We start from the raw sequence: 144,179 nt of genomic DNA on the forward strand, positions 1-144,179 counted from the left end.
GGAAGGGGAAGGGTGAGTCATAGTTTGAGGGACCACAGCAGCAGGACGTTTGGCTGTGTCCTGTGCAGAATGACCTGGGTGTTGTCGTGGAACAGAAACAGCCCCTCAGGCGACTACACAAAAACCTTGCCTTAAGACTCTCCTAGAACTTAGTCAGGAGCTTTCGGCAGTGGACTGTTGTAACGAGTTGTCCCTTCCGTGCGTAATCTGTTAGCATCAAACCATGGAACTCGAAAAACATATCAATTGAAGACATCAAGTCTGTATATGAGTCTGCGATCATTTTATTTTTAGCACTTTTATTTTCACAGTCCGTCTTGATTACATAGATTTATTTACACTTTATGGCCGGTTTCGGCTTATCGCCATCTTCAGATCGTTAAAATATCTGAAGATGGCGATAAGCCAAACCAGTCATAAAGTGTAAAGAAATCTATGTGATCAAGACGGACTGTGAAAATAAAAACTCGAGAAACAGTCAACATTGGTCACAGTTGGGTCTTCAACTTTTTCAGCGGTGGCATATCTTCCTGTTTCCTGTTCATTGCTGTATCGCGGTCTTCTACAAATGCAGAGAACGAATACCACACTTTCCCAATGAGCCGTAGCTCATCTAGAAGCGTGCCATGACTCTGTGAAGGGATTTCAGTGTGTAGAGGAAGTGCAAAAATGTACTTGAAAACAACTGAAAAATAATTAGGTTTTCTAAGAGAAAATTATAACCTCGTGACTATCTCTCGTACTTGCATTATTGAGTACATCAGCGGGCGGACCCTTGAGGCCATTAATAAGTTTAATCACATATAACAGAAAAAATTACGTAAGCCTCGCTTTTATATGCTAATTACCTTGCTACTAGAAAAATTACACCCCTCATCAGTATTTCGGAAACATTGTGTGCGTCTGTCCAATACCAGGCGTTAGTAGTCATTGTGTCATTCTACGTCCCTCAGTGTACTCCGCTGTTATTACTAGCAACAATTATTCCCTATAAAGGTTTGGCCTCTACACGTTACAAAACTAAGCGAAATTCACTTTATACATTAAATTATTGAAAAATAACAATTAATTAGTTGGGTCTATTGGCAAATTAGGTGATAAAGAATGAGGGTGTTCTCCTCAGAATCGACGAAGAAAGGAATATGGAAAACACAAGAAACGGGACAGGATGATGGGAAATTTTTTATCAGTAGATAACCTCCACGGTGTTAAAGGGTAAAAACTCTAGAAGAAGACAGACATTTGAACGCATCCAACAAATGAATGAGAATATAAGGTGCAAATGCTACTTTGAAGCGAAGCGGTTAGCGCAGGATAGGAATCCGCGTCAGGTCGCATGATACCAGTCACAAGACTGATGAGTCAAAAAAAAATCGTGTTATGCTTACCATTATTCATTTATAATGTGTAATTAAAATACGTCCAACACTTTTACTTCCGAGCGTTTGTGAAGTGTTCTGGATACAACCAACAGATGCCTTTAACTGGTTTTTCCATAGTCTATGAAATTGTAGTTAACATTAAGCGACAATAAGGGACTCATTTGCAGCCACCACAGTGAGTATATGAATGTCGCGTTAGTAAAGAAACATCCGCTTTTGTTTTTAACATACTGTACGAGTATTTCGTCTGCTACTGTTCGGCTACGTTAATCTGAGCGCTAATGTTTCATGAGAGTGTTTAATTTATCCTGTAACTCAAATGGTTCAAATGGTTCAAATGGCTCTGAGCACTATGGGACTTAACATCTATGGTCTAGAACTTAGAACTACTTAAACCTAACTAACCTAAGGACATCACACAACACCCAGTCATCACGAGGCATAACTCAAATCACAAGCTGATTTTACTACATACACGTAATAAAACGGCCCTACAACAAGTCACCGTGGTTACTGCCATTTCTAACTATAAAAAAGGCTGCAGCCGAGACACGCTTTAATGTCAGTTCCGTCGCAGAATCCATCCATACTAATATTATAAATGCGAAAGCAGCCATGTCTTTGACGTTTTCACAACTAAACCGCTGAACCCATTGTACTGAGAGTCAGGCGTCTTTAGCTTCTGAGACGCTTGAAGACTCTCAAGGACGACGTCCCTTAAATGCTGTACGACAAACAGGGAGATGTGATGCTCTTACACGTAGAACGCGTGGGACGCTTTTAGTGAGGCTGCATTTCATTTTATATGCAAGCGCAGCCACGGGTAAAAGGCAAAAGCGTGAGTGCAGCTGACGTTATAGCACGTTCAAATGTTACAAAATCCACGCTACACCGAATTACAAATTATTTATTTTCATTCTTCTCCAGTTCAACATTACTTAATAATTTTAGGAGGTCTACTTTTTATTTTAGTGCGATCACCATCGCTCATCATAACGAAACTATGGATAAGCGTAAACGGCTCCTAGTCTTTTGGAAATCATTGCTGACGCTTGATCACAAGGTCCCGGGTTCAATTCCCTACCGGGTCGTATTTGCTCCGGTCGGCACTGGGTGTGTGCGTGTAGTCCTTATCATCATTTTGTCTTCATCGATGGGCAAATCACCGAATTTGCGTCAAATGAAACTGTACTGCAGTACAACTGTAGCAGATTTTGTCGTTGACAAATAAAAAGACTTGCACCAAGTGGCGGAATATTCCGAATAGAATCTCTCGGCCAATAAAATCATACAACTGCATTTCATGTTATTGATATGCGAACGCAGTTGCGGGTAACAGCTAGTATGCCAAGAATTTTACAATGCAATGGTACTGATTGTGAAAAGTATTAATTAATTAGTTGTTCAGGAAGAAAGTACATGACTAAGTACAAACTTCTAAAGTGATGTTGCACAAACGGAAAACAGTAAGAACGATTCGCAACATCAAGATGTAATTATAACGCTGAATCTGGTAACACAGAGTACTGCAATGCACAAAATGTAACTTAAAAAACTAACACCTTCTTAGTTATATTCAGTTAAAACTAATTAACAGCGGCAGCCGTCATTGCATCTGTTAGTAAGCGCTGTACTGCAGATAAAGACCTGAAGAAATTACAAGTACGAATTCACTGCACCGCTAGAAAATAGTCGTTCTTCTCTGTGAGACGATGTTTCTAGTACGATTAAAACACCCTATTGTTTGGCTGGCTTTCTGTTGGGACAATAAATCAAGGTGTATTTCTTCATAGATTTGTGCACACTATAGTTTTGCCAGTCCCTAAAAACTGAGTTAGGAAAATCACTTCTAATTTCACTCCAAGCAGTCTTTCCGAAACTTCTTTCTTCTTTATAAATTGGCCAAAATAGAACACAGACTCATTTTTAACAGTATAAATGATGGCCGCGGTGGCCGTGCGGTTCTGGCGCTGCAGTCCGGAACCGCGGGACTGCTACGGTCGCAGGTTCGAATCCTGCCTCGGGCATGGGTGTGTGTGATGTCCTTAGGTTAGTTAGGTTTAAGTAGTTCTAAGTTCTAGGGGACTTATGACCTAAGATGTTGAGTCCCATAGTGCTCAGAGCCATTTGAACCATTTGAACAGTATAAATTTACTAGATGTCTCTAAGTATCGTAAAGTAATATACAAAGTATAAGCGGTATAGATGCACATATTTCCATTGTTGACTGAGAACGATATACTGAACAACATTACATCAGTATTTACGTCATTGAAAACTAAACTAAACTCCGTCCGAACAGGCCTTGGAAGGCCCAGCGATACCGACCGGTAGCCGTGTCATCCTCAGCCCACAGGCGTCGCTGGATGCGGAGATGGAGGGGCATGTGGTCAGCACACCGATCTCCTCGCCGTATGTCAGTTTACGAGACCGGAGCCGCTACTTCTCAATCAAGTAGCTATCCAAGAGCTAGCCCAACCCGACAGTGCTTAACTTCAGTGATCTGACAGGATCTGTTCCGCTTCCTGGTGACATTGATTTGGCAGTGTACAAGGTCACGATGGCCATTGTTTCTGCTGCCGAGGCAACTGAGCTTCTGTAAAGTTTGGAAGGTAGGAGACGAGGTACTGGCAGAAGTAAAGCTGTGAGTACCGGGCGTGAGTCGTGCTTCGGTAGCTCAGTTGGTAGAGCACTTGCCCGCGAAAGGCAAAGGTCCCGAGTTCGTGTCTCGGTCGGGCACACAGTTTTAATCTGCCAGGAAGTTTCAAATGCTGTGAGGGTGAAGTTGTATATATATATATGTCAGTTCATGATATACAGTATTACAAATTTACTCTTTCTGATGGACACACGTCCAGATCGTTCGCTCTCAAAATTCTGCCATCTCTCTCCTCACATCCACCACTGCTGGCGGCTCACCCCCAACTGCGCAACGCTAAGCGCTGTTCACATCCAACTGCCCAACACTACGATAGCAAATATTCCAACAATGCAAACCAGCCACAGACTGCACACAGCACAGTCAGTGATTTTCATACAGAGCGCTACGTGGCGTTACCAACATAAAAATCTAAACAGCTTACTTACATAGCCCCCATGCTTCCCACAAAAAATTTTACAAATCATTTTGGGCGTTGGCCAATACATATTTGTTAAAAAAAATTTATATTAACGCTAACAAATATACCAAATGCACACACATATCTATACATAGTTGGTCAAAAGCAAAAATTTTCTCACAGTCCATAAAGACAGTCCTGATCATTCATCACAGTAGTAATTGCAGTTTTTTTTTCTCAAAGTCTGAGCAGTAAAAGAAAATGCACACGGAAGTAGTATATTTCCATGCAGTCTTGAAGAAGTAGTGTTGTTCTTCCAACGGAAAGACAGTGCTAACTCTACACATGCAGACAGGTAATGGGCCACAACGGAGCAAACCCACAGTAGAGTCAGTCGAAGTTTTGAAGAATATTGGTAGGTAGGTCATCACAGAGCAGACCCACTGTAGTCCTGGTAGAGAGTATGGTATTGGTGGGCCACCAGAGGTGCAGACCCACTTTTAGAAATTATGGTACTGGTGGGCCATCAAAAGTGTAGACCCACTGTAGTCCTTGTAGAAATGATGGTATTGGTGGGCCATCAAAGGTGTAGACCCACTGTAGTCCTTGTAGAAATGGCCAGCAGCCATCTGTTGCGACTTTGCGGGTGCACAACCACCATCGAAGAGCCTTGCAGACAATATAGCAAGTCCATAAACCACCAATTGTGCATTCACAAACTTTTTGGTATGTCCTTAGAACCAGCATTGCTGTTAACCACTCCCTTGCTGAATTACAACACACGTGCGAGCACTAATAGTCCCTTTTTTTCATATATTGTGCATATACTGTGACCAAAAGAAACGTGTGCAGTGAAATGAAACTTAATTTGAAGAACTGGTGTCTATACAATTATAAATTTACGACATGAGAATACAGTTACAAAGCTACAAAATACATCATTAAAGAACATAATAATACAGATAATATTTGTAGTAATACAGACTTTAGAAAAGAATAGAAATAAACATATACATCAGTGTTACAGGAATTATGACATAAGAAATAAATAAAAAAATGAGAAGAGCTTTCGAAAGATTAACTTCACACATGAGCATTAAAACAGAACAGAGTAAATAACGTCTAAACATCCTTACAAAGTAAATAACATATTATTAGAAAAATTCTACAACATAACTCTTATCATATAAACACATAAAGACAGGAAGAACACAAATACACTAGGGTACACAAACACATAGCGGGATAACACAAAAGGAAACGACAAGGTTTGTTTTACTGCAGTTTTTTGCAAACAAAACTTTCTTTACTTCGTGGAGATCTCCCTTCAAAAAAATGGTTCAAATGGCTCTGAGCACTATGGGACTCAACTGCTGTGGTCATAAGTCCCCTAGAACTTAGAACTACTTAAACCTAACTAACCTAAGGACATCACACACATCCATGCCCGAGGCAGGTTCCGAACCTGCGACCATAGCAGTCGCACGGTTCCGGACTGCGCGCCTAGAACCGCGAGACCACCGCGGCCGGCTGAGATCTCCCTTCGTTCATCATTATTCTCAAAAAGTCCTATCTAAACCTGCTTTCTGTATTCTGTTCATATCCTCTTTTAAGGTAATTGTTCTTCATTGTGCACTACTCATTTTGACCCAAATCTTTTTCACATAACTTCTCAATGCATTTTTCCAATTCATCACAACTCATTCTCTTATATAGCCTACCCCCCCTTAGGTAACTTAAATCTACTTAGCTTATATATATATATATATATATATATATATATATATATATATATATATATATATATATATATACACTCCTGGAAATTGAAATAAGAACACCGTGAATTCATTGTCCCAGGAAGGGGAAACTTTATTGACACATTCCTGGGGTCAGATACATCACATGATCACACTGACAGAACCACAGGCACATAGACACAGGCAACAGAGCATGCACAATGTCGGCACTAGTACAGTGTATATCCACCTTTCGCAGCAATGCAGGCTGCTATTCTCCCATGGAGACGATCGTAGAGATGCTGGATGTAGTCCTGTGGAACGGCTTGCCATGCCATTTCCACCTGGCGCCTCAGTTGGACCAGCGTTCGTGCTGGACGTGCAGACCGCGTGAGACGACGCTTCATCCAGTCCCAAACATGCTCAATGGGGGACAGATCCGGAGATCTTGCTGGCCAGGGTAGTTGACTTACACCTTCTAGAGCACGTTGGGTGGCACGGGATACATGCGGACGTGCATTGTCCTGTTGGAACAGCAAGTTCCCTTGCCGGTCTAGGAATGGTAGAACGATGGGTTCGATGACGGTTTGGATGTACCGTGCACTATTCAGTGTGCCCTCGACGATCACCAGTGGTGTACGGCCTGTGTAGGAGATCGCTCCCCACACCATGATGCCGGGTGTTGGCCCTGTGTGCCTCGGTCGTATGCAGTCCCGATTGTGGCGCTCACCTGCACGGCGCCAAACACGCATACGACCATCATTGGCACCAAGGCAGAAGCGACTCTCGTCGCTGAAGACGACACGTCTCCATTCGTCCCTCCATTCACGCCTGTCGCGACACCACTGTAGGCGGGCTGCACGATGTTGGGGCGTGAGCGGAAGACGGCCTAATGGTGTGCGGGACCGTAGCCCAGCTTCATGGAGACGGTTGCGAATGGTCCTCGCCGATACCCCAGGAGCAACAGTGTCCCTAATTTGCTGGGAAGTGGCGGTGCGGTCCCCTACGGCACTGCGTAGGATCCTACGGTCTTGGCGTGCATCCGTGCGTCGCTGCGGTCCGGTCCCAGGTCGACGGGCACGTGCACCTTCCGCCGACCACTGGCGACAACATCGATGTACTGTGGAGACCTCACGCCCCACGTGTTGAGCAATTCGGCGGTACGTCCACCCGGCCTCCCGCATGCCCACTATACGCCCTCGCTCAAAGTCCGTCAACTGCACATACGGTTCACGTCCACGCTGTCGCGGCATGCTACCAGTGTTAAAGACTGCGATGGAGCTCCGTATGCCACGGCAAACTGGCTGACACTGACGGCGGCGGTGCACAAATGCTGCGCAGCTAGCGCCATTCGACGGCCAACACCGCGGGTCCTGGTGTGTCCGCTGTGCCGTGCGTGTGATCCATTGCTTGTACAGCCCTCTCGCAGTGTCCGGAGCAAGTATGGTGGGTCTGACACACCGGTGTCAATGTGTTCTTATTTCCATTTCCAGGAGTGTATATAAGGGACGAGGCAATGCAGCAGCACAAAACAATTAACACAAACAGCAATGACAAAAAATGCAAATTGGCAAAGCAAGCAGCAGCATATCTAAATTAGCAAAGCAAATACAACATTACAACTAATATTAGCCAATGTGGAGCAACAAGAAAAATAAATCAATAGTAAAACTGGCATAGCAGAGTAATACAAAGTGACAAATGCAATAACTTATATGTAAACATGATAAAGCTCAAGCAGAAAGAATATTACAGTAAAGATAGGAAATGTCTAATACCTATGACAGATACTAACACTAGAGTGATGCATCACAAAAACTTACTCTGCCCAAAATATTACCATATCGTTCAAAATTATGTATGCAATTCCTGGGAAGGGAAATGTCTATTTGTGCTCCCTTTTATAAGAAAGTAGATCATAAAATTATTATATACTGGATCTGTAGACAGAAAACATTTCTATTAGTACATCTATTAAATTTTATTTTAACCAGTGCTGCAGTGCAGCTAGAAACTAGATATTACATAAAACGAGCAAATATATACACTTTTGAAGCTTTTGTCCCATTTGTTGCATTAATTGTAATAACAATGCACTGGTGTCTGAAACATGTTCCCCAGTGCTATTCGGCAGTGCATTTGAACCGGCAATATTTGAATTTTGAAAAGCAGAAAATGTGTCTTGACTTATTTGAGTAAACGGTGAGGACGCAAAACCTGAATCTACAGTATTTGCAAGATTGTGTCCTGTCATTTCGGATTCCTGAGGATAGTTGTTGCCGACCGATCGATCGATAATGCTTCCCTATTCACTAACTGTTTTACTGTCTACACCATTATTTGCCGCCTGGTCCATTTGCCTGTGCACAATTACCAAATTACTATGTTGAACATTAGTTAATTCATTACACGGTGGCGCTATCACACTACTCTGGTCTTCACTGTCATTTCTCGGTTTACTTTGGAGCATAGTATTACGTTTTTCACACGCCATAATTGTCACAATATTTCACATGATAACACAAAAAGCACAATTTGAAGAGTAAAATAAGAAAACACATTAAAATAGCACTGAAAATACTATCTAATTAATTGCAATCACAGATGCTAAATAGTTGATGTAAACCTACATACATGCCACATCTGTTTTACTGTACAAAAATGAAAAACTACAACTACAAAGGAAATTCTCTCTATAATTACGCGCTAGCAATAAACAAAAGCTACACTAATTACACAAACTTCAAGTCAAAATCAGAAGATTCCAGTGAGGTATCCTCGGCCAAGGGTCGACATATAAAAAATCCCATTAGCAAAATTAGTGAATTACTGTGCTGATAAACATTTTACGTTATTTGATTTTAAAACAGCTGAGCAAAAGTGAACGTACTCAGACATTTCTCTCTTTACTTATTCTGATCAACACTAAACTGACACACAATATTTTTAGCGCAACGCAATCTGACTTTCAATAATCCCGACAAAAGAATGGCACTAACTACTGATAGGCATAGTTAGTAAATGAAAGATTTTGATAGAGAACAAACAATGTATTTACCTCAATAATATTCAAAGGTCATAATATATATATCAGTTCATGATATACAATATTACAAATTTACTCTTTCTGATGGACACACGTTCAGATCGTCCGCTCTCAAAATTCTGCCATCACTCTCCCCACATCCACCACTGCTGGGGGCTCACCTCGTACTGCGCAACGCTAAGTGCTGTTCACATCCAACTGCCCAACACTACGATAGCAAATAATCCAACAATGCAAACCAGACACAGACTGCACACAGCACAGTCAGTGATTTTCATACAGAGCGCTACGTGGCGTTACCAACATAAAAATCTAAACAGCCTACTTACAATAGAAATCAATGTCCTTCAAAGTTTAAAGAAAAATTCAATATGTTAACTACATTTCATACGCAACAACATATGTCCTAACATCCGTCAAACGCAAATTCATAGTGACCTTTGTTTTTCACTACAAACTTCATGAAATTCTTGCAGTAATTTACTTAATTCTAAAATGTCAGAATAAATATTACCTTTAACGAAATGATTCACAGTCCATCAGGAAGGTGCCGAATGTAGTTATGAGATGTGTGAGAAACATTTTTTTTTTTAGCAAATAGTTTACTTATAATCGTTTGAGAAAGATCGCGGGTCGGCCGGCAGGCACGGACGTTCTGCTTGGTCTCGAGGGTTAACTGGCGTTGTCTCAGAATTACCGACTTAACAGGCTGCGACGTAAGGTCTCCTGACTGACCGTTGCAGGTAGCATGCAAGGAAGCTGACTGGGCCTCACGAGAAAAATAGTGCCGTATCTGTCACGGGAAACACCCACAGCTCTCCGCAGGGCAGCAGGTAGCAGACGGCAGAGCCATCAAGGCAGTCGTCGCATGGGCCGGCAAGTAAGACTGCAGCGAATTTTGTTCCGTGTGAGGCAGGCTCTACGGCAGGCACCCATGCAAGCGGCACGGCTAGTTCTGTACTGTGCAGCGGAAAGCTTTTCTCATGCTGTTCTGCTGATTTCGCTATATTGCTGTGAAATTCTCCATACATTACCGTAAAGGTAAACACTATCTCATTTTAAATTCATTGTCACCTAAAAAGTTACGACATGATATGTAATGATTCGAAAATACATCTGGACAGTGCATTATCGCACTCGTCGTAAGAATATAATAAACGCCCCTGTTGTGACTGCACTACTCCCCATAGTTTCCATCTACGAAATTAACATGTCACCAAATTAACTGATCACGAATTTCTGCGTTAGAGCTGGAAAATGATACAGTTACACTGAGAAAAATATTAGATTTCTTTGTCTTGCTGAGTAATAAGTTGACAAAAATGTATTCGTCATTATTTTATGAACTACTTGCATATTGTTAGTCCAGGTGAGAAGTGGTCTTCGATATCTTCCATTAGCCGAACGCTATCTGAGGTGAAAAAGTTTTGTACCCCAGTCTATATGCTGTACTCTCGTTACTTTTTCCGAAAAAGATCGTTTTTAGTAAAGTGGCGCTATATAGTTGGGTTTCATCATCACTGTGGGACCATTAGCAATTCCAAACTTCACAAGTGGTACACCGTCGGGCGGATACTGACAGCCCGCCAGCAGTGCAGTGGCCGTGCCCTGCAAGTTTTTTCGTCGTGTCCGGCACAATGCGGCGGGCCGTGAGGGGCTGATCACGGTGACCGCAGCCGACCTAACCGATGGCGCGGCCGGCGCCAAATTGGGCCATCCGTCTCGCCGCGCCTTTTTCCAGCAGCGAGAGATTACTGGCGCGCCAGTTTGTCACTGCTGCCGCCGCCGCCGCCGCCACTGCCGCCTCCCGAATTAATTCCGCAATAAGCCCGCGGCCCGTGGCGCGGCCGCCTCCGCCGAATGTCCCGTTATTTCACGTCTAAAGCCGCCGCCATTACTCCGAGTCTGGCTCCCTCCTTCCCCACCCCGCCCTCTTCCTGTATTTATTTTCCGACTTTTTACACAACCCTTCCTGCGGCGAGGAAGAGACTGCTTTCAATTTGTCCTCTCCCGACGGACACCCGATATTTCTGTTTCCGTTTTCTGGCCTGGAGTCATTCGTTGCCAAATCGAGGTTTCTTGCTCCCCAACCGTGAGCTACTGAGACGAGTCTGCCAAGAGCACTCACGAAAATGAGATTCCACGAGAGATATCGATACAATCTCCGAAAAAAAGAAAGTGTGTTTAGAATAATGTCGTTATTTCATTTACACGGCACACATAATGAATGATTTTTATTGTATAATATACACTACCAGACGTTCGCGTTGTTATTTATTCAGTAAAAATGCATTTACAGCGGGGTATTTAGTGTTAAATTGTCCAAGATTCAAAACTTTTCTTCGAGAAAATAGCAGTATACTTGAACTGTGGTATCGTACTTCTCATTGGAATCTCAAACCTTTGCGATATTGTAGTGATTCGAGAATTTCTGTGCACAATCTGGAACCACTCAACCTTTTACCGTATCGAACATACGATATTCTGGATATGAGTGTTGGATGGTGAATCCTACCTACTGTGCATCACATATTTGTGTGTGCAGGTTTGAAGTCAGTCACGGAGAGAAAGTAGACGCGGCGGTCGGACGGCACCGACAAGGTACCTGTCGGGCAATCCATAGATGTGTTAGTGAGTGAGTGAGCAAGAACCATGGATTTTATATGCAGCTCTGTGCTTATTGTGTCATTGACTATTGTTATTAAAACAAGAACAGTAGAAAAAGTGCTCTTGTAAACTCTTGACGCAACCTTGTTAGAGGCAAGACTCATTTTATGTATCCTCCCTCATATCGAACACGCGATATTTTACACGTAATCATTATGCAAATAATATCACTCGTAATAATATTTCATATCTTAACAGTATACGTTTCTTACATATGTTTATATACATATCTTTCCTTTCCATAACAATTCTCTGTCCTCTTTTGAACTACCTTTCGCTTACTGTTTCTCTACTCTTTTCTTTTTTTACTTTGTTATTAAGACATGAGCATTTACTCGCGGTTTTAGTCAGCTTTACTAATATTAAGATTTTGTGAGGACTCTTTCTTTTTTTATTTCCCTTTTTTTGCATCTGGTCTCGCAGATGTATTTCATCCTTTACCCTTTGCTTCCACTATAGTGTTTCCTGCTCTCTCACTTTGGTGGTTGTTGTTCCACATATCTTTGTTGATTCTCCATCAAAGGCATCCTGAAATTCTTTCCATTCTTCTTCACCACTTCTTGTTGCATTTGTAGGTCATTTACCACTTATCACTTGTACATAGGCATCCCGCTGTTCCATCCTACCTATCTCTTTATCTTCTTTATGAACTGCAGATTAAAACTGAAAAAATACAGTAAGCAACAAAATTAGGGAGATGAGATACGGATGAATTGGACAGAAAAGGGATGGCTAGAAGATAAATGCAAAGCTGTAGAAGTATACATTAAGATGGGAAATATGGATGCAGCATATAAGGAAAATAGAGAAACCTTTCAAATGAAGAAGAGCAACTGTATTAATATCAAGAGCTTCGATGACAAACCAGTACAAAGGAAAAAAGGGAAGATAGAAAGATGGAAGGAATATATAGCTGGATTATACAAAAGAAAGAAATTTCGAGACAATATCTAGCGAAGGATAGAGGTTCAAAAGGTTCAAATGGCTCTGAGCACTATGGGACTTAACTTCTGAGGTCATCAGTCCCCTAGAACTTAGAACTACTTAAACTTAACCAACCTAAGGACATCACACACATCCGTGCCCGAGGCAGGATTCGAACCTGCGACCGTAGCGGTCGTGCGGTTCCAGACTGTAGCGCCTAGAACCGCTCGGCCACAGAGGCCGGCGAAGGATAGAGGAAGTAAGTGAAGATGACATTAGTGACAACGCAAAAGAATTTGACACAGCATTGAAAAACGTAAGTCTACACAACGAACCTTCAGTAGACGTCATTTCCATAGAATAAGTAACGAAAATACTATTTTACCTGGTGGTCAATACATATAACACAGAGGCATACCTTCAAACTTCAAGAAAATGTAACAATTCCAATTTTAAAAAAAGGCATGTTCCGACATATATGAATAGGACTGAATCGTTCGTTCAGAAATTCATGGGTGCAAAGTATTAACAAGCACAATTTACAGAATGATTGAAAGAATGGTAGACGATGGTCTCAAGAAAGATCAGTTTGTACTCCAGGGAAATGCACGAATACACGAGGAGATACTGACCATAAGACTTATATTAGACTGAAAACGAGCAAGCCTACAAATAGTACAGCTTCTAGTCTACTTTTCGGAGATATATATCTACTGTACACTACTTACTAATGAACAAATGAAATCACAGGCCCAGGTTGCTACATGCAGGGGCAGGATGTTTGGGAAATTGGCCAGTCAGACCATTCCTAAGCCAACACACATTTAAATCTCTGAATCAGATACCAGTATTTTACCAGCCATTAAAATCAAACAGCCAATCACTGTCCATTACTTTACTGAACGTTTAAATGAAACATCCAATCAGTTCATCAAAAATACATAAGGATATTGACAACACTGGTGTGACTTATAGTATTTCCACGTCTAAAATGTCTGTATTATTTATCAAATGCATTTGACACCATTGATTTAACTTACGGGTGAAGCTGCACTTGGCGACAAAAAAGCTTCGCTCTTTGTACCACACTTCGTGTAAAGCATAATGAAGCTGCAAATTAAGTATTTACACACCTAAATAGTTTCTATTATTTTTCTATAAGCATGCAGAACACATATTATCTAAAATCATTTTCTAAGCAGGCAGTGCAGTAATAGTTGTCAATTCGAAGCAAATAGGCAATCTGTATTATTGTTCTAAGACTGTAAGAAAGACACATTGGCTAAAATAATATCTAAGCTGCAAAGCAATGATAGTTGACAATACCTCTTTGACCTAAATGGGGCTCTGTTAATGGTGGTACAAAACCGAACTTTCATTAGCCAGTCAAGCACTATATTAGGGGAAGATAATAATGCATCATGTTTTAAACCAGAAAAATATAATTCGCTTTACTGACTGGCTAATATAGCTTTTTTAACTACTTTTGATCTTGGATCGGCATGTGATGATGTTCCACTGACGAACAAAGACGAATCTTCAAGGACTTCTGTGACATTTACTTATTGAAACTATGATGCCAAGGCTCTCTAAAAAAAGTTTGAGACTGGATCTCCATCATCAAATACTAAACAATATTGGTAGCATCTTTATCTACCATCGTCACATTTCCGATATTTTATCAAAACAAATAATACAAAAACGGTGCGTTCTGGTGAGGTCACTGATGCATTGTATCAAATGAACTGCATATTATCGTAAGATGCAAGTATAATTGGGAAATGCACCAAGTACAGTGTGCTCTCTTTGTAAATATTGGTCGGTTTGTAAATGTCAAAGACTATGGTGTACATAGTTCCACAAAAATCACTGAAGTGAACAAATTTTTTGGAAATTTGTGTAAAAGTCGTATGGGACCAAACTGCTGAGGTCATCGGTCCCTAAGCTTATACACTCCTTAATCTAACTTAAACTAACTTACGCTAAGGACAACACACACACCCAAGCCCGAGGGAGGAGTCGCACCTCCGACGGAGGCAGCTACCCCGCGCGGCAAGTGAACAAAAACTCGATTTTTGCACCAAAATAAAGTAGCAATTAACATTGTTTGTATCCTTTATCAAACTATGTAACGATTTGTTCTAAAACACTACAAAAGACACATGGGTCACTTATTGCCACTGCTGACGCAACTTCATGTTAAAGTGCACTTGGCAGGTTCTAACTTATGCTGTCACACAGAGGAAATTACATGAAACTTCGATGAAATAGTATACTGAACAGGAGTTAACAACATCTGAATATGATACACGTTCAGTGACATGGGGCAGCTTGGTGCTCTGTAACAACTAGCACCTGAAGGAAACTGTATAAATTGATCCATACACTGCTGTGCTTGTGATATGGAGCAGGTTATTACACTGCAACAGATGTTGTGACAGTCATTACCCCAATCTTAATGACTACCATTGCTGCGAATGTGAGGTGAATGCTATGGGGTTAACGAGGGACTTTTTAAACGGTGACTGCCATTATCCCTATCATGATCACTACTACAGACAGACATTCAGACCTGAAATAGTATTCATAGAAGTTAGCAGTATACGTAGCGTAAACCTGCAGTACATGGCAGCCCACATCTGTGTAATATGGGCACGAAGACACATGCAACTTTGAACTTATTAACAAGTCTCATCTGAGACCTTGGTACATGTCGTAGCACAGCCACCTCTTACTTAATAATGGCATCAATTCTGGTTATGCCACCAACATTACGGACTAGTCTCAATTCTTCTGAGAGCTTGCTTACTAAGCAACATACACATTGTGGTCCATACCACACATGCAGTGAGGGTTGGGAGGGAGGCTGCATTTGTGCGATGTCAGAGGGGTCAAGCTAAGAAGTGTGCCTATACTTAGCCAGCAAGCTTGCAGACGAGTTGAGAGTTCTTCTAAATGTAGGAGGCATAACTGGAAGTGACATCATGATTATTTAGGGAAGGAATGTGTTAACATGTGTATACATGCTTAGTTAGCAAGGTTTCAAGTCATGCAAGCAACTGAGTACTGAATGTGAGTCACCCGAGGCACAGGTTACTCATCTATCGCTTTCTTCCTTGCTTTCGCTTGTGTCTTTTTCCCGCAGGTTCGCAGGGTCGGCATGGTTAATCGGATTTGGCGATGTTAAATTAAGGGGTGGCGGGATGCCCTTCCTGCCGCCACCTCGTACCCCCCAGGACGGAATTAGTGTACCCCTACTGTGTAATCCATGGAATAGTTCGAAAGTGTTCATATGTCTGCGAGCCATGTGACTGAGTCGGGACGTGGGGACCAGCCCGGTATTCACCTAGGGGGATGTGGAAAACCGCCTAAAAACCACATCCAGGCTGGCCGACACATCGACCGTCGTCGTTAATCCACCGGGAGGATTCGATCCGAGGTTACTGATCTATTGTGGCTACAAAGGAATTGTCAATATCAGGAATATGCATTATTGGTCCGCAGACAATCCAAAATGGCTCCGTCAGGTAGAGCATCAACGTCCGTGGAAAGTTAATGTTTGGTGTGGGATTATTGGAGATACCATTATCGGACCTTTCTTTATAAATGGCACCCAAAATGGCAGACAATACTCCAGATTTATACGACACAATCTTCCTGTTCTCTTGGACACCGTACCTCTGAACCGGAGAATGGTCATGTGGTAATAGCATGACGGATGCCCTGCACATAACGCCTTACGAGCACGACGACTTCTGAACCGTAAGTTCCCTGGTAGGTGGATTGGACGAGGTGGCCCAGTTAGGTGGCCTGCCCGATCTCCGGACCTTACACCGCTGGATTATTTTCTTTGGGGAGCAGTGAAGGATGCTGTTACCAACATGAACCAATAACACCAGAGGACATGAAGCAACGCATTATTGATGCTTGTACAGCCATCAAAGAGGAAACAGTAGCAGGAAGTAGGGCATCCTTCATCCGCAGAGTGAGTATGCAAGCCAATGGGCATCACTTTGAGCATGAGATGTGAAAGCTATGTTTAGTATGTAGTGCTGGTATCACAGTGGAAGTTTCTACAAAGGGCCATTTTACCCAGTGATGTTAAGAAACATTTGTTTGCAGCAATTTGTCATTTAACGCATTAGATAAACATAACATTGATAATTATGTGATAATAAAACTAATTGGTTAAACATGTTTACATTCATCTTCTATGTCCTACCTGAACTTCCCAAATCAAAACATTTTTACCTAAACAACGGTAAAACTTTTAGTCCACTTGCTCGTTTCACTAAAACCATCAACATGAATTTTACTATTACGAGTGAATGATTAACTGTCACTTGCGCTAGATCTACAGTAAAGTAAAGTTTTAACGTTGAACGGCATTACCTTTTTAGTAACGGATTAACGATAAGCGAAGTTAACTTTGTGACTAACGTTGCGCTACACAGATGTGTTACAGAACCGCATCACCGCTAGCCTATCGGATAAATACCTGCTGGAATGTACGACGTTAATGCAGGATGGCAGCAGACCATATTATTCGCTTCGCACCTCTTGATAAGTATGGAAGTGTGATTACGCATGTCAATCACATCGCTATTACGGGCAGCATGGGGTTCACGCCTGAGCCTCAGGCCGTGCGCTAGCAGCGCATGTCGGGTGTTTCAAGCGTCAACTTCGCGTCTCAATATCTCGGGATGTAATGGGAATATTGCGATGCAATCAACGCCATTGTGTATGTGCTTTGTCATGCTATGGATTGCTGAAGAAAAAATATAGGAGGTCCATTTAAAAAAACATAAGTTTGTGTTAAAAAACACATATGCTTTCGTTTTAGAAAGTTTCCAAATATGTACATTCATGGGCCCCAGCCCTACATTGATACCGGTGAAAGTCGTTTTCCAATAGCTGTTATTGTTCCAGAGATATTTTGGGTGGACAAGATAGCTGGGACACCCTGTATATAAATGACCTAGTAGATAGTGTCGTAAGTTCCATGCGGCTTTTCGCGGATGATGCTGTAGTATACAGAGAAGTTGCAGCATTAGAAAATTGCAGCGAAATGCAAGAAGATCTACAGCGGATAGGCACTTGGTGCACGGAATGGCAACTGACCCTTAACATAGACATGTGTAATGTATTGCGAATACATAGAAAGAAGGATCCTTTATTGTATGATTACATAATAGCGAAACAAAGACTGGTAGCAGTTACTTCTGTAAAATATCTGGGAGTATGCGTGCGGAACGATTTGAAGTGGAATGATCATATAAAATTAATTGTTGGTAAGGCGGGTACCAGATTGAGATTCATTGGGAGAGTCCTTAGAAAATGCAGTCCATCAAAAAAGGAGGTGGTGGCTTACAAAACACTCTTTCGACCTATACTTGAGTATTGCTCATCAGTGTGGGATCCGTACCAGGTCGGGTTGACAGTGGAGGTAGAGAAGATCCAAAGAAGAGCGGCGCGTTTCGTCACAGGGTTATTTGGTAAGCGTGATAGCGTTACGGAGATGTTTAGTAAACTCAAGTGGTAGACTCTGCAAGAGAGGCGCTCTGCATCGCGGTGTAGCTTGCTGTCCAGGTTTCAAAAAATGGCTCTGAGCGCTATGGGACTTAACTGCTCAGGTCATCAGTCCCCTAGAACTTAGAGCTACTTAAACCTAACTAACCTAAGGACATCACACACATCCATGCCCGAGGCAGGATTCGAACCTGCGACCGTAGCGGTCGCGCAGTTCCAGACTGAAGCGCCTAGAACCGCTGGGCCACACAAGCCGGCGTCCAGGTTTCGAGAGGTTGCGTTTCTGGATGAGGTATCGAATATATTGCCTCCCCGCTACTTATACCTCCCGAGGAGATCACAAATGTAAAATCAGAGAGATTCGAGAACGCACAGAGGCCTTGCGGCAGTCTTTCTTCCCGCGAACCATACGCGACTGGAACAGGAAAGGGAGGTAATGACAGTGGCACGTAAAGTGCCCTTCACCACACACTGTTGGGTGGCTTGCGGAGTATAAATGTAGATGTAGATGTAGATTTGGAATTTTACTGTATGTTTTACTTAGATAAAAGCTGTCTACACCATAACGGCGATCTATAGAAAAGTATGCCTCCATGCGGTCTTGTTTACCACAAGCAATATCACTGAAAGTAATATCACTGAAAATGGAAATCTCAAACAGTAGTGCTTCATTTGGCAATACTGCATCTTCATTACTTGAAAATGTAAAATATCCAATATCAGTCAAATTTTCAGATATTTGTCCTAGGAATTTATACCTATATTGTTGAAACGAATCGAAATATATACAGTGTTTCCCAGGAGGAACTGTCAATATTCGGAGATATGACAGGAACGCTCATTTGAAACAAATATGGACATGTGCCACATTCCAAATGGTTTTTGAGACAGACCAAATTTTAATGCATATTGTTATCTGTGGAACTGATGGCATACTTAGTAAACTGAAGGCAAAAAGTTGTGCTGAGTTATTCAAACGATGTTGGAAAAGTAGAAAATTTTAGTGACTGAGGTGAAAGCACAAGAGTTGAGCCGTGTTGGCTCGTTCTATGTCTGTATATCTTTGCCTACTGGTGCGATCCGTCTCTGTCTAGTCGCCAGATGGCGCTTCGATAGCCTGTTAGTTAGTTGAGTCTTCGGTCGTAGTTCCTTGGGCAGCTTCTGACGGAATCGGCAGTCAGTCGGTCGCCGTCAGGGCGAGAGAGAGAGGTAAGAGGGACGTGTGACGTACGGCGGGCTGTTCACAGAGCTTACAGGAACACGATTGTCTGGGCGGCCGGTCGTCGCTAGAGTTGTGGCGGTCGGAAATACTAGGGCCTAATGTCGATGCAGCCGATTTAACCTGCATCAAGGACGCGTAATTGCCGATGAGGGTGTTGGAGTTTTTATTTTCTGGCGCCGTCTGTTCTGCCCTTGGTGTAAGGTGCTGGTTACTTGATTCACGTAATGTGCTCCCTTGTTGAAGTTACTCCCGTTACTGTAGATCTCCTGTGGTTCTCCATCACCCTGTTTAAAGAATTGAATGTATCCTTTGATGCCTCTGCTTGAAATTATTTGAGCGCCACATTCGTGTGTTTAAATTTTTTTTTTAATTACACTTGTTCAGTGACTGCTTATTTGTCAGCTGTGCCTGAAATTGTTACATTTTCTAGGCCTCTACGAGTATTAGTGACCATTGAGGTCGAAATTGAGTCTGATTTATGTTGGAAGATGTTGCTTCCCTGACTGACGTAGCGGCTATAAAATAGCCTACGAGTGTGGCAAGCAAAAGCTAGCTGCCCAGTGAATCTTGGCTCTTTTGAGTAACTGAGTTCCATAACACTGGTGAGATTTTGTCCTTTCAGGAAAATTAATATTTAGCGCTGAAAATATGTTTAGGATTGTAGTTGTTTGAGAGTTAGTCCTCAAAGTTTGCCTGTTACCTTCTAAGCCACTTAAGTTAATGTGTCTGAGAGCTGTGTGATTAATACATTAACTTCTTATATTTTATTGCAAGAATAACCGGTTAATACTTTTAGTAATTCTTATTGTAAAATTCCTTTTACTACGCGTAAGGTTTGGTTAAGGCTTGGAGCCACGCTACATTGAACTTCTTGTTTTGGCCTGAGCATTTTCAAATGTTCCATGATTACTATGCATTATTTATATGTTTACTTGTTTTATCTCGGCCTTACGAGCTACTTCTAGCGTTTGGAGGGGCTGCTCCGGGTTGTTATTTGTTATCCGTCGGTCCACCGGGCGTAGCCTGTCCGTCCCAGCTGTGTACTTGAGCGCGAGCGGCGCGTCGTTTCCCGTTTCACTGTAGCCTATGAGACGTTACGGCCTCCTGGCTTGCTACGGCATCCCTCGTAAGTTGAGAGTCGATCTTTTAGCAATTGGGCGTAATTTACCCAGTAATGGCCATTTTCTAAACTATCTTATTCAGACCTGGCCTGCAGTACCTGCCCCTTCCAAGGGGTTTTTAAAGTAATAGCTTTAATAATGATGTAATGGTCAATTGTTAAGTGGTATTTTACTATTTTTCCACGTCAGTATCCTGAATATGCCCAGGAGCCTTCCATGATTGAACAAATATGTTTTCAGAATTATGTGATTCGCTTTGTCCAGTGTTAGAAAAAATATTTTTTTCTATTTATTTGTATTGAACTTACTTGTGTGTTGTTTACCTATATAACTGGGTTGAGGAGTTTCCATTTTTAATATATCATTGAAAAATAGTCTGTATTTATGGTGGTAACGTAGAATAGGAAATTTCAGAAGAAATGGGTTTTTTGACAGATAGCTGAATTATAAGATTTATCTGTGAATTAAAATATTGTCGGACCTTTGTGAAGTAACAAATAACTTGTGATAGATGGCCTGCACTTTCCCATGCCCGTTTAGTTGTTTCTTTATCCTGGGGCGCCCACTGACATTTCAGGAGTCCCATACGATACAATTTTGTTTTTGCTTCTATTCCTATGGCAGAAAGACATCTGAACAGAGATTGAAAGCAATGAAGTAGCTTAGGCTATAATAAAACTTCAAGAATGTTTGATGGCTAATACACATACGTGTGTGTGCCAGTGGCCCAAAAACAAATGTGCGTCAAATGTATCGTACCTCGGAAACCATTCGGAAAGAGCATATGTCCATATGATATTTGCTTCAAATGACCGTTCCTGTTATATCTCTGAATATTGACTGTTCCTACTGGTGCATCATCTATAATTATTCTTAACGTTGAGACTATTTTCTTTAAGTAGAAGGCTGATAACCACAATCATTTTCCCGCTGTTGGAAGGACCAGATAAAATGCAACTAATTTTGTCTTTAAATATTTCACAGCGTTTGCAATTTTATTGCTGCATTCCACTTTTGTCACTAATAGGACTGATGGGAAGTTGAAGTGCATGCTTCCTGCATCAGTTCTTCAAACACATTAAGGACTCTTCCACCTTACAGCAGCAAATGCATAAGACAACTGTCTAGATTCTAGTTAAATCACTCTTGAGATGGAATTCATGCAATGAACTAGGAGAAGAAGCGTGATCAATCGTCCTTTAATCATGTTATTAACAAGTTACCTGCAGAACGTCACCTACTACATGGCTACACATTCCACAGGCCGGGACAAAGTTGACGAAACAAATAAATGAAAGGGATGTTGGAGACAATCCATTAGATGCAGAGTGCAACGAATATGACATCACTAATGCAATGCACCCTGGCAGTATTTCAGACATTAAGCAGACCAGATTCTGGCTTAAAAAGCTTGGTGAAGAGTGAAAGCAAAAAATGCTAAGCTCAGTGAAAAATTAGATGCTTCAGCAATGACTGATGAAATGAAAGCCAATGTTAAAAGGGTATGCTTATAAAAAAACTATTCTCTTGTTTATGAAGCCACGGTAATCTCATACCAGCTGAGAAAATTGGTTATAAAATTGCTTCGCATCCAAACTCGCTCTACAGAGAGCATATAATACCCATCCCCAAAGCCGATTGAATATTGCCTCTGATACTAATATTTACTGCGTTATCAGTGCTTGGAGCATTAATGGGGCGTGCGGTGAGGATTGATAATACAGTTAATGATGCAAAAGCTGCTTGCAGACAGATAACAGTGATGCAAAGCCATAATCATACAATGCGAGCAATTGTACTTCGTGAAAGGAATGAGCTGTGTTTAGGGCCACTTAGTAGAAACGGATTTGGCCAGTGTTTGACGAAAAAGAGTTCTCTTTAATCTGTATTCAACAACAGTGCTTACTACTCGCAGTATTCCCTTAGAAAATTATGCCAGAAAACTGGAAATGCATCGTCGGTAAAGAGAACATCTGCAAAAAAATTTGGATTAGTCAAAAGTTTTTGCTGAGCCCACCGACAAAATGTTACCCTATTGCGGAAGTCTTTTCCATGAAGATCCTGGTGTAAATGAACATGGTAAGGATGAAATTTATGACGTTTAAGAATACGCTGTGCACTTGATTTCGACACACCAACTTCACGTTCAATTTGACGTGTGCTGATTTGAGGATTCACAGCTATGGTAGCGAGCACAGCAAATTCAGCACGTTCATCTGTGCGTGTTCTAGGACGATGTCGCGGTCTTGGATTTAAGCTTCCCGTTTCACGTAGACGAGATGTGAGACGACCAAACATCCGGCGCGAAGGCGATGGCTTGTCAGGGAATCGTCTTCTGTACAGTCGTTCTGTCTGAACAGCATTTCGTCCACCTACAACAGGGTACAGTACAGGTATGTAGAGTAGGGTAGAAAACATATTAACTTAATAATCATAATGTTCGCTAACAGTACTATCAACAAACGAGCAATCTCATAACGTATTTCCCGTCAACGTACGTTCTCCATAGATAAGCAGCATTTCTACCATATCTTCATGTGTGTACATTATACTGTACAGTAGAAGTTCCACAACACAACGTTTATTCACAGTGTGTACTACCTCAGTGCCGCCACTAGATTACTCTGATGCACGACTACACTGGCAAGCGGTGTACTGCACGCCAAAGCAACAACAAATGGGATGCTCGGAGGGTGGTGGAGTACAGGGGTTTGCATGGGTCGCAAATCATAAACAAGGCGAAGTGGTAACTGTGGCAGTAGTGGGAACTACGTTGGACACTTGACTAGGTAGAGCCAGGCCCTGCGCGACAGGCACAATGGGTCATATAACGCATTAGATAAACCTTATTTTGGGTGTGCAGGATAAATAAGACAACCTGACGGGTGTACACCGATCGGTACTGGTTCATATTGTGTACGTAGATACGTAAAATGTGCAAGAGGGAAACCATTATGTGCTTATGAGAGTTGATGGCAGCAGGCCGTATTATTCGTTTCGGACCTCTTGATAAGTATGGAGGTGTGATTACACATGTCAATCACATCGCGATTACGGGCAGCATGGGGTTCACGCCTGAGCCTCAGGACGTGCGCTAGCAGCGCATGTCGGGTGTTTCAAGCGTCAACTTCGCGTCTCAATATCTCGGGATGTAATGGGAATATTGCGATGCAATCAACGCCATTGTGTATGTGCTTTGTCATGCTATGGATTGCTGAAGAAAAAATATAGGAGGTCCATTTAAAAAAAAAACATAAGTTTGTGTTAAAGAACACATATACTTTCGTTTTAGAATGTTTCCAAATATGTAAATTCATGGGCCCCAGCCCTACATTGATACCGGTGAAAGTCGTTTTCCAATAGCTGTTATTGTTCCAGAGATATTTTGGGTGGACAAGATAGCTGGGACACCCTGTATATTGTGAAAAGCGATGGTCCCATAACACTCCCCTGTGGCACGCCTGAGGTTACTTTAACATCTGTAGACGTCTCTCCGTTGATAACAACATGCTGTGTTCTGTTTGCTAAAAACTCTTCAATCCAGCCACACAGCTGGTCTGATATTCCGTAGTCTCTTACTTTGTTTATCAGGCGACAGTGCGGAACTGTATCGAACGCCTTCCGGAAATCAAGTAATTAGAGACGATGCTAATGCAATTATTCTTTTCAAACAAAACTAACGTAATTTGAGACATGTATACAGTGACCATGTTCACACTGATATGACATTTTAATGCATTCTGCAAAGGGTGTAATGAGGATGGACTGAGAATGCAAATAATTTTCTACTTGTAATCAAAAGAAATGATATAAATAATAAGTGATAGTACATTCATTTAGATAACTGTATTTGTATTCGACATCCTCCACTAAATGTGAGGAGATCTGTTTTGTGGCATAACTTGCTTATAATCAGTTCAGATTCTGAGTGTGCTGTGGCTGTCAACACGTTTCTCAATTCCACTGGATAATGGATTAGTTTTAAAAGTCCGGTCTTGAAATCTGAACGAAATATTCACAACAAGCTGTTGTCGCTGAAGAAAAGGCAATCTAAAGCTGAGTATGTACTGGAAAATCTGTATCTTAGCTGCTACAGAACTGATTAAAGGACAGCTATTACAAAAGGAGGAGAAGATGAAGCCAAAGAAAACAATAAATTTGTGAAAGCAGAAGTCAGAGAAATTCGAGGAGGAGGACAGAAAGAAGAAGAAAATGATAATAGAGATAAATATGACTAGAGTGACGGTGATGATGGTGAATATCGAGAAGAGTCATGAAAGATGATTATAGCAGACACAGGAGGTAGAAAGGCTGCATCATATTTTAGAAAACCAGTAGACAAAATGTGTGAAATTGTATACGGTCTCAGATTTGGACTGACAGCAAGAGTGTTTATGAGTGCCGATTCACAGATAGAATTTGAAGGAGATAATGTAATAACAAACTGAGTAAGATGCTGCGGATCTAGATGATTACGTAATCTACTACTCAAAATTAAATTCCCTAAACAGAGCTGCACGGCACAAGAACTTCAAAAGTGTAGTAGAACTCTCAGCTTTTCCAAGGTTGATTAGCAAAGCTATCTGTCGTAAAGACCACTAAACTCCAACGCAGGCTATGAATATACCCGTATCATTAAGTTGACAAAAGTGGTGATGCTGGATCATTAGTGAGAAAATGAAAATGCACTTGACTTTCGCAAATGAGAAACGGTCTCAAACGAATTGTCAGCATATATTCACTTTGTTCACTGGAAGAAACGGAATGAATTACTGGAGTGATCAGTTTTATTGCTAGATTCGAAAGCGACACAGTAATTCACATGATAATGATATACAATTTATTCGACTGAAAGTTTGGGAAGCAGTAACTTTGCTTGAAGTTTACGATTTGTGTCGAAAATAAAGCATACATATTCGCCATCATTATTGGAAGCATGGATGCCTTGCTGTGAAGGGCAGCACAACAGGACGTAAAATGTCGTCGACGTACCGCTGCGGTGTAAGGGTGCCGCGGATGATAACCAAAGAGGTCTTGATATGAAAAGAAATGGCGCTCCGGACCATCACTACTGGTTGTAGGGCCGTATGGGGGATAAAAGTAATGTTGGTATCCCAACGCTGTCCAGGGCATCTCCAGACAGGCCGCCTCTGGTCTTCGAAGTTCAAATCATCGCTGCAGACGAATCTCAATTAGATTCCAGGCCCTGACGACCTGCGAAGATGTGACTGCAGTCGGCCAGGACAGCGGTGAATACCAACCTGACTGCCACCCGCCATTCGACCTGACAGCCAGGAGCGATGGCCTGGGTTGCCATTTAATTTCATAGCAGGAACCCTTTGGTTGTCATTCGTGGCATACTTACAGCGCAGCGGTATATCAGATATTCTGAGCCCCGTTTTATTGCCCTTCATGTCAAGCCATCCTGGGCTTACATTTCAGTAAGACAGTGCCCTTACGCACACTGTGGAGGTTTCTGTTGGTTGTTTTCGTGCTTGCCAAACCCTGTCTTGGCCAGCAAGGTTGCTGCATCTCTTCCTAATTAAGAAAATTTGGAGGATTATTGGTAGAGCCCTCCAACCAGCTCGGCATTTCAACGATCTAACGGGCCAGTTGGACAGAATTTGGCACAATATCCCTCAGGAGGACATCCAACAACTCTGTCAGTCAGTGAATCGCTTTCTCTTGAATAAATCACTCAATTTTTCTAATATCGTAGTCATTTGTTTGTTTGCACATGTATGTCACTTCTACCAATTTCCGTCCCAGCCGGCGGAGTGGCGTGCTGTTCTAGGCGCTACAGCCTGGAGCCGAGCGACCGCTACGGTCGCAGGTTCGAATCCTGCCTCGGGCATGGATGTGTGTGATGTCCTTAGGTTAGTTACGTTTAATTAGTTCTAAGTTATAGGCGACTGATGACCTCAAAAGTTAAGTCGCATAGTGCTCAGAGCCATTTGAACCATTTTTTCCGTCCCATTTGGTTAATGTCTTCAAGGTGCGCCGTGGTGTCGAACACAAAAAATGTCCAAAGTGGAAGCATATCCAGTGAAAGACGAAACTACAAATATGTAGCGACCGGATTAGATATTTTATCATAACAGGCACCGAAATATGCGCCACTGAATGCAGTAAGTACCCTCACTGCACTGGCATTTTTATACTAACAGTAGTTTGATATTTATTTAGATATCAGGCACAAAAATAAACTGATCTACGGAGTAGTCACTCTCATACGATAATCATCTTAACAAGATTCCGCAGACAGTATTTCATTAACCTTAACGAGTTTGTCTCTGCGAGTGTACTTTTCCTTCCGTTAGGAAGCTTGGGAAAAATCTATTGATGGAGATTCACTTCTCAGTTTCCACAAGGTATCACACACAACACTATACATATTGCGCAAGCTGTTATTTTACAGGACGTTTATCCTTGAGCTTGTCCCTAATAATTAATTTAGGAAATCTGAATCAAAGTTAATTATTCTTCTTCAAAACATACCAAAATCAGGTTTAAAACAACAGGTATTACATATTATTTCTATTAGGTAACACGAAATTGTAATTACGTGTTGTAGCAAGATGAAATTACGGTCGCCATTTCCATTCGAGCACATTTTTAAGCCAAAATTTCATTTACTGATTAACTGCCTGTATTTATTAGTTCGTGAAAACCCCTTTGGACCAGCTTCAACGCGAAACAGTTATTACGTGTTTTACGATAATTAGTAATTAACCAGCAGATCATTCCGGCTCATTAACTTGCCAAGCTTTGCTCACAATGATATCCAAAAAAGTATTTACCGTTTCTCTTGAATGTTTGTTGAATAGTACTGCCAGAATTTACATTTAGAATACTGGTTGCTTTCTGTGGATCACTGTTTCTATCAGAACATAATGCAACAGGAAGGACGGAAGGAAGAACGGTTAGCGTTTAACGTCCGGTCGTTATGGAGATCATTAGTGATGGAGTACAATCTCGAATTAAGGAAAGATGGGGGAAGGAAATCCGCCAAGTCCTTTCAACGAACCAACTCGGCATTTTCCTTAAGCGATTTATAAATCACGAAAAACGTGAATCAGGATGACCGGTGGTTCTCCTGATATGAATATAGAGTGCTACTAGGTAACAGACAAGATTTTTGATCCCTTTCATGTAAAATAAACCATTAACTGGTTTTCACTATAACGCATTTCTGAAAATCTTTGTTAGGAAAGTAAGACAGTTTTCTCTTTCAAACTGTGCCACTAAGATACCCTTTAGGAGTTGAGTCAGGAATCTATCACAGATGACGTAACTTGGATCAATAACAATTTACAAGGTCGTGCTGAGAAGTAATGCCTCAGACTTTTTTTAAGTGAAAACTTTTTAAATAAAACAACCGTTATTACCATTCTTCATCTTTATTCTTCATTTCTATATATTTGCAACCCTCTGCCGCTAGAGAGCCCCGAAGTGTAGCGCGTAACACGGCGGAGTGTAATGTAACTATGTCGGTGCGTGAGAAGAAGCGAGTTTCGAATTCGAAGACATCGTCCACACACGGAGCGCCCTCTCCTTCAACACGACAATGCCTGACCACACAAGAGTGCTGCAGCATTCCGACGTCCTGAGTTCACCGTCACCGATCATCCTCCGCACTGTCCCAACTTGCCCCCATCCAATTTTCATCTGTTTCCAAAACTTAGAGAACACCTTCGAGGACTTCACTTTGATAGAGATGAAGCTGTGCAAGCAGATATGAGGTTGCAGCTCCGCCATCAGAGTCAAATATTCTTTAGTGACGTTATGAACAAACTGGTCTCTCACTGGGAGAAACGTGTTCGTCGCCAGAGTGACTATGTTGAGAACTAAATATGTAGACATGAAGAATAAATATGTAGACTGTAAACAACGTTTGTTTTATTTAAAAAGATTGATTTTTCTTATTCTGGGAGTCCTATATGAAGATCTGTTTTAACTGGAAAAAAAAAAAACATTCAACATCCTAGATCGTATAAAATATGTCTATATTTAAGACAATCGGTTTCAACATTTACTGTCACCTTTAGCTCTTAAAACTCTTTTTGTTGTAATATATTTTCATTTTACGCTTAATCTCACGCACCAGATGTCAATGTGCGTGACGTTAAGCGTAAAATGAACATGTTTTACAACAATCCAATTTAAAACCTGAATATGACAGCAAATGACTGTTGAAACCAGTTTTCTTCAGTAGAGAAATATTTTATGTCATCTTAGCCGTTGAATGGCTTTTTTTATTTAAAAAGCTTTAAGAGTTGTGACATAAAAATACGGAGGCATTACTTTCCAGCATGCCCTCGTATGTGCATACGTAAACTGAACTACATTAATCGAAGACCACAAAATAAATACTGCCTCCATGCGGTTTACAGTGCTACGGGAAAGAGTGCACTGCCTGGAGGTGACGATGCAAAGCACTACATCGATACTGTGCAGTTTGAACATCGGCGTTCACTAGGTACACACACGTCTCTTGTTCTAAGTAACAGTTGCCATGGAGCATTGTTGAAATATTCCATATAATTACGGTCAGAACCGCCACCTGAGACAACATTTCCATGGAGTAGTACAAATTTTAGTCTCGTATATGAACTGAGAAGTGTCCACTGTGATGGTTGACTAACTGGCTCATTCTTTAGTCCTTAACGGAGTGCTCTCCGCTCGTCTTCCACGTTTTCCATCGGCGTGCTTTTACTTCCGAAACACAGAGGGTGTTTCCTCCAGCTTTTATCATCCTATCGATACAATAGTGTTGGTCCCATACATGGACTAGTAACCTATGCAATATTTTCACCCAATGAAATGCGAGTATACATAAAACACAGAAAAAACATTATGCATAATTCACTGAAAATTATAAATGACATAGTGTTCGTGTTCCGAGATCATGAATAATAACTTAATGCGCTTGGAGGTGCCACCCCATACCACTACTAGTCATTTCCTTTCCTTTTCCGCTCGCAAATATAGCGAGTGAGGAACCACTGTGTATATGCCTTCCTATGAGCCCTAATTTCTCGTATCTCATCTTGGTGGTCTTAAGTGCAATGTATGTTGAAGGCAACAGAATTGTTCTGCAGACAGCTTCAAAAACCTCTTCTCTAAATTTTTTTCAGAAGTGTTCCACGAAAAGAATGTCGCGTTCCCTCCAGGAATTCCCATTTGAGTTCCCGAAGCATCTCTGTAACACGTGTTGTTCGCACCTACCAGTAACAAATCTAGCAAAAAATGGTTCAAATGGCTCTGAGCGCTATGGGACTTAACATCTCAGGTCATCAGTCCCCTAGAACTTAGAACTACTTAAACCTAACTAACCTAAGGACATCACACACATCCATGCCCGAGGCAGGATTCGAACCTGCGACCGTAGCGGTCGCGCGGTTCCAGACTGAAGCGTCTAGAACCGCTCGGCCACCAGCGGCCGGCTGTGCGTTCTCATTTCGACAGAGAAAGCAAGAGTCTCTGCTTAGTCAGTATTTTCCGAATCTCGTTATTGAACCATGGTGGGTCTTTTCTGTACTCAATCGTCTTAGTAGGTACATAACGCTCCAAACCACGATTTACAATCTGCTTAAACTTTGCCCATAAGTCCTCTACGTCCATATTGCTGGAACTAAGTGATATGAGCTCACTTTCTAAGTAAGATTCCAACAACTGCTTGTCCTCTTTTTCTAGCGGAAATACTCTCCTAGCCTTCTTAACTGATTTATTAACATTTGTAAACATAGTTGCTATAATGACATCATGATCACTAATCCCCGTTTCTATACTGACGTTGTCCATGACATCCGGCCTGTTTATATCTAAAAGATCTAAGATACTTCCATTGCGTGTAGGCTGCTCAAGACAGTTTACAGAAAACGTGTTCAAAAGTATTTCGCATGACTGTCTGTCTCCTGCAATGAATCCAGAGACACAGCAGTATATACTCGGTGGGTGAAAGTCGCCTCCAGCTAGTAATGCATGATCTGGGTATTCAGGCGCTATTTACCATAGACATTCTTTGAATGAGTCTAGAACTGTCACAGCAAAATTGGGTGATCTGTAGAAACATCTGACAATTAACTTGGTTTCACCTATACGTGTTATACGTGACCAGATAATTTGACTCTGACGCTCAGCTTCGACCTCAATAGAGACAACATTTTTTTCAGCTGCAATGAACCCTCTCTTCCCTATGACCTCCAATCTGTCTTTCCGATATACGTTCCACGACTCTCTAAATATCTCAGAGCTTCCCACTTCGTGTTTCAGCCAGCTCTCTGTCACGAGAATAATCTGAGTGAGAACTTTCCTGGAGGGCAGTAAAATCGGGAACTATGTTACGAATACTTCTACAGTTTGCTAATAAAATTTTGACAATCAAAGTGTACGCCTCTTGGAGAACTACCCTGAAAAAATGGCAGACTGGTCGAATCAGCAGCGTCTTCCAAATTAAAAAAATAAAAGGCATAGACGGCTTTGCAAAGCTGTGTTTCAATGTAAATTTAGACGACTATCATCACCTTAAAAGTGTTCCGTATAGTGCTGATTTACAGCGTTCCCCAAGCAAAATACACAAACGGGAAAAAAATCGCAACACCAATAAGGAGTTGTGCGACATAAACGAAAGTTGGTATGAGTGTTTCTACATCTGAAATACGATGATTATTCAGATTACACGCCAGTTGCGTAAGAGTGGCCCTAGAAACACCATTCCGAAGATGCAAATCAGGTTTGGTTTAAATACACGGTTTAGCGGTCGTTAGTGTGGGTTAGCGTTGATATTGGACGTGGTGAGCTAATGGTAGCAAAGAATGCCTTTAAGGCGACAAAGACGCCATTATAAACAACTCTGAGTTTGAACGAGGTCGTGTAAGGGGGATGCAGCCACTGCACAAGAGTGTTGGCAGCGTTGCTCACCAGAATGTACGGTCGTAAGAAGACAAGGCTTCGGACGGGTACGCGGCGCTATCGAGCAGCATTTGGCACCACAGTGACACAACGAACTGTTACAAATCAGTTACTTCAATGACAGCTCCGAGCCAGACGTCCTGCAGCGTGCATTCCACTGACCCCAAACCACCACCGCTAGCGACTTCAGTGCTGTCAAGCGAGTGCTTTTATGAGGGCACGGTGGATGTTTGTTGTTGTTTTCTGAATCCGGTTCTGCCTTGCTGCTTGTGGTGGCCGTGTGTTGATCAGAAGGAAGCGAATTGAGGGCCTGCAACCATCCTGTCTGCCTGTTGGACACAATGGACCTACACGTGAACCCATGCTCCGGAGTGCGATTTTGTATGACTGCAGGAGCACCCTCGTGGTTATCCCACTCACCCTGCCTGCAAATTTGTGCGTCAACCTGGTAATTCGACGTGTTGTGCTGCCATTCAGAACAGCATTGGCTCAAAATGGTTCAAATGGCTCTCAGCACTATGGGACTTAACTTCTGAGGTCATCAGTCCCCTAGAACTTAGAGCTACTTAAACCTAACTAACCTATGGACATCACACATATCCATGCCCGTCCGCCCACGATAGCAGAGTGGTCACCGGCACGTTAGCTCAGCGTGTTCGGTCAGAGGGTTAGCTGCCCTCTGTAATAAAAAAAAACTGAGTGAATGGATCAATAACGAACTTCAACGGACGTCGGGTGGCGTTCGCCACGAACAATTGTAACGAACAATAAAGAACAAAATGAGATTAAAAAAAAAATTGTGGTCAGCGCGACAGACTATCAATCCTAAGGGCCCGGGTTCGATTCCCGGGTGGGTCGGGGATTTTCTCCGCTCAGGGACTGTGTGGTGTGTTGTCCTAATCATCATCATTTCATCCCCATCGACGCGCACCTCGCCGAAGTGGCGTCAAATCGAAAGACTTGCACCGGGCGAGCGGTCTATCCGTCGGGAGGCCCTCGTCACACAACATTTTTTTACGTCCATGCCCGAGGCAGGATTCGAACCTGAAACCGTAGCGGTCTCGTGGTTCCAGACTGTAGCGCCTAGAGCCGCTCGGCCACTCCGGCCTGCAGAACAGCATTGCAGGGGGTGTTTTCCAACAGGCTAATGTTGGCCCACATACCGCTGTTGTAACCCAACGTACCCTACAGATTTTCGATTCATTCCCTTTGCTTTGCCGATCACCATATCTGTCTGCAATTGGGTGGAAATGAAACATAATTTTACAACTCCAGTGTCATCCTCAAATTGCATTAACCGTCCCTGTGTCGACCGACCAAGTACAACAGGGATGGTACTCCATCCCACAAACCGATGTCCAACACCTCTAGACACACCGCATACACGTTTGCACGCTCGCATTCGACATTCTGGCAGTTATACCGGTTATTAATGTACCACCATTTCACATTTGCTGTGACTTATCTCGCGCTTTCATTAAAATGTGGCCTTGCAATGTAAGTCGGTTAAATAAGTTACCTAGACAATTGTCTTCCAGAAATTTCATTACTCTACATTAATTATTTTTTGGCGTTTCGATTTTTTTCAGTCAGTGTACAATATTTGTGCGAAGCTACTCACTGTGGACTTAATGGATCAACACTCAAGTGAAGAATGTGTTTCTCAGCTTCCCACTACTCACACCACCTGTGGGAGAATATCTGTTAAAGTGTTTACAAGTGGATGCCTATGTAAGGACTAACCTTGCTGCTTTACCACTTAAGAGGATGCAAGAATATTCGAGTTTAATGGACCATCGACGACGAGGTCATTGTGGAGAGAGCACAAGCTGTGACTGGGAAAGGATTGAGAAGTAATTGCATCGTGCCCTTTCAAAGGAACTATCCCGGAAATTGACTTCAGAGATTTAGAAGCATCATAAAAAACGAAAGTGTGGATGGGCGCATGGGAATTTAAACACCATCTTCCCGAACACGAGTCCAGTGTCTGACCACTGTGCCACCTGAAACTCAACACTTCAGTTTTGTTCTGAAGCGCAGCTTCTGAGTGATACTAGGGAAGTTTCAGCTATACATGCCTAATTGTGTACCTTTTCTGATGTTGGTACTTATGTCACATACACACACTGTAATGGTACTTGAATTACTTAACCATTACGGCACCTCACCTCAACCTCTCGATACCAGCAATATTCTACTGTGTTTCTGTAAAACAGTTAACATATTTCTGTGACAACATTCAGATTTGATTTCATTAATGTAGAGGTACTTCGATACATCGATATGTATACATTGCAATGATATTATTCTTATGTGTATTCTGTCTTTTGTCACTAAGATCTTAGACGTACTTGTAACTCTGATTTTTGGGCCCGTAAGCGGTTATTAGAGAGTCGCCGGCCAGAGTGGCCGTGCGGTTATGGAGCTACAGTCTGGAACCGAGCGACCACTACGGTCGCAGGTTCGAATCCTGCCTCGGGCATGGATGTGTGTGATGTTCTTAGGTTAGTTAGGTTTAAGTAGTTCTAAGTTCTAGGGGACTGATGACCTCAGATGTTAAGTCCCATAGTGCTCAGAGCCATTTGAACCATTAGAGAGTCAAGCTTTGGTCGTCATGTTAAAAACACGCAAATTGTAGTCAGTTTATGAAATGTCAACTTTAACAGTGATGATATTTTGAAGTACGTGATATTGCAAAAAAAGTAATAAAAAAAGAAGTGTAACGTAAATTCGGAGTGCTGATTACTTTTTTACATCACCATTGTCCTAACTTGCAAAAGTTTAATCTTTAAGAATGGTTTATGAAACACATCTATAAAACTTTTGAATATCGCAGAATAACATCTAGGCGTCTTTGCATCCGAACTTGGAATCATCACTACCTAGATTTTCGACGATTGAGCCATGAGTTCACAACGAGACCAGCGTGAGAAACACGAAAAGATGAGTGCCTAGTTTATCCTCTATTTCTAGAAATGACTTTATTAACTGTATTCTGATGACACCTGCCACATAATATAACTTTGTTGTTGCCCTAAAATGCCATATTTAGCAGCGTGAGCAACACTACAATCATAATTAATTTTTGACCTTTGTTGTGGTAGGGTTGTTAGAACTCACACACACAATATATATTTGTCAGAACTTAGAGAGAAGATATGAAGAATTGTGACTAAAGATGACATCGAAATTCATAGCTGAGATACATTTTTAGTAGATTAAGAAAGAAGCAAAGATTCTCTCAGCTTGAACAAGAGGATAGTGCGGGAAAACACCGCGCGATTTACAGCGTCAAAGAGAATAATATGTGCGCTCAATTAGGCGAGAAGCCTCCGGAGCAATTTACGGGGCTGATTAAGGTGGCGCAGGAGCGGCGACTCAAAGGCGGCGCGGCAGAGGGGCGCAGCCACGTCTCCCTCCCCGTCACCCAGCCGTCCGGCTGCACAGGGCGCGCCGGGCCGGCGAGCGACCTGGAGTGTGGGCTGTGAGAGCAGCTGCAGCGGCAGCCTCAACACACTTCGCGTCGCAAGAGATACGCATCAAATGGGTGCGTGCCAGACAAGTGGTTTTTAACATCACTAAATGCTGTATTACAGTGGCTGAAAATAGGGGACATCGTTCGAAACGGAGTTGCAACACTTCAGAGCTAACTGTGAGGACATCACAAAGAGAATGGCGTTTTAGGATAATTACCACAGCACCTCCGTCCACAGGCAAACTCTTTTAAATAATAATCACTGAAATAAAATTCTGCGGTTGCGTTTCTGCTTCCCACTACGTTATACTGGCCAAATTGTATGACAGCTATCTGTATAATCAATTATATCCAGCTTCATGATGCCCGATTCTGAGGCTGAGTGATAGCTGTATTTATTGCAGTGGATGACATCGTAGCCTCTTAGAAGTGGAATACTGAACACCATTTGTTACATCCAGAATCATCTGCAAGATGAGGAAACAGTAGTTTGGTATGCAATTAGAGCGACACGAGTTATTGAAAGGATCTCTTTCCATTGTATTAAAACTTCTCATAATACTGTCAACAATATAATGCAACCTTTATTTTAGATAGCTAACAACTAACGGAAAGAAGTACAGTGTTACGAGATGATTTTTGTAACATCATAGTTCTTGTGCAGTGAACTACGACGAAAAACGTAAAGGGAATTATTCGAGAAGGTAAACGAATGTTTTAACAGATCTGACACTCGTTAGACATTTGCTAACTTGCCCCTTATGTACATTCTTACTTTGTCACAGCTTGCTAACTTGTACTACTCATCGTGTAGTAGATGCCTGGTGAAGTCTTAGCCGTCCTGCTGTCCAAGCTGATTTGTCTATCGATACGTGCCGCAAGTAAAAAACCGCAAGTGTGATACCTTCGAAGCAACTACTAATTCCCTAGTCACCAGGCAGGCGTAGCTGCTAGACACCCACTGCAGCTGGTCCATGGCTGTCCCCCAGGCGCATGCTAAGTCGTTAGCCGGTGCAAGGTACTCGGTGCACTTTCGCCTCACCGGCAAGTGCTGCACCGGAAGAACCACTGTTGGAACACGAGTAGGCTCCAATCTCTCTAATTTTGCCTTCGAGGTCTTCTCTCAAAATATGTGTAGGAGGTAGCTATATTTTGGTTTACTCGTCTAGGTACGTACGGTCTTGGAAATTTAACAGCTATCCATCCTGTGACATACAGGGCTAAGAAGTCTTCTCCCAAGATATGTGTAGGAGGTAGCGATATGTTGGTTGACTATTCTAGAAACGTAAGGGCTTAGAAATTTAACACCTATCCATCCTGTGACACACAGGGCTAAGAAGCCTGCATATATACACTATTGCACATTAAAATTACTACACCACGAAGACGATTCGCAACAGACGCGAAATTTAGCCGACAGGAAGAATATGCTGTGATATGCAAATAATTAGCTTTTCAGAGAATTCACACAAGGTTGGCGCCGGAGGCGACACCCACAACGTGCTGACATGAGGAAAGTTTCCAACCGATTTCTCATACACAAACAGCAGATGACCGGCGTTGCCTGGTGACACGTTGTTGTGATGCCTCGTGTAAGGAGGAGAAATGCGTACCATCGTGTTTCCGACTAGGATAAAGGTCGAATTGTAGCCTATCGCGATTGTGGTTTATCGTATCGCCACATTGCTGCTCGCGGTGGTCGAGATCCAATGACTGAGGGTAATACGGAACGCCGTGCTGGATCCCAACGGCCTCGTATCACTAGCAGTCGAGACGACAGGCATCTTATCCGCATGGCTGTAACGGATCGTGCAGCCACGTCTCGATCCCAAGTCAACAGATGGGACGTTTGCAAGACAACTATCTGCACGAACAGTTTGACGACGTTTGCAGCAGCATGGACTATCAGATCGGAGACCATGGCTGCGGTTACCCTTGACGTTGCATCACTGACAGGAGCGCCTGCGATGGTGTACTCAACGACGAACCTGGGTGCACGAATAGGAAAACGTCATTTTTACGGATGAATCACGGTTCTGTTTACAGCATCATGATGGTCACATCCGTGTTTGGCGACATCGCGGTGAACGCACATTGGAAGCGTGCATTCGTCATCGCCATACTGGCGTATCACCCGGCGTGATGGTATGGGGTGCCATTGGTTACACGTCTCGGTCACGTCATTGACGGAACTTTGAACAGTGGACGCTACATTTCAGATGTGTTACGACCCGTGGCTCTACCCTTGATTCGATCTCTGCGAAACCTTACATTTCAGCAGGATAATGCACGACTGCATGTTGCAGGTCCTGTACGGGCCTTTCTCGATACAGAAAATGTTCGACTGCTGCCCTGGCTAGCACATTCTACAGATCTCTCACCAACTGAAAACGTCTGGTCAATGGTGACCGAGCAACTGGCTCGTCACAATACGCCAGTCACTACTCTTGGTGAACTGTGCTATCGTGTTGAAGCTGCATGGGCAGCTGTACCTGTACACGCCATCCAAGCTCTGTTTGACTCAATGCTCAGGCGTATCAAGGCCGTTATTAAGGCCAGAGGTGGTTGTTCCGGTTTACTTATTTCGCAGGATCTATACACCCAAATTGCGTGAAAATGTAATCACAGGTCAGTTCTAGTATAATATATTTGTCCAGTGAATACCCGTTTATCATCTGCATTTCTTCTTGGTGTAGCTTTCGCTATTACTAAACGACCCAAAGCCATAGCGGAGCATGCTACCTTTTTATGTGCAACGCGTGACCTACGGTTGTCAGTTGAGTTATCAGGTCCGAATTTTACTAGCTTTTAGTATATAATATGCAGGTGACCTGTGGTACAGAATCCATATTTTCTATTTTGAGAATCCTTTACTAGAAACACAGACGGGTGAAATTTTTTGAGTTTTCGCTATCAATATTTGGACTTTCATTCCACGTAAAAAAGCCTTCAGAACTTTGGTGCGTTGTATCTCGGGTAGGTATCAGGTATAAAAAGGCTGGTGCCCAAATGTTGCGATTTTTCGGCGCTTCCCCAAGCCAGCAATGGGTTCTTAAGGTTTCTACGCAACAGACGCTCTACATGCAACATACTAAAGCTTCAGATAATTCAGATCTTTCGTAACGTACCCCGCGCAATGCTTAAGTACAGAGTTTGGGCAAAAAATATACATCGAGCTGCTGCACTACACCAGGCAAAACGAGGCCCAGTATGACATTAGGTGATGTCCAATGACATTTTTCACGTCAGTACGTATATATGTCGATGCTGTTCCTTGCAACTAACTGCTTTTAACCAACACAAACTCCGGTGACAGAAGTATCTTGTGCACCTTTTGGGCTAGCATGTAGCTGGGCAAGAGCCAAACAGAAACACACCTCATATTGAGCTCTCTGCATTCATTTGGCCAATCAGACACTATGCTGGAAGAGTTCAGTTCATGGTGGTTAAAATTCTACAGACAGGAACTTTCAGTCCTAAGTGTCGGCTGTCTTGCCTGTAGTCAGCGTTCTGTCTGCATTCAAACTACGGCGATTGGTGATGAGATCGCAATATGCTTCAGGCTTTGGTTGCATAATACTATTACAGTCTGCTGCACTCTCTCGGGGCGAGCATTTTCATATCCGATGTCATCGTCACACACAGTAAATTCTCATATTTTTCTGTATTTTGAGTGAAATCAGTTGATTTTGGGAATGGGTTTCAGTCTTCTGCCCATGTGGGCCAGGGTATCCACTCAGTTATCGACATCTATGACCATGCTATACATACATGACCTCTCTAAACTGGTTGCAAGTCATTTCGATCCATGTTGTTGTTATTTAATATATTATTTTTAGTATAACCTGTTTCGTATTTGTTTCGTATCTATATCTTATATGAACTTGATACCATGTGTGTAGATACTGGGAAAGGTATCGTGGACCTTTTGATCATTTTTCAGTAGTATGTGGGTAAATTTGATAAAATTCGGTTTCTGAATTCTCGTATCTAAGGATAAGGTAAAATCTTATCTGTAGCATCCTCATATTTACTTGATGGGTTCACATGATGACTGGTGGGCCTTGATATTTACTTGATCTACAGAAAAACATTTTTCTCGAATACAGTGTAATTCTAACACATCTTGTGTCCATATAACAAATTTCCTTGTTTTGTTTCACCATGTGATTGAGTATGTCAATGACCTGCAGCGTGCTATGCTATGCTCACACTGCACATTCAAATGCACCATTCTCTACAAACGTTTCTCACTCTCTGCAACGCTGATGGTTATTAACAGCACACGATTTTGGGAAGTGAACGGTAAGTCGTCGATCAGTGAAGCCTGTGGCAGGAAGTAACAGCATAATCATCACTGCCTTCAGTTCGTCTCTATCAAATGTTTAATAAATACCTTTCTATTTGAACTCAGGTAAATTATTCTGTCTGTGTACTTTAGAAATGAACGTAGATTTTGCAAACTACCCAAACAGCACCAACACGTGCGTGGCAAGGACAGGTCCATAAAAAAGACACCATTTACACTAAAGGTTCTTACCTGTAATTTTTATAATTTATTTTTTGGACTAAACAGTTAGTTTTGCTCAAATATTTCAGGTGATGTTTTGTACACGCTTTTCCGTTGTGCTTCATATTGCGAAGGTTAACTGTTGTGGCCACCATTTTAAAGTGAGTTGCGTAATTAATTTGCCCACCTGGAAAACAGCTTAAAGCAAATTTCAAATATTGCACCCTTAAGTTAAAATATTAGACAGAGTTAACTTCAAGCAGTAACGTCATCATTAAATTAAAGAGCGACTTTCTCTAAGTTTTCTCTGAAATATTCCACTACTACCTGTCTACAAAAGCACCCAGTTGCCAGTACTTCATCCATATTTATTTCTTATCCACACCAAAATTATTTCGCACTCAGTAGATACTATCATACTGTTTATTACAATAAAGATGCCCCCACTATCCATGTCCAGCGTATTTTAAATTTTGTTGCCATTTATTCCACTTTCATCCAGCTTGTTGTTCCTAACAATATGTACGCACCGTCGTTGTTTATAAGCCAGGCGCGTACTGAGATCTTTCTGTGAACGTTGCTAAGTTTACTTTCTGCATTAACATTCTCCTTGTCTGACCTGTAATGACGAATGATACTCTGTGTAGTTAATCGAGCAGACTTTCTCCCCTCACTGAAATCGGAACGTAATATATTAGGCCTGTGGAAGGATTTTTCTAGCCTAAAAACCGACATGTGCACAATGCACTTTCTCTGCTACAGTAAGAGCCACTTCCTCCATGTAACGTACACCTTATCTATGACGTGCTTCATTTCTCTACCCGATTCTAGCAGCCAAAAAAACCGCATCCAAGATCCTCGCACAATTGTCTGAGCCTCTGGTTTTGAGATCCCTGCTTGACTCTCAATCTCAGAAGAGCGATGGGATCTGGGAACAATGCTGTACAACTTCATCCAGGAAGGACGGAGGGATGAGGGTTGTTTGCTTGCTTGTTCTATTCATACCACCCCATCTGGGAGCCGCTCTGACTCGCGCTTATCTGTCGATGGTATCCTGATTTAGAGTCGTCTGTCAGCTTCACAGCACACAGTGCCTATTGATTATTAACATAAGTTCGTAAACAAGAGGTAGCACATATATTAACACAATTCTGGCATTTATTACGCACAACAGATAAAGACTAACTTCGGAAAAGGCATTTGGAAAAATGGTAGGCTGATGTACAAACAGTACGTGACTATGGACTACACTAATTCGTTTTCAGTCATTTACTTTCTCTCTTAACTGGCAATATCCTGGGCATTGCATGTATTCCAGGAGTCTGAGAACTGGCTGAGGATTAAGGAGGTGCAGCTTGGGGACGCTTCAGAATACCAGTAGATTCAGAAATCAACTATGGGATTATTCCTTGACATAGATGATTCACTGTTACAAATGGCCCTATAAGGCATTCATAGGGATTCAGAAAGTACATAGTTTTTTCATGCATTTTTATAATTAAGTTTCTTTTAAACTGTTTCGATCATGAACCCTGAAGTTAATAAAATTGAAGAGGTAATTATAAACATGTAAATAAACAAAAACTGGCTTTCTGGACTACAGAGACTACGATGGCCGGCCGGTGTGGCCGAGCGGTTCTAGGCGCTTCAGTCTGGAACCGCGTGACCGCTACGGTCGCAGGTTCGAATCCTGTCTCGGGCGTGGATGTGTGTGACGTCCTTAGGTTAGTTAGGTTTACGTAGTTCTAAGTTCTTGGGGACTGATGACCTCAGATGTTAAGTCCCATAGTGCTCAGAGCCATTTGAACCATTTAGACTACGATGGGGAAGAAGCAAGAAACAATCAAGTCATTCACACATTTATTCCTGCAGAAAATTTGCAGTAACTACTTTGCAATCTGTTTCTATTCCAGACGTCAGAGAGCAATCGATACTGCTGTGGACATGCACTGGGATTGCAACAGTAGCTCCACAGTTAACACTCAGATCAGAATGAAAACTCTAAAGCTTCTACTTTGAGAGTATTCCCATTTGTCCAGATAATCATTTTACTCAGTATAATATACCTATCAACTAAATTGAATGCATAGGTCCCAAATTTTGGGACTCAGGGCATATGGAGGGGTGGCAAACGAAAAATGCACCATTTCAAATAAGTCCAAAAATACGAAACTACATAAAATCTAACGTACATATTAGTAGTCGTTCAGTTCAGCGCTTTGCGATCTACGAGTACATTTTCAACAATGTGTTTTCGATTTAGCATTGTATCAAGGAGCATGTGGAGGGTTAAAGACCAAATTTGCTCTAAGTCTGAGAAAATCTAAGAAATAGGAACCCAATGGCGACTTCTCTCTTGTGTAGGTACTCATCTTACTCTATACATTCCGATCATTCTTTTGAACAACACAGTTTGACTACAGCACGCAACGTCTGAACACGTTATGAAGTTAATGGTCAAGCGGCACCGTGATGTACACGAAGACATCTCGCAAAAATATCCGAAAATTACAATTCTCAAATTAATAACAAGAGGTTATGAGAGATGGAATACATGATCAACTGATATATTTTGGACATCTTAACATCATATAGAAAACAGATACATCAGGTTCACCTGCTACCGAAAGAAAGGTCCCCATCTCAGTTTTGCAAAACCACACGAAATCAAGCAAATATGTAGGTAAAACTGACAGATAAAAATGAGATCACTGAACATTTACCCTGATATTATGGCTGAAAGAGTGATTCTCTAGAATCAAATCAAGTACACTAATACCTTTGTTCCTCTACCACTGGATTGCTAAACCAGGCCACGCCAGCGACAGCGTTCCTTATGACAGGCCAGCTCAGACCAGGGGATGGGAACACTCCACTACTCTAAATGCAAATACCAACTACATTGCAGGTGTGCACGATCTAGCCTTCGCTCTGCCACCGCTCGACAAACTCTCTGGGTTCTATGACTTCCTACATCAGGTCAGGTTGGTAATTCAAACTTCAGATTCTACAGACTAACCACGTGGAGGCAACTTTAAAACATCCTCACGCAAGCGTTCATTCACACATGGACACATACAAGGTAAAACAGATACAAAGAGGGCTGTGTTTTGTTATACAAACAAACGTTGTTCTCTCCCTCTCCAGAGGCTCCTTGACCTCTGAAACCGGAGGCCAGATGTCATTCGTGCCGATTTGGTTCAAGATTTGCAGTCTGCTGTACACAGAAAGTCTCCTATCCGTCGATAGTCTCCTGGACATCTCGCAGGTAACACTCCCACAAATATAGCGTGTGTACACTGTCCTGTCTATCCGATCTGCCTGTTATTCCCCTGAAGGGATCCAGTCACCCACGTAACGTTGGAATAACAAAAGCCAGAAAAACCACCGTCTGCACTTGTCTGGACGTTTCAGACATGAAATCTGGTGCTGACTGAAATGTATTTTTAGGTATGGGCCAGGTTTCAGATCGAAAGCGAAAAGAAAATGGCTGGATGTTCTTCCATCCATAGTTTCACGAGACTTCATAGCTCGCCGTTCACCTCCTGGAGAATGTGAACTGGCCAGGCATATCGGAAGGGGCTGCGACAGCACGGATCCCATGAAATCCTAATGCCACAGATTCGCCTACAGATGTCCAGTTCTGCAACCTGAACCCTGCCGACTATGGCCAATGCAGCTTTCGACTGTTTCCATGCAGTCACAGTTCACCACGTCAGCTGCACACAACAGGGGTAGGCCCTGTCATCTGTACTTACTTTCATGTATACAACAAGAAATATATTAGTAACCCAAGCAGTCGGTAGATACAGTGTAAGAACTGCCGCCACGCTGCTTGTTGGTATCAGTCACTCATGAAGGGCTGGAGCACTACTGACTGTTTGCAATGAACCCTAATCTAGATTGAATCAAACGGCTGAGGCGCAATGGCTGCGACCTACTAGACGTAATGCTATACTAACACACTCAAAAAACGCCAACAAACAGAGAAACGAAAAATGTTGTGGTTGTTGTTGTTTTTGTTGCTGTTGTGGTCATTAGCCTGAAGACTGGTTTGATGCAGCTCTCTATGCTGCTCTATCCTATGCAAGTCTCATCTCCGAATAACTACTGTAACGTACATTCACTCCACCCTGTTACTGTATTCATGCCTTGGTATCCTTCGATAGTAATTATCCCACACGCTTCCTCCCCACTACCAAACTGACGATTCTTTGATATCCCTGAATGCGTCCTTTCGACGTATCCCTAGTTCGAGCTGTGTCACAAATTTCCTTTTTCCCTATACGGGACTTCGTAATTAGTTCTTCTGCAGCCCTTCATTTCAAATGCTTCTATTCTGTTCGTGTCCGAACTGCTTATCGTTCACATTTCACATCCGTATAAGGCCATCCTACAGACAAATACCTTCCTGCGACTTAGAAGTACACTGAAGCGCCAAAGAAACTGGTACAGGCATACTTGCTGAAGTGTCGTTGTCGTGGTCTACAGTCCTGTGACTGGTTTGATACAGCTCTCCATGCTACTCTATCCTGTGCAAGTTTCTTCATCTCCCATTACCTACTGCATCCTACATCCTTCTGAATCTGCTTAGTGTATTCATGTCGAGCAAAATGCATTTTCACAATCCATGTAATCCGTCTCTGAACTACATCTACTTTGTCCACACAAACTGTATTTCTGTCATCACAGAAGGAGGTAACATCTCCATTATCCAGTGGTGTTTGACTCACAGTTCAGTGTATATGTTGCACCTGACTTTTGCTATGTACCTCGGTAGAGTATTGTACAGAAGATAATGCTTTAATTATCTTCTCAAAGCAAGCCAGCGTGATACACTGTAAAATCCACTTGGAGCATATTCCACTCACAACTATCATCACCACCACCACCATCAGCCGTTCGCTATCCACAGCTGACTGAACGCCTGGTGCATGCATTGCGCCCTTCGGCTGTCCACTTCCTGCATGTAACGTAATTACATTTTCTCACCTTCCACGACGTGGTTTTCTGTGGATTGTAGCTGTCTCTTAGACTCCAGCAAAGAACTTCCTTGGCCCGACAACAACCCATTCAACTGCCTACATGCCCCACCCATATGTATTTCAGTTTCATTGCTGTCACAGTTACGTTTCCCATACTAGTTCGTTCTCTGAGAACAGCGTCGAAGACAGGAATAGCCATCGTTGAGAAGAGCCTTTCAACTAAAACTTTTCTTACCTAGGGATCGAACAGAGAGCGCAGTTAACAAGGTTACACAGTTCTCTGCGGGAGACTTACGTTTTATTACACCTAATAGATTCTTTCTAGGAGACGGCGCACGCATCATCTCCAGAACAGACAGGAAGGACGAAAGAGCGGAGTTCTGTTCGAAGAGTGTCACGTCACACACAAGCCAGACAAATCCCGGAGTTTCTAGTAAATGTGTGTGTGTGAAATCTTATCGGACTTAACTGCTAAGGTCATCAGTCCCTAAGCTTACACACTACTTAACCTAAATTATCCTAAGGACAAACACACACACACCCATGCCCGAGGGAGGACTCGAACCTCCGCCGGGACCAGCCGCACAGTCCATGACTGAAGCGCCTTAGACCGCTCGGCTAATCCCGCGCGGCACCGGAGTTTCTAGTACCGTAGTGATGTGATCTCAACGATTAGACTAAGGGATGCACTCGGCTGATAACGAAAAGATCAGGGAAAATCATAATTGTAACTGGAAGCGTTTAATATGTTGTAACATGAAGATGACAAAGAGAAACAGTTAAGGAAATGTATTCGCAGCATTTGGGGGACACTTAAAATGTTGACTAGCGTGTACCCTTGTGTAACGAAGAACCTGGTGAAGCAAGCTAGGACATTTTCGAAAGCTAACTCGACGATAATAGCAAGTGTGCATGAGAAAGTGTAGTAAACAATAAATAAGTCTGCTGAAATCTAGGGAGGCGCTGCGACACACACATCCGCAGAGCAGCTTGCTGCTGGACGCCACACTAGCCCCGAGATCTCAGCTTTTTGTTTTTATTTTTTTTTATTTTTTTTATTTTTATTTATTTATTTATTTATTTATTTATTTATTTATTTATTTTGGAGCTAACAGAAGGCGATAACTGTTGTGTGGTAAAGTATTTTAGTAGTCCGTCCCTAACTTCCTCTCTCTGTCCTAGCAATCCCCAACTTGCATATCTCAGTCAATCCTGAGCAACATGATGACGATGTACAGATTCAGATTTTAAAGCCGATGTATCACTACCATAGGTCAAAACTGGTATCACCGTTTCAAGGAAAGGCATATACTTGCGTCCCCTAAAACATGGAGAGGAGCGCAGCAACTGCACACAGAAGGGCGGACTCATCGGCCAGCTGTATCACCGCTCTGAAGACCAGCTGACAGTCGGTCCGCTTGACACAGTTTGACGATTGTCAGTGTATGGATGCGGGTGAAGTACACTTCTGTTAAGCACATCACATTCAGAAGAACTGCGGCAGGAGAAGGGGGCGGTATCTGGTACCTAAAATTACTTTGACGCTATTTGCCAGAACTTCTTTATTTTACGTTTCTTCTATTAAATGACTGTTGTTCCTATGTACTTTGCCTGTCGTGAGAGCAAGGAAGCTAATGAATTTAATAATGACATCAGAGTAGTAGACCCATTGTAAACAACTGCACTATAGCCAGGGAATGTATCATAGTGATCTTCGCGTCTCCGACCATAATCACTCTTGCAAGCGTAAGCTTAACTGCTGTACCATGTACTTCATTGTTGTTGTTGCAGGACTTAGGAGTGCTATACTGCTCCAGTACTTGAGAACTTCCTGAATTCCGTATTATAAGCATTGGGTACCAATGATGATCATAGCTAGCTGACTCCTGTGTTGTGTTTTAGTTAACGGGAATTACTACACTCTAACACAAAAAAACAAAGAATCACTAAGGAATTATCCGAATGGGACGAAAATCGGTAGATGCCATTTACATGTACACTTTCAGAAAAACTGGATGATTAACTCAAAAGAAAAAATTTCACAAATTGAGCAAGTCAGAAATCCGTTGGTCGAGCTGTGGCACTTGCGCAAGCAGTTATTCGGCTTGGATTTGATTGACAGAATTTTTGGATGTGCTCCTGTATCTGGAGTCGTCCCGGACAATGGTGGGGTACCAACCTGACTGTCACCCGCCAGACGGTCCGACAACCAGGAGTTAGTCTCTTCACAGCAGGATTCCCCTGCTTGTCATCCGAGGCACCCGTACAGCACAACGGTACGTCCATGATATTCTGTCTTGTTTTATTACCCTTTACGGCAAACCATCCTGGCTTTAAATTTCAGCAGAATAATGCCCAATCGCACAAAGCGAGAGTTTCTATTGCTTGCCTTCGTGCTTGCCAAACCCTACATTGGCCATCAAGGTCGCTGGATCTCTCCCCAACTGAGAATATTTGGAACGTTGTCGGCCGAGTTCTCCAACCAGCTCGAGATTTTGACGATCTAATGCGCCAACTGGAAAAAAATTTGGCACGATATTCGTCAGGAGTATATCCAACAACACTGTCAATCAATTCCAAGCCGAATAGCTGCTTACATAAGAGGCAGAGGTGAGCCAACGCATTGCTGACTTGCTCAATTTGTGAAGCTCTTTCTCTTGAATAAATCATCCAATTTTTCTGAAACTGTAATCATTTTTTTGTCGGCACATGGCCATCTATTTTTTTTGGAGGGGGGGCAGGGGGGAGGGGGGGAGGGGGGAGGGGGAGGGGGAGGGGGGAGGGGGGGTTGAGTGTATATGCTGATTATAGCGTAGTTGTTCTTCACTTAGAAACCTCCATACAGTGATCCAGGAGCCGTCTCTACAAGAAGTTGCAATCTCAAGAACTCGCGGTAAGAAATGTTGTGTCACGTTCCTGCAGTATGTACAATGATTAAACGAATCGACAAGCTGTAAACAGTAGTTGTGGTTGTCCTTCAGCAAATCATCTGCGTATTTTTGAGTCCTTTGGTACGGAAAGTTAACTGACCTGTAGGATAAGAATGAGTGATTACGGATCAATGTATTTAATTGGGTTGCAAATTAAATGTCAGACTTAAAGTGGAAATCTAAAAGAATGTAGCACCCATTAAATTAATAAGATCACAAATCAGACGAGAGTATCTATCGGAAAACGCTCCAGATTCCATGTCTGGTAAATTCCCTTTTTCTCTTGTGATCAACATTAAATGCATGTGGTAAGTGTCTTTACAGCACTTTACAGAAAACATTGAGGAATATCTACTACCCTTTGATTCCCAGTTTCTGATATTCGTTCAAGATATCATGGCAGTCTTATCCAAAAAAACCAGATTTTTTTGTTCAATCAGAGACATAGTCTAGTTTTACTAATAGTTGCATATGACGTTAGCTTAATCAGATACTGATTAAACGAGTTTTTTATTTGGATTGGTTTGTTGATCATACTGCTCATCGTCCTGTTGATCAAAGGAACGGCAGTTTCTTACTATCTGAAACGTGTTAAGGTGTTAAAGACTATATATCAAATACACAAATTCATTCTGTGACTCTCTGGTAGCTATTGTAACGTAACAACGCTAACTACATACACATAGATAAAACATATTTGTATTGATTTTATCATAGGTGGTTTCATTACACTTTCGTTAAGCCTGCTCAGTGTAATTGTTAAATTATGTAATTATTTTAACGTTATTTCTTATTTTGCCTTCTTCCACTTAATTTTGCGGTAATAAAATTATGTAGAGATGTGTCAAAGACGTTGTGATTGTAAAACAGTATGGGGAACCTCAACCTGGTTAGAACAAATATTTGTATATCATTGGGAGGGAAACTACCGATGACGTGGAAACACGCCGAAACTTACCACGCGAGCGGGAAGCTCAGTACTCAATGTTACGAATATAGTTCGAGAGTTAAGTGTCGTGTGCTCTCGTTAGGCTATGGCTCTTCTACGCTGTACGTCAGGAGAGAAAAATATTGAACCCGCTAAAATGTGGAAGCTTTTCGCTCTAAATTGTAATTACCAGCCTCAGATGGATGTTTTGTGTTACGTATAACTGGTGGAATAACAAATGCACGTCATTTTGTGTGCAGGGAAGAAGAAAGTGCAATGAGCTGTGCAGTATGGAGCAATATTTCCGACTACCTTGAAGCTGGGCACAAAATTCATCATCATCGATCATCGCAAGCAATATCTGGTCTTTGTCTAAACTTAATTCATGTGTGTGAGTGTGTGCGTGTTTTATTTTTTTTTACAATACGTAGAGTCTTTAAAATAAGTGTACATTATTAACAACTATAAAATTTCCTGATAAATTCTGTTGGTGAAATTTTGTGTGTACAAGCAACGTACATGAGGATTCGTTTTCTTGCCCATTACAAAAAACTAGTTACTAGTACTGTTTCAAAGTTACGAACTTAAGTGTGCTTCATAAAAATTATAAAGATGTTGAAAAAGAATAAGCAGGTAGGAAGCGATACAATTTATCAGTGCCCATAGTTAAATTTATCATTATGCATTTGGATAACAGTTGCCTTTAGTATTAGCTTAGGCTTATTGCTCCTGTGTCATTGAGTAGCAGGCTAGATACTGTATTAAAGCAGAGATAGATTACAGGTAATTCTTTCACAGATGAAGTGATTTCATTATAACAAAACCATTAGGTGACCGTTTAACGACTTAAATGAAAGCAATTAATTAACTCGATAAATAGCGCAGTATAAACAGCAGAGGTGCTTTTGGGTAGTTTTTTTTCTTGTACTGCAAACTGCAAAGAGCATTAATTAAAAAGGCTTTACACTTAGTTCTCCTTAACAGGACTAGGTTAAACTTGGCCCATGGCGACAAGACACCAGATTCAGCATGGCGAGACTTGTAGAATTTGATTGGGGTTTTGAATTTCATGGCTCAAGTAGTTAAAGAAAAATTAAGACTTTGATTTCTCGTAACTTCATCATCTCTAAACACACACTTCTTATAGGTTCACGTCTTTGAGCTTTACCAATTATGGTATTTACTATCATGTAGTGTCAAATGTAATGGCCTCACCTTCATTTGTTCTTCAGCTACTTGCACCTGTCTATTAATGAAAATCAATCCCCCACCTAGCATCAAATTTTTTTCCATGGCAGATCCTGTGTCGTATACGAAAGCTTAGTACAGTTAACGTGTTTAATGTCACAGTAAACAGTTAACACCTTGGAACCTAAATACATGAAAGTAAACGCACAGCCAGAGCCGGTAGAGTATGCCTCAGGCTGTGGAGAGGCTGGCGAGACACAACAGCAGACGCGAGTAGAGAGCGTGGGGTCGGAGTCTTGGGGCTTGTAGATGCTGTGGACGCACACAATATGTACCTGGTAAATAACAAAACCTGACCAGACACGGATGAATCGACAGAATTTGTGAAGCATCAGAATGGAGTGAAAGCCAAATTTGAAGAACATATTGAAATTAATATTTAAGAAAAAAGATTCTGTTCAACAATAGCCTTTGCAAGTACAACATTGACAATACATGAGAAAAACTACACTCTCTCAGAGAAAGAAGCTTTGGTCATTGCGTGGGGGTTCAAATAAATTCTTGAATTATTTCTGGGTACGTAAATCATAATACATTCAGGCCATCATGCACTAACATTTTTGCTTATTGTAGATTGCTTCGTGGATGTCTAATGTCATAGGTATTTTTTTTTTTTTGCAACATCTTAATTTGAAAACTCATTATGTAAAAGGTTCTGACGAATGTATCGTTGACAAGTTGTCCATGTTATCAGTAATGACATGTACAGGAAAATTAGGATACTTGCACAATAAATTGTTTTAATACAGTAGATGGAAAAAAATTGATTGACATTTACAAAAAAAATCAGATACTATCAAAACTAGGGGAAAACAAGTTTGATTATAAGGATCCAGAATACAAATTGAGAAGATTTTATAAAATTCATAATCGCTTACTTTATTACTATAAGAGTGAAGATTCAGAAGGTTGGCATTGTGTTGCCCTATTGTCTTTGTAAACGACATAATTGATTATTTTCATTTAGCTTGCGCTCATTGTGAAGCCTGAAAATGCACAAATAAAATTTGAGGACTTATTAATTTTAACAATTTGGCCAAAAGTGTGACAATATATCAGACCTGACAACTTGTGTCAAAAGTCGAAAGTGGCTACTACCATGAGTAAAGATCCAAAGTTTCATTAAAAGAAAACCATTAAAGCCAGTGACAATTTCATATGTATTTTAGTGGTACTTTACGGCTTTTCAAAATGTATACAGGTATATCTACCAAGGAACGCTACTGCTAAAGTTGTTTTCAGTAAATTCACGGGAGAGGGTTTAGGCAAAATGGGAAAATTAACGTTAGTTTCATCACACCATGGACACCAATTTGTTGAAAAACCTCACAAAAAGGAATGAAAGAGTATGGTATCGAATTTATTCATATTTTGGCTTGTCACCTGACTAACAATCGTGCAGCAAGCATTTTGTCACCTAACCACATTTTAGGGGTACATATGTTTTGGAATTAGGTGACGTAATGAACTCACTGAGCAAAAAAACTACTTGGTTTAGCAGAAAAGGTTTTGCTGGGTAAAAAGGCTAAAATTTCTTAGACTCTCCACCGCGAACAGATGACAAGAAAGCAATGGTAAAAGAAAAAGTGCAAAAGCAAGAAGAAGCGTACGAATTAGTATGCCTGATAAAAGTTTAAAAATGGTTAAATTTAAATTAGGAGATATGGTACTTGCAAAAACCCATGGAAAAACCAGTGATATTAATAACAAGGATTGTAATTTAGTTACAAATATCCTTTTAGAACTACAACATGCCTCACACAAATGTTTATTTTTTGGAATATCCCAAACTGGGTAAATGACTTGGGCTGAGCAGTATTTGTCAAAGAATGCACTCCTATAGCTCACCATGAAAACGCATAAGTGCAAAACTGCATACATTTTTTCAACCATTTAAAAATCATGATGGGTGTATCAGAGACTGTTACTTTAATGCTACATGTAAATAAAAATATTTGTGTTGTTTAATGTAAATAGCGCCAAAAGATTAACAAACTGCTGGCATCATTTGTGTATGAACGTATTGTATTACAAAATATATGTAAATACCCCAACAATTATAATAGTTTTCAAGTTACGTTTAACTAAATAAATCCATATGTGATTAATAGTAGTGGATACGGTGAGGGTAAATAACAGTGTGAGTAAAACACGGCACTGTGAGATTATCCAGTGGGATTGTCAGAAATGACACTATGAGGTTATTGATTGTGAAACAAAGAGAAAGTATGAGACATGATAACAACGAATAAAAATGTGATGGAAGAAATTTTGTTTTACTTAGAGAAAGATGTAGCATACTAAATTAACTGAGTTATTACTCAAATAATGACCTACTCCATAAGAAACAACCTACTTCACAAGTAACAATGTTAGAAACTTTGTGTATTTTTTTACTGAAGGCTAAAATATTTGTTACATGTAGGAAGGAAGGATGATTGGGTTTAACATCTCATTTACAATGAAATCATTAGAGATGGAGCACAAGCTCGGATTGTGTCAAAGATGGGGAAGAAATCGGCCGTGCACTTTCAAAAGAACCATCGCGGCATTTGTCTGGAGTGATTTAGGTAAATCGCAGAAAACGTAAGTCTGGATGGCAGGATGCAGGACTGAAACGTCGTTCTCTCGAGTGCGAGTCCAGTGCGCTAACTGCTGCGCCACCTCGCTCAGTGGTAATAAGTAGGTTCTACACTATTTACAACGTATGACTATGAATTAATGTGAGAATTACATTTATAGATTTATGGTAGATTGTATAAAATCTGATGTTTTATGAGAAATGTCAGTCTTTCCAATGTGACTGATGAGTGTTAAACAAACAAAAGTCACATATAAAGTATAAATGCAGCAATTACATCAAGACCTGCTATCTCACATTTGGCCACAATACTTTGTATGTAGTAACACTTCTCCACAGTCACATATTACAGGTTCCTAAAAGAAATGTGGAGCACATGTGATGTAACAACACTGACTACGTAGAAGCAGATTACACATATTTGTATTGGTTTTGCCATCGATCTTTTATTACATTTTTGCTAACCTTGTTTAATGTATTTGTTAAATTATGTAATTATAATAATCGTATTCAATTGCGGATTGTGTTTGCAGTAGTAAAATTGTGTAGAGATGTGTCAAAGACGTTATGATGAAAAGTATGTAACATCTCACATAGGTTAAGGTTAATATTTTTACGTCTGCCTGACATGGACTCATCGATGACGAAGCACGTCTCATGTTAGTGTGTGTGCAGGAAACGTCAGCATTCAGCCTCATGAAGTGCAGCTCGAGAGTTAACAGTGTAGTATCTGACGTGTGGGTGTGGCTGTGCCATACTGTGTATCAGACAAGAAGAATACTGAAGCAGATAAAAGTAGGTGCTTTCTGTTCTAAATTGTAATTACCAGCATCAGATGGATGTTCCATATCATGTGCAGCTGGTGGAATGATAAGTGCACATAATCATTTATGAAGAGAGGGAAAAGGTGCAATATTTCAGAGTACCTTCAAACGGAGTACAAATTTCATCAGCGTCGATCATCACTGGCCAGATCTGACTTTTGTATCAGCTTAAAGTTGTAACAGGATAAAGACTGGCTTACTTCTTTTTCACTTGCACGATATAGATGTAAAGTTTTAAAATCAGTGTTGCATGTTTGTCCTGTAGAATTCCCTGTCATTTAAATCCTGTTGGTGTTTTTGCATGTGCCAATAACATACAGTAGGCATTAGTTTCCTTAACGATTCTAAAAGTTAATTAATTATACCATATCTCCGTGTGCATCATTGAAGTAGCTATATTCTAATGTTCCGTTTGAACAAAGTTAAGTGTTAAAAGCCTACAGTTAAGCTTAAACTTAATGAATTGGAATGGGCTTGTTTCAGTGCAGCTATAATCTATTCTGACAGTAAATGTAATAAATTATGCTCTGTCAAAGATCATTACAGAGACTGTGTTAAAAATTATATATATTTAACGTTGACAGTAAATGTGACAATTTTGCTTCATCTTGATGTTAATACAAATAGACACTTTGAAGGTCACAAATCCTTAGCTTTACAAGTAATGAAAATGTTGATTTTCTCTCTGAAAGTTCAGTTGAAAGGACAATGCTAAAGGGAACACATCTTTACAGTTAGAAGTACATGAAAGCTTTTGCCCTTATTTCAAAGTTAATGAAAATACATACTTAGAAGTTCACACAATCTTCATTTCTGCTAGTTAACGGACTACTTTAGTTTCTCTTGCGAAGTTCATATACACACATCAACAAAAGTTGTGCATGACCCCTATATGTCGTGGGGATCTGTTGCTATTGTGGTTGTTCCTGTACCGATCGGAAACGGTTCCGCTGTTTTAAACTTCATATATAAGAACAGCACTCAGATTTTCTTCCATCCAAAGCTTCTATAGTGTTCTGAAACTACGAAACATTCAGGTGGGTGGTGTAATAGTGATTACTACTTTCTGTCTGAGTATGTGTGTTCTGCACTGCCACTAAATGTGAAAAAATGTCGCCAACGACTGTGAGACATTTGTCGTAGCTTGCCACCAGTTCGAAGAATCCACCCTAATGATATTCAGTAGCCTGTGATGCAAGGAACAGGTGAAAGTCCATGGAGCAAGATTGGGGGCTATAGGCCCAGTGATCCAATCTCTCCCATCTTAAGTGACGAAGCTGATCATGTGTGAGCCTTGCTATGTTTGGTTTTGCGTTGTCATTCAAGAGCCAGCTCCTTGACTCAAGAGCTTGGTCTCCTTCGTAGAATAACGGACATGAGTTTGGCGAGAGTGTCACAGTAGCGTGCAGCATTCATGGTTCCTCTGTGGAGTAAATCGGCGAGAATCACACTTTTCGCGTCCCAGAACACTGCCATCGTGACGTGAACTCGAACAACCTCGGGCGCGCTGGTCTGCTGTTGCTCTCGCTTCTTCGGCGCTCTGCATATGCGTCATTCCTCCTTTGCTGACGTCCTTCTCCTCGTTGAACCAGGGACGGTTGTGTATCCATACGGCGTTCATTTGTGTTACCTGGTCGTGTACCATCTTCTCTTTCAAAAACAATGTTGAAATATACTTTCGGAACGTCGCCCGAGCACGATGATTGTTTATGGAGCGTGACTCGTCACCTGCGACAGCCGCAGGACAGTAAGAGTGAAGTTAGAGCCGGCGTGATGGCCGAGTGGTTCTAGGCGCTAAAGTCTGGAACCGCGCGACCGCTACGGTCGCAGGTTCGAATCCTGCCTCGGGCATGGATGTGTGTGATGCCCTTAGGTTAGTTAGGTTTAATTAGTTCTAAGTTCTAGGGGACTGATGACCTTAGAAGTTAAGTCCCATAGTGTTCAGAGCCATTTGAACCATTTTTGATAGATGGTACTTCAGGGAAACGCTACATGAAGCTGTAACTTTTGTTTTAATAATATAAAAATAACTGTGATGGAAGTGGTGCATATCCACTCTCCAATCCATTTGAATCCTTTTTTGCAGCTATACTATTATTTCTGACCGCAACTTTTCTACTAACCCAGCTCTTTTAGCTTTCTTCAAAATAACCGAACTATAATTCTACAGTTAACATTGTCAAAAGCTTTCTCTAAGTCTACAAATGCTAGAAACGTAGGTTTGCCTTTTCTTAATCTTTCTTCTAAGATAAGTCGTAAGGTTAGTATTGCCTTACGTGGTCCAACATTTCTACGGAATCCAAACTGATCTTCCCCGAGGTCCGCTTCTACCAGTTTTTCCATTCGTCTGTAAAGAATTCGCGTTAGTATTTTGCAGCTGTGACTTATTAAACTGATAGTTCGGTAATTTTCAGATCTGTCAACACCTCCTTTCTTTGGGATTGGAATTATTATATTCTTCTTGAAGTCTGAGGGTATTTCGCCTGTCTCATACATCTTGCTCACCAGATGGTAGAGTTTTGTCATGACTGGCTCTCCCAAGGCCATCAGTAGTTCTAATGGAATGTTGTCTACTCCCGGGGCCTTGTTTCGACTCAGGTCTTTCAGTGCTCTGTCAAACTCTTCACGCAGTATCTTATCTCCCATTTCGTCTTCATCTACATCCTCTTCCCTTTGCATAATATTGTCCTCAAGTACATCGCCCTTGTATAAACCCTCTATATACTCCTTCCACCTTTCTGCCTTCCCTTCTTTGCTTAGAACTGGGTTGCCATCTGAGCTCTTGATATTCATACAAGTGGTTCTCTTCTCTCCAAAGGTCTCTTTAATTTTCCTGTAGGCAGTATCTATCTTACCCCTAGTGAGACAAGCCTCTACATCCTTACATTTGTCCTCTAGCCATCCCTGCTTAGCCATTTTGCACTTCCTGTCAATCTCATTTTTGAGACGTTTGAATTCCTTTTTGCCTGCTTCATTTACTGCATTTTTATATTTTCTCCTTTCATCAATTAAATTCAATATTTCTTCTGTTACCCAAGGATTTCTATTAGCCCTCGTCTTTTTACCTACTTGATCGTCTGCTGCCTTCACTACTTCATCCCTCAGAGCTACCCATTCTTCTTCTACTGTATTTCTTTCCCCCATTCCTGTCAATTATTCCCTTATGCTCTCCCTGAAACTCTCTACAACCTCTGGTTCTTACAGTTTATCCAGGTCCCATCTCCTTAAATTCCCACCTTTTTGCAATTTCTTCAGTTTCAATCTGCAGTTCATAACCAATAGATTGTGGTCAGAGTCCACATCTGCCCCTGGAAATGTCTTACAATTTAAAACCTGGTTCCTAAATCTCTGTCTTACCATTATATAATCTATCTGATACCTTTTAGTATCTCCAGGATTCTTCCAGGTATACAACCTTCTTTTATGATTCTTGAACCAAGTGTTAGCTATGATTAAGTCATGCTCTGTGCAAAATTCTACAAGGCGGCTTCCTCTTTCATTTCTTCCCCCCAATCCATATTCACCTACTATGTTTCCTTCTCTCCCTTTTCCTACCGACGAATTCCAGTCACCCATGACTATTAAATTTTCGTCTCCCTTCACTACCTGAATAAATTCTTTTATCTCGTCATACATTTCATCTATTTCTTCATCATCTGCAGAGCTAGTTGGCATATAAACTTGTACTACTGTAGTAGGCATGGGCTTTGTGTCTATCTTGGCCACAATAATGCATTCACTATGCTGTTTGTAGTAGCTAACCCGCACTCCTATTTTTTTATTCATTATTAAACCTACTCCTGCATTACCCCTGAAGATGGCAGGGCTAAAATACAGGGAGCGAAAGGCTATTTACAATTTGTACAGAAACCAGGTGGCAGTTATAAGAGTCGAGGGGCATGAAAGGGAAGCAGTGGTTGGGAAAGGAGTGAGACAGGGTTGTAGCCTCTCCTCGATGTTATTCACTCTGTATATTGAGCAAGCAGTAAAGGAAACAAAAGAAAAAATTGGAGTAGGTATTAAAATTGATGGAGAAGAAGTAAAAACTTTGAGGTTCGCCGACGACATTGTAATTCTGTCAGAGACAGCAAAGGACTTGGAAGAGCAGTTGAACGGAATGCACAGTGTCTTGAAAGGAGGATATAAGATAAACATCAGAAAATCAAAACGAGGATAATGGAATGTAGTCAAATTAAATCGGGTGATTCTGAGGGAATTAAATTAGGAAATGAGACACTTAAAGTAGTAAAGGAGTTTTGCTTTGGCTCAAATGGCTCTGAGCACTATGGGACTCAACTGCTGTGGTCATAAGTCCCCTAGAACTTAGAACTACTTAAACCTAACTAACCTAAGGACAGCACACAACACCCAGCCATCACGAGGCAGAGAAAATCCCTGACCCCGCCGGGAATCGAACCCGGGAACCCGGGCGTGGGAAGCGAGAACGCTACCGCACGACCACGAGACGCGGGCGGAGTTTTGCTATTTAGGGAGTAAAATAACTGATGATGGTCGAAGTAGAGACGATATAAAATGTAGACTGGCAATGGCAAGGAAATCGTTTCTGAAGAAGAGAAATTTGTTAACATCGAGTATAGATTTAAGTGTCAGGAAGTCGTTTCTGAAAGTATTAGTATGGAGTGTAGCCATGTATGGAAGTGAAACATGGACGATAAATAGTTTGGACAAGAAGAGAATAGAAGCTTTCGAAATGTGGTTCTACAGAAGAATGCTGAAGATAAGGTGGGTAGATCACGTAACTAATGAGGAGGTATTGAATAGGATTGGGGAGAAGAGAAGTTTGTGGCACAACTTGACTAGAAGAAGGGATCGGTTGGTAGGACATGTTCTGTGGCATCAAGGGATCACAAATTTAGCATTGGAGGGCAGCGTGGAGGGTAAAAATCGTAGAGGGAGACCAAGAGATGAATACACTAAGCAGATTCAGAAGGATGTAGGTTGCAGTAGGTACTGGGAGATGAAGAAGCTTGCACAGGATAGAGTAGCATGGAGAGCTGCATCAAACCAGTCTCAAGACTGAAGACCACAACAACAACAACAATTCTTCAGTTAATCTTCTTGCCCCGCGTGCTGATCGAAAACCATACTCTACCACTTCATAGCGATGCTAGTCAGTGGCAATGGTTGTGGTCTACAGTTGGGCGGTGGGGCTTATCAGGAATACAACTTAAATAATCCGTAAGAGTAGGATGCTGACTACTAGCCGTTTGTTACCGGGTTCCACCTCTGGCGAACGGGCCGATTTAGTTCCAGAAGTGGCCAATCAGTCGACATCCGGCGGGAGATTGCCTTTTCTCCTACTCTGTGAATATTATGTTCGCATCATCTATGCCTCTAGCTCCACCACGGCCCAGCTATAAACGTTCTCGACACTGTCGCATGTTCTCAGATGTATAGCAAGAGCAGGCGGAGTGAGTTGGCCCCGTGCTACTAGCCGAAGCTCATGACGCTCTGCTTCGAAATCCTCAGGACTGCAGGTTGAGAAAAAAAAGACGTGTCATTGTCGCCCTGTCAACGGAAGTTTCACTGCTCCTTTCTGGTGTACCACACTGGGCAAAGAATAGAGCCACCCGTCCATGTGCAAATTATGCTCCCTGGAAAACCCGCGTCTCTTAGTGACTACACGTGTGGTGCTCAGCCGTGAGCCTACGGTCCGGGCTACAATCAGGAGAATATATAGTCGGTTCATGCCTCAGGCGTTGTCACCGCGTAATCTGGTAGGCAGCATCTCCTCTCGCTCTCTTACTGTCTTCCCCTGTCTCTACGTATGGCAGTCCGTCTAATGACGGGTTACAAACTTCCCAGCTAATTCAAAATACTTATTTTCAGCTTTCTGTCGATTGATTTGTTCAACTGAGATCTTATCTCTACCGAAGTCTGGTTTCGGAGACAATAAATTCGTGCGACGATACAGCATTTTACGCAGGTGACTTACTCTGTGGTGCCACCTTATTCTTTTATCACTTTCTTGCCCTACGGGACTTACGTCCCAGTATTCTCTATGTCATAAAAAAGCATGGAGTTAAGTTCGTGCACTGGAATCCTGTATTGCCGTCTGTCTACCTCTCCTGTGGCACAGGAAGCTCTTTGGCTGTCATAGTTCAACATCTCTGTCCAGAGAGGACAGTAAACAATTTTGTCATAAGAAATTACGGGCCCTGCTGACGTGTTAGGGCATTGTTGTGAGTGTTTAAATGTTTATAATTTGGTTTCGTATTGTTCTACGTAATGTAGATTGATATTACTAATACGATCAGGTACTATGAATATATACTGACGGGATGCAGAAGTCCCACTTGTGTTTTGTACACAAATTATAACAAATATGTGTGGTACAATGCACTACGCTATTTTTAAATGCTTTGGTAATACTCTCCCCAAACATTAAAACTTTTGGTACATTTTTTCATAATTTGGGCAGTACAAGGTTAAAATTAGTTGCTTAAATTTTTTGCGCCTTTAAGCAGATTAGCAGCTTATCTGACCTAAGAGCATGAAAACTATACATTAAACCTTACTGGTTTGTTTAAATTTCGTACGGATGTGAAACGTGGCGATGAATGTGAAACACCCGTAACAGCAGGCATACATATAAGGGTGCTCATCGCTGGACAGAAAGTTCTACCGTGTTTTCCGTCGAGTGCTCTTTCATCGTTTATACGACGGCTATTATATAAATTTTCATAAAAGTTAGTTGCTTGCAGATTTGCTTGCAAGTTTTCTCTAGGTAATCGTATTGTGGGAGTCTCGTGCAAATGAATAAAGTGGAATGCCGCATAACGCTAAGCAGCACAGACGGCTACGAACTTATTCATATAAAACGTTACAGTTTAATCTGACTTTGTAGCGGGTGATTTAATATTCTTTTTTTGCCATTTTGCAGTGCCTGTCGTTGGAGCTAAATTATTATTTATTAAAACGTATGTCGCTAGTTCGGCAAAGAATAGCCACTGTATTCCGATCATGACCACGCCACCACTGCTCCATCGGCAAAACGCCAAACAGCACGTGCTTGGGACCCCTCGCAACCAGCGCTACTTTCTCCACAATCCCAACACACGAAGTAGTTCCTTTCAAAATGACCATACCTTTCAAAATGTCACACATTCTGACATTCTGTCGCCTCTATCATTCAGTTTATTACCGATAAGCGTAGCAAGTGCTGAGGCTGGCATGCGTCCTACTGACGGGGAAGCGAGCTAAAGTCTACTCTGTCCAGACAGCTGCCACTACATTGTCCGATATGACATAACAAGCGCAGCTTCACTGTATATAACTATGAAGAATGTTCACCTTTAACTGTCTAATTGAAACGTGGGAGGGATATATACTTGACAGTACACAGACATATGAGTGCATTTATTTATACGTCACACTCTACATGTGAAATTATGACAACAGAAATAGGTAACAAAAAGACCGGAGTTTGGAGTATTTTCTCTAGATTCGGCAACGTCGTGCAGCGTTGTCAGCCGAACATTTCTGACTGTCAGCAAAATGCGTCTAGCGCAGTTCCGCGAGTGATTAAGTTCCATTTATTAGTGGCATTAACTTCTCATAATTATTGTACACTGAGTACTTAAAGCTAACCTAATCTAAACTCCGTCGAACAGGCTAAGAAGGCCCAACGGTACCGACCGGCCGCCGCGTCATCCTCAGCCCACAGGAGTCACTGGATGCGGATATGGAGGGGCATGTGGTCAGCACACAGCTCTCCCGGCCGTATGTCAGTTACGAGACCGGAACCTCTACTTCTCAATCAAGTAGCTCCTCTTTGTCTCACAAGGGCTGAAGCAGCCCGCTTGCCAACAGCGCTCGGCAGTTCGGATGGTCACCCATCCAAGTGCTGGCCCAGCCGACAGCGCTTACTTCTGTGATCTGACGGGAACAGGTGTTACCACTGCGGCAAGGCCGTTGGCCATATACTGAGTACCACAAGAAGCTAATAACTAGAAGCAGTGTTACACACATAAGGGAATAGGGCAATAGATTATGAAAATAATGTATACCTCGGCTCTAAATGATGTTAAGCAATAAGTTCGTAGGTTTTCCGTGATTTCCCTAAATCGCTCCAGGCAAATAAGGGGATGGTTCCTTTGAAAGGGCACGGCCGACTTTCTTTCCCGTCCTTCCCTAATCCGATGAGACCGACGACCTCGCTGTCTGGTTTCCCCCCCTCCCGTCCCCCCCGCCAAAAAAAAATTATTTCGTTGTTTTGAGGAATTGCGCATTAAAGTTTCAATTAAATCCCATAAATAACATATTTGAGTAACATCCACTGAAATCTTTTTGCTCAGATGCTATTTTCAAACATTTCTAGAATAACGACATATTTTTAAAATCGTAAATTCAATTCAAAATTTTTACCTTAAAAGTATGTCAATAGGTACTTACCTGTGTATCCTTAAGATGGATTAGCACTGACTTAACACTGTTTCGTTGCTGGGTGAGTTGACGAAACGTTATTGTCAAACGTCACAAAATACTAATTTAAAGGATCTAAATTGTGTCAGTTTGTGGTGATAAGTTCTGCATTACGAATTTTACAATAATAAAGTATAACAACCTCAAGAATTAATCTATGATACAGCCCAACACAAAATTAATTTTGTTTTCGCCTCACTGCAGTACGTAAACGATGTTGAGGATGGCCCTTAACATGTCTACCAACACTGCGTCACTTAAATTCACGTAAACTATGGTAAGGGACACAACTTAACATCGTTTTCTTGCTTAAATAATTGTTCACATTTGTCTGGTTAACAACAACTTTTCAAACACATCTGCGCTCAGGAACAGATTCAATATTTTTCTTTGACTCGTAGTTAACCACGTTTGTACAAATCATACATGGAAATCATTTCCTGGCACGAACAACACATACGTTTCAATTATTGGCCGCTATGATTTTGGCACTTACCATTGTTTACATGCACACATACAGACATACTTGCCGTCACTGAGAATCTTAAATTACACTACTGGCCATTAAAATTGCTAAACCACGAAGATGACGTGCTACAGACGTGAAATTTAACCGACAGGAAGAAGATGCTGTGATATGCAAATGGTTAACTTTTCAGAGCATTCACACAAGGTTGACGCCGGTGGCGACACCTACAACGTGCTGGCACGACGAAAGTTTCCAACGGATTTCTTATACACAAACAGCAGTTGACCGGCGTTGCCTGGTGAAACGTTGTTGTGATGCCTCGTGTAAGGAGGAGAAATGCGTACCATCACGTTTCCGACTCTGATAAAGGTCGGATTGTAGCCTATCGCGATTGCGGTTTATCGTATCGCCACATTGCTGCTCGCGATGGTCGAGATCCAATGACTGTTAGCAGAATATGGAATCGGTGGTTTCAGGGGGGTAATAATGAACACCATGCTGGATCCCAACGGCCTCGTATCACTAGCAGTCGAGATGACAGGCATCTTACCACATGGCTGTAACGGATCGTGCAGCCACGTCTCGATCCCTGAGTCAACATATGGGGACGTCTGCAAGACAACTACCATCTGCACGAACAGTTCGACGCCGTTTGCAGTAGCACGGACTATCAGCTCGGAGACCATGGCTGCGGTTTCCCTTGACGCTGCATCACAGACAGGAGCGACTGCGATGGTGTACTCAATGACGAACCTGGGTGCACGAATAGGAAAACGTCATTTTCGGATGAATCCAGGTTCTGTTTACAGCATCATGATGGTAGCATCCGTGTTTGGCGTCATCACCGTGAACGCACATTGGAAGCGTGTATTCGTCATCGCCATACTGGCGTATCACCCGGAGTGATGCTATGGGGTGCCATTGGTTACACGTCTCGGTCACCTCTTGTTCCCATTGACGGCACTTTGAACAGTGGACGTTACATTTCAGATGTGTTACGACCCGTGGCTCTACCCTTCATTCGATCCCTGCGAAACCCTACATTTCAGCAGGATAATGCACGACCGCATGTTGCAGGTCCTGTACGGGCCTTACTGGATACAGAAAATGTTCGACTGCTGCCCTGGCTAGCACATTCTACAGATCTCTCACCAACTGAAAACGTCTGGTCAATGGTAGCCGAGCAACTGGTTTGTCACAATACGTCAGTCACTACTCTTGATGAACTGTGGTATCATGTTGACGCTGCATGGTCAGCTGTACCTGTACACGTCATCCAAGCTCTGTTTGACTCAATGCCCAGGCGTATCAAGGCCGTCATTACGGCCAGAGGTGGTTGTTCTGGTTTACTGATTTCTCAGGATCAGTGCACCCAAATTGCGTGAAAATGTAGTCATATGTCAGTTCTAATATAATATATTTGTCCAATGAATACCCGTTTATCATCTGCGTTTCTTCTTGGTGTAACAATTTTAATGGCCAGTAGTGTAGATATAGAGTTGCCATTTCGTGGTTTATCTTGGAACTATCAACTAATATGAATAAAGCAGATGACGTACAGAGTTTTTCATGCAGCAACTCTGTTTCTCATCGACTATCCTGTACACTGTTTACAGCCGAGGTCTTCAATTATTGCCTACTGAGTACTCCAACAAGCTAATTACTGGAAGCATTGCTTGTCACACATAGGGATGAAGCAGTAAGAAGTGATAACATTCAAAACCACGATGCAATCCCGGCCGCGGTGGCCGTGCGGTTCTAGTCGCTGCAGTCCGGAACCGCGGGACTGCTACAGTCGCAGGTTCGAATCCTGCCTCGGGCATGGATGTGTGTGATGTCCTTAGGTTAGTTAGGTTTTATTAGTTCTAAGTTCTAGGGGACTCATGACCTAAGTGTTAAGTCCCCTAGTGCTCAGAGCCATTTGAACCATTTTGAACCTGATGCAATTTTGACTATGGAATTTTCAATCGTGCAGATTAATTTGACTGAGTAGGTTATGTATTTATAATTTTGTGACGTTTACCTATCGTCAGTTGCTGCACTGTCGCGACATCGCCTTTTGTAGCCCTGAATGACAGTCGATCTATATCATCGGAGAATACGCACGCTGAAATTGTTTTTACAGACGCGATGTCTCATCTATTGTCAGTCAAAAGCTGCAGCTAGGCAACTACGGCTGTCAGCCTGTTTCAGCCCCCACCTACCCTCAGCTGCCAATGATGTGGAAATGATTGCATAGCCTTACTGACTGGGAGACTTCGTGTGGTTCAAAATGGTTCAAATGGTTCTAAGCACTATGGGACTTAACATCTGATGTCATCAGTCCTCTACACTTAGAACTACGTAAACCGAACTAACCCAAGGACATCACACACATCCATGCCTGAGGCAGGATTCGAACCTGCGAGGTAGCAGCCGCGTGGTTCCGGACTGAAGCGCCTAGAACCGCTCGGTCACAGCGGCCGGCGACTCCGATTGTTCGACTGCCTGGCGCAAACTACTACCAGCAAATGCAACTGTCCTCTGTCGCCGCCCATGGACGACTGCTTCCTCTCTCTCTCTCTCTCTCTCTCTCTCTCTCTCTCTCTCTTGACTGGCACATCTGCACTAACTGTGCTTTGACTACACTTACTCTTTGGCACGCTCTACAGTTTGTACTCTTTATACTTCTCTCTACTATCATGGAAGTTATTTCCTGGCATCTTATCAGATGTCCGGTCCTCCTGTCTTTTCTTACTGTGTTTTTGATATATTCCTTTCTTCGCCCATTCTTCGGAAAACTTCATTCCTTATCATGCACCTTATTTTCAACATTCGTCTGCAGCACCTCATCTCAATTTCTTCAAGTCTTCCGTTCTGGTTTCTCTACAGTCCATGTTCCACTAACAGACAATGCTGTGCTCCAGACGAACATTCTCATAAATTTCTACCTCAAACTAAGGCCTGTGTTTGGTACTAGTAGACTTCTCTTGGGGAGGAATGCCCTTTTTGCCAGTACTAGTCTGATTTCTTATGTCCTCCCTGCCTCGTGCATCATGGGTTATTTTGCTACCTTGGTAGCAGAATTCCTTAAATTCCGTCTACTTCGTGATCCCCAATTCTCATGTTAAGTTTCTGTGTGTTCTCGCTTCTCAAAAGTCTTTGTTCGATTTACTCTCACTCCATAATCTGTACTCAAAAAAATGTTCAAATGTGTGTGAAATCTTATGGGACTTAACTGGGAAGGTTATTAGTCCCTAAGCTTACACACTACTTAACCTAAATTATCCTAAGGACAAACACACACACCCATGCCCGAGGGAGGACTCGAACCTCCGCCGGGACCAGCCGCACAGTCCATGACTGCAGCGCGGCAGACCGCTCGGCTAATAACGCGCGGCAATCTGTACTCATTAGACTTTATTCCATCCGACAGATCCTGTAATTCTTCTTTATTTTTACTTAGGATAGCAATGTCGTCAGCAGATGTATGGTAACCTTTTACCTTGAATTTTAATTCCAGTGTTATGCGATATACGAGTAGTTTTCTCAAAATATGATTTACGTCGGTTTAGGCTAGAACGTAGGCGATGTGACTGAAGCCTATGGCAGATGACAGTGACCAGACAACGCCACTTTGTATGTTGGCGCCGTAAGACACTTGAATTTAGAAACTTGTGTACAGGCTCTCCTTAAGAACGAGTCACAGAAACCGAAAAATGCTTTCACTACGTATGACCTTATATCGCATCAACGACATTGAAACGATTCGATACGGCTTGTCGGAGCAGATGTTGTTAGAACTTGCTAAAGCTAGGGGACGCCACGCAGAATAACTGCTGAGAGCGCTGTTAGCGTTTTGCGCGGCTTCTCCCCTGGGTCTGCTACCGCGGCTATCACCGTCAATTACGGGTCGCAATATGAGCGCAGCAGGCGCCTGGCGTGTGGAGCTGCTCGGGCCCTCCTGTGGCGTGGCGTGGCGCGGCTGTTGAGTCCCGGCGCGGCGGCCCTAAGCGCGGGATAATCCGCCGGTAATGGCTGCAAAGTGGAGGAAGCGGCCGCCAGCTGGCGTCTAACCCCCCCACGCCCCGCTCCCCTGTCGCCGGCAATTTCTTGGCGGCGCCTGCAAAGCGCAGCATTTGCATCCGGGCTGGCTTCGCGGCGCAGGGGCGCGCTTCCTTAATGCGCGAGCGAACTCCCTCTTAAGAAATTCCTGTATTCCAACTCACTGTGTACACCGAAATTTCCACTCGAGAAGTTATTTTCTGCCAGAGTTGCAGAGTCTGTTCGATATAGCCAAAAGTCTCTTTCTGAGCAACGACGGGAAATGTGATGCGAAAGATGTCTATACACTGATGTGACAAAAGTCACTAACTATCGATGTGCACTATATAGATGGCGGTAGTATCATGTAAAGCAGGTATAAAAAGGCAGTGCGCTGGCGGAGATGTCATTTGTACTGAGGTGTTTCACCTGGAATGGCTTGCGACGTGATTCGGGCGTACAGCAGGAACTAACAGACTTTGAACACGGAATGGTAGTTGGAGTAGACGTCTGGGACATTCCATTTCGGATATCGTTAGGGAATTCAGTATTCCGAGATCCACAGTGTCAAGATGAGGCGTAGCGCTTTCGCATCGCTCCTGTCACTTGTAAGGACGATATCGTTATAGGCATGAGTCATCGACAGATGTCACCAGCTGACATGGACCTGAGTTACAGAGCTGCACGTAGTTGTACTAGTAGGCGGCAGCGGTCAGCAGTTGACGGACAGTGCTAGCAGTCATAGTCTGTTTAAAGCAATGTTGTAATGTTATGTTTGATTAATATTTAATGTATTTGTATAATTGTAATTGTTTTATATGTGTAATAATTAGCAGTGTGTGTGTTGTATGAGTGAAGAAGAACAGAAGTAAATGAAAATTGTTTTGTTTATTCACGAAGTACCAGTTAAACTATACAGGTCATTTACTATAATTAAATGTGCAGTCAGTTTATGGTACTAATAAATCGTGAGTAGAACACAAATTAATCGGTAATTTTAGAAGGAGTAATTTTATATTTGATACTTTTCTAAATTTATTTAGCAATTGCCATAGAAAGAAACGTTTTACTATGATTGGTCATTGAAGTAAAGCGCGGGTTAGCGCGGGATAATACTGCAACCTGATTTGGTGTTCGTGATATCAGCCAGTCAGAAAAATGCACGCTCGTGCTAATCTATGCTGGGAACAAAGCCTTTGGTGTGATCTAGGGGGGTCGGGGCTGAGGGTTTGAACTAGTAACATCTCATTGAAAGCAGCTCCGACGAAAGTACTGTAAAATCGCGGAAAAATGCTAATTACGCGTTCGCGAAGTGTATTTAAGTGAACAGTATACTGGAAGTCGTGTGGAATTTAGGACGGAATATCAAAATTATTGCTTTTGACTGTTAGTTAAAACCGCGTGGCGTGTTGTGCGATCTAAGACTGGAACAGGTATTAAGTGTAGAGCAGAGTGCACAACATTTGAGCGAGCATTTTCATAACTAAACGATCCGGTGAACTCAATTAACTTCGGTAACAGGTGTAAATACCATAAACTGGCTACGTGTGTGATTGTGGTGTGCGTGTGAACTTTACATTGTGTTGCCACTTAGTACGGACTTGGCAGTATTAACTGTGATCTTTATCGTAAAAATACACCTGAAAATTTACATTGCCAAGTTAAAACTTTTATTTCAGTAGCTAGCCACATCCCATTTACCGGACAATTCTATGCATGTTGCGACCTGCAATAGACAGTAGTGGTCTAGTATTTTCTACTACAGCTTTTAGCTAGACGAATGAACATTGCTGGACACTGGCAGGGTGGTAAAAAAGTAACGTGCCAAGCCGCAAAGAGTATGCCGAAAATACAAAATTTCAGGCATTACCTTTCACCACAGACAACGCAGTGGCTGACAGCCTTCGCTAACGACCGAGCGCAGCGTCGTTTGCGTAGAGTCGGCAGTGCTAACAGACGATAAACACGTGAAATAACCGCAGAAACCAATGTGGGACGTACGACGAACATATGCGTTAGGACACTGCGACGAAATTTGGCATTAATGGGCTATGGCAGCAAACAACCGTCGCAAGTGTCTTTGTTAACAGCACGACATCATACGTGGCGCCTCTTCTGGGCTCGTGACCGTCTCGGTTGTACCCTAGACGATTGGAAAACGTGAGCTGGTCAGGTGAGTCCCGATTTCTGTTTGTAGGATTTGATGATAGGGTTGGAGTGTGGCGCAGACTCGACGAGGCCAAAGACTCACGTCAACCAGGCTCTGTGGAACCTGGTGGTGACTTCATGAAGGAGTGAATTGTGTTTACATGGAATGGACTGGGTCCTCTGGTTCATCCAAAACTGATAGTTGACTAGAAATAATTATGTTCGGCTACTTGGAGACCATTTGCAGCCACTCGTCAATGGAAATTTTGTAGATGACATACGCGCCATGTCACCGGTCCACAACTGTTCGTGACTGGTTTGAAGAACATTCTGGACATTTCGAGCGAATAATTTTGCCGCCCACCTCGCCCGACATGAGTCCCATCGAACATTTGTGGGATATAATCGAGAGGTCAGTTCGTGCACACATCCTGCTCCAACACTTTCGCGACTGTGAACGGTCACAGAGTGACCGTGGATCAATATTTTTGCAGGAGACTTGCAACGACTTATTGAGTCCATTCCGCGTCCAGTCGCTACACTACGCCGAGCCAAAGAAGCTTCGCCACGATATTAGGGGGTATTCCTTGACTTTTGTCACAGTGTAAATGATGTTTCTAAGTTCTCATTCAAAACAAAAACAAAAAAAAACAAAGAGACTGTATGATACTGATGTAATGTAATGGTACTGTAACGGTTAGTTCGTTATACAACCACTGGCGATCAATACAGCAGCGATCCGACGTGATAATATTGTAGTGGATGTCGATCCCATTCTTGTGTTTTAGTACTGAATGTCGATATAATTTGGGAATGGAGCAGCCTCACAGAATGTGTTGTTGCGCTATTACGACATCTAGTAAATGCGATTGCTCCTACACATTATGAAAGTATATGTTCAATGCAATCCCACACATACACATATCAAAAAAAGTTTTGCATCACCTCGGTTCCTAGAGTTCCGGAAAGTTGTACAGAAAATTGGAATAGAGATCAACATAAACATCATTTCGCCCTTTTTATTGCTCATGAAATCCACACATTGCATTTTGTACCACCATACAGTGAGACGTTCAGAGGCGGTCGTCCAACACCCAGCAGCACGTCCTCTTGCATTGATGCGTGCCTGCATTCGTCGTGACATACTATCAACAAGTTCATCAAGGCACTGTTGGTCCAGATTGTCCCACTCCTCAACGGGCGTAGATCCCTCAGAGTGGTTTTTGGGCCACGTCGTCCATAAACAACTCTTTTCAATCCATCCCAGGCATGTTCCATAGGGTTCACGTCTGGAGAACATGCTGGCCACACTAGTCGGGCAACGTCGCTATCCTGCAGGATTTCATTCACAAGATGTGCACGATGGGGGCTGAGAAATGCCGTAAATGAAGACGAATGCCTCGCCAATATGCTGCCGATATGGTTACACTACCGCTCGGAGGGTGGCATTCACGTATCGTAGAGCCATTACGGCGCCTTCCATGATCACCAGCGGCGTACGTCGGCCCCACATAATGCCACCCCAAAACAGCAGGGAACCTCCACATTGCTGCACTCGCTGGACAGTGTGTCTAAGGCATTCAGCCTGACCGGGTTGCCTCCAAACACGCCTCCGACGACTGTCTGGTTGAAGGCACATGCGATATTCATCGGTGAAGAGAACGTGATGCCCGTCTACATCTACATCTACATTTATACTCCGCAAGCCACCCAACGGTGTGTGGCGGAGGGCACTTTACGTGCCACTGTCATTACCTCCCTTTCCTGTTCCAGTCGTGTATGGTTCGCGGGAAGAACGACTGCCGGAAAGCCTCCATGCGCGCTCGAATCTCTCTGATTTTACATTCGTGATCTCCTCGGGAGGTATAAGTAGGGGGAAGCAGTATATTCGATACCTCATCCAGAAACGCACCCTCTCGAAACCTGGACAGCAAGCTACACCGCGATGCAGAGCGCCTCTCTTGCAGAGTCTGCCACTCGAGTATGCTAAACATCTCCGTAACGCTATCACGCTTACCAAATAACCCTGTGACGAAACGCACCGCTCTTCTTTGGATCTTCTCTATCTCCTCTGTCAACCCGAGCGGTCCTTTCGGCATGTTGTTGGGACCACCTGTATCCCGCTACATGGTGTCGTGGTTGCAAAGATGGACCTCGCCGTGGACGTCGAAAGTGAAGCTGCGCATCATGCAGCCTATTGCGCACAGTTTGAGTCGTAACACGATGTCCTATGGCTACACGAAAAGAATTATTCAACATGGTGGCGTTGCTGTCAGGGTTCCTCTAGCCATAATCCGTAGGTAGCGGTCATCCACTGCAATTGTAGCCCAGAGCCCTTCCTGGCACAAAGTAACAATGCGGACGCAATACAACCGTGGTATTGACCGTCTAGGCATGGATGAACTACACAAAACACGAGCCGTGTGCCTCCTTCCTGGTGGAATGACTGGAACTGATCGGCTGTCGGACCCCCTCCGTCTAATAGGCGCTGCTCATGCGTGGCTGTTTACCTCTTTGAGCGGGTTTAGTGACATCTCTGAATAGTCAAAGGGACTGTGTCTGTGATACAACATCCACAGTCAACATCTATCTTTAAGGGTTCTGGGAACTGGGGTGATGCAAAACTTTTTTTGATGTGTGTATTTAGGCCGATGTCATGATGCACTATCGTTTTGAAAGGTCGATACATATTTGGTACATTGTCGGATCCGATCTGTCCTTATAGAGACTACAGTCTTAGCAACCATTCGAACATTCTTCAAATTGCACTACACAATCAAGAGACTGTCACATAAATATATCCCGCACCATAACACTGGTACCTCTTGCCTTTGTTGTAGGTGTCTCATATGTTTATTTATTTTATAGATGCTAATGGTTCGATATGTCCATAGCCGTCTGCCAACTGGCATGAAAACCGGCACTTGTTAGATCGAGATACATTTCTGCAGACATAAACGGTCAAACTGCATTAGACGAAGCGATGTCGCTGATGCCACTATGGTCACGTCTGAAAGAAAGAACATCTGACCTTGTATGTAGCTTTTAGGCAGATGAACTGAGCCTATTATGTGGCAAGTTTTTCCATAGTGCTGCCATTCTAGTGACTGTGGACAAATACGGTGTTCATCTTGTCTATCTTCCGTTGTTTAAAATGTAACATCCACACGTCTCTTACCACTATTTCCAACAGCTGCAGTACCACTCCGAATTTCAGCGCTTCTGAACTCCCAATGTGGAAGCATTGGCATGGTTGTGATTGGCTGTCCCTGTCATCGAGGCTCGAATTGGCTGTCACTTACGGATAAGTAGAATTGACTTTAAAGTATGCAATAGTGTAATGGCCTCCCTTTTTAGCATTCTGTAACTACTTGCACCTGGCAGGTCATATAACTTAAAAGTCCCACAGAAATGTACAAGTCTCGCTATGAAGGATCTATTGTTCTATTATCGTGATCCATGTTTGAATTGTCCTGTTAATGGGAGCTGAATCTAACGGCCCTTCGATTAATTTTGTGGTGAGAAAAGAACTAAACTATCTCTGCTGTTTATACTGTGCTACTGACTGAATTAATTAATTACTTTAATTAGTTACACAGTCGGCTACAAAATGACACAATGAACTATGGCCACAGATAATTGTAACACTTCCCCTCTGCTTATTCTTCTTCAGTATCCTCACAGTGCTACGACAAATGACTCACAGTCGTTGGCGACTATGTCGTAAAACAGTGAAAGGTGTATTACTTCCTGATCTCAAGGCAGGGGCGATTCTAGAAGTCGGTCAATGGGCTGGGGATAATGAGGAGGGGGCGGGGGGGGGGGGGGGTTGGGGGAATGGAATATGGCTTAACACAATGAGAGTTTGGGTCCTTTACCGACAAATTGGTAAAATTTGGTATTGCTTAAAGTAGTTTGTGGTAACTGTTTTGGAGTTTAGGGTAAAAAAGTGCATTAATAAATAATAAGGCCAGTATTTTAAGTTAAAAGATATTTATATGTTTAGATAGTAAGCTATTTGCCGCTCTTATCCTTTTGTTAAAATGTGTTCGAAATATATTGCAACCTATATTGCTACATAACTATAAAAAAAAGATAGAATCTGTTGGAGTAATATGTTCTTCGCTGATTTCTGATGTCATTTTATCCAGTGTAATATATGATACTCCATCAGGAAAGGGGGGCTATAGCCCCCCACCCCCCCTGCCACCGCCCCTGTCTCATAGTACGTTTGTTTTTAGGAATTAAGTTTCCGTGTGAAAAACAGTGACGACATTTACTTTCTAAAAGTCCATCGTGTATTTGTAAGCTCAGTGCTTTTTAACCAGAATGAATTATGTGAACTCATAAGGGACAAAAATCTTTCCAAGGGTTGGATGACAGGAGAAGACGTATTTCGGGCTGAAACAAACTTTGCATTTTATCCGAGAAGTTTTGTCCGGAGCTATTTAAAGTGGAACTACCACCTGAATCTAGGTTCTGGGAAGGCAGATTTAACGGGAGACTCCCGAGGGAGTGTTATTCATGCACCAGAGAGGTCCGCTTAGAAGATCCTCGTTGGACCAAGTCCTGGATATGATACGTCTGTCTGGAGCCCTTAGCCGGCCTTTGTGGCCGAGCGGTTCTAGGCACTACAATCTGGAACCGCGCGACCGCTACGGTCGCAGGATCGAATCCTGCCTCGGGCATGGATGTGTGTGATGTCCTTAGGTTAGTTAGGTTTAAGTAGTTCTAAGTCTAGGGGACTGATGACTTCAGCAGTTAAGTCCCATAGTGCTCAGAGCCACTTTTTTTGGAATCCTTACCGACCTGATTCAGATGGAGACCAGCGTGGTTAGCGGCGAGTTTCTTCCGTCAGAATGAGAGCGTCATTTCAATGCTCGGCAAAATGCAGTGTGGTATGATGCAAGAGAGATGACATGCATGGCGGAGACCGTTATTTATCAAGTTCTGAGACCAGTGAACTAAATTCAGTCAAGGGGCACTGCACTCTCTCCAACATATGTCTTACGTTATGAGCATGACAACTGGAGAAATTGGAGCGCATTCGGAATAGCAAGAGTGTTGTTCCAACGAATTTTTACTATTGAAACTGACGTTCTGGAACATCCTGAAGAGGAACCGTCCACCAACACTCATAAAGTGGTTACAGCGCAACCACACATGTGACGCTGAACTGGCGAGTCCGTGAACAATAATTACATCCAAAAATCCTGCAGAAAATTCATGCAAATTCATTACTTTAGTGCTACGAACCTATGTGCACTCGAGATGGTTTTATGAACTTGCAGAGCACTCATATTTGGACAGACGAAATTCTGCACATGCTAGTGGTTGGAAGTAACTAACACAGCTTCAGTGTAATAGTACAGTCAGCGATAATTTTTCATCAGGTCGCTGAGCCCCATTTAGTGCTAGTCATGTTAAGAGGACCGAATTCTCTCATTTTTTCCTTTGTTCTCCAATCGTACTGAATGAGGCTACGGCGTCTCTGAGTGCCTGCCAAGCGACAGAGCTGCGGCTACTTCGATGTAAATATTTGCGGAATCATCTCAACTCCGGATATCCAACTTGGTGGGTTGGTAGACGTGGAGGTGGGCCTCTCCCGTGGCCGACACGGCTACCAGATCTTACCCATCTTTTCTGTAGGGTTTCTGGGAGATTGTAGTACACGCTACTTTTGTAACATCGGAGGGGAATGTTATCGAGTGAATCTTCGCTCTACTGAAACTCTGATGCACAGCGTCCCTTATTCGGTGGTTGGTTGCTTGATACGGGGAAGGGCGCCAAACAGCGAGTTCATTGGTTCCACAGGGTTAGGGAAGGAGGGGGAAGGAAGTCGGCGGTGTCCTTACAAAGGTACCATCCCGGCATTTGCCTGAAGCCATTTAGGGGAATCACGGATAACCTAAATCATGGTGTCAGGACGCAGGTTTGAACCGTCGTCCTCCCGAATGCAAGTTCGTGTTCCAACCACTGCGCCACCTCGCCCGGTGCGGTACGTATTCAGCATACGCGTCAGTATCCACACTGCGAACCTGGACGTCAAGGTTTTGATCATCTCCTGTAATGCACAGCACAATGTGACGCTCTTGCTGGGTTGCTTGACGAAATGTGCAACATATACATCTACTTGTATAATCCGCAAGACACCGTACGGTGCGTGTCGGAGGGTGCCCTGTACCACTACTTACCAGTCCCTTTCCTGTTACACTCGCAAATAGAACGAGGGAACATTAACTGTCTGTATGCCTCCGTATGAGCCCTAATTTCAGGGGCAGTTGAATTTAGTGAAACTAAACTTTTAATTGTTCTTATTTACATTTAAGAGCATTCCTGCTCAAGCTAGAGAGGGTGATTGATTCACTTCGTAGGAAGTACCAGAAATTAGTTACATGTGGTGACTTCAATATAAATTTTGTGTGTGATGGTTCAAGAAAAAGCATGTTGGTAGATCTCCTAAATTCATACGATCTGATGCAGACTGTGTTTCTCCAACTAGGGTGCAGAAGAACAGTAGCACAGCCATAGATAATAATTTTTATTCCCTCTTCATTACTAGATGGGCATTCTGTTAGTAAAAGGGTGAATGGTTTTTCAGACCATGATGCACAAATTTTAACACTAAAAGGCTTTTGTACTCAAACAAATGTCACATGTAATTACAAACTATGTATGAAACGTAATCCAACAACAACAGAGGGTTTTTTAAACCTTGTCAAGGAACAAGAGACGCAGAATATTTATAGTGCCGATAACTTATATGATAAATATAATGCTTTCCTTAACAAATTTCTCATGCTCTTTCAGAGGGACTTTCCATTAGAACGCTCTGAACGGGGTACTAGCAGTAATAGGCAGCTCGGATGGCTTACTAGCGTGATAAGGATATCATGTAGAACAGAGCGGGAATTATATCAAAATGTTAGAAATAGTCACAATCAAGCTGCAACATCCCACTACAAACAGTACTGTAAGGTGCTTAAAAATGTTATTAGGAAGGCAAAAAGTATGTGGTATACAAATAGAATAGCTAATTCATAGGATAAAATTAAAACCATATGGTTAGTTGTGAAGGAAGTGTCTGGTCAGCAGCAAAAGTTCGGCGATATAAAGTCAGTTCGAAGTAAAAATATTTCTGTTGCTGATAAATCAGATATATGTACAGTATTTAACAATAATTTTCTGACCATTGCTGGTGAATTAAATAAAAATTTAGTTTCTACAGGGAGGCATGTAACTTCCTTGTCGAATGCCTTTCCGAGATTGATGTCTGAAATACTCCTCTTTAATACAGACAAGGGAGAGATTGAGTCAATAATTAAATCACTGAAGACTAAGAACTCTGATGGTTATGATGGAGTGACTAGCAGAATGTTAATGTACTGTGCTGCACGTGTTAGCCCTGTATTTAGCCATATTTGAAATGTTTCCTTTAGGAATGATCTTTTTCCTGAACGATTTAAGTACTCAGCAGCAAAGCCGATTTATAAAAAGGGAGAAAGTTGTAATGTAGACAAATTTAGACCTATTTCTATGCCATCAGAGTCTGCTAAATTTATTGAAAAGGCTGTCTATGTAAGGATAATTGATCATTTTATATCACGCGATTTGCTATCAAATGTACAGTTCGGCTTTAGAAGTCGCTTAACAACTGAAAATGTTGTATTATCTTTTCTTTTTGAGGTACTGGACGGATTAAACAAAAGTTTTCTAACGTTAGGCGTATTTTTTTATTAAACTAAGGCATTTAATTGTGTTGATCACAAAATATTGATCCAGATGTTGGACCATTACAGAATATGGGGAGTAGCTCACAATTGATTCACCTCTTACTTTAGCAACAGACAGCAAAAGGTCATTATTCATAATGTTGAGAAAGACTGTAATGTGGTGTCTGAGTGGGGTATGGTCAAGTGGGGGGTGCTGCAGGGATCAGTGTTGGGACCACTCCTGTTCTTTATTTATATAAATGATATGCTCTCTAGTATTACAGGTAACTCTAAAATATTTCTGTTTGCTCAAGATACTAGCTTGATAGTAAAGGATGTTGTGTGCAACATTGGCTCAGTTTCAAATAGTCCAGTTCATGACCTAAGTTCATGGCTTGTAGAAAATAAAGTAATGCTAAATCACAGTAAGACTCAGTTTTTACAGTTTCTAACACACAATGCAACAAAACCTGACGTTTTAATTTCACAGAATGGGCTTATGATTAGTGAAACTGAACAGTTCAAATTTCTAGCTGTTCAGATAGATAGTAAACTGTGGTGGAAAGTCCAAGTTCAGCATCTTGTTCAAAGACTTAACGCTTCCATTTTTACTATTCGAACGGTATCTGAAATCAGTGATAGTTCGAAACGAAAATTAGTCTGCTTTGCTTATTTTCATTCGCTTATGGCGCCTGGTAGAATTTTGCACAGAGCATACCTTAATCATAGCTAACACTTGGTTCAAGAATCATAAAAGAAGGCTGTATACAAGGAAGAAGCCTCGAGATACTGACAGGTTTCAGATAGATTATATAATCGTAAGACAGAGATTTGGGAACCAGGTTTTAAATTGTAAGGCATTTCCAGGGGCAGATATGGACTCAGACCACAATCTATTGGTTATGAACTGCAGATTAAAGCTGAAGAAACTGTAAAAAGGTGGGAATTTAGGGAGATGGGACCTGGATAAACTGAAATAACCATAAGATGTACAGAGTTAGCTGATTCTTGTTGTAGTGTTGATTACGTTTACTTAAACTTATGGATTGACTTTTTTCTGTTTGATAAACATTTTATTTTTATCTGTTATCACTTTTATGTTGTAATTTCATGTACTGACACGTTCCATGACCTTGGACATTTGCTCCTCAATTTGGTCCTACGGAACTTGACATGTAAATAAATAAAGAAATAAATAAATTTATGGGACATACTCGTAATTGAGAAGTCAGTTCGTGCACAAAGTCCTGCAACAGCTTCGCAGTTATGGACGGCAACAGAGGCAGCATGGTTCAGTATTTCTTCAGAGGCTTCCAACGACATGTTGAGTCCACTTCATGTCCAGTTCCTGTACGATATTAGGAGGTACCGCACGACTTCTATCACCTCAATGTATACTCTGACAGCACAATGCTCTCGTGTTTCAAAAAATTAGTCCGTTTAAGACATTTAGTATAGCGTTAGAAGGAAAAAAAAATATGCTTCGTGTAATTGTATTACATACTACGCTGATGGGGTACACTGCTATGTTGTTTTAACAGGCTTTGCAGACTGTCGATGCGATGGAGTGCGCTGTTCGTTCCCTGGAACTGAAGTGAGGAATCAGGAGAGCGTGAGCGCTATATGGATTCGGCTGCTGGCTGGGGAGCGGACGTAACAAATGGAGCCGGAGTGCGCGGCCCGTGCTGTGCTTCGCTGCGGCGCTCCGGACGTCGCTATCGCTTCACGCGCCACCGCGCCGCCCCACGCCGCCGCCGCCGCCCCACACAGCGCAGTGCAGCGCGCGCGGCCATTGTGATTAGCTCGCCATCGCGCCGGACACTCGCCCCAGCAGCCGCCCCCCGCCCACTAAATGGAAAAACTGCTCCGCCACACCTCGGCAACTCTGCCCATTCCTCCACTGCCGCTAAATGGAAACGCTGCTCCTCCACCTCGTGGCCGCCTCCCGCGCCTCCACCGACGTATTGTCCGCTGAGAGGCGGTTTCAGCGGTAAGACTCGGCACATATAATGGTGTACACAAGGCACAAGTGGAACAGCAGTGGCGATCTACTTAAAGAGAAATAAACAAAAAAGGTGTACTGTCATATGCGGATCTTCGTTGCAGAGAGGTTTTATAGTAAAGATACTCTAATATGTTTCCGTAGAGGGTGGTTATAATTTATGTGAAACTGCTCTCAGAGGGCCATTGTGGGCTGTAGTTATCGTATGGGAGCGAAACTTGGTAGATTTGTTAATGCAGAACTGATTAACGCTCGAAGAAGGTACTTCCAGTTGGGGTTACTAGTTGCAAATGTGGCGCTGTGAAAACAAGAAACACGTTTTAACGTATGTAATGGATTAGCAATGGGACATGGGCAGAAAATATGATATTGTAGTGTCTTTGTTGTTCAGACATTCATGCAAGTCTGACGCAACATTGCATCATATCTCTGAACTACACTACCAGCCATTAAAATTGTTACAACAAGAAGAAATGTAGATGAAAAACGAGGGTATTCATTGGACAAGTATATTATACTAGAACTGACATAGGACTACATTTTCACGCAATTTGGATGCATAGATCCTAAGAAATCAGTACCCAGAACAACCACCTCTGGCCGTAATAACGGCCTTGATACGCCTGGGCATTGAGTCAAACAGAGCAAACAGAGCTGTACAGGTACAGCTGCCCATGCACCTTCAACACGATACCACAGTTCATGAAGAGTAGTGACTGGCGTATTGTGACGAGCCAGTTGCTCGGTCACCATTGACCAGACGTCTTCAGTTGGTGAGAGATGTGGAGAATGTGCTGCCCAGGGCAGCAGTCGAACATTTTCTGTATCCAGAAAGGCCCGTACAGGACCCGCAACATGCGGTCGTGCATTATCCTGCTGAAATGTAGGGCTTTGCAGGAACCGAATGAAGGGTAAAGCCACGGGTCCTAACACAGCTGAAATGTAACGTCCACTGTTCAAAGTGCCGTATATGCGAACAAGAGGTGACCGAGACGTGTAACCAGTGGCACCCCATGCCATCACGCCGAGTGATACGCCATTACGGCGATGACGAATACACGCTTCCAATGTGCGTTCACCGCGATGTCGCCAAACACGGATGCGACCATCATGATGCTGTAAACAGAACCTGGATTCATCCGAAAAAATGACGTTTTGCCATTCGTGCACCCAGGTTCGTCATTGAGTACACCATCGCAGGCGCTCCTGTCTGTGATGCAGCGTCAAGGGTAACCGCAGCCCTAGTCTCCGAGTTGATAGACCATGCTGCTGCAGACGTCGTCGAACTGTTCGTTCAGATGGTTGTTGTCTTGCGAACGTCCCAATCTGTTGACTCAGGGATGGAGACGTGGCTGCACGATCCGTTACAGCCATGGGGATAAGATGCCTGTCATCTCGACTGCTAGTGATAAGAGGCCGTTGGGATCCAGCACGGCGTTCCGAACCACCCTCCTGAACCCACCGATTCCATATTCTGCTAACAGTCATTGGATCTCGACCAACGCGAGCAGCAATGTGGCGATACGATAAACCGCAATCGCGATAGGCTACAATCCGACCTTTATCAAGGTCGGAAACGTTGTGGAACGCATTTCTGCTCCTTACACGAGGCATCACAACAACGTTTCACCAGACAACGCCGGTCAACTGCTGTTTGTATATGAGAAATCGGCTGGAAACTTTCCTCATGTCAGCACGTTGTAGGTGTCGCCACCGGCGCCAACCTTTTGTGAATGCTCCGAAAAGCTAATCATTTGCGTATCACAGCATCTTCTTCCGGTCGGTTAAATTTCGCTTCTGTAGCACGTCATCATCGTGGTGTAGTAATTTTAATAGCCAGTAGTGTATATTGGCAATGCTATGTCACATTTTTCTGACGACACCTGGTGAACGACAGTCAAATAAAATGTCTCCTCTGTATCGGAATATCCCTCATGGAAGTATGAGTGCAGGTTGCAGACACATGGTTGACGACATATGGAAGTTTGGGTCCGGTCATGAAGTGTGTTCAGATAGCCCAATGGTAAGGCGACCCGTCGTGATAAACGGGACACCCGGGTTCTGCTCCTGATCCGATCCAAATTTTCATCATCGTCATTCCATTATACAGCTGATGATTGTTCATATTCGCAACTGCGAAGGCATTTCGTCTGGGGAGAAAGATGTAAGGAAGATTTTCTTATCCACTGTGGCTTGCATAATTTGTTGAGTAAAGGCACCGGAGACGTCGACGAGATGCTGTACAGCGCCAGATTTCACCTGCTGGTCAAAACTGGAAGCAATTTTTTTCCAACGTAAATCGGTTCTTCATTAACGAATTAACATATCTACCGAATGGTTCAAATGGCTCTGAGCACTATGGGACTCAACTGCTGTGGTCATTAGTCCCCTAGAACTTAGAACTACTTAAACCTAACTAACCTAAGGACATCACACACATCCATGCCCGAGGCAGGATTCGAACCTGCGACCGTAGCGGTCGCACTGTTCCTATATCTACCGAGTTTCGCTGCCATACGATAATTACAGCTCACGCTGAACCTCCGCGAGTACCTGCACTTTAATTATAACCACGCGGTATCTCCACTGGAAAATATCAAAGGAGAAAGAAGGACCATGACGGAAACACTTACAAAATTCCAAGAGCCGACATTCCAAAAGCCGTATAATTAAACAGAACTAAAAGTATTCGGAAAAAAATGAATAAGTAAATAAATAAATTATACGACAACCTGCACTGTTCGATACGATGATTACAGACCTCGTTAAGAAACTTGAAGATTTGAGTCCAGCGAACGGCAAAGGAGTGGTAAGAGATATCTGAAAACAAACCAGTGTAAAAATGATATAGATACACAAGCTGCTAGGTTGCTTCGCGAGTCCAGTCATTGGTTCTAATCCAGTTTTGAGTGAATTTAGTGAGCCGTTGCATTAAATTGTATCATATTCGCCAAAACATGAAATTAATAAAGCAGTTCTTATTTTTGACATTCAAATGACACGGTATGATGCTTTTTTACCTCTCAATATATTGTCCAGAGATGAAATGTTAATTCTGCGAGTAAGGACTAGTTCGTTTTCTGTCAGCTCCTACCATACGGACAGGGTGAGATCAAAATGCCGTCTCTGGTCCTTCGGATGGAGTTAGGTCAGTTTTCTCGTGTCGTTTAGAACCATGCATTTCCTTCACGATTGAGGTCTACCACAGAGGGGGACACATCGAGAGGAACAGTCCCTTCTTATCTGTACACGATACATGTATAACAATTCACTTGTTTATGAAGGTCTTGTATTAAAGTTTGTTCTTATATTTACTATTCATACACTATATTTTCTGACTTTTACATCTCCTTTTAATTGCTTTGCAGCAATTCGTGTGGGTTTCATGAGTAATTATTGCTTAGTCCTCCAAGATCTCGCCCGTATTTCACGAGCACAACAAATAGCATACAGGGCTAATTTTATTGGGCCTACCATGAGGAGTAGAGTTACTCGATTACTTGTTGGATGTATTCCAATATCTGGCTTAAACTATAGCTTTTACCTGTAAAGCTCCTTCTAGTACCGTAGTTTATTCCACGATGGCTTAACACATTTCATATCATCTTTTTCTTTCCAATATTTCCAATACCTTTCTTTCTTCGCCGATTCTACGGAGAACCTCCACACTCCTTATTGGTCCACCTGTTTCAACAGCCTTCTACCACACATCAAATGAGCTACGACTCTCTTCTTTGCTAATTTTCCCACAGTCCATGTTTCATTAGCATAAAATCTTGTACTCCAGAGGTATGTTCTGAGAAATTTCTTCCTCCAATTAAGGTCGTTGTTTGATACTACTAGTCTTCTCTTGGTCACAAATGCCGTCTTTGCCTATACAAGACTGCTTTTTATACCCTCCTTTGGTTGCCTGTCAAGTGTTATTTTGTTTCCAAGATAGCAGAATTCCTTAAATACCTCTATTTCGTTATCACCAATTTTAATGTTAAATTTATCGCTAATCTCACTTCTGCTACCCCTCATTAATTTTGTCGTTCTTTCTTTTATTCTACAAACATAGGGTGTGCTCATCTACGTTGTTACTTCCTTTCAGCTGTTTCTTCAATTATTCGTCTCTTTCGGTGAGGATAGCAATGTTATCAGCGAATAGTATCAGTATCGTTGATATCGTTTCAGTCAGAATTTTAATTCCACCCTTAATCCTATTCGTAATTTCAGTCACTGCTTCTTCGCTGTATAGTTGGTAAGGGCGAAAGACTACATTCCTGTCTTATAGCCTTTTTTATCCGAACGCTTCTTTTTTGGCCTTCCAATCTAATTTCTCCCTCTTTGTTTTTATATATATTATATATTACCCACCTTTCCCTACAGATAACGTCTATATTTCTCACAATTTCGAACTTACTGCACGATTTTACATTGTCTAGTGATTTTTCTACATCTGCAGATCCTTTGAAAGTGTCTTGATTTGCATTCATTAACAAGTGCAACCTCAGAACTGCCTCTCTAGTGTCTTTATTTTTCCGAAAGCCAAATTGATCGTTATCTAACGGATTCTTAATGTTAGTTTTACTTTTGTGTATATTATTTTCATCAGCAACTTGGATGCATAACCTGCCTGCTATCTTGATTGTGCAGTAGCTTTAACACTTATCTGCCGTTGCTATCCGTGGTATTGTGTGAATGATAGTTTTCCGAAAGTCTGATCGTATGTCTCCATACTCAGAGTTCCACACACCAACTTTAATAGTTGTTCGGTTTCCCTTTTGTTCAATGGTTTTAGAAGCTGTCTTATTTTATCGCAAGTCTTCTAAGGCTCCCTTAAACTCTTCCTCTAATACTGAATATATTGAATAGTATTCTTCCCTTTTCATCACAGCAGACAAGTCCTCCCCATCGTAGAGACATTGAACATACACTAGTTGATCAAAAGTGTGCCGTAACCTATTGTTGGACATTAATATGGGTGAGTCCATTCTTGGCCTTAATGAGTGCTTGAACTCTGCTGGGGACACGTTCATTGAGATGTAGATCCTCGGGATCAGTGAATCTGGGAGAAGAGACACAGAAGGATCACCGTGCACATGACAGTGGCGAATTTGATTGTGATGTCGGCACTGCAATCCGTCTGGGCCTGAAATGAGATACATGCATGCGCCAAGTTGACGAAGGCTCTCGCCTCGTGCCCACCGCCTGCTGCTGCTAAAAACCCTGAAAAATACAATATTATGTGGCGCGAAGCGATATTTGCTGCCTTCCGTCGGGGCCGGGTGCTGAGAAGGGTGGAGCACTGTCCGATGGCGGCGACCATGAAGCAATTCCGCCAGCGATGCTCCATCTCGTGGATGCCCAACAGGAGGCGAGAAAGAGTTGCAATAATTGAGCCCTGGGGTGTATGGTGTGAAGTTTGGCCATCTGCTGCTTGAACGTTCTGACAAAACGTTTCGCTTCGCCGCTGGACTGTTGATGAAACGGTGTACTAGTTAGATGCTGTATGCCATTGTGTTCACAGAATGAGTGTCCATACCCTACCAAATACCGTGTCAAAGCGCTAACTGTTTCGTACTAACAATACCCCAGTGATCTTGGTGAAGTAAATGCAACACTTCTTCTTGCAAAAGCTTTGGGGATCAACACACGCGACTGTCCACTGTCATTTTGAACAAGAATCAGACCTTGCTATATAACAAAGCTTTGCCGATGTGCAAAATATCGGCGCACGACAGAGTTCTTTATACTATGCAATGTGCGAATGTTCAAATGTAAATCAGCTTCTGTGGCCTGTGCAATTTTTCGATAGTTCAGAGGAAAGGACTGAAACAATTCGGAATCGTGAGAATCGATGTGACAACAAAAAGCCCACGACAAAAAAATTGTGGCAGCGAGGCTCTAGGTTGTCACTGTTGTGTTCGTTCATCTCTCATCGCCAGATATGTAGTGTCTAGGAAGCCTGCATATTCCGTTCACTAGACAATCAAACAAGTCGTATAAATGAGTTTTATTACAATAGGAAACGCACAATACTTAAGTTTTGCAACTACACAGATATGTTGCAAGCAAAGGATGACATACAAAATAAGCAATCTTCTTCCGTGGTGCTACATAGAGAGTACAAGTGAAGTGACTAGCGTTGACGCTGCTATTTAAGTCGCTAATCTTGATGCTATTCTCGAACTGGCCATCACCAGTCGGTCACGGCGCTTATGTCTTCTTCACATCGCGTCGCTGTCGCGTTGTCGTCCTGGAGAGGGGTCAGACAGTGTGCGATTGGCTGACGTCTTCTCACAGCCATCTCTTCTCTTTCGTTTCCAACTGGCGTGCTGGCGCTTGACTTTACACCGTAACAGTTCCGTTGGGTTCAGTTCGCGACTCTGGCCTCGCCATTCCATTTCATGAATGTTATTGTCCACAAACCATTGCCTCAGAGATGCTGCTTTATGACAGAGTACACTGTCAAACTGATTTAACCATTGTCTCCGAAACGTTCCTCTACCACACGCAGAACAGAATACTGTAAAATGTGTTCATTTCCTTCCACATCTAGCATTTTCTTAATCACAAGAAGGGGACCACACCCTGACCGCAACAAACAGGCCCATATCTTAAGAACAACTGTTGTCTGTTGCCACGACACATGGTGGGAGGCAACATTCTCCTGACATTCCCCAAACACAAACACTTCCATTTGATTGCCACAGGGCATAGCGTAATTATTCACTCCCGATCAGTAGTTTCCAGTTATTCACTGTCAAAGAGTGTTACCCTTTACACCGCCTCAACCTCGCTCAGCAGTGACTACAGAAATGTGTGGCTGATGAGGAGCTGCTCCACCATTGTTCCCCATCAATTCTAACTCTCTACGAACAGTCATTGTGCCAGATAAACTGCTGGTAGCAATTTGGAACTAAAGAGTGATCCCTCCCGCTGATTCCATGCAATATTTTATAACCTCCCTGCGCATTGTTTGACCGTCCTTCTTCGTCTGTGCGTGGTGTCTACTTGGTCTTGGTTAGCTGTGGCTGTTCCTTCGTGATTCGCCTTCACAATCGTAACACCAGCAATAGGGTGACTGTAGAAGGTTTGAAATGTCATTCGTGGATTTGTTATTCATGTGACATTCAATGGCTAGTCCACGCTCGAAGTCAGAGAGAATGACCCATACTGGTGTCTGCTTCTCTACTGACAACATAGACTTTTATACAATACTAGCGGGTCCGCCTGTAGTGAGAGGTAGTGGTCATTTCCGCATTACATAGGAGTGTCCAGATACATTTCATAAGACAGTGTACTCCTTACATCGATCTGCTTTCTCCTCTGTGTCTAACAGTGCAGTTACCATCCCTTTCTTAATTGTGCCACCCCTGCTCTTAATTTCACCGAAGGATATTTTGATTTTTCTATAAGCCCTATCAGTCGTTTCGACGATCATTTCTTTTGCTATTTCGTGGTTACCTTTTTACTGCAGCCATTTCATCTTGGCTTCCTTCCTCGCGCTTGGAAGAAAATGGAGTTATTTGCTGAACAATACGGTAGAAAATAACTGTATTTACAGTAAAATAATTTATTTATTTGAATTAAACAGAAACAACCTTCTTTAGTAGTTCAAAATGGTTCAAATGGCTCTGAGCACTATGGGACTTAACTTCTGAGGTCAACAGTCCCCTAGAACTTAGAACTACTTAAACCTAACTAACCAAAGGACATCACACACATCCATGCCCGAGGCAGGATTCGAACCTGCGACCGTAGCAGTCGCGCGGTTCCGGACTGTAGCGCCTAGAAACGCTCGGCTTCTTTAGTGAGAACCACAAAACATAAGGCTTACCTTCCAAGTAAATAAAAGTCAGTGTTCTTTTCTTGTGAAATTTATGGAGATAAGGATCCATGTACGTCATGAGATTAAAATAGAATTGTTCCTCTGAGAAGATAAATTATGTCATCCGTAGTATACAAGACCAAAACACATAAGCACAAAAACAGGAGACTTCATGAGTGCAGAGGTTTTGTTTTCTTTCTAATAATTACTTACGTTTTTTCTTGTCTGCCGTCTTCTGTTTCTTCACATACGACTGTGTGATTATTTCCCACTTACTGGTGTTGTGCGGTGTGCTGTATAATTAACCAAGTGCTGTGGCGTACCCAGAGCATTTTACAATGACAAACTGCAGTGTGAAAGTCGTTCAGGACATTCAAGTTTTCTATGATGATGAGTGTAGACAATGTGTATGCTATGCACTCATAGCATACACAAAAGATGCTGGTATAATAAAGGCATTCTCAGCAAGAAATGCATCACCGAGACCTTTCAACGATGTGAATCGTGCGAAAGCACAGAGGAATGCGAAGTGGCAAACACGTTTCTTTCATGGACGCCACTCGGACGATCTTATTACACCTTATAAGAAATGATGACGTCAAAGGCGAGGAGAAGCTCACATGGATGCAGCAAATCTTCAAGTTTTCATCTATAAAAGACCTGGAATTCTACGGGCGCCCTGCTATCTATCAGCTCAAGAAGAAGGTGTGTGAAAATAGCGTCGTGTCTGTTTATGAAAATGTAAAATTACTCTTAAGTTAGATTAACGAGAATAAATTTTTTACCTCACAATCTGTGTTTTTCTTTCTATCTATCTAGCTCCTACTTTGATAGTATGCAGCTTTGCGCAGATCCTATGTCTGTGGCTTTGTTCAAGTACAGGAGATATACTTTCAGCCATGTTTGCTATATGTCTTTGGAAGCGGACACGATCACGCGCCACTTGTTCCCAATAACCTATACGTGCAGCACGATAGGCAAAATGCTATGCAATCATTAGATATATTTTATTTTCCTCCATCTTAAATGTCACCATGTAACACCGAAAATGCAGGATGCATGGCACCTGCTACCGATATGTAACTTTTTTTTTAATTGTATGAAAATTTAATTGCTTTCTTTTAATAAGTAAGGACATTGCTTCACTGTATATGTACATTTAGGTAGAAGTCTGTTGACGTTTCATTGTATTTATCTGTGTTTTACTGTGAAACTTATAACCTCTAGGAAAAAGCCAAATGAATTGTTAATTGCATCGACTAGCAAAGATAATAGCAGTGCTTGTGCGTTGTCAAATCTTTGGGTAGGGAGTTGTTGCGCAGAGCGCGCGGAGAGAGGAGAGACGGTTTCCAGCGCTTGTACTGTGCGAAAGTGTGGTGTTAATGCTCTTGCAGCAGAGAGTGCCATTTTCGGCGGCATCATGTACGCGCGCCGGCCAGATGTCTAGTAGCAGGAGTACGGACAGTGGACGGGCGGAAGAGGCTGTATTAGTTACGATTCCCCGTTCCTGTAATTAGCCGAAACTCCACAATATGCTACCGTCTTCAACAACAGCAGCAGTTCCAGTAACACAGTTTCGTCGTCGGCTCCGAGTCTCGTCGTATGCATAGCACTGAAGTAAGACTGTTCATTGGTAGAAAGTAATAACGGCTAACCCAGCAGCACAACTGAATGTGATTTGATTGATAAGATTTATTTAAATAATAATCGGTTAAACTCAGGGCGATTGTGTCCTCATTGCCCCCAGACCTTGTTACAAAGCAGGATTCTTGTTCCTTTTTTTCCTAACATGCTAACAGAGTGTCATAAGAAACAAATTGAATAGTTACAGCCAGTTTATTAATGAATAATTTCTCTTTTAAGAATTTTAGCCTCAGTCTACTTTCAATTAACTGTTGTACAACAGAGACTTCAGTATATGACTAAAGTAAAGCAATTTCATTTTTCAAGTTTGAGAATCAATCACTGGAATAAATCCAAATCTAAAGAAATGCACAAATTAAGGGTGCAGAAGTTTTATTTATTTTACATATAGCTTGGAGCACGAGGCTGTTTGGTTTAGTACGTATTCTAGTAATTAATTCTGTTTAAGTCAGTAAAAAAAAGGCTCAGTTGTTCAGACAATAATATGAAATCCAGTTTGCAAAATAAGTAACAGCAAAGTAAAAAGTGCTTGCTTTTTTTCTAAATTTCTTTGTTGACGTTATGCAGAGGGCACTGAAAGTCATTCTTCACGTAACGAAGTTCAGTACTAACATACAGTTTAATTGCATATTTTCAGATCATTACTCGATTGCCTTCTTTTTCAAAATTTAATGCCAAACTTGACGTACGGGTGACTTCTCAGTTTTCTTTATCATTACATACTCACTTAAAATTAGTGTCAAAAAAAGAAAAAAAAGAAAAACGTGGCAACCTTTAATTGCCACGTCAGTCTTTAATAATACATGTTTTTCTTTCCCATCATCTTGTACAGGATTTTGGATGTAAATTGCCCTATTGGACTGGCGACCGTTAATTACTTCTTTTTCGTTCATTAGTGTAACTTTTGGATTCATGATCAGTGGTACCTCTTTCTGTCCAGTGTTGTTCGTGAGTGAATGTACAAAAAACTTTCATTTTCCAAATTATAGCCCTGTTCTGTTTAATTACTTTTATTTTTAGTAGACTTTCTATCAGAAGGGTCGGTTGTACACTTTCCTCCTACTTATCGGTATCACTTCTTCGGGAAAGATAGCCTTACACAATTAGAAAATATGCATTAGGCATACACGCGATTCACGGTCATATTTTATATCGCAAGCAGGATAGGCCGATTCGTAAGAGGAGGTTACAACCTCCCTCATGTTTCAGACTAATACCTTGTGCATCTTGCACAGCCTTTATATACATTTGTAAAGGTTGCAAAATACTAACACGAATTCTTTACAAGTGAATGAAAAAACTGGTAGAAGCTGACTTCGGGGTAGATCAGTTTGGATTCCGTAGAAATGTTGGAACACGTGAGGCAATACTGAGGATAGGTTAAGGAAAGGCAAACCTACGTTTCTAGCATTTGTAGATCTAAAAAAAGCTTTTGACAATGTTGACTGGAATACTCTTTCAAATTCTGAAGGTGGCACGTGTATAACACAGAGAGCGAAAGGCTATTTACAATTTGTACAGAAACCAGACGGCATTTATGGTTCAAATGGCTCTGAGCACTACGGGACTTAACATCTATGGTCATCAGTCCCCTAGAACTTAGAACTACTTAAACCTAAGGACATCACACATCACCCAGCCATCACGAGCCAGAGAAAATCCCTGACCCCGCCGGGAATCGAACCCGGAAACCCGGGCGTGGGAAGCGAGAACGCTACCGCACGACCACGAGCTGCGGGCACGGCATTTATGAGTCGAGAGGCATGAAAGGGAAACAGTGACTGAGAAGTGAGCGAGACAGGGCTGTAGACTATCGCCGATGTTATTCAATATGTATACTGAGCAAGTAGTAAAGGAAACAAAATAAAAATTTGGAGTAGGAATTAAAACCCATAGAGAAGGAATAAGAAATTCAAGGTTTGCTGTTGATATTGTAATTCTGTCAGACACAGCAAAGGACCTGGAAGAGCAGCTTAACGGAATGGACAGTGTCTTGAAAGGAGGGTATAAGATGAACATCAACAAAAGCGAAACGAGGATAATGGAATGTAGTCGAGTTAAATCAGGTGATGCTGAGGGAATTACTTTAGGAAATGAGACACCTAAGGCGGTAAATGAGTTTTGCTGTTTGGGGAGCAAAATAACTGGTGATGGTCAAATAGGATATAAAATATAGACTGGCTATGACAAGGAAAGCGTTTCTAAAGAAGAGATATTTGTTAACATCGAGTATAGATTTAAGTGTCGGGAAGTCATTTCTGAAAATATTTGTATGGGTTGTAGCCATGTATGGAAGTGCGACATGGACGATAAAGTGTAGACAAGAAGAGAATAGAAGCTTTCGAAATGTGGTGCTATAGAAGAATGCTGTTTTCCGTCTTTCCTTTAGTTACTTTAAATTTTTGGTTGCATCGGCGGTACATACCTCTAACCAATTTAGTATTGGAGGCAAGCGGGGGGGAGGGGGGGGAGTAAAAATCGTAGAGGGAGACCAAGAGATGAATACACTAAGCAGATTCAGAAGGAGGTAAGTTGTAGTAGTTATTCGGAGAAGAGGAGGCTTGAACAGGATAGAGTAACATGGAGAGCTGTACTCTCTGGACTAAACACCGCAACAACAACCAGGGTAGGGATTTGTGAAACAGCAACAAAGACGTATGGAATCGAATAACAATTTTTTATTCAGACATAAATATTAACAGTAGTAATACGGTTTTACATACACAAGGCTTGTTATTTTTACTATACCCGAAGCAATACCGGTTTTAAATACACGGTTCTTGTTACTGTTTGAATTTCTCTTCATCACAGTTCTTGGTTTTAAAAATAATGGTACTGGTTGAAAAAAAATTTTACTTTACATTGCAGTGGTGATTACAGCTATTGCAGAGGTATAGTTTCTTTTACACTAATACAATTATTAGTGAAATTCCACCCAAATAGAAGACTTAATCTATACGTTGAACTGGGTAGCTCTACATATTTTCCACCTCAAACAGTTGAAATAATTTAATAATACAGTGAAGCGGATGGCCGTAAAATGTTCATCCCAAACAGGTGCACTAAAATGAACTGGGCGAAACTCACATTTAAAACTAGCATGATTTGGACAGCTAGCGATAGGGGAACTTAAAATCTAATCTATTTACTGATGCACTCACACAATCACACACGCACATGAAGCGCAAAGGCGAGAAATACGGTAAACTATTTTTTTCCTTCATTTACAATTTTTTTACTTTTTGATTATTTTAGTTCAATTTTTGATCCTTATATGTTGCACATTTTTAAGATTTTTTTTTTTAATTTTTATAATTTTTCCAGCACGTGCTGCTTACATATTCATGCATATAAATATTATGCTACTTATTCAGAAAAAAATAAACAGAAATTGTTTACACACAGGTACAGATATTTACACAGTTATCCACACTCAAACGCGCGCGCGCGCGCGCACACACACACACACACACACACACACACACACACACACACACACACATACACACACGCGCACGCAGGCACGCCATACATCACACACACACAATATTTACACTATGATAAAAGAGCCACACTATTCAGCACAAGCTCTCACTCAACCATTTCACTTACTCTCTCTCATTCACACCGTCGGATTCCCCAACCCCTCTTGCACTTCAAGTAAATACTGTGAGTATGGACGGGTTCAGATCTCATCACAAATGGCTCTTTTATTGTCGTAAAGGACAATTCGACTTTAGATTGCAGCACAGTGTGCACCTCATGACCTCGCGATCGAATACTAATTTCCTGTACCAAATGCGGATGCAGTGAAATTTTTCGAACGTGAGGACACGTGATGCCGCACGTCGCACACCCCTAGCCCGCCTCTGGGTGGCTCTATCTATTGTACGATTTGCATATATTTTTGATCGAAGACCCATCCGTCTTATCTTTCATTAAGCCGATAATCTTCTTGTTCTGAGGCTACGTATCCCGAGATGTCGAATTCATTACAGTGACATATAAATACTTCATATAGATCGCAGTTCTTCAACCAATAGATGAAGCTATCTGTGTCCATATAAAGTAACTCTGGTTCCACGGAATGAGTTTTAGCAAAACCCATAGTGGAAGCGGTTCATGTGCAGTTTGGAGACGTCCAATATACACTTACCCATACAGACTCGTCTCGTAAACTCTACTGAAATCTTCGATATCTCGTTGAAAATAGTGACCCACTTAAAATTTGGTCTGGTGATGCACTTTCTTACGTCTCACAGCCCATGGCATTCGGTGTTAATGAAAATACCGCAGTCATTTCTTACTTTTTGCGTGGTTTTAGCGAAAATTGAATTATTCCATCAATTTGTAAAAATCTTTCTCGAAATCATTAGCCGCGCCCACTCTCTTTTCGGTATTTAATTCAATACTCCTTCAACCAGGGAAACTGACTGAAGAAGACAGCTCAGGTGATTCTGCCTAGCTCTGTCTCTAAACTGAGACGCTGATGGAGATTACGATAATGAATTACATAGCTCTGCTTGTGTCCAACTGTGGTCATCAGTTTAGGGATAGTGCTTCCTCGCAGAACTTGTTTCTCTGGACATAACGGAAAGTCGCTTGTCATTTCATGCAAACTAACAGGGTATAGGAGGTCTACCTCCACCATACCTTACATCAGAATCAGCCTCCATACCCAATATCTTTCCACCTAATCCCACTAATTCGTTTTCGGGCACCCACTGAAACACACCAACCGGCAATGGCTGCATCTTGGCGCTCCCGTATAAAATATTCTTGAATCAAGGGATATGTTTAACACCGCATCCGTATGTGGACTATTTGCTTAGCCGTGTCTATGGACACACTAGCAAAGTCCTCCACAGACCCCGCACTCAAAGAAAAGAAGCAATCAGTATCAGTCAAAAGTTCGATGCTGTGCCTCGTTTTCTTGGACATTGCGTACCAGGACAACCCAGCTGCCGTGTAATAAAATGCAGGTTCCAGAGAGTATTTGGCCGTTCATACACTCCGCAACTGCTCAAAAACATCCGCAAGCAAGCGCATGTCGGTGTCCATGTATAGTCTTGCGGATTCACCCAAACGTGGAATGTTGAATTCCCGCCAGGCATTACAGCGTGCTCATAATCTGCACTAGTTACGGCATCGCCTGTGAGAATACTGGTAAAAGCACATGTGTCGAGTAGCCTGGTTTCGTCAAGTTTCACCTTGTTGTCCATATACTCATTAGGGAAAACTCCTTTCCTAGTCACAACCTGAACCTTTTACTCATCCGGGTATGTAGATCGGGTGATATCTTTATCCTCCTGAGGCAGAGTTTCAACGAGTTTCTGGAGTGGCGCTTGCATAAAGCGTGGCGTGTCAAGGAGCGGAGAGTATGTCCTGGCGTTATTCTTTTGGAGAATGAAATATACTTCTCAGCACTCTCAGGCGGGACACTGACCTGATTGTTCTTCCAACCGAAACCAACCAATTGCTCAACAAGAAAGTGAACGTCAAATGCGGCGGCGCGGCTTACGTTCGTCCATTACTTGCACCTACCTGTGAACTCGTTGCAGTAGATCGCCGGTAGGAAAGCCGAGGAGAAACCTACCGTACTGCAACTCCCACCAGGCTGCATACAACGTAACTATTCTAAGTACCGGGGAAAACTCTTAATTTTGAATGAAAGGTGAAAATACTGCCAAAACTTCGGTATTTTCTGAACCTTGAGATGCACACGTTCACTGCCAAGTCCATGCTAATCTTAACACGGTAACGCACAAACCTTTTCATCCACGTTGGCAAGTTTACGGTAACGCATTTCACGAAATCTGAACGGCTACTAAGGACGGAATGTTCTTAAATGAAAATGCTCGCCTACTATGTTTATCGGTGTCTAGGGCACTCAAGTTTTTAGTCACCGATCTGCTCGATATGCCACGCGGAATTACTGTATTTTCTCACACACAAAATTACATTAAAAAATCCGTACTTCTAAAAAACACACAGGAATAAATATGCCTTCACTTTAAAACACTTTTGAAAACCTACAAATTATAACTTCCTTCGGAACTCATACTACACACGAAGGTACAATTGAAAGGCTGGGCTCCGACTCCCTTTAGACTGGTTTACGAATTCTGTATCTCCAAGAAAAAAAGACGCACGAAGAATACTCCAGATTGCTCAGTTTTCTTTAAGGCCAATAGGGCAACATTCTCCCACGTTAGTCCGCACTTTTCCTGACCAAGCAATCAACAAGTAACACACTTTCAAAATTCAAATGGCTCTGAGCACTATGGGACTTAACATCTGAGGTCATCAGTTCCCTAGAACTTAGAACTACTTAAACCTAACTAACCTAAGGACATCACACACACCCATTCCCGAGGCAGGATTCGAACCTGCGACCGTAGCAGTCACGTGGTTCCGGACTGAAGTGCCTAGATCCGCTCGGCCACCGCGGCCGGCAAAACACACACACTTTCGAACTGTACTTTTTCCCGAAATAAGTATTTAACATTCTGATATTTTGTTCATACCTTACATTATTCACTGTTTTCATTTGCACTCGAATTGGCTTTTCTTTTACCATAAACGTACTAAGCATATGATATAAAATTCCCTGTCGTTTGCATTCACACTGTCTTAAAACTTTCTCACACTAGTTCGTACAACGTTCATCAGTAGAACAATGATCTACATAATTACTTTAAACCACATCCACGCAACATTCACACTGCTAAAAGCATACAAAACTGTAAAAACATAAATAAACAAAAATACTTCAAGAAATAAACAGAACAATTCACAAAAATATTCTCTTGACCTGTTTCTTGAAAGTCTCTGTGAGCTACTGGACTCTGGTGGCCAAAATTCTTAACGAGATTGTAGTTCCTTCTGTTCTCTCCGCTTCTGACCACTAACAGATGAAAATTAGAAGTACGTACTCGACTGAACCCGCTTCAGACCATCTGTCACTGTGCACAGGCTCTGGACAGGAGCGATATAAGGCTCCACTGCTCAGTACCCACTAAATTATGGAAGAAAACGGCTATGTGTCGTGGTAACTCATACTTCAAACTACGTGCGTTATAAGCTCCTCCACGGAACTTCCCCGTAAGATGACAATGATCGCTACGGGGAGTTTCAGTTTTTCCATCTAACGGCAGCCCACAAATATGACAGGTAATCGCATCATTGTATAATTCTTTATCCTCCTCCAATTCTCTCATGGGAATGTTGGTGCTGTAAAGCCTATCAACATCCTGTGAGAGTTTTTCAAGCTCAGTGGGCAGCCAAACCGCAGGAATACCCCGACATAAGATTCATGGCGGTTAAGACTTGATTCATGTGAACACGCAATCTGGTACGTCGCCGCTTACGGTGCGTGTATTTGCATGAAGGTGGTACGTGAGGCTAATGAGTTCCCTTCACAGCTACAAAAGTACATCGTTCCTGGTGGTGAGCATTCTTGAATTTAATGAACATATTTCCTTCTGTATACCAACATTTACCGGTCCCTTGGATTGACAGTCCTCCAGCTGCCTTTTTTTAAATACAGTACTTTTCTTCTGAAAAGTTATTAGACACATGAATAAAATGTCTTTCTTATCTTTATGTTTCGACAGTTGGCTGTAAAAGGCGGTACATGTCTTTGATTCATATGTAATGTTGATTATCAACTTCAAAGAAGAGCAGCATGTTTACATGAGGATCACACTCACCTGCATACTTCGAAAAATGGAGTGGTCCACCTATAGTATGCTTGTCCTGCTCATCTGGCTTGCTTTTACGCTTCTTCTACGGGCCATTAACTTTAATCGATATTCTGGAATTTTATGCCTCAAATTTTGGTATGTCCAGAATCTTTACAGAGAACTCGATACCATCAAAATTATAACCTCTGCGAATTTTATTCTTTCGTACATTGTATGCTGTTGTGTTCTCAGGCTAGTATCTGTAATGGTAATTTCTCTCACAATCCAGGTTTGAACACGCGAAACAAGCGTTATCCTTTTCATTTTGAACGTTAATGCAAGTCTTCTTCTTAATATGCTCAGGGAGTCTGATATAACTGGACCCGCCATGTAACTGATCATAGACATGAATTGGATGTAGATGTGCGGTATTTGGCTGAGTGCTTTGACTAACCCTCTTACTTCCATCTAGGAAAACCGAGGCAGTATAGCACCCTCGGTGGATTCACGATACCACTCAGCGATTGATGTACTCTCAGATATAACAGCATCATCATCCCTGTTGTAGTGCAACGTTTTCTCCTATGCAGCATCCTGCTATTTGGGTGAATAGTCAGTTCGCAGCAGGTTACCGCGTTACATTTAATAGAATGATACAGTATGCGATCAAAAGTATCCGGACACCTGGCTGTAAATTACTTACCTTCATCGTTAATGCTGGAATTCAGTATGGTGTTGGCCCACCCTTACCCTTGATGATAGCTTCCACTCTCGCAGGCACACGTTCAGTCAGGTGCTGGAAGGTTTCTTGGGGAATGGCAGCCCATTCTTCACGGAGTACTGCTCTGAGAAGAGGTATCGATATCGGTCGGTGAGGTCTGGCACGAAGTCGGCGTTCCAAAACATCCCAAAGGTGTCCTATAGGATTCAGGCCAGGACTCTATGCAGGCCAGTCCATTACAGAGATTTTATTATCATGTAACCACACAGCCATAGACCGTGCATTGTGAACATGTGCTCGATCATATTGAAAGATGTAATTGCCATCCACGAATTGCTCTTCAACAGTGGGAAGCAAGAAGGTGCGTAAAACATCAACAAAGCAAGGGGTGCTATCCCCATCCATGAAAAACACGACCACACCATAACACCACCACCTCCGAATTTTATTGTTGGCACTACACACTCTGGCAGATGACGTTCACCGGGTTATTCGCCATACCCACACCCTGCCATTGGATCGCCACATCGTGTACCGTGGATCGTCACTCCACACAACGTTCTTTCACTGTTCAATCGTCCAATGTTTACGTTCCTTGCACCGAGTGAGGCGTCGTTTGGCTGTTACCGGCGTGATGTGTGGCTTATGAGCAGCTGCTCGATCATTAAATCCAAGTTTTCTCACCTCCCGCCTAACTGCCATAGTACTTGCGGTGGATCCTGATGCAGTTTTGAATTCCTGTGTGATGGTCTGGATAGATGTATGTCTATTACACATTACGATCCTGTTCAACCGTCTGCGGTCTCTGTCAGTCAACAGACGAGGTCGGCCTATACACTTTTGTGCTGTACTTGTCCCTTCACGTTTCCACTTCACTATCACATCGGAAACTGTCGACCTAGGGATGTTTAGGAGTGTGGAAATCTCGCGTACAGATGTATGACCACGCTCAAAGTCCATGGGTTCCGCGAAGCGCTCCATTCTGCTCTCTCACGATGTCTAATGACTACTGAGGACGCTGATATGGAGTACTTGGCAGTAGATGGCAGCACAATTCACCTAATATGAAAAACGTGTGTTTTTGGGGGTTGTGAAGACATTGCTAATTACGCATATAAAATTTTATTCGTGATGTTCTTTAGATTTCTATTCTTTTTCTTTTGTTCATATGGGCATTTCTAATTGTGATTATGTAACATTCTACTGTGGTTTTTAAATGTAAAGATGTAATTGTGATTATTTCGTTTGCCTATGGATAAATATGTTTCTTGCTTTGTAACTGTGGTAATGTTTGTAAAGTTCTCTTTTGGAATATTATTAATTGTGAAAAATGCAGTCTATAACATTTATAACGGTTTATGTAATTTACGATAACGATATAACATCTATAGACAGGGGACAGCGATAGTGATATCGAGAGCCGAAAGGTTCTTGCGTAGTAGAGGGGATGGTGGATGGCGTGTCTGTGAAGCGTGCGCGGGAAAATTAGTACTGTGTTTCATGAAAAGCATACATAATTGTATGGACAGTGATACCGAACTATCAGATTGTTAATTCTCTTTACCACTGCGGTATGTAATGCCATCGCAAGCGAACTTTAAGAGCAAATAAACCGGACTGTGAAAGTGTCGCTAACATTACTTTGTTGTGGCCGACACGAACTGTGATTTTATGCGAATGAACTTTGCTGGTATTGGTTTTGGGTGGTGGAACTGTTGTATATCACATTCTATCAAGCCGTGAAAGTGAAGACTAATTAACTGTGCAATATAAATGGCTTTCAGTGACGTTGTCGAAGTTTGAAATGCGAGAACAGAGTGGACATTGTTTACGGTGTGCTTCACGCAAAAGAACAATTCTATGAACTGTGTATTTGTGGCTAAGACTATATGAATGTGACGAACCGTGTAATTATGGACGATAGCGTCACGGACAGTGCATAAAGTGTAAAAACGAGCGATGTCCACGTTATGTACTTTGAAAGATAGGGCATGTCAACAACGTTCGTATACTGGCGACCTGTGGTTTGTTAATCACCACGGGGTTAATGATACAGATGTGCGGAACTTCAGTTGCGTTTCGCCGGAGAAGATTAACCAGCGGAACTGTCTGCATCCTGTTCTCATCATCGTAACCCGCCGGCATCGAGCTGCCTAACGCAACGTTTCGTATGCAACAAAAAGTTAAGAAATTTAACCGAACGCTATCCCCTGACCTAGAAACTTTCTTTCTCTATTAAAAGTATAAGAATTACAGACTCTATTTAATTAAATTCTTTGTTTAGTTAGTTTGCTTTCTGCTAACGAAAATAAAATTACAATCAGTGAATTAAAAGTTGCCTGGTAGTCATTGTTGAAACACCAGTAAATATAAACTTCTTCCTCTCATTAGGACTAATTCCCCTTGCATGTCAAAATTATTGTAGTTATTTTATGTAGTTTTATGTATTGTTATGAGACTAGATATATGACAGTGGCTAATAAGAGTATTTTGTCGCGAAATATGGCGTCGCGCGAAAATTACGGCGACCGCCATATTTGCTTGCGTTCTGACCAATAACGTAAAAGCCGCTATTCCCCTATTGGTGCACTTCCTGACGTGAGCGTGAATTATAAATGTCAGCTGTCAAATCACGTAGGGACTGTTTACCCAGTAATAAAAGTCTTTGATATTGTATTGCTACGAGTCGTAGCATTAAGAGACACTGGTTGTACTCAAAAGTGGGTAGATGTATGGTGAAGCCCCAAGTGTTCATGCAATTATTAATAGTATTGTGTGTGATTCACGAAATTTTGTCACTTTTTCTAATTCCATTCAGATATTGTCTTAGGTGTCTTTGAAGTTTCAGAGAATATATACACAATTTTGTCGGTTCAGGTTAATTTCAGAGCAGTTTCTCGTGAATATTAGAGTTTTCAGTTCATAAACAAAGTGGGATCGTGACCAATTGAGAAGTATAACAAAGAGTGTGGTTTTCCAACTAGAATTTTGGATGACTTCACAGTTCAGATTTTGATAATTATTTTTCCTGTGGGTTGAGGTCATCACAGGGTGTCCGGATACCTTTGATCACATAGTGTACCTCGGATCATCAGGGGCTTTGTGGAGCTCTGCCTCCAGCAGCAGGAGGCAAGCTTCTAGAAACCTGACTGGGTCTCTATACCTCCCAGCCGGATTCTCAATTCTAGTACACGAGGTACGCCCGTCAAAGGCCCTAGCAACCGCCGAGTATTCCAGAGGGGTCATGAAGCCGCTAATCTGATGTCCTACACTATCAGGACGGGATAGAGCACTACCGCTAGCCACAGGTTCATTATCAATAACATTACAACTAGGAGACGTCTGGGGAGGAGACGCCTTCAGGGGGGAAGGGAGGGAGGGGTATGCGCCGAGCCCACACATACTTCCGCTGCTGACGAGGGCAAACAGCCAGAGCCAGATTAGGATGTGGTGAGGGCGGACGTTGATGCTCCTGCGTACTGGAGCCTTCACCATCGCCAGCCTCGGGGTGGGAGACCGTTGCTCTGACTGAATCACCCACGGACGCCAGAAGGTATGCGTTGTTGCGCGGGCCGGCACTGCAGCAGCCGCGGCCGCCTCTCGAGCGGCGCTTTTGCACGGCTGTGCGCGCCGCTCGGGTGCGTGTTTGATACGTGTCCCCACCACCACCGCTCTAGGTGGACGTGCCACAGCAAGCTGTTGTCGTGGCGGTGCTGATGGCGCCTCTGTAATATACGAACAATAAAAAAAAATAAAGCATAATGCTCAAGATTTTTTTAAATACATGCTGTCAACAAACAACGACCATTAAGTACATCAGGAACCCAGAATAAAAATTATATGCTGTAACGATGACGACCATATTACAATCACCTTTTACACTCTGGGTACCAGGATAGAACAGTTCAGTCGATCTTTCTGGCAGTTCTCCCACCCAGTTAAATATCTCCATCTCCTGTTCCATAAGAGAGGGATCACACTGCCTCTCGACAGCCACCATATCACGCTCCCACTCTGGAATTGTTGTTGTGGAGCCACTGATCCATCTCACCGAAGGCGTCTACAACAAGATACTCATTATAGGGAAGAACAATAATAACAAAAAATTTGTACTGAATTTGCCTACAGCGCGATATTGATCATACATAGCTAAAAAAAAAAAAAAAAGTTTATACGAGATGGAAGCGATGACTCCTGGTCTTCATTCTTGATGCATACCTCTGCTAGGATCTCATTTTCCTCTTGATCTGTAGCAACATATACAACAGTTAATAATACATGCCCCACACAATTGTATACGATGAAAAAAGTCTACCAACAATATATTACATCTGTACTTACGTTCTTCGTGCGTTTCATCCTGCAGCGGCAACTCAATGACCATCAGCTGCTGCTCTAATGCTCCAACAGCGAGATCAAAAATTTTATAAAGACTTGTTTCCTGAACATGTAAACTATCACAGAATTTTGTGGTGTACTTACATGATGGTAGCACAACCTCTTCCGCTTGCTGGCGACTTCCAGCTCCCAGCTGGCGTTCTAGTTCTACCAGCATTTCGGGAATGAATGCTGTAATAGCAAGAAAACAGAACTTCTATCACCACTTGTTACGAAAATTTACAGCAATCTCGAATAATTTGAATACTTTGATACGATATTTTGTAACTGTCGCAATCTGAACTCATTTTTTTTACAAACACTTATATGGCAATTGCCCCAAGTTTGGTCATTTCTCACCACTACTGCTGGCTTGCCGTTTCATATTGCAGGAATCAGCCAGACACAACTAGGCACTGTCAAAGACTGATGATTATTGTGGTGTGGGTTGGGCTTTATATACCTTCAGATTCGACCCTCTATTTTGTAGAGGACCAATAGAAACTCAGAATGCCATACCAGCAAGTTACAATGTGCCTTTCTTTTTCTTCATGCGTGCTTGGTGCAGGTGTTTGAGGAAAATATCGCATCTGCGGGGAAGAAAAAAATTGTGGCAAACATCCTTTGTTTGCTGTCAAGTGGCTGAAACATTGGACGCAGCTGCTACCTTTACAGAAACACTCTTTGCTCATTCTGAAGCAAGCAGATAGCTTGATTCATCTGACATCAGCTGCATCCTTTGAAATCCATGTTGTCGTTAAGTCAGGATATAGCTGTGGGGTCAGGATGCTAACCTCGCCTTCTTTTTCTTCTTCATGCAGCTTTGATGGAGACAGTTGCTGGACAAAAGATTCTGTGAAACGGGTAGAGGCCCCTTCTGAAATCATCTTTTGTTTGCCAGCAAGTGGATGGGAAATTTGACTTATTTGCTATCTTTAGAAAAACACCCTATGTTCATTCTGAGACAGACTGATAGTCTGGCACGTCCAATGCCAGCTGCATCCCTCGAAATATACACTCTTGGAAATGGAAAAAAGAACACATTGACACCGGTGTGTCAGACCCACCATACTTACTCCGGACACTGCGAGAGGGCTGTACAAGCAACGGTGTTGGCCGTCGAATGGCGCTAGCTGCGCAGCATTTGTGCACCGCCGCCGTCAGTGTCAGCCAGTTTGCCGTGGCATACGGAGCTCCATCGCAGTCTTTAACACTGGTAGCATGCCGCGACAGCGTGGACGTGAACCGTATGTGCAGTTGACGGACTTTGAGCGAGGGCGTATAGTGGGCATGCGGGAGGCCGGGTGGACGTACCGCCGAATTGCTCAACACGTGGGGCGTGAGGTCTCCACAGTACATCGATGTTGTCGCCAGTGGTCGGCGGAAGGTGCACGTGCCCGTCGACCTGGGACCGGACCGCAGCGACGCACGGATGCACGCCAAGACCGTAGGATCCTACGCAGTGCCGTAGGGGGCCGCACCGCCACTTCCCAGCAAATTAGGGACACTGTTGCTCCTGGGGTATCGGCGAGGACCATTCGCAACCGTCTCCATGAAGCTGGGCTACGGTCCCGCACACCGTTAGGCCGTCTTCCGCTCACGCCCCAACATCGTGCAGCCCGCCTCCAGTGGTGTCGCGACAGGCGTGAATGGAGGGACGAATGGAGACGTGTCGTCTTCAGCGATGAGAGTCGCTTCTGCCTTGGTGCCAATGATGGTCGTATGCGTGTTTGGCGCCGTGCAGGTGAGCGCCACAATCAGGACTGCATACGACCGAGGCACACAGGGCCAACACCCGGCATCATGGTGTGGGGAGCGATCTCCTACACTGGCCGTACACCACTGGTGATCGTCGAGGGGACACTGAATAGTGCACGGTACATCCAAACCGTCATCGAACCCATCGTTCTACCATTCCTAGACCGGCACGGGAACTTGCTGTTCCAACAGGACAATGCACGTCCGCATGTATCCCGTGCCACCCAACGTGCTCTAGAAGGTGTAAGTCAACTACCCTGGCCAGCAAGATTTCCGGATCTGTCCCCCATTGAGCATGTTTGGGACTGGATGAAGCGTCGTCTCACGCGGTCTGCACGTCCAGCACGAACGCTGGTCCAACTGAGGCGCCAGGTGGAAATGGCATGGCAAGCCGTTCCACAGGACTACATCCAGCATCTCTACGATCGTCTCCATGGGAGAATAGCAGCCTGCATTGCTGCGAAAGGTGGATATACACTGTACTAGTGCCGACATTGTGCATGCTCTGTTGCCTGTGTCTATGTGCCTGTGGTTCAGTCAGTGTGATCATGTGATGTATCTGACCCCAGGAATGTGTCAATAAAGTTTCCCCTTCCTGGGACAATGAATTCACGGTGTTCTTATTTCAATTTCCAGGAGTGTATGTTGCTGTCTTCGATAGGATAGAGCTATTGTTCGTGGTACATGCCCAACAAAGTACACCTTGCTAGCGGCATTGTACATTACAACTGTCTGCCGATTTCTAAGTGATGGCTGCCGCATGGCTGGCATGGAAGTCAAAGGCTGGCGAACTGTTAGGGAGGTAGACAAGTAGTCATCAGTAGGCTACCGGACACCTGACCAAGTGGCGCACGTGGTGCGCTTGTGTCACGTAAGGCCACCTGCAGCTTATGAGTGCCCATGGCTTGGCACACACTCATCTCATGCCGGGAGGGGAGGGGGGCGGGATGCGTCGAGCCAGGTACACCAGTATTGCATTTGCGCCCGGTAGCGCCCCGTGGAGCTTCTTAATGACTTTGCAAGCGCACAGTACGAAGCAGTGAAGCGATCAGAAGGTAAACAACAGTATCCCTATCCTACAAAACGCAGATTATGTTCTTCTCAGAACATAATTCGCCAATTTCCAATCCTCTGAAATTTTTTTCGGGTTTCTTCCACCTATTTCGGTTTTATAAACAATTTCCATCAACAGTTTTCATTAATATTACGCCCTCTGAATTGACAATTGAACTGTACAGTGAAAATCAGTAATTGCCACCAAAATTCGAAATTCCTGCCAAAATTCGAAATTCCTGCCAATAGAGTAGGTGGGGGAGGGGGCTGGGACCCACGTGCAGGCTGGGAAAAACACATGACGTCATCTGGGAGTGGGGATAGGCGTGGGGAGGGGAATGGTGATTAATAATTAACCCCATCTCCTTACACTCTGGAGTAAGATTATGCCCCAATTATCTATTTGGTCGTTGTCTTTTACACAATTTATGTTAATCCTATTATATCTTACGCAGTTTGCCTTCCAGTTCCACTAATCTATCAGTGGGCTCTACAGTTCTGCAATTTACTGACCCACAGTTTAAAAAATGATGTAAGCATTAGGACTTTTGAGGCCCGTTTTGCTGTTTATTCAGGTGAGGATGATGTAGAAAGGTGTGAGCACAGAAGAAGCTGAGACACTCACTTTCCTCAGTACACAAGCCCAGTATCCTACTATCCTTGCCAGAATCAGGAACACGTATATATGTTGCAGCAGGACTTCGGACATCCCACTCCATGGTAGACTAGCCAGCCAGGGCCAGACGGCTTTGGCGAGATTCGTGATCAACGCTGAACCTCCGCAGTGCTATGCTCACAGCAGTCTCAGGCTAGGACTGAGTGCTTGTGTCTGAGTCCATGATCAACACGAAAATGTTGCATGCTGATCCTTCGCCATACCCCCTAACATTCTGCGTGGTGTCTATTGTTCTAAGCCGTGTCTCCCTACCACTTTCGCGCGACGACGCTCTGAGCGTGTTTTTTAGGGAATTGACTAGTTTGAACCTGGGACCTGTTGCTGGTAAGGAGACGCCAGACCACACATGACATGTAGAGTTCAGAAGAGACCAGTGAGACTAGCGATGATATAACCAAATACTTAATGATTTCAGCGTCAGCTCCACTGCACTCCCTGTAAAAGAATCTTAATACTAACTAAATTTAGTGGAAGGGGTTCAAGGCTTTCCTATTTTTAGTTAGCTGGTAAAATAATGTCGAAAAAGCAGTTAAGTTTACCACTGGAAATTTTATTCTACTCACAAAACATTGTTTATAAATTGCACTATTGATAAAAGGAAATGTTTTAATACAGGATGATAAAAACCAACTGCGTTCAACAAAAATGTGAACGAATATTCCCTGAATGGGTTTCCAAGTTCTACAATGGATCGAAGGATGACCTATGCCATATCACATCTATAATCTAGGTTTAAATTAAGTTTCACAAAAGAGAAAACTATCAAAATGGTCTACAGTGACCCTCAATTATCTTTAATTACTTATCTAACTTGTCGTAAATTACAGTGGCTGATGTGGCTTCTCAATAATTATATAACAGAAAAATCATCGCGTTTCAAATTTTAACTTACGTAGCAAATGTGAATACCATGAGCTTTAATTGACGATCGACACTAGTATTACGCAAAACGGGGGTGTCACAGATGAGACTTCCGCAGTTCTGAGTGAAGCTTTATGCGCTGTTATGCGGCATCGCGTTCGTTCGTTACCTTGTCGTTGGTTAGGCAGTGTCAGGGGGCGTAGGGCGACGCAGCTCCATCCAGCTCGCCGTCTCGGAAGCAACTCACTCCTAACTTCTCCTTACTACAATTTACCGAAGTTGGTTTAAAAAAACTATCTGGCTGTGTTTTCATCTGACCAATCAGAGTCACAATGTTAACCTTAAGCTCCGCCTACAAAAATTCTGTCAATCCAATGAGAAACGTTATACTTTTCGTGGTGGGGCAATGTTTTTAAAGTTTGCAACGTAACAGAGACGCGAAAAAGTCTCACGCTAAAACTTGCAGCTGGTGTGGTCCTTTTAGTGTTATCGTAAGATCTATACTGTTCTTCTGGAGGGCTCTATCTTTTAACATGGGCTGGGGGGGTGGTCCTGACGTAACAGAGACGCGAAAAAGTCTCACGCAAAAACTTGCGGCTCGGGTGGCCCTTTTAGTGTTATCGTACGATCTATACTGTTCTTCTGGAGGGCTCTAGCTTTTAACATGGGCTGGGGGGTGTCCTAGCGGTTAGCTGGCGACGTGGGTGTCCGTCCCTTATCGTAGAGCCCTCTAGCTTAACACGGTTCTGCTCTCGGCTTCTGTTCTCGTTTCTCCCCTCGGAACTGCGTCTGTCTCACGGTGGGAAGGTATGACATGCATTTAGGCATTCTTGTGTTAGTCTGTGGTATTCCATTTGCTCACTCGCTACTCGTATTACTTTGGTCACTTTAATGTCACGATTTATTCGGAGCTATGTGACATACTACTGGATTTGTTTATCATGTTAGGGTTTTCATGGAAGGTGTTGGATTTGCCTGACACCTTACAACCCATTCTTTGTAATACATTTATTCAGAGGTTAGCTGGTTTTATCTCGTCATACCGCCTGCAATGTTGATTGGTGAACAGGCCATCCATATTTACTCTCAGACAGCGCTCTATTAACACAGTGACTTCATAGATCCTAATAACTGCAGTAGGTGAAAGTCTGGATCCGACATTGGAATCAACACTTGTTGGTTTCCATAACCAGCATCGAGATATAGTAAAGAGCTTTCCCATCTCTTCTTAGCACAACATCTTTTGTGGCTCGCCTGCGTACAGAGAATATTAATACTTGCTTTTATCTAGCTGCAGTAGATCAATATCTAAACATGTTCCTTTCTGGTGATATGCTCATTACTGGATGGGAATTGCTGAATTCTACAGACTATGTCGTCAACGATCCATCTTGACAGATCCCTAAGGGAATCCTTTGACATGGCGAACGACATAGCGCTGGAGACAGTCGCATGGTCTCTAGGCATGGGGAGTAATGTAGCTAAATTTGGCAAAATAAGCAAGGAGTTCGGAATCTGTGGTTCCACATGACAAAATCAGATTGAGAAGACCAAGAACATTGTGTCTAGAGATTCATCCCCCTTTAAAATCTGATACAAATGCTAGATGGTAAAGACGTTGTTAGAAGGAATGTCGATAGATTTTGGAAGTGGAAGAAAGAGAGCCTCTGTAGCTAGAAGAGGACAACCTGCTACATATGAGTTTCCAGTGGTGCCAACTGTAAGCCACTGCTTGTGGTTGCCCATCGCCAACCCAGTCGTTCCCTGTGAAGAACAATTCCATGACTTCCGTCATGATAGTCACTCTGCAGAGAAAAGTACTGTATGCAGGAACAGGAGAATTTCTCGAAAAAAATAACAGCAAAAATAACGTGAAGTCGGCTGTTTTTACTGGCATATCGCGAAATCGGTGATTTTTGCGAAATGTTGCGAAATTTGTCATTTTCCCAGATCTCGTATAAAAATGTCGGAAATACGATGGCAGTAGTTTACTGATATCGGCTGTGGTGTCACAGCCAGACACCACACGTGCTAGGTGGTAGCTTAAATCGGCCGCGGTCCTGTAGTACATGTCGGACCCGCGTGTCGCCACTGTGTGATCGCAAACCTAGCGCCACTACAAGGCAGGTCTCGAGAGACTGACTCGAACTCAGCCCAGTTGTACGGACGACAGAGCTAGCGACTACACGTACGAAGCCTTTCTCTCTCATTAGCCGAGAGACAGAATAGCCTTCAGCTAAGTTAATGGCTACGAACTAGCAAGGCGCCATTAGCCTTACAGTGATTGTAATTAAAGTCTCCTTTGTGCGATGTACCACAATGATTGATTAAAGATAAGTATTATACCAGCTACGTACTTTTCTTCATAGCATTAATTACGTATCCTGTTCCAGTACTTCACGCCCGTCTGCGTTAGTCTAGCGTGCCTTTTAAGCCACCTCTATCTACAAGGTATTGGCCCAGCTGCCGACACATCACATGGAATCCCATCCTCGTCGCCATGTGATGTGTCGGCAGCTGGGCCAACACCTTGTAGATAGAGGTGGCTTAAAAGGCACGCTAGACTAACGCAGACGGGCGTGAAGTACTGGAACAGGATACGTAATTAATGCTATGAAGAAAAGTACGTAGCTGGTATAATACTTATCTTTAATCAATCATTGTGGTACATCGCACAAAGGAGACTTTAATTACAATCACTGTAAGGCTAATGGCGCCTTGCTAGTTCGTAGCCATTAACTTAGCTGAAGGCTATTCTGTCTCTCGGCTAATGAGAGAGAAATGCTTCGTACGTCTAGTCGCTAGCTCTGTCGTCCGTACAACTGGGCTGAGTTCGAGTCAGTCTCTCGAGACCTGCCTTGTGGTGGCGCTAGGTTTGCGATCACACAGTGGCGACACGCGGGTCCGACATGTACTACAGGACCGCGGCCGATTTAAGCTACCACCTAGCACGTGTGGTGTCTGGCTGTGACACCACATCGGCAACGGATAGATATTTAATACCGAAATTCTAACTTGATTTTTTCTCAAGATTGAGATTCCCGTATGACCTTAAAAACGGTGATTCATTTCTCGCATGAAACGAATATTCTAGGGGGAAAGCATCCTATTTCCAGTAACCTCTATTCTGCTAACAGTTTTTCTCGCGGGTGTCACATTTCCCAACACTTGTCAACCTGCTGGCTTGTCTGCCCTATTTGCTTTTATGAGTCAGTCGCAGCACAGCTGAGCGGAGATTCCGGGTTCAGTTCCCACTACTGTCAGCGATTTTTCCTTGGTGAGAGAAGTGGAGCAGGGTCGAGCCAGCCTCATGACGCCAAGTGAGGAACTACTTGAATGATAAGTCCTGGATTCGAGAGAGCGCTGTGTAGACGATGTGTAGACGCCACGCCTCTCCAACCACACCAGAATGACGACGTGTTGCAGAAGATGAAACGGCGGCCGGTCAGCAAAGCGCGTCGCTCTGGAACTGTTCCCAGATTTACTATTTATTTCGAAAATGTGGTGCTTAACTAACTTACAATTTTAAAAACATTCCCAAAACGCGTCGTTTACATTACGATTTATTGTATCAAAGTATCGGGAAATGTGACGTTATCGGGAAATGTGACGTCAGATGAAACTATTTCTACTAGTCGAAGTTAAATGAGTGGCAACGAATACTACTACCGACACTGGTATGACGCATACTACATCACTAACGTCGATTTGTAGCAGGATTTTGGAACATATGCTATATTCGAATATATTTAACTGCCTCGAAGAAATCGATTTATTGACAAACAGTCAGAAAGTGTCGTCCTTGAGAAGCGCAACTAGCTCTTTATTCTCAAGAAGTAATCAGTGCTACCGACATGGGGCCTCAGACTGATTCAACAGTTTTAAATTTCCAGAAGCTTTTTGACACCGTTCCACACAAGCGACTACTCATCAGATTGTTTTTGTGGAGTACTGTCTCAGTTGTGCGGCTTTATTCGTGATTTCCTGTCAGTAAGGTCACAGTACGTCGTAATTGACGGAAAGTCATCGAGTAAAACAGAAATAATATTTGGCCCTCTCCAAGAAAGTGTTAAGGGCCCCCTGCTGTTCCTGATCTACATAAAGATTTAGGAGACAATCTGAGCAGCCCTCTTAGGTTGATTGAAGTTGATACTGTAAAGTCATTAGATGATCAAAACCAAACAGAGATGATTTAGACTACGCATCTGTATGAAGCGAATGTGGCAATTAACTCTAAATACTGAAAACTTAAGTCATCCTCATGAACATTAAAAAAATCCTTCAATTTCCGGTTACATGATAAATCATACAAATCTAAAGGCGTTAAATTCAACTAAATACAATTATGAATAACAAATTGGAACGGTCACACAGATAATGTGCTGGGTAAAGCAAAGCAAGGACTACGATTTTTTGACAGAACACTTAGAAAATGCAACAGGTCTACTGAAGAGACTGCTTGCATTACTCTCGTTCGCCCTGTTCTGAAGTACTGTTGTGCGCTGTGGGATCCGTGTCAGATAGAATTTACGCAGGATATGGAAAAAGTTCAGAGAAGGGAAGATCGTTTTGCGCTATTGCGAAGTACGAGAGAAAATGCCACTGACATGATACGTGAACTAGGGTGGGTACAATTGGAACAAAGGCATGTTTCGTTGCGGCAACTCTGCTAGGTAATTTCAGTCACCAACTATCTCGTCCGAGTGTGAAAATATTTTGTTGACGCCCACCTACTTAGGGAGAAACGATGATCGAAATAAGAGAAGTCAGAGTTCGCTTAGATTTAAGTGTTCGTTTTTCCCGCTCGGTATATAGAGTGGAACGATGGAGAAACAGCTTGAAGGTGGTTCGGTGAGGCACATTCATCTTGGACAAAATTTTCAAGAAACTGTAGAATGAAGGCTTTCACGACCGGGTGACATGGCTGTTGATATACTTTTCGGGATGTGAGGTCGTGGTCCAAGAACTTTTCTGCTCCTTACGTTTCGTCCAGAACTGCGCTGGACTTCCTCAGAGGCGCTGCTCCGCTGAGTCTTGCCGACTGACTGGTCGGGTGTCTGAGAGCGACTTATATATTGTGAGAAAGGGGGGCGTGGTTCAGGTGACACGTGATGAGCAGTGATAATCCATAGCAAAGATAAGGTTGACTATCGATTACCACCTTGTCAAAGATAAAAATTGTTAGCAATTTTGTAGAGCCACTGATAATCCATAGCAAAGATAAGGTTGACTATCGATTACCACCTTGTCCAAGATAAATTTTGTTAGCAATTTTGTAGAGCCACTGTCCATATATCGCTAAGTTTCATAGCCTCCTCTTTCCTATTGAAATTATCGTGATGTTTATAAATTTCGATAGCTTCTCTGGCCCCTGAAGATATTCTCGTAAGTTTTGACATTGTGTCCTTATTCACAATGATTCCTGTCAACGAAGTTATGATTTTCATAGCGGATATTTTTCCAGAAGATTTGACTGTTCTTTTCAGACATTGTCTTACATCAAGTCAGTTCCAGTGGGATAATGAATTTTATGAACAACTTGATGGAGTAGCAATGGATAATCCATTAGGCCCTGCGATTGCCAATCTTTATATGGAGAAGTTTGAACAATCAGCCCTAGACAAAGCTAATAACAAACCATCTCGTTGGTATCGATACGTAGATGACACATTTGTGGTTTGGTCCCATGGCAGAAAGGCCTTGGACGATTTCTTTGATTATCTAAATAAAATTCACCCAAAAATACAGTTTACCATGGAAATAGAAAAGGATAACAGAATATCTTTCTTGGATGTCTTAGTTATGAGACGGTCCGATAGAAGCTTGGAATATAAAGTTTTTCGGAAGGCAACACATACGGACAGATATTTACATAAAAATTCTAATCATCATCCTCAACAAAAAAGAGGTGTCATAAAAAGTCTTGTCGATCGAGCGGAACGGATATGTACACCTGAACATTTGGATGCTGAAGTGAAACATCTGAAGCAGGCTTTTGAAAAAAACGGCTACTCAAGGAAAGAGATAAATAGAATTTTGCGTCCAAGGAACAGAAACCCAAAAGATAAGAATGAACCATAACGACAGAAAAATACAGTAGTTCTCCCTTTTATTAAAAAAGTAACAGATCGGATCGGTAAGATTTTACGAAAACATGACATAAAACCGATCTTTAAACCAACAAAGAAAATAAGTCAAGTACTACGATCTGTGAAGGATAAACGCCCTCCCCTGTCGACATGTGGTGTGTATAAAATTCCATGTACCTGTGGTAAAGTTTACATTGGTACTACCAAAAGAAGCGTAAACACGCGACTGAAAGAGCATAAAAGTCTTTTTCGACTTGGAAAAATAGAAAAGTCAGCTGTAGCGGAACATGCTCTTCAACCAGGCAACCACCAAGTAAAGTTTTCGGATACCGAAGTTTTATCTACAACGTTAAATTACTATCCACGGCTATATAGAGAAGCTATCGAAATTTATAAACATCACGATAATTTCAATAGGAAAGAGGAGGCTATGAAACTTAGCGATATATGGACAGTGGCTCTACAAAATTGCTAACACTTTTTATCTTGGACAAGGTGGTAATCGATAGTCAACCTTATCTTTGCTATGGATTATCAGTGGCTCTACAAAATTGCTAACAATTTTTATCTTTGACAAGGTGGTAATCGATAGTCAACCTTATCTTTACTATGGATTATCATTGCTCATCACGTGTCACCTGAACCACGCCCCCCTTTCTCACAATATATAAGTCGCTCTCAGACACCCGACCAGTCAGTCGGCAAGACTCAGCGGAGCAGCGCCTCTGAGGAAGTCCAGCGCAGTTCTGGACGAAACATAAGGAGCAGAAAAGTTCTTTTTCAAGAAACCCTTCATATTTTCAAAATTAATAGTAACTTCAGTTTGTGACTGTAACCTATGCCTCGTACATGAGTATTTAACTGTCGTATTTCATCCTTACAAAATATTTATATTAAGCCAGGTTTTGCTACACACATGCCTGTTTCTTATAAATTGTGTTTTCCACAGTAGTATTTCTGTAACATTAGTAGTGTATAAATTTCTTGCTCCAATGGAGCGTACTCTGAAGCTATAATTAATGACTCGTTAAAAAATGTGTGTGAATGATGCCTTTATCTGTCAGTTTTTCACTGCCAATGCTTTTTTCATTCTGTAGTCCGAGAATATTCAATTTGAACGTCACCACACATGTACAAAAACAATATGAAGAAATACAGTGACAGATGGGCACTCTGACTTACCTTGGCGTGAAGTCGGATACACCGGCTGCAGTTTTATTCCACGTGGAAAACAGGACCGTAGTCCTTAAGCAGCGAAAATTTGAACCAGTTCCAAGTTCAAATGGCTCTGAGCACTATGCGACTTAACTTCCGAGGTCATCAGTCGCCTAACTAACCTAAGGACATCACACACAGCCATGCCCGAGGCAGGATTCGAACCTGCGACCGTAGCGGTCACGCGTTTCCAGATTGAAGCACCTAGAACCGCATGGCCACACCCGCCGGCCCTGTTCCAAGTATTTAGTTTTAATACTGGGCAACGCATATAGCACCGCCGAAGTAAATTACTACACTCATAGACAAGCAGTTCAGGACTCACACCGCAAAACAGCCTCCTCGAAAGCATGACGTCATAGTTCTTTGAACAGGGCTGGTTTCATCTCGACTGTCCATTTGTCTCAAAACTTGCGCTATGTTTCAATCTCCAAATGGAAATGTCTCCTTTTAAAACAAAATAATACATTTACTTAGAAATGAAAAGCTTTATTGTTCAAGTAGAGGAGAGTCTCGTACGCGTAGGGTAGTGTACCTAGGAACACATGATGCTTCGCGCTCAGTGTTTCAAACTAGGTACGCGCACTTGAGACCGCCATAAACATTTTACGACATTTTCTACAGGTTTTGTTGTGAGGCAAGAGAGTGTTTGTTGCAGCGTTTGTAAAATTACTAGTTCCACATATTTAAGTGCTAAATATACTAATATCTAAAGCTGTTTTGAGGATATTGTCAATTCTTCCGTTAAAGAGTTTTATTGTCCCTAAAATTCTGTATTTTTTAAACTAGTTCCGCAGCGTGGGGGATAGTAAACCCATACTTTGTCAGTCGTGCACCATTTTGTACCTCGAAACGGAAGGTCTCTTTATCGTGTAAGACGCGATATCTCCAAAAGAACCGAGTTTCTGTAATGCCCCGTCCGTTTTTCCCTGTTTCTGAAACGAAAATTTTTATTACTTGGGAGTAGCTTCTACTTCAAAATGTTTCTAAGCTGCGAGTAATTTTTGGTAATACTTATTTTTAATTTGATTTCATTACTGAGTATTGCTACGCAGTAGAGTAATGATGTAAAAGAGAGACAACTAAATACAGCATTGACAAGATTTTATCTATTGCAACACTCAATTTGAATACAATATTTGTTCCATAGGGACATGTATATTTTGAATAGTTTTTCATTTTTGGAAAAACCCTATTCTTCGAGACTAATTTTTCTAATTTAAGAAAAAGACTAAAACACACAAAATGAAAGCTAGCATTTCCAGACGGAATAAGAAAATGTTTTAAACTTCTATTATAGGGGTGCCTAGAGGCCAAGATCTGAAATTATCTCTTTTTAATGTTTGGGTATTACGCAGTTATTGAAATCTATGCCATGTGATGAAAACGAAATACGTAACAGCAACCAAAAACTAGTCGAAATACAAATAAAAAGGTGAGATGCATTTGTGAGATGTTCACTGGCTTATCGTGTGGCTAGCTTTGAAATGCAGTTGTTTCTCTAAATTCTCAAAGTATTACTGATCAGATCATTCTGTGAATTAGGAACAGCGTAAGCATAGGTGCTGGCGTTTGCCTCTCTAGCAATACTGCTTACCAGAGCTGCAAATAATAGTGCTCCTTTTTTCATATTGGAACAATATGAGAGTGGAGAGGTTTGCCTCTCTCTAGCAATACTGTTTACCAGACCTGCAAATAATAGTGATCCTTTTTTCATATTGGAAGAAAATGAGAGTGGAGAGGCTTGTAACGTATGAAAACGATCCAATTTCCATAATCCTCGTCCGTTTCTCTTAGCCTCTAATTTTTTACGACGTCCTTTTCTTGCTGTAGCTCAAAATTCCGAAAGCTTGGGGATTAAAATGCGGCCACGTTTAAGCCTTCCATTACATTAATCACGAGTAATGTCCGCCGCACTGAACGCTTAAGCTGCTTACTGCGCACTCACACCTCTTTGTCGGTTGGAACGCGGCGCCGTCGCTGTTAGTCGAATTATCACTGACGTCGAAATATTCTGACGCAGAAACACCAAATTTTTCTACCGTTTAGTATCAAAAAATGTACTACCGAAAGAATATACATTTTTTTTGTTGGGAAATGCGTTGACTGGAAATGTAAATGGTGGCTCTGTATAGCGGAAGAGGTTCGCCTAATGAATGTTGGCTAGGCAGCACGCCGTCTCTGTACGCCAAGCTTGAGACATGCGGAAGCACGAAGGCACATTTTTCTCGTAAGAGAAGTTTTAGTCATTGAAAAATTTCTTGTAGTTAAACCATCATCCTCGAAAAGGGCAATTCAACGCATAACCGTGCAAAGCGAAATTTTCTCGGCAACTTCTAGCTGTTGTGGTGGTCTTCAGACCGAAGACTGGTTTGATGCAGCTCTCCATGCTACTCTATCCTGTGCGAGCCTCTTCACCTCCGAATAACTACTGCAGCCTACATCTTCCTGAATCTCCTTACTGTATTCATCTCTTGCTCTCCCTCTACGAGTCTTATCCCCCACACTTACCTCAAATACTAAACAGGTGATCCCTTGATGTCTCAGAATGTGTCCTATCAAACGCCTTTTCAGTGCGCCCTCATTAGTTACGTGATCGATCCATCTAATCTTCAGCATCCTTCTGAAGCACCACGTTTCGAAAGCTTCTACTCTCTTTTTATCTAATTTGTTTGTCATCCACTTTTCACTTACATACATGGCTACACTCCAGACAAGTACTTTCAGAAAAGACTTCCTAACACTTAAATCTATATTCGATGTTAGCCGGCCGATGTGGCCGAGCGGTTCTAGGCGCTACAGTCTGGAACCGCGCGACCGCTACGGTCACTGGTTTGAATCCTGCCTCGGGCATGAATGTATGTGATGTCCTTAGGTTAGTTAGATTGGAAGTAGTTCTAAGTTCTAGGGGACTAATGACCTCAGATGTTAAGTCCCATAGTGTTCAGAGCCATTTGGACCTTTTTTATATTCGATGTTAAAAGACTTCTCTTTCGAAGAAATGCTTTTCTTACCATTGCCAGTCTACATTTTATATCATCTCTACTCCGGCCTTCTCATTCTCTAATCTGACTCCCTTAGCATCACCTGATTTAATTCGACTACATTCCATTATCTTTGCTTTGTTTTTGTTGACGTTGATTTTATATTCTCTTTCCAAAATATTGTCCATTCCGTTTAACTGCTCTTCCAAGTTCTTTGCTGCCTGACAGAATTACAATGTCGTCGGCAAACTTCAAAGTTTTTGTTTCTTCTCCCTGAATTTTATTTCATAATCCAAATGTTTCTCTGGTTTCCTGTAGTGCTTGTTCAGTATTCAGATGGAATAACATCTAGCTTAGGCTTCAACCCTCTCTCACTCCCTTGTCAACCACTCCTTCCCTTTCAAGCCCCTCGACTCTTATTGCTGCCGTCTCCTTTCTGTGTAAGTTGTAAATAACCTTTCGTCCCTTGCATTTTACTCCTACTACCTTCAGCATTTAGAAGAGAGTACTCCAGTCAACGTTGTCAAAAGCTTTCTCTGAGTCTACAAATGCTATAAATATAGGTTTGCCTTTCTTTAACCTATCTAAGATAAGTCGTAGGGCCAGTATTGCCTCGCGTGTTTCTACATTTCTCCAGAAACCATACTGATCTGCCCGAGGTCTGTTTCTAACCGTTTTTCCTTTGCTCTGTAAGTAATTCGTGTTAGTATCTTACAACCATGACTTATTAAATTTAAAATTCGGTAATTATCACATGTGTCAGCAACTGACTCCTTTGGAATTAGAATTACCTTATTCTTCTTGAACTCTGTGGGTATTTCGCCTGTCTCATACATCCTGCGCACCAGATGGAAGAATTGTGTCATGGCTGTTTCTCAAAAGGCTGTCATCAGTTCTGACGGAATGTCGTCTACTGCAGGGGCCTTGTCTAGAGTTAGATCTTTCAGAGCTCTATCAAATTATTCTCCCATTATCATATCTCCCATCTCATCATCTACGTGCAATTCCCTTTCTATAATATTTCTTTCAAGTTCCTCTCCCTTATATAGACCCTCTACATACTCCTTCCACCTTTCAGCTTTCTCTTCTTTGCTTTGGACTGGTTTACCAACTGAGCTCTTGATTTTCATACAGCTGCTTGTCTTTTCTCTAAAGGCCTGTTCTAAATCCTTACATTTGTCGTCTAGCCATTCCTGCTTAGCAATTTTGCACTTCCTACCAGTCTCATTTTAGAAGTTTTTTTCCCTTTCACCTGCTTCATTTTCTAAATTTTTAAATTTTCTCATTAAATCAGTTAAATTCAAATCTCTTGTGTTATCCAAAGATTATTATTAGGCCCTGTATTTTTACCTGTTTGATCATCTGTTATCTTCACTATTTCATCTCTTAAAGCTACCCATTCGTCCTACTGTGTTCCTTTCTCCTCTTCTAGTCAATCCTTGCCTGAAGCTCCCTCTGAAGCTCTCAACAACCTCTAGTTCTTTCAACGTATCCAGGTCCCATCTCTTTAATTCCCTGTTCTTTTGCAATTTCTTCGGTTTTAATCTGCATTTCATAACCAATAAATTGTGGCCGTGTCCAATTATGATTCTTAAAGCAAACGTTAGCAATGGTTACATTATGCTCTGTGCAAAACTCTACCAGACGGTTTCCTCTTTCATTCTTTTCCTCCAGTCCATATTCAACTACAATTTTTCCTCTTCCTTTTTCTACTATCGAATCCCAGTCCTCCATCACAATTAAACTGTCATCTCCTTTAACTATCTGAAAAATTTCCTTTATCTGAGCATACATTTTTTCAATGTTTTCACCATCTGCGGACAAGTGAATTTGTACTACTAAGGTAGGCGTGGGCTTTGTGTCTATCTTGGCTATGGTAATGCGTTTGGTGTGCTGTTCACAGTTGCTTACTCGCACTCCTATTTTCTTTTTCATTATAAACGTCCTCCCCGATAGCTGAGTCACTTTCGACAAGTTGCCAATCGTAGTCAAAATCGTTTACTTCTTGTTGCGTGTAATGAGATCTCTGGTAGTAATAACTGAGTTTATCCCGTCCCCGGAGATCTGCTCACTGCATAAACTACCTGATTGTGCACACTTTTGTGTACATAATGGAAAATGAAAGTCGTGCTGTTTTTGGCGTTTCTGCATTTTTAAGAGCCCTCTTTGTTTCTTTTGTTGCAACCCCGCGCTATAAATTCGAGCACTTTCCTCTGAAGGCAGGCTTCTGAATTTTCATTCCACGATTAGTATTAACGGTACTTTATTCCTGCGTACATATCCTAAATATTTTGTAGTGCTTGAAATAAAACTTTAGACTGTTTTAGTCTCTCGTCTTCTTGCTTCATCGGTAGCATATCAACTTTTGCTCTTTTACTGACTTTCTTCTCCATTATATCGATAGATTTCATCAGCCTCTAATAATAAAATTTGGTCATATCTGCACACCTTTTCTGTTCAAAAATGGTTCAAATGGCTCTGAGCACTATGGGACTTAACTTCTGAGGTCAGTCCCTAGAACGTAGAACTACTTAAACCTAACTAACCTAAGGACATCACACACATCCATTCCCGACGCAGGATTCGAACCTGCAACCGTAGCGGTCGCGCGGTTCCTGACTGAAGCGCCTAGAACCGCTCGGCCACTTCGGCCGGCGCACCTTTTCTGTAATTATGTTCGGTAATACTACTGTATTACTCCATTTTCGGTATCCATTGTCTGGTAATGGAAGTTTCACATGTACCTCAGCATGGATACTAATTATTGGAATGTGTCACATCAATCGTTAGTTTGGTAGGAAACTACCAGTGAGCTAAATATTAGACAACAGTAGTATGGCACATCTCTCCAGTACTAAAATCATCTCCTGAAACAGCTGGAGACATTGTCAGTTTTGTGCAGGGGTTCTGTAACCGTTCATTTCTTATTATCGTAGCGGTTGTCCATTCAGACGTTGCCAGTGTTTGTTCTGGAGATGGATGAAATTTCGTCACAGGAATGCTGACGGCAAGAAGAAGTGCTGTGAATAAAGTGTACATGCTGGTGAAGTTTTGTCAGCCAGCTCAGGAAACGGCGTATTCACTGCATCCGTCAGATCTGAGTGTTGTTTAATTTATATTATGGTTGGAATGTATTGATGTGTTTGCGCTATTGACGGTGATGAGAGATAAGGCTAAGAGTATTATTTAGTTTGTTTTCAGAGAGCATTAGTTGGTGCCAGCTAGCAGTTAAATAACCCATACTGACAGAGAAGCTGCAGTCAGTCATCTGTCAATCAGGCTGTTGTAGGAGGTACTGTATGGTCCAGGCGTGCTAACCGCCAGTTCGACACACTGCTTGTGAAACCTTCGATCTGTGTCCACGTGGGGCCTCGCAGAGGTGCTGCAGCCAGAGCATGTGTACAGCTGGTCTGAATTCAGTGTAAGTGTTCGACAGGGTCTACCACTATCAAGCTAGCATTATCAGAGACAGTGGGGTTATTTTACCATGTTCGACGAGTGACCGCTGATTACGCTTGCGCGTTTCCTCTTACACACTTTCTGCTATCATGCCAATGTGTAGATGGCTCAAATACAGCTGCAGCTGTCGATGCTGTATTACCCCGGATACCTGTGGCTCCCACAACCTGAGCTGCCTGACAAAACTTCACCAGCATGTACACTTTATTCACAGCACTTCTTGTCGGCAGCACTACTGTGACGAAATTTCACCCACCTCCAGGACACACACTGGCAATGTCTGAATGGACAACCGCTACGACACCGACCACAAGTGATATTGACCATGCCGGGAGCTGTTCTGGAAAATATCTAACATTGCCTTCTTTGTCAGGTACACAGACAAATATTGTACACATGAAAATGCAAGACATGCGAAAAACCAGTTTATTCACCCTTTGACCTGTCATAGAAAATATAATTTAGTTTCTACAAGTGTACTTTCCGTTTAAACTAAATGGTATCAGATTTACAACTTTGCATCCACCGTTTTGCTACAGATGGCAGTAGCAGCAAGTGATCGTCCAGGTTGTAGATCGTAAGTGTCACAGAATAAGCTTAGGCATTTCTAAACGTAACTCCATTAATAATTAGTCGATTTGTGGCAGCACTATAAAGTTATTCTCGTCTGAATATATCAACTTACGAGCCCAGTTCACATAATTAATTATTTCCTGCTTTAACATTGCTCATAAAATGCTGGGTTATACCTATGATGAGGCAACTATTAGTGAAACAACGCGCAGAGAATGATTGAACGCTTGCAGAACAGTAATTTTGGCGGCTAAGACCGGCATGGCGGTGGAAGACAGGTTTTCGAAGCTGTTGAAACGTACAGAAACAATCACAGGATATCGTTGTCGAAACCATTTGACGCGTTTGAGCCGAGCACTGGAAGGCAAACGGCCACAGTAGAGCGACAGACGGGAAAAAATGATTTTCCAGCATGACAATGTTCGACGCTTTGTCGCAAAAGTCGTCAAAACACACATGGAAATGTTGAAATGGGAAGTGTTGCTCCACTCGCCGTATTCTCTAGACATTGTTCCCTCTGACTAACAACCTTTACGACAAATGACACACGGCCTGGTTCACTAGCATTTCCGGTCATAAGAACAAATGCAAAATTGGATCGAGTGAAGGATCTGCTCAAGAGATGCCCAACTCTTTAGCGGCAAAATACGTATGCTACCCGAAAGATACGGCAATGTACTGGCCAGCGATGGGCCAATGCTTTGTGTACTCAACAATTATGGATGAAGGGATGTAAGGCGAAAGGTTAGGGTCCATGTACCATCACTTGTCATTTTCTGATACCTGTTATCAACATAAATACCTCTGAAACAGATAGGCCTCTGGCAATCACAGTTTCAGTTAATTGCAACACAGACTGAGTAAGATATCAGATCTCAATAATAGTGCAATAAGAACAGGTAGGCCTTGATTAATAAGAGTTTCAGTTAACGTGAATTATTAAATAGCTCTTAATTTAATGTAAAGGGAACAGACTGGCATTCAATAATAACAGGTTCAGTTAAGTTAAATTACCGAACAGAAAACAGGCAGACCTTCAACGATAACAGCTTCAGTTGAATAAGATTACTAAACAGAACAAGCAGGCATCCAGCGATAGTAAAATTACAAAATGAAATCGGGCAGGCCTTCTTTAATAACAGCTTCAGTTAAATGAAATCACCAAACAGAAAGCAGTCCGGCCTTTAATAACAGCTTCAGTTAAGGAAAATTACTAAACAGAAAACAGGCAGGCCTTCATGATGATAGGCCGACCTACAGGTATCAGTAAGAAAATAACAGTTAAGACCTCAAAATCCAAAACTTAGCTGAAGTTCACGAATCGAACCTGAAACTTACAGGTTCAAAAGAGGGCCCAGAATTCAGCACAGTGAAACTAGCTTCAACTCTCTCATCAGTGTGCCATGCCCCACAGCTGGCTGGCCAAGCTATCCACAGAGACAGCACAAAGTCGGCCACAGATGCAAATCGGCCCACAAATATTCCCAGCAATCACTCACCAGACTGTGTCCAAGACACTTTTGCACGTGATCCCCTTTGTCACCGGGTGGACCTCCCACACCGTCCTATTCGCTCTGTTACCACTCCACAATTCTCCACGACGACACGCCCCGTCCCCTATCAACAATCTCGAGCAGAGACCTTAGTTGTCTCAATCCAGAGGGGCATCACACGACAGATCGAGCTAGGGGCGCCAGGAATTCGAAAGACGACGACAGCAACCCTGCCACGGCTCAACCTCCCTCCCTTGAACCAATGGACCCCAGTCCAGCAAGCAGAAGAAAATGGGGAAGGTTAATTAATGGGCTTAAATTGATTAAAGTGCACCCTGAGGACCGTACTAGTGGCCAGATGCCTAACAAGCAAATGAACCGGACCCAGAATTTTGTTGATAGAGAATAGACCTATGAAACGAGGAATGAGCTTTCCAGGCTTGGCACTACCCGTCACCCTACAGGCACAGGTCTTCACGAAAACCTCATCTACCTTGCCCTCCAATGTGCGTCTATTCCTATTATATCGCCGTTCCTGGGCTAACCTAACGTTATTCCTGTCCCATTCCAAATTTTTTCTAATATCTTCAGTAGTAACGGACGAAATCAGGAGATCGTTGACATCCCACAAGTTGGATAGAGGGGAATTGATGGGATACACAAACAAGACTGTGGCAGGGACTGCCTTGGATGCTTCGTGCTGCGCAGTGTTAAATACAAAATTGAGCCAAGGCAAGGTGGTACCCCACATACTAGGAGACTTATGATGGTAAATTATAAAAGCTGACTTAAGGATGCGATTCACTCTCTCGGCAAACAATGCCTGGGGATATTATGGTGTGTTGGTTAGATGCTTAACAGCGCTACGAAAGCAAAACTGCTTAAACTGTTCGGAAACAAACGCTGAAGCGTTATCTCTAACAAAAGTGTTAGGGTGTCCAAACCAGCTGGAGATGCTGGTCAGATGTGAAATTGTAATGGCAGCCGTGACCCCACGACTAGGGATTAACCATACAAATCTGGTAAACGCGTTAACAACCACCATAATATATCGGTTCCCCTTCTTGGCACGAGGAAGAGGCCCTACGTAATCGATGAAGTGTTTGTCCATAGGATTTTCCTCGCGCTCGGATTTTAATAACCCCTTCGTAAGATAATTAATGGATTTAGCCTTCTTACAGGCTTCACACTCAGCCATTAATTACCTAATGTCCTCATACAACGTGGACCAAGTGACGTGAGCCTTAACATTTTCCAACATTTTATGGAGGCCAGATGTCCTCCCACTATAGGATTATGAAGATAATGGGAAACAGGAGGCACCAGCTCCTGAGACAAACAAATTTTAAGGCCCCAGCTTCATTAACTCGTTTACATCGTATGCTCTTCCTGAGGGAATAGCCGGTAAACTCACCACCAGATAAGAGGTGCTTTCTTAACGGACCACACAACGGATCTTGATCCCATTTTAAGGTCCACAAACAACCGGACAACTTCAGCTAAAACAGTACACACAACTGGCTGAGACTCACTAACGCCCTTGTTCTCGACAGCCCCTTCCTCCTGAAACATGCGACTGAGGGTGTCGGCGACTTGGTAGTCAGATCCTTTTATGTGTCGCACCTTGAAATGAAACCCGGAGTTGCGGACCGCCCACCTAGAAATGCTGCCAGTTTTCCTGGGTCGAGTCAACATCCAACTTGAGCCTGATTATCCGTCTCGAGATTAAACGCCCTATGCTCAAGATAGAACAGAAATTTTTCTATGGCGAAAAGCACAGCTAGCGCCTCACACTCAAAATAATTCATCTCGGGACCAGGCCACCTTCTAGACGTGAAAGCTACACCTTGATCCTCCTGTAACAACACTGCATTGGAGGCACTGGAGGCATCACTTTGAACAATAAATCTTTTGCCAAAATCCGGAAAGACTAAGTCCGACAGGTTGGTGATAGCAGACTTGATAGCTTCAAAAACCGCATGGTGGCTCTCACCCCTGATAAATTTCTCCCACTTTCTGGGTAGTTTATCCAGGGGAGCGGCAATCTGAACTAAATCAAGGACGAAACGACGAAAATAATTCGCCATCCCAATAAATCTGGCTTTCTCCTTCCTATTTCGAGGCTGAGGAAATTTCTTCAACTTACATCGTTCCTGGTCAATCGTAATGCCGTCGCCGGAAATTAAATGGCCCAGAAAGGGCACCTGTCGCATGGAGTGGTCGCGCGGTTTGCGGCGTCATGTCACAGACTGCGCGGCCCCTCCCGCCGGAAGTTCGAGTCCTCCCTCGGGGATGGGTGTATGTGTCGCTCTTAGCATAAGTTAGTTTAAGCAGTGTGTAAGACTAGGGACCGATGACCTCAGCAGTTTGGTCCCTTAGGAATTTACACATTTGAAAGGACACCTGTTTCCCAGCAAGTGTAATCTTTGAAGGATTAACAGTCAACCCCGCAACTGAAAACTGTAGAGGACCTCCTGAAGATGGGAAATATTATCCTCAAACGAGTGACTATAAATGACAACATCAAGGTAATTATAGATACAAGAAAACTTCAAGTCGCCCAGGATATGATCTAACAAACGAGACAAAACCGCCGCCCCAGTGGACAAGCTGAACGGCACGCGGTTGAACTCAGAAAGGTTCCAATCGGGACAGGGCGCCGTGACATGTTTAGACTCCCCGGTAAGAGGAATCTGATAATAAGCTTGGTTGAGATCAAGCACCGTGAACCAGTTAACCCCCGAAAACCAGCCAAAGTAGTTGTGAAGATCCGGCAAGTGGACAGATTCTAAGGTAATCTTTTTATTATGGAGTCTATAATCAACCACCGGCCTGTAGTCCATGCATTGAGCTTTAGAAACGAAAAACATGGGTGACGCGTAGGGAGAGGTAGATGGGGTAATGGATGGGCTAATGGCCCCCTCTTCAACATACTCGCCAATTTCTGTATCAAGATTTTCATTTTGGGTGGCGAGAAGTGATAAGGTGGCTGTCACATCGGAATATCGTCAGCCAAGCGTATGTGGTACTGCATGACAGTGACCCCAACTCATCAGAGAAAACCTCGGGGAACTCCCCTAAGAAATTCATTAACTGCCCTGCCGGACCCGGCTCAAGATGGGCCACATCAAATCCAGTGAAGTTACAATTTTCCGAACCCCCCATATTTGCGCAACGGCAAGAGCAAAAGGCTATCTTATCATTAGACAAAAACCTAAAAGAGAAAGCGTGGCTCGCAAAGTCCAGAACTAATCCAGTTTTCTGAATAAAATCACACCCGAGCAACAAATTGGTCGCTAGATCTTTAACAAGCAAGAGCGTAACGGGCCATGAAAAATTACAAATGGACAAACTACGGCGCACCTCAGCGACCATAGGTAACTCTCGCCCATTGGCCACACGACATCTGAGGGTAAGGGCATACGAAAGAAAATTTACACAAATGCCAAAACTCGAAATCCCAATTACAATTCAACAAGGACACGGAGCTACCAGAACCTTGTCCTAGATGGGCACAGATAAAAGGAGGGCAGATCCAGAGGGAGCTTAAATACGCGCACACCATGGCGTACGCCTCTGACGGAAACAATCTCCCCTCCTTCACCTGACGTCATCTGCCGGGTTTAGGAGCTCGTGCTACAGGACACTCACGCACCACGTGATTGTAAGTGCCGCACCGAAAACAATCTTTCCCATAAAATGCGTTGGATGCTTGAGAAACCTTATCACTTCTCGAGGTTGGCGGAGGAGTTTCCAAGTACTCCTGACGCCTCCGCTCCTCATCGGCAAATGACAGGGATTCAGTCGAATCAACCAATGTTTGCATTTCCCGGAAGGTAGCAGGGCGGGAAGAAAATGCCAAGCACGATCTACCCTCGGGACGAATGCCCCACAAAATTTTTGATACAGTGTCGAGTTCCGAAACCGATATACCAAGAGCCAAGGCGGCTAGGTGCACTCGCTCGACATACTGGCTCAGCGATGCAAATGATGCCAACAACCGCCAGTAATGTTTGTGTTCAAGCTCGTTCCGCATCTGCGGCGAGAGTTTACTATCGCCAGTCAGTCCCCTTAGTTGTGCTACTGAGCCCTCTCACTTCAGGACTTCAGGTATAAAATCACTCAGTATATTTCGACAAGGGGTAAAAGTAATGCTAATATTACATGGTGAGGCGTCCCCCGGCATCCGTATGAAATTCAAACCGCACCAACAGTCACGGGAACTGCTGGACACGGCCCAAGGCTCGGAAATACCCTCGAGTAGGCACACAATTGGGTTGGATAGTCTAGCGAAATGATAGCTGGAAGGATACCAAAACCTTGGCCCTCGTACGCCTGACCAAAGAACTGATATGTGTGGGTAGCTGCTGGACTTGCTCCCGCTTCCTGACTTTCCAAGGCTAAGGACCTGCGAAGACCTCACCTGATCATTCGACTGTCGTCGTCCCCCCCCCCCCCCCCCTCCCCTGGAAATTACAGACTTGCTACGTTTCAAGGGAGTAATGTCCCTCAGACGGTTCTTCAAATGTTCAAAAATGGTTCAAATGGCTCTGAGCACTATGCGACTTAACTTCTGAGGTCATCAGTCGCCTAGAACTAAGTAAACCTAACTAACCTAAGGACATCACACACATTCATGCCCGAGGCAGGATTCGAACCTGCGACCGTAGCAGTCGCGCGGTTCCGGACTGAGCGCCTAGAACCGCTAGACCACCGCGGCCGGCTCCCCAAATGTGTTGGATGGGCCGGAATTATACCAATCTGTCGAATAGTAGGTTGCCTGTCCTGCAGAAACGACAGGATCCGCTGCACCCCACCCAACGCCGCAGAAATATTATCGAAACACCTACCTCCCCAATGGGGCTCGCCGAAACGCGAAGTGGGGTGCCGAACGCCGCACGCAACCTGTCCGCCAGCTCTGGATCACTATCCTCGGTGCCAAGCTACCAAATTCTAAGTCCATACTGCAAGTGCTTGCTTACATGCCTGATTCCGGGGCAGCCCCTTTGATCCATAGCAAGCTGGGTCCCTGCGAACAACGGAATAAATTAATACAATGCTAGACAGATAGGAAGGGATCCTTATGCACAAAGGAAATGATTACAGGAAATAACAAATGACCCCTCCCAGCAGAACGTAACCACACTCTGTGAATACCTGTTGTAATCTATAATTATGGATAAAGGGATTTAAGGCGAAAGGTTAGAGGCCATGTACCACCATGTGTTACTACCGTACTGACCTAAATGCCTCTGAAACAGGTAGGCCTTTGGCAATCACAATTTCAGTTAATTACAACACAGTAAAATATCAGATTTCAATAATAGGGCAATAAAAGCAGGTGGGCATAGATTAATAAAATTTTCAGCTTACCTGAAATACGAAGTAGCTCTTAATTTAATTAAAAGGGAGCACGTCGGCCTTCAACAATAACAGCTTCAGTTAAGTAAAATTACCAAATACCTACAGGCAGACCTATATGTATCAGTAAGAAAATAACAGTTAAGACCTCAAAATCCAAATCTTAACTGAAGTCCAAGAATTAAAGATGAAGCTTGCCGGTTCCAAACGGGGCCCAGCCTTCAGCACAGCGATACTGGTTTCAACTCTCTCGTTGGTGCGCCACGTCCCAGAGCTGGCTGGCCAGGCTAAGCACGTACTCAAACCGTCCCACAACCATGCGCAGCAACAACTCGCCAGACTCCATGCCCAAGACGCTTGATCATGTGCTCGCGTTAGTCGCCGGGCGGGCCTCTCACACCGTCCTCGCTCTGTTACCACTCTTCAACTCCGCACGCTGTAATACGCCCCATCCCCTATCAAAAACCTCGGGCAAAGATCTTAGTGGCCTCAAACCAGATGGGCATTACACTGCAGATCGAGCTAGTGGCGCCAGGAATTCGAAACGTGACGTCAGCAACCTCGCCACGGCCTAGTTTTAATATTAAAGGCTTTCTAATTTTTTCACAATAAAGTTTTGAATTTCGAGAAAAAAAAGGCCATAGCAAAGTTGTACATCTAACAGTAAAACGAAATGGTCAAATGTAGGCCTTCAGCATTGATACATTCCCTAGTACGAGTCACAACAAACGGGAATTCTGTTGACACTGCTTGAATATCATCCCAAAGTATGTCCTGACTGCATGTTTGGTGACAGTAGCTTCGTGTTTTTATGTGTGTAAAAAGAAATATCTAAGGGCATATGGTCTGGATGGCGTGCTGCATCCTCTTCACTGGCCTGATACCTTATGATCCAAGTATGCTGGCACATTCCTGTGATACCGTGGTGAGGCTTCACCTTGTCAGGAATAAAATTACAATATAATGCACGAACAGAAGGGAAATATTAATCAGGAGGGATCGTTAAGTACTGTTCTACAGTTGAACTACCTTTAAAACAGAAACACGTAACTAATTCTCTAGGAGACAAATCGCACCTCACACACACACCAGGCACATTCAAAATCTTTTCTGCGACAAATACGGGATTGTCCTCAGGCTATTATCGAATATAATTCAGATCGATGAAATCTGTATCGTGCTTCATCCGACCAAACAATGCTGTGCATAAATTATAGGCAGCGATCTGGGTTATTGTCTCTTAGCAGATGTACCAGCCTTAGAATGAAACAACTCAAGTTGCTTCTCTTCGGACTGTGTAGCACTTAAACCATTCTCACGTGATCCTTGTTTCGAAGAGGTTTGTTCGAAGCACTGAAATGTTCTTGCACCACATTTGAGGATTTATCACTTATAGCCGTGCGAGTTCACCTTAATCGACATTTCTGTAGAGCACACACCTCGAATTTATCTTGTAGACACGTAATAGTTAACTTAGTAGGTGCATCAGTCCCATGCTAATGACGTCACTACCTCTGAATCGCAGCAACATTCTTAAGCTCGCGGCATTATTTAACGACATACCTCCCTTTTTAAAAGACACACATCTACCATCTTTACCATCAGTCTTCTGCGACTGACTCTGGGTTCTGCAGCTATGTCGATGATTCTACTGCAGCTGTTGAACAAACGTTGTAGACAGATTAAATCTTGTAGATAGGAAAATAAAATTTTGAGGGTAGTTCAAAGTGTGTATAATTAATATATTTGTTTCCTTGGCGTAAAAACCTATAATTATTCGTGAGTATAATTTTTTTTAAAATTGTGAGAAAAAATTCTATTACTTATTTTACTTCTATTCTGAGAAAAAAGAGATAGTAAACTTCTTACGAGTATTTATAAATATGCACTGCAGTCAATAACAGAATCTTAAGCACATACAAGTTGAAATGAGCGTCAGTGTGTTACTAGACACAGTCCTGTTCGAGGTTATACACTCACGCCAACTTGAGAACAGGCTTATCCAACCAGTTACCAGGAGATGTACGTTTAAATGCAGTCTTTTAATCACTATGTAACCTTTTTTCACTTACTTTAAGTCAGGTTCAGCACCAGAAAGAACCGAAAATATATAGGAACAATCGTGCATCGAAGTCCTGCCCTTCGGATGAGCATTCTGACTCCCAACCGCACAGTTACCTATCAGTACACTAAGTGACAGCTTGTCTTAATTTAAAAAAAGATGTTGACCTGTGTGAAGTTTTTGGAAGGTCTGTTTCTAGATCAAACTCCCTTTGTTATAATATCTACGTGTGACACTTTCTGGATTAGTAAACATTATTATCTGTCACCCCAGGATTAAACGCACACGTGAATGACATAATCTGGTCATAATGCCTTGCTTCAACGATAGAAGAGTGACGCTGACAAACATTATTCGTTTAATACTCTTACTAATGTACTTTTTATGACATATTTATTACGAAAAATAGGTCTGCACCTAAGAGACAGGAGTATTAAATTAATTAGACTTGTAGTGTCCACACGATGCCAGATACTGAAACTTCACATTTTTCATATTGATACATATCTACTATGGGACCTGTGGTTAAGGTGTAGCGTGTTTGACTGGTAACCCAAACGTTCCGGTTCCCGAGTTCCAATGTAGTCACTGCTCCAATCATCAGCAATGGCAACTGAAGAGTTGTTGGGTTATTTTTGGGGGAAGAGACCAAACAGCTAGGCCATCGGTCTCATCGGATTAGGGAAGCAAGTCGGCCGTGCCCTTTCAGAGGAACCATCCCAGCATTTGCCTGAAGTGATTTAGGGAAATCACGGAAAACCTAAATCAGGGTGGCCGGACTCGGGATTGAACCGTCGTCCTCCCGAATGCGAGTCCAGTGTGCTACCACTGGCAGCTGAAAACTTACGGCATAAGAAGTCGCCCTCGTGCTTCCAACCATATGGTCAAAGAGAGAGGTGAAGTGGACAGGAGTTCACGGCATTCTCTTGCCCTTGGAGTGGGAAACTAACCTTCAAAGGTGGATGATACTGGTTTTCTCAGGAGCACATGCAGATTCCGATCATAATTTAGTAATGACGAAGAGTAAACTGAAGAGAATCGTACAACAGAATCAATGTGGAAGGAAGTACTGTGAAAAGATGAGATGCGTTTGAAGTTCGCTAAAGATGTGGAGATTACGGTAAGGGACAACACAGTAGCCAGTTCAGTTGAAGAGGAATGGACGTCTCATATAAGAGCAGCCACTGATGCTGGAAGTAAGAATGAAAGGAATACAGCAATATAAATCACCCAGGAATGAAATAAATAGGAAGTGCAGGGAAGCTAAGGCAAAATGACTACATGAAAAATGTGAAGAAATTGAAAAAGAAATGATCGTCTGAAGGGCTGATTCAGCAAATAGAAAAGTCAAAAAACCTTCGGTGATATTAAAAGTAAGGGCGGTAGTCCCTAGAGTGCAATGGGAGTTCCACTGTTAAAGGCAGAGCAGACAGTGGATTGATGGGAAGAGTACAATAAGGACTTCTATTAAAGTTAGGAATTGTTTGATGAAGTGATAGAAGAAGAAATTGGAGTCGATACGGAAGTCATAGGAGGCCCAGTTTTAGAGACGGAATTTAAAAGGGCTTTGAGTTTAAATAAGGCAGAAGTGATAACATTCCACCGGAATTTCTAAAATCATTGGGAGAAGCTACAGCCAAACGACTACTCAAGTTCATGTGTAGAATCAATGAGACAGCCAACACACCATCAGGCCTTCAGAAAAATGTCTTACACAGAATTCTGAACATAAAAAGACCAGATTAGTGCCGGAACTATTGAACAATCGGATCAACAGCTCCTGCATCCGAGTAGCTGACCAGAATAATACACAGACGAATGGAAAAGAAAGTTGAGGATGTGTGAAATGACTATCAGTTTGGCTTCAAGAAAAGGTAAAGGTACCAGACTGGCAATCCTGACATAGCGCTTGATACAGGAAGCGAGACTAACAAAAAATCAAGACATATTCATAGGATTAGTCAACATGGAAAAAGCGTTCGGCAATGTAAAATATTGCACGACGTTCGAAATTCTGAGAAATATAGGAGTAAGCTATACAGAACGACGAGTAATATACAATATTTATTTAAACCAAGAGGGAACAATAAGCCTGAAAGACCGAGAACGAGCTGCTCGGATTAAAAAGAGGGTACGACAGAGATGCAGAGCCGGTCACGGTGGCCGAGCGGTTGTAGGCGCTTCAGTCCGGAACAGCGCGACTGCTACGGTTGCAGGTTCGAATCCTGCCTCGGGCAGGGATGTGTGTGATGTCCTTAGGTTAGTTAGGTTTAAGTAGTTCTAAGTTCTAGGGGACTGATGACCTCAGATGTTAAGTCCCATAGTGCTCAGAGCCATTTGAACCAAGAGATGCAGACTTCCGCCCCTATAATTCCATTTATACATCGAAAAAGTGAGGACGGAAATAAAAGAAAGGGTCAGGAGTGAGCTTAAAATTCAGAGTGAAAGGATGCAAATGATAAGAATAGCTGATAGCACTGACTCCTCTGTGAAGGTGAAGAAGAATTACATGATCTGTTGAACGGAATGAACAGTCTAATGTGTACAGAATATCGATGGAGAGTAAACCGAAGAAAGACGAAAGTAATGAGAAGAAGCAGGAACGAGAATAGGAAGAAATTAACATCAAAATAGGTGATCGTAATGAGGACGAAGTTAATGAATTCTGCTACCTTGGAAGCAAAATAACCCATAACGGACGGAGCAATGAGGACATAAAAAGCAGGGTAGCAGAGGTAAATAGGACATTCCTGGGCAAAAGTCTTAATTGAGGAAAAAATTTCCGAAAATGTACGTTTGTAGCACAAGATTGTATGGTAGTGAATCATGGAATGTAGAAAAATCGGAACATAAGGGAACCGAAGCGTTTGAAATGTGATGCTACAGAAGAATACTGAAAATTAGGTGGACAGGGAAAGTGAGGAATGAGGAGGTACTGCTCAGAATCAGCGAGAAAAGAACGTATGAGAAACATGGAGAAGAAAAAGGGACAAGTTGATAGGACATCTGCTAGACGGAGCTATAAAGGATAAAAAGTATAGAGTGAGACAGAGATTGGAACATATCCAACAAATAACTGATGACACAGGGTGCATGTGCTGTTCTGAGATGAAGAGGCTGTTCCAGACGTTCAGATTATAGCAGACCGCATCAAACCAGTGAGAAGACTGATGACTCAAAAAAAATCGGGTGTGGGGGGAGATAAAAGATCTATCAAAGCGACCGAGAGAAGAGCGAGGGGGCCGAGTGGTGAACACATTGTACTCGGGAAGGACGGATCTCAGATCCCCTTCCAGCCGAGCACATTTTATGTTTCCCGAGGTTTTCCGCGAATATGCGGATGATTCCTTTGAGACGAAATCGTGCAGATTCTTCCACCTTGCTTGAACTATCCAGTCCTATGCTCCATCTCAAATTCGCCGTCAATATACGTTTATCCTAAGGTAGCACTAAAGGGAAAAAAAAAAGAAACAAGAAGACGCACTGTCCGAATTGCAGACTGACGTCGGGTCGGATTATCGCAGTTGTCACGTCTGCACCAGCTCAGAACTCTGCAGAGAACAGTTGCGGCTTTCGGCGGTGGGGCGGCAGGCAGGATGGCAGCCGGCGTTCCTTCGCTGCCAGCGCCCTAACTCCTCAGTAATTCGCCCCTCCTGCCACTTTCGCCTTTGTGGCTTTAGAAGCCCCACGAAATTCGACTTTTACTCGCGCTACAGGGAGACTGTTCTTTCCGTTCTAACAATTTCCCTACTTGTACCGCTTTTAATTAGCTCTGTCGCCCGGCTCCGCTGTCATTCTGAGTGAGGGGGAAGAAAAGTTGGGTCTTCCAGTGACAAGAGGTTGCTGCAAAAAAATTGGCAGTAATCCCGCAGTTCCAACAAATTAGCAGCTGACGGTAGGGAGTCTCTGCACCAGATGCTCGAATATAACTTTCACATTTTTCTTGGGGATTTCGTTGACTTTTTCACTCGCAGCCACCGAGGGATGTGGCACAGTGGTTAACGCACTGGACTCACATCCGAAAGGACGGCCTAGGATCCAGGCTGAGGTTCTCGTGGTTCCCCTAAATCGATCAAGGTAGTCGCTGTGATGGTTGCAACGGAAAGAAAGAGGCCAATTTTCCTCCCTGTCATTCTCCCACTCCGAGCTTGTGCTCCGTCCCTGATCACCTCGTCGTCGACGGGCATTAAACGCAAATCTCCTCAATTTCCATTTCACAATCCAAAAAATATTCTTCTTGGGATCTGTTGACGCTCTTTGAACCTAACTTCGAGTATAATAAGAAGATCTATGCCGCTACGATAATGCGTTTATGTTTCGGCAAAAGCATAGCCTGATAGCCAAGAAAATGGAACTGTACAGAAGGCTAATAATCTTAATTGTGACTGCGTACGGTGCTGCCATTATTTCTTTAAATGATTTTGGTTACTTTAAGCTAACATTGTTTCTGTTTGCTGTACGATTGTACAATTTCGGTCTTAGGTAATTTTCAGTTTGTCGGGGTGATCAGAAACTGAAGTTACAAAGCCTGAAATGGAACGTGTACATTTTATTTCACACAACTAATTCCGCGAACTGATAGTTCCTGTGTCGTTTCAGGCACTAATCGCTTCATGGGATGAGTTTAAAAACACCCTCCTAGTAAAACTCCTGTCCTTGTTGTTCAGCCACGTTGTCTTTAAGTGTTTCACCTACTCGTCTGAAGCGAACCGTCGGTCTCCTTAATGATCCTCCTCTTCAATCAGCTCCTCCACGTGAGCTGTGTCCAAATTTGTCGATGCCGCGCTGTTTCGGCCACTGCGATCCTCGTCGGTAACGTTTTCTCTACCGGCGGCAAATTTTCCAAAGCATTCTGCGACGTGCTAACCATACGTTACAGTCTCACCGTAAACCTCTACCAGCTGCTGGTCAATTTGAGCCGCGCCTACGCGTTTCGCCCACAGAAATCGAATAACTAAGCGGATTTCTTCGCGAGACCAATTTTCCAAACGCGTAGCCATTTGTAAACATAAAGCGCTTACAACTAGTTGAAACTCTGCACAGTTGCCAACTACATGTATCAGAATTATCGCACACTACTAATTGTAGCACAGGAAACTCCAGAAATATCGACCTTGTAGTCTTCGGTTCTGATCACTCCTTGTATAATGCATTCAATGTATAATTCTTCCGTTGTAGATACTTCAAAATGCCCCAAGGCCGAAACCGTAAAACTGTACATCAAATAAAGAAAATGTCAGTCAAAGTCAACATAAAATCATTTAAAGGACCTTAATACTCGTAGAACAACGTGTGGCTACCAGCAAGCCACGTGATTGGTTACAATACATCATGAATTAATCAAACGAATGGAAGACACTCATCAAATACTGATCCAGCCCACATCAACTCGTACTCACAGCAGTATGTTATTACAGGTGAAGCAATATCGCAAGAGATTCTGCGCTCACTGTGCTCATCCTTTTATCTCCTGTCAAGAGAATATGATCAACACATTGTCTCAGATTTCTTCATAATGCTCATCAAACGAGTTTGGGACATTCTTTATCGAACGATAAAACAAATCTATGTACTGTGCGTACTGAGCGATCACTGGCATGCATAAGGGGGAGGGAGTCATGATGTCATAGCCCCTCCCGAAAAAAGAACATTTTAATAAATCGTTTATATTTTACATACATCAGGGCGGTAAAATATGCGAAGCCCATTAATTGAGAAATGTTGACTGAAAATATCTGAAGCTGATTTGAGACAGAAATATGTGAAGCTCGCGCTACACGATGTGAAATCCAAAGTAGCAAGTCGATGTAATAATACTGTTGCGAAGAAAGTAATCTTTTCTCAATAAATTTACGTACGCTATCTGAGTGTGACAAAACGACTGAGTTAAATGTTGGCCGTGAATGCTACGAATCTTTGTTAGTTTAGAAAACAATTGCTGTACCAGGACTGGTATCGTAATTATACAGCAAATGATCAGTGAATAAAACACATCTTGCTTTATCTTTGAAATCTGGTTGAAATCACATAGTAGCACTTTTATAAAATTATTTCACTCGCGTTAAACTTCTGAACTTAAACTGATATTATTCTAGTTAATGCAATCCGACAATCACTGTGCTTGATATATGAACATGGACTACAATTATAATGAAATTTATGGCGTACCTGAGCGCAAAAGAACGCTCGCCTGTTCTGTAACCTTGTTTTTTTGTGAGGTAATGTTCTCTGTACAACGCGAGTCAGGATTTCATCAATACTCAAAACTGTTACTCAGCACACAACTCCCCGAGTGCAAAGCGAGTGTGCACCAAAATAAAACAATGAATGCAAATTAAAAATACGGTACTAATCCCACAGACGAAAACACATTAAGTTTTAACTGTACTTCATTACGTTATTACAAAAGTACAACTTTCCACGCTTCTCACATATGAATTAATTCGCAAAATGTCTTTTTAGCATTTACCACAGCAGTGAAAGAACCGTATAACTTCGTTACAGAAAACCTTACAGAAAATCTAAACCGTAAGCACTATTGCAACAATCAGCGTACTAAGTAATTGCAAATATAACAGACCACGTCACCTTTAAATATCAAAATGGTTCAAATGGCTCTGAGCACTATGGGACTCAACTGCTGAGGTCATTAGTCCCCTAGAACTTAGAACTAGTTAAACCTAACTAACCTAAGGACATCACAAACATCCATGCCCGAGGCAGGATTCGAACCTGCGACCGTAGCGGTCTTGCGGTTCCAGACTGCAGCGCCTTTAACCGCACGGCCACTTCGGCCGGCGCTTTAAATATCACCTTTTCTCATTCAAACAGTAACAGAATCCTTCTGCCTAATACCTCTCTTTAAACATCGTATTAGAAAAACTGTTCCAAATAACACCACCTCCACTCCAGGGCAGACCAGCTTCCATCCTTTTCAAACCAAGTACATTACCACACAGTTCCTGCTAGCACACTCTGTCTCTGCTCTGACTAAGTAAAGCCAACCTCTCTCACCAGCATCTCTGGTCTCTTACATAGTTTCAAAATGCACAATTATAAAGGCAATGTTAAAGTGATATTACAAGGCTTGAGAACATTTATCAAGTTCACAAAGTTACTCACATTTGTGGTCCATAACGTGCTCTGAATTGTCATAGTAAATAGGACAGCCATCTTTCACAGTTTCCAGACTTGACAGCTAACATTCGTAGAATAAAGTAAGATGAGAAATAAGAGTCTCCAGGGCGACCGGGCTGAGCTGTAGCATTACCGTCACGTTTGATACACTGCCACTGATTATGGACTGCTTGATGGAGACCTCAATTTTTCAATACCAATGAGATACAAAGCTCTATTAATAACATTGGCACGTCGAAGACTGACAAGACATGTACCTAATACATGAATTTTTTCATATGATGACATGGTTGCACACCGTGGCTGTTATTTGAAGACAAATGTTGATGGTGTTGAGACAGCAATCAGCCACAAATTTATTTGAAGTTCCTTTATTCAAAAGGCACCGTTACCGGTTTTGAATCACTACAATTCATCGTCAGACGGCTTTCATGCTTTCATTAGAACATGTGGTGAGAATATACAATCTCAAATGCGATGCATGCCCAAAATTCTACATTGCACAAACAGGCAGAAGTTTAGAAATTAGGTACAATGAATACATTGATGCTTTAAGACTTGGCAACTTGAACAAATCTGCATTTGCAGCCCATATTGATGAAGAAAACCATTCAGTGAGAAACATTGAGAACAACTAAAAATTTTATATCTAGCAGAAAAGGGAGCCACTATGAATATATTGGAAGAAATAGAAATACACACACACGAAAACAGCACCCCGGACTATATCGTTAATGAACAAACTCAGTTGGTTAACACCCCCTTTCCTGAAAAATTTCCAAAAAATTATTTTCCACCCTCCAAAGCAAATAGTACTCCTTGACCTATTTGCATTTGCAGATCAAGCAGCAAATTTATATGTTACTACAGTTCTCATGATGCTAAATGTAAATAAATAATGAACTGTCTGTCCAATATATATATATATATAATAAAACAAAAAGTTTTTGACATGGAACAACTTTGTGATTAGTGTAGCAGTATTTTCTCTAATATTGACAAAATATGTACTGGTATAAAAGGCGTTTCAGTTACATGTGTGAAAACATATGGTGCATGTTAGAAGTCTGCTCTGTGACTAATATGAAGTGCTCAGTGATACAAATTTACGTCTGCAACGGTAGGAATTTGGTGGAGGTATATTCAATGACAAATCTGAAGCGCTCAATTATACAAGTTTATGTGTGCAATGATGGGAATGTGGCGAAAACTACGAACGCCGTCTGCTGGATGAAAACTATGAAAACAAGTACTCCAAACCGGCATTTCACATGAGTCACATCCCAATGCAGACCTGTAACGCAACCATCTGTGTGACGTGCTTATAATTATGTATTATTTATATTTTAGGACCACTAATCAGTAAAAATGCACCACATCTTCTAATGAAAACATGAAAGCCTTCTGACCATCATCTCTAATGATTCGAAATCGGTAACGGTACCTTTTGAATAAAGGAACTTAAAATAAAATTGTGGTTGGTTGCTGTCTCAACACCATCAACATTTGTGTCCTAATACATGATTTTTTTATACCATGAATGTGGCTGGTTACAAAAAAGGTGGTGATAATGAAATGTAGACAGCTGCGTGTCATGCATTCCCTAAAATTACCAGTCTTAGATAGAAGTGGTGTGTATGATAAAATTTAATGTTATTTATGTTTTTGTTACGCTTTTTCTTCCTTTTTTTGAACCTTTAAATGTGTGAAATTTTTCCGCATCTTCTTCTATAACTTCAGTCACACGACTGTCTTGCTGAAGGGTTTGGAGATAACAGCTGAGTAATTCATTAATTTTGTAAGATTAAGATGTTTTACGTATTTCCCGATTGTGGACTCACATTTTGGCACAGAGGGACTCATTCTGTTATTTAGTAAAATTTTCTGAGGTATTTGTTTCTTTTTTGTGCACTGGCAAAACTGTTGCTAATCTTACTTTAACATATGTAAATAGAATATTATTGAACCTACTAATATTACTGAACTGTATATATTGGAATGTTTTATGTATGTTGAGTCTTTCGAAATCCAAGTACAGGCAAATTGGAAATGTGGCACTAGAGAGCATCATCTTTGGTTTTTCTGTAAATATTGTATATATAATACATTGATGGATTAAAAATAGTTTTTCTTTATGAATTTTGTGTACAGTTTACTTATGGTGTCACATATGGAAGTCGACTGGTCTTACCCACCTTGTTAGTGGAGTTTGACGTCGAAAAACACTTGGTTGCACTTTCATCCTTAGCAATTTTTCGGCTTTTGTGAACCTGCTTTTTCTTTTGCTGCATTTGCTTTTTTACCACCTCAGTTTTACATATCATGCTATAAGGTGCCCAAAAAAACTAGAACAAAAATAAAAACTTTTTCAAAAAACTTACATTTGTTTATGAAACATCAAATTATATATCTACCCAATAGGGAATGAATTTTAATTAAGCTGTATATAAGAAAATTAATTTAAAATTGATCTGTAAATAAGAGAGAAACTGAAATAACAACTATAAGAACACATTTTTTTATGAGACTTATTCATTTTAATTAGAAGGATGGTACTCTTTTGGCAGTCACAAGCTTTTTGATTTCGGGAGAGTAAGTAGTGGCTGCCACTCGAACACAGTTGTCCAAGTGTTCATCAGTCAGTCTGTTTCTGTACTTTCTTTTATAAATTTCATACCAGAAAAAGAAGCCTTGCAGAAATATGTCGAACCTTGCCTTTAGTTTGAGAATATCCTGGAGGAAAACTGGGTACTTTTAATTAGGAGCAAATGGCCAAATATATTCACAGCTTGAAGAAAGCGCGTTTAAAGTTAAGACATTTTGAAAATCAATCAGTTCCAGTACCACTGCAGCACTGTCTTCTTGAAAATGGACATGCTCCGTGACACAAGTAGAGAACTCTTCAGCATTAGTCTCTACAAAAGGTGATTGGACAGACTGAGCAACAATTGGAGTGTTTATGAAATCTTGGAAGCCTTTGTTGAATTGATTTCTCAAATCTCAAAGAATCTCAACGTATTATTTACTGCTGCAAGGAATCCTTGGAACATAGTTGCCTGTGAAAGGTTTGTTTCGGTGAGGCACAGCTGAAATGGTTCAAATGGCTCTCAGCACTATTTGACTTAAGTTCTGAGGTCATCAGTCCCCTAGAACTTAGAACTACTTAAACTTAACTGCGACCATAGCGGTCGCGCGGTTCCAGACTGTAGCACCTAGAACCGCTCGGCCATCCCGGCCGGCTGAGGCACATTGTTTGTATTCATCTTGAATCAGATTTTTTCCCACAGTTCCAGCGTTTTTGAATATGAAGCAACATCTGAAATTATTCTGCCAACATGTTTATCCTTACCTTCCACAATTTAAGGACATTTAACTTTTCAGTGATATCTGCGAGAAAAGTAAAATCCTGATGCCAGTTTTCTTACTTCTCTCAAAATTTGTTACAATTTCCTGAGTTCAAGGTTTGTAATATGTTAGAACGATCGAGAAGTATGGTTTGGGAGAGAGGGGTAAGTCACACCAAAACGTGCAGAGAAACACCGGAAAGCGTGTCATTGACTTCATTGCTTCGAAGGTAGACAGCGGGCCTACCGCCAACCCTCGTGATGGCGCTGCTCGGCGTGTGTGCTCGGCTCAGCGCCATTGCCAATGCTGGAACCGGCTGCGTCGGCGTCTGGTTGCCCAGCCTTGCTGACCTAACGCTCCTATTCATGCCACGGCTGTGTGGCCGTCGCGCGTGTTGGCTGCAATGGTAGCCTGGGACACGGCTGGCTGCTCCCTCAAGCGCAGCTCGTGGACCCCACGTAGAGCGCCGAAAGGAAACAGCTGGCAGCCATCGTTGTACTGAGCCTTAGCAGGTCCAGCCGTCCGCCCACGGCAGCTCGGTCAGTGATCGCAGGCACCTCTGCACCCGCGAGTTCTCGCCTCGGCCCCACTCCTGCGGACGGCAGCTCTCAGTCCGCCTGACGATGCCGCCCAGGGAGCGGAGGCCAGCAGTCCTCGCGCCGGTGCAGCTCTAAGGGGCGACGCGCCCCGCCACGGTTATGGCACGTCTGTGCAGCCAAGGTCGTCGTGGTTGGTCTGCAATTTAACTTTTCTTCGCTTCTAGACACATACAGAATGGCGATATGACTGCGCCCTTTTGAGTGTCAGGGCTCGCTTATTTATACGTCTCTTCCCTACTCCTCTGACGTAGTTCCTCTGCAGGGGAAGAGTGGAGTGCTCTTTAACAATTGCCAGGTAAGCTTTCCTCAACCCGCTTCGGCCCCTACAGACAGGTCACCAGGCGCTTTTGTAATCGCAACGTATGGACTCTTCAAAGCCCGTCAGTGCCCAGTGCTGCCCTGATTACTGCACACTTGTATAAGTAAACCTCCCCTGCAGAATCGTTTGCTAAATATCAAAATTGCCTGCGCCTGTCACCCGATGTGACAGCCAGTCCCTTGACCACTACCCTCCAGCAATAGCGCCATGTCCGCAGCTCGTGGTTGTGCGGTAGCGTTCTCGCTTCCCGCGCTCGGGTTCCCGGGTTCGATTCCCGGCGGGGTCAGGGATTTTCTCTGCCTCGTGATGACTGGGTGTTGTGTGATGTCCTTAGGTTGGTTAAGTTTAAGTAGTTCTAAGTTCTAGGGGACTGATGACCATAGCTGTTAAGTTTCATAGTGCTCAGAGCCATAGCGCCACGAAATTTACAAGAATTCCCGAAATCCTCGCTTGTACTTATTCGTCGCACAGAAAATTTTCGTAAGGCAGGAAGCAGTTCCTTAAAATGTTGTAAAACTCTACCTCTTCTAAGCCAATGAACTTCTATACGAAGCGCAGATCACCTTTCTGGTAACCTAGTATAGCTTATAAGTACTCTAAATAAACACTCTGAACTTAATGTGCTCTACGGTTCTTCATTAGTTCATACTTAGAACTTTCCACACAGTTACTGCTGGTGCATTACACAATGATAAGACGGAAATGTCGGAAAGCTTTGTTTTTACTACATAAGAAAATGGTTCAAATGGCTCTGAGCACTATGGGACTTAACTTCTGAGGTCATCAGTCCCCTAGAACTTAGAACTACTTAAACCTAACTAACCTAAGGACATCACACACATCCATGCTCGAGGTAGGATTCGAACCTGCAACCGTAGCGGTCGCCCGGTTCCAGACTGTACCGCCTAGAACCGCTCGGCCACCGCGGCCGGTTACTACATAAGACTATGAATCTTTTGTCTCAACCTCCCATTACAGGATCTCCATCATTTGCTAAGCGCACCAACTTCTTCACAGGAATATTTTCAGAGCTGATAAGATCTTTAACTGCTGAAAGAATATCCTGTCCTGGAGTGCATCCGGTCAGTGGTATAATCTCCACCAGCTCTTCTCTTATTTTGAAATTATCAAAAGTTCTTCTTGCAAAATGGCCAACTGAGCTGTGCCAACTACATGAGTAGTTTCTTCTAGTGTCAAATCCTTTCAGTTTCTGAGTGAACGGTCTTAAGTGACGTCCGACGTTCCCCTGTCCTTTACCTGGGCAAAGAAGTGATTGGTTTCCCATTCCAAGTGATAGTGATAAGTTTTTAGCTTTTTCCTCTAGTATTCCATCATTAGCTTGGTATCAATGCGTTAATCAGACTATTCGAGTTATCAAATATCTGGTATACACACAAGAAACACAACCTCACGCGGTTATAATCAACTATGAGGCTGACACTATAGTATTATTGACAACGACACTTGCGCTGGTGAAACAATCACTTGTCGCGAGCGCTGTCTGAGCTCTGTGGAGCAAATTATTTTGTCCGACGCTATTTATTAACTGTAGGATTACCAGTGGGATCCCCAGAGTCTGAGACGATAGTAAACATTTTTATGAATTTGACAGAAAATGTCATATTCGACTTACTATTGCCAAATAGGTACAAATTCTGTTTTAGATTAAATATATGTGTGATTGTCTGTGTTGTTAGATGAGTCAGGCAATAAAAGTTACATGTAGAAAACAACGACTGTTCAGTAGAGTGAGCGTTAATTAATTCGCTCTCCTACAGCAGGCATAAAGTAACGTGTTGACTCACAGCCACTATTCGTCCCTGTCAATGAAAGCGGCAAATCTTTGCCGAACAGGAAAAATCAAGGACCTTTTAATGAGGGTCATAGTTTTAACTAGTGCTGGCTAATCAGAATTCTAGGTGCTGTGGCGTCTGCGTCTCCTTGGAGTTGACACGACTCGGTGGTGATGGTTGTCCCAGTCGGTATGACGTGGAACGGCGTCCGTCGCTCACGACAACACCACCCTGTGACTAGTAGAAAAACACAAACTCCTCGCAAGGTTTTCTTTTATTGAGAGTCCATGACAGACTTTTCAGCTTGCGCCAACTGGCTAACTGTAGTTCTTCTTTTTACTATGCCCAGTTAGATAATGGTTGTTGAATATTAATAATATAAAGTCTTGACTCTTCAATCCATCACCCAAGTTGTGGTCACATTATGGAATTGCGAGGATGTTAAGTTGATGTTCAAATGTGTGTGAAACCTTATGGGACGTAACTGCTAAGGTCATTACTCCCTAAGCTTACACACTACTTAACCTAAATTATCCAAGGACAAACACACACACCCATGCCCTAGGGTGGACTCGAATCTCCGCCGGGACCAGCCGCACAGTCCATGACTGCAGCGCCTTACACCGCTCGGCTAATCCCGCGCGGCTGTTAAGTTGATAAATTGTTATTCCGTCGTCAAGACGTCGCTACCTCGCGTATTCAATAACTGCACGACATAATCCCAGAGATAACATACTTAAGCAATGTTCAGAATGCGTCGTAATCTTGGGACAAATCGATGATTGTTCACTGTTAAATAACCATGAATTCACTTTTCACTACATAATATTCTAATAGTCAATCAATTTTCACGAACACACATGATAATGTCTCTTCAATAATGTAGGCAACACGAAGAATTAAAGTTTGAATTTAATTTTATTGTTCCTTGTAATTAATTGTCCCTACGCTCAGCACGCACACCGATTTCTCACTCAGGGAATTGCTTCCATTTGCATCAGTAATCCTGTTGTGGACGACAACTTCTGACAACTCGACGCAATTGTACGTTCTTCGTGTTGGCGTTTGTATGTTACCTATACGAGACTAATAATTGTTTTTTCTATTGTCGATCTTTCTTTTTCAATATCCTTGAATGTTCGTGCTTATTCAATATCATGAAGGCTAAGTCCCATCACACCTCTCACACGATTTAAATTCGTCGCGAATTTCCGTATCCCGTTATCTTGCTAACGGTAAAGATGACTTTGCTTTAGCACGACTTCTGAATAATACTTCAGTCTATATCGCAAAACTTTCAAACTTCCGATTAGCTTAAAACAATCTAGTAGCGCTACGATCGCAATAGTACTAGAGAGCGACTAGACAGCAACTGAAGCTAACATTTCCATTTCCGAGCTACATTGTAGTCACATTGAACTTCCTTTTCGATGCGGCTACAACTCTCTTCTATGGTAAATGTTATCTTTGGGCAATTTACCATCTGGGCTTTAACCTTCGTTATTAATTATTTTGCAATTCTTTCTTTGATGTTTATGTTGCGTATCCTATCATATTCTTTCATTAAGTCACTATTTCATGGACCGAGCGAGGTGGCGCAGTGGTTAGACACTGGACTCGCATTCGGGAGGACGACGGTTCAATCCCGCGTCCGGCCATCCTGATTTAGGTTTTCCGTGATTTCCCTAAATCGCTCCAGGCAAATGCCGGGATGGTTCCTTTCAAAGGGCACGGCCGACTTCCTTCCCTAATCCGATGAGACCGATGACCTCGCTGTCTGGTCTCCTTCCCCAAACCAACCAACCAACCACTATTTCATGGTAAATATTATTATTCACATGACATTCCTGTTGATCAAATTATCACAAGTGTAAATTTTGTCGTCAGGCTCTGAGCACTATGGGACTCAACTGCTGTGGTCATAAGTCCCCTAGAACTTAGAACTACTTAAACCTAACTAACCTAAGGACATCACACACATCCATGCCCGAGGCAGGATTCGAACCTGCGACCGTAGCGGTCGTGCGGTTCCAGACTGTAGCGCCTTTAACCGCTCGGCCACTCCGGCCAGCTTTTGTCATCAGTAGCTGCCGTCACTCTCAGGATGACTGATTTTCCTACTTCTTTTATAACAATGGGTTGTTTATGGTTTCTGTAATCGGGGTGTTACAGTGCATTTAGTTTGATTAGTTCCCTCTGACAGTTTGAAACATCTCTTGGCCTGGAGTTAAAATATTTTAATGTGGGAGCCGTCGAGTATTGATTCCTGCTCATACTTAGTCTCAGACCAGAAAGATGGATACTGTATTCGAAAAAGTCTTGCATCACTAGAGACAGACGCTAGGCAATGGACTCCCATCAGCGCTATAGTATTTACAGTAGTAGCTTTTGATCATCAGCGATTAATCTCCTGAGCTAAAATTACAAGTATTTACATTAAAAAATAGTCATGGATACTGCAATATTGCGACTGTAATCGCTTACTTTGCCTCAGACGGGACCAGCCACATGCGACGTTACTCGGGTTTAAAATTTGTCTAGTGTGGTTTGGTTCATCTTTGGTGCAGTTCAGGATAAAGAATAAAAAATGAAATCGTAGAAGCAACGTCTGGATGTCCACTGTTTACAGTGAAGCTCAGAGGCCCCATGTTACGTCTGAGGGAGCCAGTACACACACCTGATGGTTATTCCCAATGCTTTAATTTACTTGTAGCCCAAATAATTTCAGGCAGGACATGTACTTACTCGCAGTAGTTTAGATTTTGCAGAAAATATGGATTACCGCTTTTCGACACTACAATTGAAATTAAAGTTCACAGTTTACAAATTAAATCAATGTCTTCTCGAGGATTTATATGCAATAGAGGCTATCATCAAATCACGATAAACTCCGAAAAATTTACCCCAGAAATGATAACATTCAACCCGCGCAACTTCAGGATACAAGTCTCACACAGTCTAATCGCGACAAATACGAGTATACAAAGTCCAACTTGCTAGCTGGGTGCAACTGCAGAAAAAATTAAAGTCCACATGTGTTCGTCCCACATTTCGTTTGTGCACAAATTCTACGTTCACCTCACAAGCTGAATGCAACTACAATATGGGTTATGTTCAGACGAGTTGTCGGACATGCAAATTTCCATGTTTACTTGTGTAGAAAAATATTCTTAGTTCTCGTGTGCACAAACATATTATACGTCCGTCTCACAAGCTGAATGCAACTACAAGATCTTTTTTTCCCACGAGTTGTCGGACGCGAAAATTTTCAGCTCC

This window comes from Schistocerca nitens, chromosome 1 (genome assembly GCF_023898315.1).
Source record: "Schistocerca nitens isolate TAMUIC-IGC-003100 chromosome 1, iqSchNite1.1, whole genome shotgun sequence".
Taxonomy (NCBI): Eukaryota; Metazoa; Arthropoda; class Insecta; order Orthoptera; family Acrididae; genus Schistocerca; species Schistocerca nitens.